A 134,515-nucleotide genomic window follows, 5' to 3' on the forward strand; every position below is an offset into this window, starting at 1 on the left:
ATAATGAGCCTCCCCACAGAGAGACACTCAGCACTCAGAAATTAGGGGGCGCTCATTCAAGCATTCAGGAATCACTGGCCTCAATACAACTACCTTCATTATCCTGTAGCAGGAAATATCAGAGGCAAAATATATATGGTCAGCATGTGGCTGTTCAGGTCTGTTAAGTCTGGTTAAAAAGCTAACAGGAAGCTGAAATGGACCTCTTGATACTGTAAAGCCCTTCTCGGTTCCTTCCTTCCTGTGTTTGAAATGTCAGCCTTTGAATGGGGTCATAAAGGGCACCAGAAAAAGCTCGAGCCCCTTCACAGCTGCTCCACGAAATTGTCTTTTTTTTGAGGCGTGCCGACCTGACGTCAGGGATCCAGAAAAGCCGAGGAGAAATATAAGGAAAGGCAGGAACTACTACATCATGCAGCGTGAAAGGGGAATGCATGCAAACAAGCACTGCGCTGCCTGTTCTGCACTCGGTGCATTTTCTTGCTGCTTTTTGAATTGTTTTTTCATGTTTTCTTTTTTTTTCCCATTTAGGATCGAGTGAAGGGTTTTTTTTTTTTTTTTTTTTTTCAGCAGGGCTTTTGAACAAGTGGGAATGGGAGATCTGCTTATCAGACATTAAGCAACACCACCGGCCTTTCGCTCTTTCACGTCACCACAACAATATGCTTTTGACCTCTGTTTCGTTAGAGCAATTTGGTGGCCTATTACCAAAAGACCATGAATGGGTTCTAATGTAATTAACTGCTCTGGTTTATGTTGATATGGATCCCCCCAATACATGCATCTTTCTGCCCTGGAAAATCAAAGTATTGATATGTTCTGAGAGGTTCTGGTACATGGCAAAGTGGCTGCTTTTATTTCTCAAGTCATTTATTTTGTTTAGATAAAAATTGAAGAACTGGACTGACCACTGGGGCACAAAAGCTGTTTGATTGCATGTTTCTTTCCATGCAATCATCAGGCTGTGTTCATGTTGTTGCATATGCTGTATCTGCAGTAAAGAACAGGTTGCTTTCCATTTGAATGAATAAGAGAAGTCTGTTTGTAATGGGGATTAATCAGTGTATGGACCATTGTGTCATAAAGACACAATTGTTATTAAAAAGCAGCACAATGTCACACTGGGTGTGGGAACAATCACAGCTCATAACAAAAGATGCATTCCATCACTCCCCATGCGTGCTTGCCTCTAGGTCTTTGATTTACTGCCATTTTGGGCTATTTAGATAAATTTAAACTCTGTGTATTTATATAATGATAATATAGAAGATATATAGGGAAATGTGCCAAGTTTTGAGATGCAAATCCTTCATATGAGAATGATTTTCAGGTAGATCTAATCCCTCTATTAAAGAGGCCTATCTCTAAATGTCTAATCTATAATTCCTCTATTAAAGAGGCAGTTGATTTTTTAAATCTCTAGAAGTCAAAAATGAATCTGTAATAGATAAAAATTACTTTCAAAACTCATGTGAAGGCTGTCACTTGTGTAGTTTGACTTATGTTGTTTCACTGTCTTCTGCAGAAACAAGGAATATTTGTAAACAAGCACAACACAAGTAATGAACAACTCTAGCACAGACAAATCTGTGAAAGATATTAAGATGCTGGAATCATAGCAACCGCAGTATCGTATATCACACTATATAGAAAATACGCTTAGCAAGACAACTGATTTGTTGTATTTGTAGAATTGTAAACAGTAAAGATTCTAAAATAAATGACCTTTACTGTGAAATACCAAGAACTATTTTAATGGCTATATTTATTTAAATGTTTTACATGGACTCCCTTTGCCATGATTTATTTGATTTGCTATTTTAAATCTGTGTTGTTGAGTTTTGTTGTATTCATCGCCCTGTTGTTCTGGATCCTACATTAATGCTGTTGATCCTACATTATTGTTTCGGATCCTACGTCATCATAAAATGTGAGCGAGTGCTGTGATGTTTCAAAATAGACAGCAGTGTTCCATATCACTTCCTCAGGAGGTAGAAAAATCTGTATGTTTTTGTTTTTTAACCAATGAAAAATGCCTGACTGTGCTAGTTAAATCCCTATAAAAGTCTTTTAATGGACAAAGGAATGCTGTTCTGCTCTCTAGCCTAGCAATGGCATTTTCAATGGCCCAGGCTCCATTTTGTTTTTAAAATGGCCCATTTAGTGTTATACAGTGCTTCCTTACACTGCATCACTGTCCCCTGAATTCAGAATAAAAAATAAGATTAAAAGAGAACAAAAAATAAATGTGACTGAGGTTTCCAATGATATGTATTATCAAACATACAGATAATATGTCAACCTTTATTCAGAATGTGATTGCAACTGGTAAAAAAAAAAAAGTTTTTATTTTAATTAGAAAAGAATGCATTGACAGCAAAGTTTATTGGTTAGTTTATTAGTTTGTTTGTGGGGCTTTTGGGGAGTGTTCCTTTTAACATACTCAGGATATTAAGTTTATCCAATACATTTCTATACTTGTTACAAAAATGTGTAAAATAATGACAAAACTCTGCATAGAAGCCACATCCTAAGACCTTCTGTGTGTTTCCCATATGCAATCTTCATCTCTGTATATCTTTGTATAACATTTTTTACATCCATTGTAACTGTAGAAGACTGAGGATGGCCACTGCTGTCTGTTTTTGACGTGACAAACACATTTGGAGTCTAGAACATGGCAGGTGGCCTAAAGTTGTTTAGGCATTCTGTTTTTAGCCACTGTTTAGGGTACTTGTTTAAAGGTGTTTCAAATGGTAAGTTGTGAATACATACATGCACTGTAAAAATGTATGACTTGGAAATATAACAAATTCCAATATGCTATCTGATACACAGCTTAACTGCTTATAGTCCCGGAGCATGTCCATTAAGACTCACATTGTCACACGGTGTTAACGTGTTTTGTTGCAGATAAGCATATACCTGTGTCCTACAGCACCTTTGAAAAAGTCCACAATGTTGCTTTGTTATTCACTTTTAACCTTCATTCGAACAAGACTTATTTTCTGATGTCAGCAGAATTTTTTTGTGTGTTTGCGAAGCGTAATACTCACTAGTCTCTTTAAACAGACAACCTTTGTTATCACAAAACTGTTCACCAAAAAACAGAAGAGAAAAGAGTTCATGATTCAGACACCTAAACACACCATTCTGCTGCTGTGCCCTTTTGATGAATGTATTGGGGATCAAATGATCATTATGGGAGATGGTTGCATGCAGTCTGGCTCTCATTTGGCAGATGTCTAAAGGTACGACAGAGAGTGACTTCAGCTGTTATGTCAGATGCATGTTAATGAAGTGTCAGGTTTACTGGGAAACGTTCACAGTCTATTTTGATAAACAAAACTTTTATGCAATATCTATATGCAAAGCCAAGCTGCACACTGTGGCCCGAGGTCAGTGCCTCTGATCTACAGCTCGGGCAGTTTGTTGAAGCATGTGTGAATGTGTTTGTCCTTTCTGGATTTCCAAACAAATTAGCATTAGCCATTTTTAAAGCTTCTGTTGCAGTTGACAGATGGTGATGAGGAAGGCCAATATTTTCTTTGACCATGCATACCTTATCCAACAAAAACAAGCATGATGGAAATATGATCCCCGCACATCTCAGCCCATTGTCCAACTGTGTCACTCGCTGGCTTGCAGCTGTGAATGTTGCCCACATTTGAATCCATATTTGCTTTACCTGCCTATTTTAGTTTGTCTCTTAAGTGAAGCTAACAGCAGACACTTTGGGCATTATTTTTGTTGTTGTTGTTTGTTTGTTTGTTTTTAAGATTTGAGATACGGGTCTGTTAGCTATGAGGTAAGAGTTTTTGAATGAATGAATCCCATTTAAAGGAAGACAGGCTGAAAGGCTACTGCATACCTTCAGAAGATCATGCGCTGAGCCCTTATAATTAAGGAAAAGAGAGAGATTACTTTTGTTTATCATCAAAGGCAGCACTTAAACTTGTGAAGCAGCCATGTTATCTGCTCTCAACTAAAATTACTGTTTCATGTCTACATTCTTACTTTGAGAGGTTGCATAAAAAATGATATTTATATATCAGCTATTATTTTTAATTCCTTTTATATAATGTCTTCTTTTGGCTGTATCGTTTTTAAAGTATTATTCGTCACAGATTTGCTTAATTATGCAAGATGGATTAAAATCACTATGTTGAATTTCAAATAAAAAGCAAAAGAGCAGCCTGCAAAGTTAAAAGATGCTGCATTTGTTTATTGGTTTTGAACTCATTTTAAGAATCACCATGATGAGTTCCATAAGAAGAGAAGCATCACTCATACTAATGTTGCATAATGGGTTACACATGACCAGCCAACAAGCACTGTGTAGTTGACTTTTCTGTAAAGGTGAGCAACAGTCGATTTTTTTAGATTGCATGAATGAAAGGCAGACATATTAAATCAATTGAAAGTTCTACTAAAGGCACATATCCACCCCCCACCTTAAGCAAATGCATGGGGAATGCCAGCATTGCTTTGGCCTGAGGGATCAAATTACTGTAAAGGGCTGAGGTGACCAATGATCACTGCAGAAAGGCTAGCCTGTGATGTTCCTAATAATAGGCAAAATGTGTGTTTTTTTTTAAATAGTCTAACACTTCAGGTCATCATTTTTGAGCCAGTGACAAAACTACTCTGTGACAAAACTAATTTCATGTGCATGCACAAATTGATGTGAATATGGTAAAATATAGTTTAAAATATAGTTTAGTAGTATTCACCAATAATTTTACAATATGATCTGTAAAATATTTCGTCATGTGAAGAAATATACTACAATTAATAGAAGGTACATCTGTGGTGTAATGGGCATCTCTTCGGACATTTGAGTGCCCAGAAGCAGCTCTAAGAGAAAAGAAACAATTTGTTTTGATAAGATGCCTGGAATGTGTCCAGCATTGCAGACATCTGCCAGATTATCATATGAAATCCCAGTTCTCATTCCCCACACTATGAATTTGTTGGTGGTCTGATGAGTTTTCCCACAATAAGATGAAAGGATATATATATATATATATATATATATATATATAGAGAGAGAGAGAGAGAGAGAGAGAGAGAGAGAGAGAGAGAGAGAAAGACAGAAACCACTTAGTATATAAATTTATTAGTCTGTAAGTGTTGTCAGGAAGTTTCTTTCTATGGAGTATCTCCATTTGCTAGGAGGTGTCTGTTTATGCTAGTGTCAAGGGCACACACACATAAGCTTTACGTTGCCTTTCCGGGGGGTCCCCTGGGCCCCTTCCTGTTTGCACAGTTTAATTGTATCGTCCCAATTAGCTTATGAAGAATGTACTCTTTTCAGACACTGATAAGGATCACATTCAGACACTTGGAGAGCCCTCCCAGTTAGATATCATCTATTAAAGAGGACCACCGTAACCCAACACCCGTGGAGGAATGCACTCAATCACTCCTATTGTTTCTGGTTACATACAGTTCCCTTTTGTCTGATAAGTATGCCCTGGCTTGAGAGATAACAGCATTGCCTTAAAAGCTCAGAGGAGACATGCGGTGTCAACAGCTCAGCAGGCAGAATTCCACAATAGATTAATCTTGTAGGGTTAAGGTCTATGTAGGATGGTCGCACCGAAGGAAAAGGTCTGGTCTTTTAACATCTCAACTCATTTCTGAATCATGAAATTTTACAATGGAGTCCATTGCATTTTTTATAAGGTGCTATAATGCATTATTTATAGCAACTTAAAAGCACCTATGGTCCAGTGTTAGCAAAGGTTTGACCTGTCACACTGAAGAAATGTTCTGCATAACTGAAAAAGACAAAGATAAAAGGTTCTTGAAAGATGGTGTTTTCTGCCTCAGACTAGCTGCCAGGTCTTGAAAGAACCCATATTTAGTCTTAAACTGATATGCTTTGCTCCATACCCATTAACACACAAATCCACCAAAATCCATGTGCAAGCCTGACTTCCTCTCACTTCCTAAATCTGAGTTAAGGACTTCATCCAACACACTGCGACATGTTTCCTCGGTGAGTAAAACTAATTAGCGGCTTGGAGCTCTGAGGGTCCTACCTCCCACTTTGTGAAATGAGCAACCCCCTTTATCCCAGAGTGAACGTGCCCCTCAGGTTAGCTCTAATAGCTGTACGCGCTAACTAGCCTCGGTTCCTAACACAGACACTCCCATATTTAGACTGTGAGCCAGGACCAAATGAGGGCTATAAAAGTGAGTCGAACATCCAGGCTGCGTTGGAGGAGCTAACATCAATTTAATGCCTGAGTTACTTTGACTCGGGATATAAAAGTGCAGATCCTTAACATGAAAAAAAAGAAAAAGAAGAAAGTTGTGGCTGTGGGCTTCTTGGAAATGCAGAACTGTGAACAGTAGAATATACTTTATTTTAAATGGTGTTAAACATTGCTCCTTTTTTATTTCACAGCTACTGGAAAGATCTAGAATAGCACAAATAGTGTTCTTACCCTTTACTGTCATAGTCTAACATTTTCAGAACTGTGTAAAATGTATGCTACATTTGGTTAAGTGACAGGACATATGCTTCAGTGCATTCAAATCTTGACTTTCTCTGCAACATACACACTCTTTCATTTTGAAAGGAATAATTATTCCCATATGTGGGATCTCCTGTGTCTTTAACGAGGTGTTAATTGCATAGTTCGTGAAGGGAAGTGTTCTGTTTTTCCATCCCGTTCCCTTTGTAGTGAGACACATTTTGTGCTAAAGTTCACGCAGGATTAGGAAGTAATTATAAATTACTATTATTACTGTTGTACTGACTGCTAAGGTTGTCAAAAAATTCCAGTGCTTTTATAAGAATGGCAATATGAAAAATGTGTAACCAAAATATTTTTTTTCTCTCTCTTGTGGTATTGATGGGTCCTGTTTTCAGTACAGTTTAGAAGTTTGACTGATTTTCACCTGCAACCTCGAAGTCAAAAGCACCACCTAATGTAATGTAGTGTCTCAGAAAGATTCTATTAATTCCCCAAATATCCATTACAATGAGAAAACTTTGATGAATGTTAACTCAGCTTTCCATATGTTAAGACCGGTCAACTATCCATCGTCATCCCAGCAGTTGCCCATAGTGCTTAGAGCAAAAAGGCTGACTGGCTCATCTGTGTGAACGGGGTGGAGGAAGGGGTCTAATCCTGAGCAACTCCTTCCCTCTGGCAGAAGGACAGTGGCACTGCTTGGGGGGGGGGGGGAATAGTCCCCTCCATTGTCCTTGAATTGTTTTAATTATCCCCCCAGTAGGGGTGTTAGCCCAACCATGCAGGCCCTCAATGGGGCCATCAGCCACACAGGAGCAACTCCACACTGCAAAAGGCAGGCAGTAACTGAAGAAAGTAAAGAAGGTCGTGACCTCTACAGAGCAAAAAAAATTACATGTTAAATGTGCACTAGATATATGAATATATGCTGAATTATGTATATATTGATTATTTCTCTACTGAAAGCAAACAAATCATTGCAATTTTATTTTTTACAAGATTTTTTACAACATATGTGTGTCTTCTTTTAATGCATAGCTTCAAATAAAAAAAAACAAAAACTGCATTATCAAACACACTTTTGATCTTTACTAACGAGCAGAAGAAATTTGTTTCCCATCTCATGCAGTATTGCTTAACACCACCAGTGGCAGTGTTGGAAAGCAAGTGAACTGGACCGTACAATCTCCATCTTCCTCCCAAAAGATTCCCACCAGGAGACCCATTTAAAAAAAGCAACAGGGGGAGGTTCCCCATGAAGCCAAATCCCAGGAACAGAAAAGTTAACCTTACACTATATCTTTTGATTGTAGTAGTCATTAGTTGTCATCTAGTATTAGGGACAAAATTATCACAGTTTATGGTATATGTTGCTTTGATACTACCATTTACAACCCTTCAAGTTTAAGTATTTCACTTTATGCATTACCTTACTACTTCTGTACAGGTACACAAGGTTCTACTTAAACCAGACAGAAACAGGAGGCTAAAGGTTAAGGGCTGGCTTGAGAGCACGAAAGAATGTGGTTTACCACAAACAAGACGGCACCGCTGTGTCCATCAGGTGCAACAGAACCCTGCAAGCAGACAAGATAACACCGCTGTGTCCATCAGGTGCAACAGAACCCCACGAGGAGACAAGACAGCACCGCTGTGTCCATCAGGTGCAAAAGAACCCCGCAAGCAGACATGACAACACCGCTGTGTACATCAGATGCAGTAGATCTCTGAGAGCTGCTTGAGGAACAGAGCGCGATCGTGGAACACAAGGCCACAGAAGCAGGGGTTCCTCCCCTGCAAATCCTCAAGGCAGGCCACCTACAACCCCCCGCCTCCAAAAAGCCCTGCCTGCATAAGCCATAGAGGTGAGGAGGGCAGATGGCTGAAGCAAAACACTATGCCGTCTTATCAAGGCTACGAGAGCCAAATATAAACCTGTGGAGCTACAAGTGACCACAATTAGATATAATGGGGAGCAATCAGCCCAGATGTGAAGCACTGACCCTAAATGCATTGACTCTTGTGTTAATGAATGCTGGATTTGAAATCAGTTATTTCTAATAGCTTTTTGATGATTTTATTAAATAAAAAAAAAAAATTAATTTGAAGTTGCATTTGAAGCAAAATTATTTCAGTAATTTAACTGATATCATTGGTTGAATTTTAACAAGTGATGTAAAAGCTAGGACAGCTCGACTTTTGAATATGTGAGAATTAAAAGTCACAAATTATCGTTATTTGCTGATTACTTATTTGATGTTCATAACTGAACAAGAGATTGTTTAAACTCCTTCTGCATTGCAGCTAAAAAATACTTAAAACATCATAATCTTTATATACTCACATATACGTTTTGTTGAATATTATGATCATATTAGCTTGAACCTGCAGTTCTATCAACCTCCAAAATTATTTATCATGTGAACACCAAAAACAATCATGTGACCACTCTCTGAAACGCACCAATGAATATGTCTATATATGTTATCCATAAAAGTGACCTTTGCAAACAAGAGCATACCATTAAAACTCGAAGTTTGACCCCTACTCTAGTAGTCACAGAAATTCCAAACCAATTCCAAAAAGAGCCTTTTTATTGAGGACAGGTGCTTTGAATGTAGATATGGTGCATTTAAAAGCACCTTATATAAACTTTCATCTTTGGAATTATCTAACAGATAGAGCAAAATGACTAAAACAGTTTGTTTAGTTGCATGTGTGTGTGTGTGTGTGTGTGTGTGTGTGTGTGTGTGTGTGTGTGTGTGTGTGTGTGTGTGTTTGTGTGTGTGTGTACCCACCCCCTTCACTATTAGGCCTCCCAAGTCAAACATGCCCTTCCCCCTGACTTCTCTCACTCCCTCCATCTCAGAAGAGGAGGGGTGGTGTGGAGAGATCACAAACCATCTGAATCTCTTTTAACTGAGTGCCCAAAGAGGGCTGAGGGCAATTATTCCTCCATGATGCATTCCTTCCCAAAAGAGGATTCAATCACTATGCAACATGAGGAATGTAACAGTCTACAGCAGCCATTTTCCATTCCTAAGCATTTTCCAAAATGCCAGTCCAGGAGATAGAAGCCAAAAGAGGGAAAAGGGCATCTCTTTTAGTAATTTTGCAGCATTTCTCATCATTTGCATCAATTTGTAAGGGATATCAAGGCTGTCTATTCAAAGGAATGTCGTTAGCCAGGTCTAAATCTAAAACTACAGCTGTTTCCACTGGTAAAACAGAAACCTACAATTAGGAAAGATTAATAACCACTTGTTCTAATGACCCCTACCCCCCTCCCGGCAAGGTTCTGTGAGAAAAGTGTTTGTTTGTTTTCTTTTGTTCCCGGACACACTGATTATGAGAAACTAGAGCCACATGGAATTTGTACATGGAATCTACTTTTTACATGACTTGGTTGTGGACGAAGTAAAACCATCAAGGCTTACACATTTATGATATTAGCATCATGCCAAAATGTAAGCAGCTTAATAAAGGACAAAGCAAGCATCTGCAGATTTGAGCTTTCTGTTAGTTTGCTTTGCTTTTTGTTTGAAATTTTTTATTTCCTGCATATAATGTCTGCTATAGATACTGCTATACTGTGTGCAGATACTACACACAGAACTCTCTGGTTGTGTGTATGGCTCTGGTCAGCCATGTCCTTCTGTGGTGTTAAATGATGCACATCCCACCCCGATTTCCTCAGCATGGATTCCCACGAACGTGACACTCTTGGGTGTGTTTCATTCACTGTCACCGCTATGGGTTTCTACTGAGCCATGGAGGGAAGGCCCCATTTCTCAGCAATACAATAATAATCATTGGAGATAAATGCAGCAGACAATATGGATGACCTGCTTTTGTCTCACACTTCACACTCCGTAAGAGAGGCTCCAACTCCAAGCATGTGCTTTACATTCAGGCCAAGAGCTCAATGGCCTGAACGAGAAATGTGCTTGGATTTCTGAGACAACAGGAACAGGAACTGGACTGATAAAGAGGCCTGAGGGAAATATTTACAGTGAATGGGCACAAAGGAAGGAAAAGTCATTCCGTTACGATGCAACTCCTACTGCTCATTCTTGATTGTCAGGGCAAATGGTGATTGAGGGGAATGTCAGGCTCACTAAATGAAGCTACCTGAGGGTGTTGTTTTTTTTTTGTTGTTGTTTTTTTTGTTGTTGTTGGGTTTTTTTTTGCTTTGCTGAATTTTTCATAGTATAATTAGTGAAATTCCCATATACTGAATCCGAACAGTTTTACAGCTGTTTTCAAAGCTCTTTAACAATTTGATCTGTTTGGCTGACATTTTTCAACAGTGTAACTAGAAGTAGTCTCTCTTTGTTTTAATCATGACTCTTACCTGATTCATTTTCCATATATTGACATGCATTGTGTAATGAAAATGTATGGGCAGGTCAGTGCTAATCTTATTACTAAACCAGTGATGAACAGTGAAGAAGTATGAATACTGTCTTCAACAGGGAGAAGGCATCTGCCCCTTAAACCTGTAAAGTAAAAAACATTTAGTTAAGAATAAACTGATTTGTTATTAATTTGCATGAACATTTATATGCTTGCATGCAATGGTGTCTATGTTTTTGTTTCAGTGTTATTATTAATTCTGCAATGCTATATAATAAAGCATTGCTTTATTCTGAAACCATTCCTAAATTCCAGACACATTAGTGTCACTGACAAAGAAACCTGAAAAATGCATATGAAAGTTATGTGTTGGTCTTATCAGGCAGCCTGAGCTTTACCTAACCATTATGAAAAAAAAAAGAATGCATGGAATTTGTTTGGTATGTTTTCCTGGTTGATGAATTACAGATTATCCATCATGTAGAACATCTTGAAAAGAGATAGTTATAGTATAGCATTCAAAAATCTGTGTCTTGTTCTTGAACAATAAATCTCGTCATCTAAGGTAAAGGGAATAATTGTTTGTTTGTTTGTTTTTGTTTATTTCAACTAATCTCTATTCACATATGCAAGCCAACCAAGTAAATTGCACATTCCAAGCATAAGAACAACAAGCTTTCAATGTAATAAAAGAAGATTTAAATAGAAGAATGCATATTAATTTGTCAAGGCAATCTTAGCTGACAACTTTAGTAAAGTCCACTATAATAATCTTTGAGGGCCTCCTGACCCTGGGAGGGGGTGACCTTTGCCCTTATTTGGGCCCCTTTTATGAGGATTTTTCTTGGCCGTGACCAGATGGCTAAACTATCAAAGGCTTTTTTATGAGAAAAATCTGTAGGCAAGAGTAATGTAGTATATTTCTCTCATTGTTTGGACCTGGTCTTCAAGGGTCCAACCTGTGGAAGTGAAATTCAAATGTTGTTAGAACATTTGCACAACATATAAACTAAACAAACCTTACCACTTCACAAGACCTTCACAAGTATTTGGTTGATGACACTTTAGAAGTTACATTTTGAAATATTACCACAAAGATATCATGAAATACAGTGATGAATTTAAACATTATTAAATTAGCTTACATTAGCATTTATGTGTTTGTGTGTGTGTGTGTGTGTGTGTGTGTGTGTGTGTGTGTGAGTGTGTGTGTGTGTGTGTGTGTGTGTGTGTGTGTGTGTGTGTGTGTGTGTGTGTGTGTGAGAGCATTTGTTTCTCACAAGGCAGTCAGGTGACTTACTTTTTTAGTCTAGGTAGCAAAGGTCCAAAATGCAACAGTAGATACAATCTGTTTTCAAGACATAACACTTTGTAATGGAAAGCTGACCAAGCATGTGTGATGATGCTAATATTTCTAAACAGGTACCTGTTGTAGCATACCATATCAATTTAGGGCATACTGATTATTGTGATGTTCTGACGGTGTGATAACAGCAAGTTTAGACTGAGCATTATTTTGAAGAATATACAAATTTATAAATTCACTCCTCACTAACCTAGTGAACAGTTCTCTTCATCCTCACTATTTCCTTGTTTTTGTAAATAATTGTAAATATTTGGATGACTAAAGTGATGGTCTGCAGATTGTAATAGGAAGCAACTTGAGGCAATGCAGGATTTGAGCAGTGGGAAGAGTTGTGTGTCCCTGGGTCACTATAATTTTCTGGTTTCACATGAGCCTCCTTTATAAGGGATGAACCATGTGGCTGGCTTGGGTTTCTGGGGGATCACTCTTTTCACCAAGGTTCCCTGGTCTGTCAACAGACAGACCATCTCCCAAAAAAAGCAACACTCTTAGTGAAACATTGACCCCAAACTGAACGTTCTCAAGAACATTCACATAAATGAGCTATTTTCAGCATATGTTGATGTTATTAAAGGACATTCATACCATACCGAGCAACAGGTGGCATAGCATCACACTGACGAAACATAAGTTTAAGCTCAGAATTAACGACATTTCTCTGATGTTCATGTTTCATTCTGTTTGCTTTTATTGGTGCAGGACATGCTCTCAAGTCTTGATGGTGGATAGCCATGTCATCAGGAAGCTGGGCTCTCAGCTAATGACAGCTGCTGTAAACATGGCCAGTTGGGTGCTCTAACCAACCATGCCTCCTCCCTTTTCAGCTCACGTTTAGTTTTTTCCTTCCTTATCTGGAGGGGAGAAAGCCAGGGCTCTGTACGGGTTGGCCCACATATTAAGCTAGTGCCCGGTTTTGTTTATCATGAGCGCTTTGGGTAACTTACTTTAAGACGTGGTACTATACTTATTTAGGTCAATAACTACAGATAACAGCATTCATTGATCTAATTGATCACACCTGGGTCATTAGATTGTTAAATATTTTATTTTAGGTATGTAATACTGCTTCAACAAAGAGAAAGAAACCTGCATTTTTTTTTTGTTTTGTTTTGTTTTAACAGAAGCCTTTAAAAGGTTTTTTAAAGTGTTGAGCCCACAGTGAAACTGTAAGCATATTTCTGATGTTGCTTTGCCCTAGTCATGGTAACCTAAGCTGTCCTGAGCCTGGTCATTTAATGTGGTCACTCCTGTTCTTGATTGCTCTCTAAGGTCAAGCAGGATCTGAAGTCACTGGAAGTAATTAAAATAATAAGAGTTGACCACATGTCGGAGGTTAGAAGAAGTGTTGAATGTGGAGCCCCAAAACACAGCAACCCCTAAAACACCAAAACAAAATGGCAGAGGAGCCCAATGTGGCTAACAATAATGTCATGTTTGATTCGAAAGGTCCAATTTTGGTAGCAAAGATTATTTTGTTGTAGCCTTCATTGCTTTTCAGTGTGTGTATGGGTGTGGTTGTAAGTATGCATTGAGGGGCCTCTGTTCTCTTCCTGTTTACCTTTCCCTATAGAGCACCCCCTCACTTTTGCACACACACACACACACACACCAGATTTTTTTTTCTCAAGCCCCCATCTGCACTGAGCTCTAGAAAGAGGATGGAAAACAGGGGTGGGTTGAGGGTGGAGCAAATTTATGACCCAAATTTGTGAGGGTCAGCGCAATAGCACACCGAGCCCTCTGTCACTCCTCTGAGGAAGCCAGTTGTCAATAATGTTGTTATTCTGTAAAATTACACGAGGTCCACTGCTCTCTTCCCGGTGACAAAACCAACCCATGTCTTCGTTCTTAAATACAGCATAGTCCTAAACACTGACCAGTTCCTTTATGGAATCTGCATTTAGTTGCAAATGATTTTAAGTCAATAACATGATAAAGGATATTTTACATGTACAGCCTTTGTAGTTTATGCTATCTTTATTGTTAGCTTTATTATGACTGTGATAGTCAATCAATCAATTATATATATATATATATATATATATATATATATATATATATATATATATATATATCAGAAATCCGAAGAAGATTCTAGGTGAGTAACTGCAGTATACTGTAGTAAGATGTAGTAAGTATATATATATATATATATATATATATATATATATATATATATATATATATATATATATGATAGTTTTTTAAAAAAACATTTCCAAACTAAAAATAAAATATTTTTACCTGACCAGACATATTTTTTCCCTAGTAGTGTATCAAAGTTAGCAGGGTCTCAATGGAACGTGGTTCCCCTCAAAATCTGTACCACAGTCAGGGCAAAATCTTCCCTGCACCCATGAAGCTGTAAACTGAGAACAAATGAGATTAATGATTAATAAAGTCACCAGAGGTGGGTAGGCACCTGGACCAAGGGCTTTTCTTTTCATTCTGAATGGCAACGGCCAGCAGTGGTTAACAGGACGGCAGTAGGACTGGGAGTGTGGACTCCACTGGGAACATGTGCAGGCCACAAGTGTCTCCACCTGCAGGTGACTCAACAATTCGAAGCTCCACCTGTCGCGCTCAGCAGGCAGCTGGACGGGAGCCTGGGAACAGAACCACGCCTGATGAACTACGCAACTTTGAACTCAGATGCCTCGGAAGCTTGAGATGTGGGTTGGGTGGTTTAGCTGAATTTTTTAACAATAATTAATTAATGCCTCATCGACAGCTTACAGTGACATCTGCCGTCTTAAGGCGCTAAAGCTTAGCATTGATTCAGAAGAGGATTAGTTTTTCCAGATTTTTAGTTACCCACCACTGTGATACATGACACAGCTGCGCTAAATTACAAAAGCGTGGAAAAGAGCCAAGAAAGTCGCAGATGTATTCCAGTTCTTCTGAACACAGATTGTTTATTTCTGTATGTGGAGAAGAGACCTTGACTTTGAACGCTGTGTTACCGAACTATGGCCGCCTGCCCATGCTTTTATTTGCATCCTTTTTTCTTTTTTTTTGCTTCCTAAATTTTAGTTACTGTTGAATCTGCTGAGCTTTACGGAGGGCGGGGGGGGTCCGCACAAAAGGCCCCCGAGTGCAGGCTGGCCCGCCCCACAGATGGCCTGAGGGGCAGAGGCTGTCGGGGCGCTCAAACGAGCCCGCCACCTTGACTGCCTCTCTGCAGGGGCACAGGCAGGCCTGAATGGGAGCATTTCCACTGACTTCTATAGCCCCCCGCGGGGCATTTGTGGAATGATTTGTGGCAAATTTGTTGGACCAATATAGATGGCAGAGGGTGGACACCTTTCATGCAAAGCCAGCCTCAGCTCCGCATGACTAAGCATGTCTGAAGTCGAGTGCTCAGGGAAAGGTGTTAAACCTGCCGAAAGGTGATGTGACTTAAAACTGGATCTTCAATTCTGTAGTATTCGCTTTCACAACCTTTGGCCACAGAGACTGAGTCTGGGAGTTTGGCTGAATTCAGGGTTTTAGCCTCATTATGGAGGGGGTCTTGGTTTTGATTGATTATGTTTGAGGTGACTTGTGTTTGCTTAAGGAGTTCACGAACTTTTGGAAAGATCACATAGCAAAATGAATACAAATATATGTCAGATAAAAAAAACACGGCAACTTCTGATAATTTTACTGCAAATGTAAAAACTTAAAAGTTATTATTTTGTAGGTCATACTACATTTAGCGTCTTTGGGTCATAATTGAACATTTTCATAGCTATACGCATCCTGAAGACTAGGGGTGCCTGAGTGCAGTCTTGGAGATCCACCAGCCTACACATCTTAGATCCAAGCCTAATCTAACACACCTGGCTCTAATATTAATCCACTACTGAAGGCCTTGATGATCTGGTTCAGGTGTGTTAGATTAGGGTTGGAACTGAATCGTGCAAAGCAGTAAATCGCCAGGACTGGATTTAGCCAGTCCTGCTGTAGGCCATGTGCAGGGATTACTCCAGCCTTTTAAACTCTGTAATGAAATGCCAAGTGTAGTGTATGTCTTTGAATGTGGATGATACTAAGGAAAGAACGCAAGTGGCCACTTTACCAATCCTCCTCCTGTTTGCTTTTTTTTTTACTTAGAATTAAGCAAAACCTTCACTAATAGATTCTGTTTGGTACAACTCTCACTTTGTATCTCCCTTTCTGAGTTAACCCTCTCCCTCTGCCCCTCTTAGGCTCTCTTGACACAAGCTGCTGGCCAGCTGATGAGGGAACAGACTAAGCTCCCGCCCCTGCTCCTGAATTGACCATGGCTGAAGACCATTGTCCTGTGTTTCGAGGGTTGGGAGGGGAGGCAGTATGCTCATCTCATATATACTGACATCAAAAACCTGTTGCTGGAGAAGTCACATTCATGATCCTTCATTTACACATGAAAAGGTGCAGATAACACACAGACACCTGATCCATTTGTTGGCTCTACCATGCATAACTTAGACATGTTTGTGAATGGGGACATCTGTTTTGGAGGAGCTGAATGCACTAGCCATGGAACAGGCCAAATAGATCTCTTGTGTCCCATGTGCAACATTATTGTAGTTCATATGATATAGTAAATATTATGATAATTCACCATAAAGGGTCATTTGAACCATTGAAAACCTGTAAGTAGTGTAACAAATGTGGCTTGAATCTCATGTGAGGATTGGTTTTACTAGTTTTACATGGACATGAATTGCCCACAGTCCTCTCAGGTATGCTGAGGTGAAAAGCATCACCGCAAACCACAGCCTCAGTGTTTGCATGCCAGCGTTTTACACTGTACTCCGAATGTGTGGTTGCCAAGTGCCACAGTCATTTACAGCTTCTATATGGGAGGCTTGTAACAGACAGTGCGGGTCTTGCTTGTGTGAAAACAAGTTTTGTCACAAGAAGCTACATACCCAATTTCATATTTAAGCAGTTATATAAAGGGAAAAGTCTGTAGTTTCACTCTTTTTTTAAGCATCATGTCAGTCTTGAGAAGGTCCCTTCCTCTGTAGGTTACTGCCCTGATAATTTGCTGTTCCGGGCCAAGAATGGGCATTGCCTTCGGCCTTCGGTAATAATCCCCAAAATGAATCAATGCAGGATTTTTTTTTTTTTTCTCTTGAAACAGAAGTTGGCTTATATCCAAAGTGCTCTCACATTTTTTGCAGCCTGTCAGTTTTCAAAGGGGGAAGCGGCACAAAAAAAAATAATCAGCAGAACATCCCATAAGTGTGAATGTGGAGCGGCAGATGTGGCCAGGAAGAAAAGACTCTCAGGCCTCGCCACAGCCATTGTTCAAGCCTGGTGTCATTTATGTGGTTGCCTTGACAACGGTATGCCACTTTTATCCATTTCCCAATGCCGGACGCATGCTAATGGGAGATCATAGCTCTTATTGACAAAGATGAGAGAAGCTGAACAACAAACAGAACGACGTGGATAAAAGCCAATAATATTCAGCAAGCTTTCATGACCGAGGTGCAAAACAGAGGGCTTTTATTATTTAGCAACACAGAATTTGTTTGATTATAATTTTGTGCACTAAGTGTTTTATGTCACATGCAGAGGGGATTTCTGAAGTGCTTATTGCTTAATAATATGCATCCACTATGTAAGCCTCATTAAAGGAAATGCCTGTGTGTTAACACAAAAATTATAACTTATTACAAAAATGAAAAGTCCATGCCTTTTATGAGTATAATACTTAGAAAAGATTTCATCATTTTCTAGGGAGGTTTTATAAGTGGACCTGTATAACCATTTAGCATTGTCCATTCTGGACGCACTATGTCAGCTGCTCCCACTCTTTTTAGTATGGCTGTGCATGTGGCTTCTCATGAATAACTTTATTTTCTTGCTGGCAGAGACATGTTGAAAGATGCCAGTGAGTCTTTTCTGAAACCCCGTCTCATTTCAGTAATTCGATTTGCTGCCATCTGTGCAAACAATGTCTCACCAGCCCCCAGTGCCCTCGCCATGGCGGGGACATGTTCTACCGAACACAAAACATAATCAGCAAGTCTGACAGACAAGTGTCACACTCCTTAGAAATCACGGTAACTTGTTATAAGCTGACGCTTAGCAGATGTTTTGTTTCGGTTGAATTTGGGCCAGTAGGCTCTCTGAGTAACCAATGATTTGTTGAAGACCATTTTGTAGCCTGTGTCTGGCCATCTCAGGGTCCATGGAAAAGTGACCACAGGCAGCGGACCACCTGCCTTTGAGCAAAAGGATAATAGTTATACTCATTGTCAAATGCCCTGTGTTCATTGGTCCAGTTGATCTGTCATCCTATCCAACCAGGCCACTCCTTTTCTGATATTCAAAGGTTCACTGTATATTTGCCTGTTGATTAATCTGCACTACGTTTATTACAATTGCCATCAAGCTTTGAATTGTATTTATTGCCACATACTTTTTTGGACATGCAGCAGCATTCTCTAGTGTTTTTTTGAAACAGCAGTTTCAAAAGAGGTTCAAGATTTAGAACGGGAAGGCTTCCTTTGAAGGGAAAACCATAAGGCTCAATGAGCCGAACTTGCTTGGGTTTGTTACTGCTGGTCAAGCAGTGCCAGTTCTCCACTAATAAAACATTCTTTGCCAGCTTTAGCCAGAGCCTAAGAAGAGGTTTGGGTTTGAGATTAAAAGGTAGGCTGTGGTGATATTTACTGTTTAATTGCATGGTATAATTAATTGTCGCCAAAGATTATAAAATTGAAAGTGCCACAGATTTATTTTGATTAAAAATATATATTTACTGTGTGTGTGTGTGTGTGGGGGGGGGGGTCTGTGTGTGTGTGGACATATAGGGGAGAATAATTAAGCATGTTAATGATTAGCTTTAAGAACTTTGCCTTTCTGAAGAGCCGTTGAACATATTTGACAAAGTATATTTAAAAAGTTCAAAGCTAACCAGCTACAGACATTAGACTATTAATGGAAATTGTACTATATATTAATATAATTTGTTATTTAGTGTGAGTGTATGTCTACAAATACATAATAACTGGTCAAAAATATTTATGATCAAAACTGAATTCTTCTATTATACATGTATCATAATGAAACTAAGCAGACTGTGTGTGTGTGTGTGTGTGTGTGTGTGTGTGTGTGTGTGTGTGGCCAGTGTGCACATGCATCTGTGTGCCTCTGGTGGCAATTTAAACACATCCAAAGCCAATAGCAGTCTTTTATTACACTTCTACACAATGTCAACTGTAATGTGTACAAAATTGTAAAAGGAAATCACAACCACATTTCCACCTTTTCTGTATAAATTCTTATTACTGGATTATTGACACAGTTTATAATTAAAGCAACTAGAATTAAGAGTAGCTATTTTACAGATAGATATTTTAAAATTTACATTTGGAAAAAGCATGTCTATTTAAATGCATTAAATACATTTATTATTTATTATTGTATGTGTTACATTGTGTAAACATATGTTACGTTGTCTTTTAACATTTTTAGTAAAACATGCCTTAGATATGAAAAAGCAAAAGCAAGCTTAGAAATAAGTATTAGCCATGTGAGTTAATAATAAGAACGCTGACATTAGTCTGTATCAAAGAAATCAAAGATGGTGCCAGTTTGCCTCCAGTCCAGTATGAGACACACAAACAACTTTATGTCTGTGGCAAATTAAAAGTCTTTAAAAAGATAAGCAAAACAATTGCTGGTGAAATCATAGTGATTGGGAATTTAAGGCATATGATCACAAACCATTAAATTAATGCATTTTTTTTTTTTTTTTTTTTTTTTTACAAAATGATTTAGTAAATCCTGATATTCAGTGCTTTCATATGTCCCACAATACACTTTTCATTCAACATATCTGAACCATGACCTCCTAAATCCATCAATACTCCTACCTTTCCTTGTCTTTCTCTCTTTCATCTTAAAGCCATTTTTTTTTACATGTGCCTCCTGCACATGTTGAATTGTCAGATAATCTTTTTAACACAACCCATACAATGTCAAAAGAATAATGAAGATAGTGAGGTGTTCCATTGTACTGCAGGCTTACCTACTGTATGTTAAGTGTTGTACTGTATTTTTATCAGTACTTCAGTTTACCTGGACAGGACGTATTTCAAGAGAGCAATGCTCTCTACTGCAGGCCTCTCTATGAAGCGATTCTCACCCAGTAAACAACCAGTTTATAGCCTTACTGTGGAGACTGCAGATCAAATTTGAAGGATTGGCACCCTGTTGTCTCACAGCTTGACGGTGACTGACTGACTCTGTGTGTGTGCTGTGTCTCAATTTTCCCATTAAAGCTCCTCCTCTCTCTCCTTTCCAAAACATAAACCAGCATCAATCCTTTACAGAGCAGTCAATCCATTGTTGTAATCTAGGCCACCAGATCCATTGTTTAGATGCAGATAAGGAGCAATCATGCATGCTGTGTTGGCTTTTTTTCTTCATCTGGCCATAGTCCTTTAAAATATAAAGGTAATCAGGAAACTTGCAACAATTCAGGTATGATTTGTTTTATATGTAATTATTGCAGAGATCGTAGGCTGATTGTCATATACAAAAGGTCCTCTCTTCTCATAGACTCATGTACTTTTTGGTTTCTAAGGTTGCTTGATAGGTGTGGTGTGTGTGATGGTGGGTTTATGGGTAGAAGGGCCCATCCCAGGGGGCTCTGCTCACAGACTCCTCGCACTTTTATTGTTTGTTGATGGAAGCAGTTGTCATACCCCAGCAACTACAAAAGCTATTGCCTATGTTTGCTTCGGCACAGGAACCAATGGGCAATTCCATTCAATTACAGCAATGTGTGGAGTCTTTAACACCCAACACCCCCACCACTACAGTTTATTTCTTACTCTTTCTTTTCTTTCATCCTTCTCTTTCTTAATTTATTTTTGTTACCCTGAAAAAGTTGACCAGGAATCACAATGACACTGATTTTGGGACTATTGTGTAAAACACTGTTAACACAGTTTTCTATAATGTGTAACAGTGTTAGACTAGTCAAATACCATCCTATGATTTTGAACCATTCACACTGACTATTGTCATTTCCTGTGTCACAGTCATCTCATTGCTATCACCCATGTGTTACAGCCATATGATAAAATACCTGCGGTATTCTTTCAACTTTTTAGCAATACTGTAACAAATTTGATCACTGTTTCCCTCATTGATGCCATGTACTACTCAGAGTAATTATATTTCATTCCAGAATACTGAAAATTAAATTGGTGTCAACACTGACCAGCACTTTGTCAATTCATATGATTTTAAATATCTTACAGAAAAATCTGTTTATGAAAAATTTCTATTAAAATTATGAAGTGACAAGAGTAAAGAGTGAAGAGACCATATTTTTAAAATCAGACTTTTTCATTAGCACTGCATATCTCACACGGTGCTCTCTCTATAGTTCCTGCATATCTCACACGGTGCTCTCTCTATAGTTCCTCTTTTATGTCTTAGAAATGCAGGTGTCAGGACAGCTGTTTTCATTTTAGTTTGCTATAGCAAACTAATGATCTTCTAAATGCTGTCCTTGTTTTGTTTCTCAGAATGAACATTGTGAGCATGAAAGTGGAAAATGTAGGGCAATAAGTGAAGCTTTGGTCAAAGTCAGATATAAATGGCAAATTTTCTTCTCTTCTCTCTCCCCCCCCCAAATAACATCCCTCTGTCTGGCAACTTTGTGATTAGTCAGTAATCACCAAAATGATCAACAATGTGATCAAAGGAAGCAGTTTTTGCAATTAAACATCAATTGCCATAAAAATACCATGAAGACACAATGAAAGTGAGCTAATCTATAAACCCTGTCCACATGATACATCTTCACCTCTTGTATTATACATTTTGTCTCCAGTTCTATAAATATGTAAATATGATCAGGTGGGTGCTTCCCAAATACCTTATTGCAAAGTATATTCAGTTACAGAAAAAATGAAGTCAAATATCAATTTATGCCACAGGATGTCATATAGAGAAACAAAGTCTACTCCATGATGGAGCTGTTGAGAGGAAATACAAAACATGTTCTCTTTGAGATAAACAAACAATTAGACAAGCCATTTATTCAAATCAATGCTTTTTTGCATTTTCTGTATTTGTGTATTTTAATTATAAAAGGGAAACCAGCTGTTTGGCCTCATGGATAATTTTAGGAGCCATTCTTCACAGGAGTGAGGCTAGAAAGCTTAGGGCTTTTCTCCACTAATGTAAAACAATCTCAGAACTCAGGGCTGAAAGGCATGTGAACACATGCAGTCTCAAATGGTGTCAGGACAGACACCTGTAGAACTGTATATATATAAACGGGGAGCCAGTTCTATGATAAATTAAAACCACACCAATCATCTAACTGTACAAATCTATATATAATTATATCTATATACAGTTTATGCTCTTATAATAGGCTTAATCTTAAGCAGACATAAGCTTATTGTATCCACAAAAAAGACAAAGGAGCTATGTTTATCATTATATAATAGACAGTGTTTATGCTTATAGCTAAGCAGAAACACAGGTGTGAGATGACTTTGCTCAATGTTAAAAATGCAGGGTGATAAAAGGGAATCCAAAAACTAAGAATCAAGGGTGACATGGCAATGTGAAAAATCCCAGCATCCTTTTGATTGCTCTTTGCCTTTCATGTTTTACACCGACTCAGAGAACACACGTTCAATTTACAAGTGCACTCAAAGTGTCACACAGTTATTGTTCAGTTGTTATAAGTCCTGTTTCCTTTTCAGGGCCCTAAATATAAGCAAAGACATACGACCAAAAAAAGGCAGCCAAGTATTTGATTAACAAATACATCCTAAAAGAAGATGGCGCATAGTTTGTCACTTTTTTGTTATAAACATGTATCAAAAACACAACACTAATTTCTCACACATTTTTTTCTATGTATTTTAGGATTTGAATATGGACATTACAACCTGGTTTCCAAATGAAAGATCCAAAACCATACAAGATGCACAATGACAAATTTTACTCTTAACAACAGCCAGATCTGTCCATTACTACAATGAAATGACATTCCTTGCACTGTCATATCTATTCAATCCAGATAGAAAGCTCTTCTGAATCCAAACCTATGAATGACAGTTTAAGCATCAATAACCAGAGGTTACACAACACAATGTCTCTTATATAACTATTGCTCAAGGTTGGTCTATTCCAACCATTATGTTAGCTATAATTCCAGCTATTAAGGAACACCTCCTTTTGTGAAGACATTCAATGTATACATCACAATAAAACAGAGAGCAAACAGCTAACAAATATCTTTCCCTTCCCCACATAAAAAACAAAGAAAGGACATCATTTTTTTTTGTCTCCTAACACAAGTGTTCTGCAGTGGAGTGGTATATAAGAGGAAATTGAATAGAAATGTCTTTTTTTTAAATGTAGAATATTACTACTTCAGATATGCAGTTCCATGAATATGTTTTCATTTTCTTTTTTTAATCAATTTAAAGCACCTACATTTGGTTTTCTAATATAATAATTTCTAATATCTATATTATATATATAACCAAAATTATACTATTTATGATTTAACTGAAATTCACTACTATGTGACTAATGCCAACTTACTTATACATTTGTCTAATACGCCAGCACATCAAGTAACTTTTCGCTTCTGGTTTTTCTTGTTTCAGAAGTGTTCTTGAGCTTGAGGAAAGGACAAATCTAATGAGATCCTCAAGGTTTAGAACCACTCCTTTGCATGACCTCATCTCCTGGAAAATGTTAAAGAAAGCATCTGTCCATCCTGAAAGAAGGACAGGAGATGAAGCTCCTTGTTCCCACCCGTGCAGATTTATTACTCAACTGCTCTGCCATGAGAATTGTTTAGCTTGAGAGCAAGCATTCAAGCACAGGTTGTTATTGGGGCTGTAAACTGTCTAGACTTCACTCCCCTCCTTTTCCACCTTCGGTAGGTCTCTGGGTGATGGACATTTGTTTTCATGAGATATACACAGTTCTCTTTGTGCCATGAAGGACAGCAGGGACATTTTTGTAGCTCCCTTTTATCTGACCAATACCGTTGGTTAATCGGAATTGCCATTAGTAAAGAAGCAATTACAACAGGACATCTGATTTGCTGGTGGAGTGGAAATACTGATTTATACGTCATTTTTATATTATTAATGGTAACCTTTTTGACAAAATGAGTAGAAGTATGAAATTAGCTTTTTTGGAAGGTTTTTTTCATCAGCTCAGAGGGCACGTTACGCCATATCAGGAGCTGTCCCGAAGACATTCAAATTCTCTTCCCGACTCCAACTGTCATAAAATCTCCAAACGCCAAAGTTGCTGTTATAACAGAAATCAATGTAGATGTATACAACCTTCATCTCCATTTCATGGACTATAGCAGACACAAGCTTAAAATGTCTAGTGAAATGGGTTGGAATGTTCTTTCCTTCATTTTCTTCTTAACCCTATTAGATTTAGGGCCATCAATCTCTTTTGCAGTGTAAGACATAAACAGTTGACAGGGAAAAAGAAAGAAAGATGTATTGGTGGTGCTTCTATTGAGGAAGGCAGTAAATTCCTTCTCACTCTCTGAGCACTTACCACTCTCGCATTATGCAAACGTATGAGGGGGTGCAAGGATTAAAATTCTTTGACATGATATTTGGGCTAAGGTGTGACACTTTAAAAACCATGCTGTCCATTTTAAGACAGGATGCACTAGTGCTACGAACATGGATACTCATTACAATCATTTGTTGTGGAATGCTGAAATGTTTTGTCCACAGACTTACTGTCCACATATACCCTTCCCTCTTAATGAATATAGATAACTAGAAGCTACTGCAATGAATTAATCACTCAGTCTTGGGACATGCGCTACTAAAAATGCAGATATTCAGCCTAAAATGCCTTTGGTCAAAGTTCTTTCTTTTCTTTGATATAAGATACTGGGAACTAAGCATCAATCTACATATTTGATCTTGTTGAGGCTTGTGATAAGGATACTGTGGTGATCAATATACTGCAAATATAGATTATTTTCACATTTTAACTCTCTCCCTGTCTGGTTGGGGTGTACTGAACGTTTCATGCTTATTTGTACTTATATCTTTCATACTTTCATACTCAGAAGAAAACTGATCTAAATTTGTGCTGGGAATTCATTCAAATGTTTCATCTTCACAATTGATTTAGATTTTTTTGTTTCAAATAAAATATCACACAGGCTACATAAATGTATAAGAAAGACTTTCAGTGTCAAACTTGAACTACCATCCTGCAGGCCTTTAATGAGTTGCTTTTGGCCAGTGATATTTCAGATTTAAATCAAACGATAGCGATAAAGCATACGAAATATATTACCTTACCAAAAGTATTAAAGAAAAACCTACATTATATCATCAAGGAAATATACTCAAAAATTAATTGACATCTCTCATTTTTTAATTTATTTGGCATTGTTTTATGATTATTATTATACACCCATTATGTAACGGGGTGGTCCCCCTCTATATAGAGCAATATAGCCTAGGTAAATGCTTACGTATAAGGGTGTTGTACATTATTTTATTTGTCAGGAGCAGATCCAGAATTGCGACGTTATGAATTCGGTCGTCTTACCCACACTAGCACGATTGCTCCCCTCCCACTCTCATCACACTCCCCTCCCACTTGCTCTCTTTGGCTCTTCCCTCTGCATCTCCCACCCACTTCTCGCGCTCTGCTTTTCTCATCAATGAACCCTATTTGAATAATGTGTAAGCACTTGGACTGGAGCCAATCAGCTGTCAGAGGACCATGATAAATCGCAATGCATTATTGATAATAATAATTACTTTGACATGCGCGTTTCTACTTGAAGGGCTAATTTCCCAACCTGGAGAATTTGTGAAGGAGAGGGGTAAATAGCGTTACTATTTGCCCCAGATGGTTGTTTCCTACCATGTCGCGACGCAAGCAATCCAAGCCACAGCACATCAATTCAGAAGGACCAAATTCGGCAGAAAACGGTAAGCATTAGCCAACCAAAGGACGGACGATATATTTATACAACACGCATGTTCAATTCTATATTTAATCAAATAAATAAATAAACGAATAAAAAAAGTTTATTTTAACTGAATGCAATAGGTTAGTCTATCGCACTTTGCCCGGAATCTTGGAGTTGGCCAATTTTTAGCAACTCCTTTATTTATTTTTTGCTGCTCACTGTGCATATGTGCATAGTAGGTTTGCTGTTGCTCTAGTTTAATCCAGTCTTTGAAACGTCTGTTTTAGTTGGAACTTTGGATGTCCTTGGATTACTTGTTTACTTTCGTAATTGCGGTATTTCTTTCAACTTTTTAGCAATGGTGTTACAAATTCGATGTTCCTCGTATTAAGCCTATAATTGTAACTCCAATAATCTGGCGAAATTGCTTTGCGTGATTCGTCCCGAGTGTCTGAAATGTTTGGGGTAGATTTCTGTCTTTGGTAGTGTTTTGTCTAGTACATGTGTTTTTCGATACATTTTACGAAGAAGTAAATGATTCATTGGCTATCGACTTAAACATCAGAAGCAACGCAGTGATGGTCATACAATTGTTAGGAGCAGAAAACCGAAAGTAGACCACTGGCCCTTTCTTCTACTTTTCAAAATATGATTAAATAAACCTGTTGGCTTCAATGTTGGATGACTAGTTGAAACGAAGGCGTTCAACAGGTTGGCTCGCACGAAATGTGATTTGTGGAGAAACAACCAGAAAGCAATAGATCCCCCTACCTAAAATGCACGACTTTTACCCTTTGTATGGAGATGAAGACGTGGGGGGATGGAAAAGCAGTTGTGGCGGTGGGGGGTCGATTGCTTTTCGCATATGTAAACTGTAGTAACACTGCATGATCTTTATCTCGCCTATATCCAGCCAATTTGACCCCCGATGTGATTAACACCCTGAAACTAAAACTGGGGAAAAAATGGCCTGTTTTTTAAGAGGCCAAACTTCCTTTTAATTAGCATTATCACACTGGCTCAAATTTGAAATGGGCACACACACACACAATTTAAGTAAATATTACCTCGTGTCACGCTGAGGTCTAAATAGTATTGCCCGCTTGGCTAATGCGCCACCTTGTGGAAATTTGGTTGGCTGTAGGAGTTATTTCCTACATTCCATATAGGATTTTTTTTTTCCCCTTCATTAGTATTTCACTATTTTTATCCCCCGCGCGCACCAGATGAAGAGTCCATACAGTAGACAAACTTCTACTTGGCTGTATATAATGAGCAAAGGTTTCTTTGCTGAAATTGTTGCCTAGTCATAATCTTTTAAAACATGTTTTGGTTGGTTGTATTCCACTTGTTTCGTTGTATCTTTTGTTGGTTATGAACAATGCATATCCATTTCTAGTTTCCCCCTATTCAAGTTGCCTGTCGAGCAATTAACAAGCCTCAACAGTTTCGTTGTTGGGATCTTAACAGGTGGTCTCCGCTTTTCAAATAAAACGGCAGTATTTGTATCATCCGGTGGGTGTATTGAAAGGGAATGTATACTAGTAGGTGGACATTGTAATCTGTTTTTTGCTCGTTCTGTCCTCGACCTATAAATACGCAAAGCTACAAATGTTTGTTTCCAAGATCATACATATTGAATCTGACACTATGTACTTAAAATGTATGTAAATGCGGTGTTTGCGTTCGATTGAATTGCTTCAGGTCGGTTATGGTTTGGTTTTATCCTCCGAGCCTTTCAAAAAGATATTGTTCATTTTAAATAAGGTATGGATTTGCTCCTCATTCCAATGCGATTGCGGTTTAATGACAATGTTCAATAAGGTAAACAACGCCCTCATCTGGGGACTCGACTAAAGGCGACACTCCTTGCACCAGTACTTATGGAGTAGCTTTAGCTGAAAAATTACGTGAACATGGAAAGCTAATAGAATTTTCTTAAAACAAACTAGCTGGTCTAAGTGCCATGTGTGGTTTCTAGTCCACACTCAAATAAATTAAGACTATGTAGGCTCTACATAGGCCTACTACTGTAACACTCAACACTGTTTCATTTTACCCCAGGGGTTCTACAAGATGCCCAAACTGAGGAGGATTCCAGTGAAGTCAAGAGGTGTCGAATGGATGAAACAAGAGTTTGTGAAAAATGCTGTGCTGAGTTCTTTGATGAACCAGAGTTTCTTGAGCACAAGAAAAATTGCACTAAGAGCCAACAGGTAGTCATTATGAAGGATGTGGAAGGGGGTGAAGTACTTCCTGAATTTTCTGAGCAGTCCTCTGGAGACTTGCAAAGTGATTTTGGTGATGCCCAGTCCAGCAGTAATTCCCAGGTAAAGCATAGCATGGAGTCAGTGGAGACTATAAAGGATGAACCAAACCTGAATGGAGATGGTGCCTCGAAACAAATCCAGCAGATGTCCAACAGTCCTGACACCGGCTGCATACCTACTTCCAAATTGCAAGACTCTAATGTAACCCTTGAAACCATGCCTGCCACTAGAGTAGCTGTAACACAGCATTCATCTAATTCCTCTAGTCAGAAGTCTCAAACACCCTCATCACAGCCAGATGTGTTGCATGCCATACCCATGATCCTTGAACAGCTGGTCAACCTTCAGCAACAGCAACTTCAGCAGATCCAGCTAACTGAGCAGATTCGCATCCAAGTGGCTATGATGGCACCTCACAGCCTTCACTCTGCAGTGGGAGCTGCAGTGGATCCACTGAAGGCACTCGGTGCACATCTTTCCCAGCAGCTCTCAACTGCTGCTGCCCTAATTGGAAAACGAACAGGCTCTCAGAGTTTGACTTTGGAAGCTCTCAAGCAAGGTAAACTGAATCAGCCCAGTAGTATTCCCACATCGCTTACTGGAGGTGTTGGCTCCATACCATTGAAGACTGACGTGATGAAAGGACTCCCAGATCTAGCCAGCCGACTTCCATCTTTACTTCCCCAGTCTCCAGCAGTTATGGCATTCCAGAGTCCCTTCAGTGGCCTTGCAGCAGGTATGGATCCCTCCAAAAAGGCAAAGAACAAGATGCCTGGCATGGCAGAAGTAAAGAATGGATCTGGTGAACAGATGTTTAAACATAAATGCAAGTTCTGTGGGAAGACCTTTGGGAATGACAGTGCCCTCCAGATTCATTTGCGTTCGCACACTGGTGAAAGACCATTCAAATGTAACATCTGTGGAAACCGCTTCACAACCAAAGGGAACCTCAAGGTGCATTTCCAGAGGCACAAAGACAAATACCCACACATTAAGATGAATCCACATCCTGTACCTGAGCACCTAGACAATATTCCCACAAACAACGGCATTCCATATGGCATGTCTGTTCCAATGGAGGAGTCCAATATTGTAGACAAACCAGTGATTGGACTCCCTTCCACAGGTCTCCACCCATCAGTGCTCCAGGGATTCAAGCCTTCTTTTGATATTCCAATGACCGATCTCTACACACAAAGACCCTCCTCATCTGGCAGTGATGGTGCATCCATTTCCTCGGGCATGTACTCTCATGAGGTGGGACTAGATCAGAGTAAGGAAGCCACAGATGCACTAGCTAATCTGCATCATATGAATGCTACTGGTCTCTCTGGTGAGAGTGGCTCTGGCACAGCCAAACTTCAGCAAATGGTGGATGGTCTGGAGAAGAGAACCAATGACCCTAATGAATGTCTGATCTGCCACAGAGTCTTGAGCTGTCAAAGTTCCCTAAAGATGCATTACCGTACACACACTGGTGAGCGACCCTACAAGTGTAAGATTTGTGGCAGAGCCTTCTCTACCAAAGGCAACCTTAAGGCCCATTACGGTGTCCACAGGGCCAATACTCCCCTTAAGATGCAACACTCTTGCCCAATTTGCCAAAAGAAGTTCACTAATGCAGTTGTACTACAGCAGCATATTCGAATGCATATGGGTGGCCAAATCCCCAACACTCCATTACCGGAGAGCCCAGAAACGATGGATACCTGTTTAACAGATGAAAAGAACATGGATGCCAGTGGGCTTGAGGAGAGCATGGAGGAACAAGATTTGGATTTGGACAATCAGGAGAAGCAAACCAGCTCTGAGCTGCCAACTGTGCCTGTCCCCAAAGGGGATCAGCCCTTCAGTGGCTCACCTGCCATGTTCTCAGGCATCACTGCTCTAGAAAACCACATGAAAAGCCTCACATCAGCCTTGAACTTGCAGCGACAGAGTAGCACTGCATCCGAGAGTGATGGTGGGCTCAAAGAGTCACCGTCAACAGCTGGGGAGCTAGAATACAAGAATGGACGCAGTCCAGCTGTGTCTGATTCAGTCTCCTTTCACTCTTCATCTCCAGTAGATGGCCAACTGGAGAACACGCAGACAAAGTCTCCAGAATTTGTAAACGCAGATGATGGAAATGGTGTCACTGGTAGAACAGACTCTGATGGTGGAGCTCAGGATTTCACTGAAACGAATGGAGCACTGGACTTGACTTCTAGCTATACTGCAAAAGCCATCAAAGAAGAGCCTGGTCTGTTTCCAAATGGAGAATACTGTAAGTTGCCATTGAGAGACTCACCAGGTCAAAATTTTACAGATTAAGCATGTACCCTCGTTATGTGGAAGCCTTTTGTTAAATATGCCTTTCTACTTTACAGCTGCTGGGCACATGCCCTTCATGAGGGTGCCTCCAAGTCTGGTTAAACTGGAAATGCAGATTCCTCCTGAGAATCTAATGGGAGCCCAAAATCAGTATAGCTCTCCACTGTCCCAGGGGACAGGCACTCCTCCCCCAAGCTCCAGTGCCCCTCGTCGCTCGGCCAAGCAACATCTGTGTAATGTATGTGGCAAAAACTTCTCATCAGCCAGTGCACTGCAAATTCATGAACGCACACACACTGGAGAGAAGCCCTTTGCTTGCACCATTTGTGGCAGAGCTTTTACAACAAAAGGAAACCTCAAGGTAACCTTTTTGTTAAAGAAAAATTGATTTCAAAATGGTCAGTGAGTGTTTGTGAAACTCGAACATGTAGAAGAGGTCATGCATGTTTGTGTAGCCACTTTTAATTTTAAACAAAAAGCTTGTAATTGCTGACATTTTGGCCCCTATCTGTTTTGCAGGTACATGTGGGAACACATATGTGGAATAATTCAGCAAGGCGTGGTCAGCGTTTGTCTTTAGATAACCCCATGGCATTGATGGCCATGAGTGCTGAGTCCAAGATGATCCCAGACATGTTACAGCCCCCAAAAGATCTGATCTCCCCACCAATGAACTTTGACCCATCAGTATGGAATCAGTATGCTGCTGCTTTCACAAATGGACTGAGTATGAAAACTAATGAGATTTCAGTCATCCAGAATGGAGGAATCCCAGTCCCTGGAAGCCTTGCTGGAGGTCCATTGGTTGGATCTACAGGAGGACTGATGAAGATGGACTCCTCTCACTCAGGCATTCCAGCTACAGTTGCTGACATGGAAAAGAATGGCTCGGAGAGTGTAGTAAAATCACAATTTCCACATTTTATGGAGGAGGGCAAAGTGAATTAAGACCCCAGTGATTTGGTTAACTTTGCTGCTCTGACAACCTTTCCAGTGGGTACAATCAATTCTAGGCTTTGGCATTGTTTTAAGTTGGCTGTTGATTTTTGCAAGACCTTATCAAATCTGTGTTCTGAAATCAGTGGCTCTTGGATATGGATATATATATATATATATATCTGTTGTGTTTTTTTTTGTTTTTTGTTTTTTTACTTGATCTAAATCCTAGTGTTACTTTTAGTTAAACCTGATGTAACTACTGTAGTTATTACTGTTTTTCCTCTCTAATATATGCGGGTATTTGTCACTAATATTTCAAGAAAGTTGAATGTAAGTTTTACTTGAAATTGCTTTATTCCAGAATTGTTCTACTTGTGAGAATTTTCTGTGTAATGTGACCTGAACACACACTATTGCCACCTCTCACAAAGTACTAGGACATGATCTGTTTTGTTTGTGGATTTTTTTTTTTTTTTTTTTTTTTTTTTTTTTTTTTTTTTATATAATTAACTGCTTGTAAGCTTATGTTGAATTCGTCATGCTCCTATTGTGACCATTGCTTTTGATGAAGTTATGCTAGGTCATACCATCTAAGGTATTTATCTTTACAGCTTATGCAGTGTAGCATAGTTCCAGCTTCCTGAATTCCTGTTATTTCCAGACTATCCTATTAAAGTGACTGGTGCATATAGCTTGTTAGATGTGTTTTGGGGGGGAAAAATAGATTTCATATTAAATTATTCTGATTCTCAGTGTAGTTTCTGCCTGCTCTACCAAAAATGTAATTTAAGTGCCTGTTTAGTGGTGTGCTTTTTTTTTTTTTTTTTTTTTTGCGCTTTTTTGCCTTTTTTTAAAAAAAGCACCGCAAGATTGTAATGAAACACTCTGTTCATGACCAAAGTGTACTATATTTTTGCATGTAGCCTTAGACTTATTCTTGTGGTTTCAAATATCCATACACACGTTTTACACCCTTCATCCCCTCCTGTCAGTAGGACTAAAGGGCCTTCCTTTGAATCCTTTTTAGATGATGTATTCTAAGGGCCAGTTTAATGCTCATCCCTGCACTTTATTTCTCTACCTTCTAAGACATGTGTGGTTTGGGGGGGGTCTTTTTTTTTTTTTTTGACTGGACCATCTGTTGACCCAGGGAACTGATTGCCTGCCAGTACATCGGTTTGTTACATCATTGTCTAACTTGTTTTTTTTTTTTGGTTTTTTTCTTCCCCAATTTAAGGGTTTCATTGCAATTGTATACAATGGGAGCACAACACCTGTGGCTTTCTAGTCAAAATGCGCAACTTTGTTTTTGGGTAAAATGGATACTGTAGTTATCAAATGGACTGGAGCAGTCAACAAAAATCTGAGTTTCTGTTGAGCAGTGCTACCACCTGCCTTACTTGTTCCTTGTGAGACTCTTCCCCCGTTTTAAAAAGTATGCATTCAGCCTCTTATGTTTTCAAAGGTAGCAACACTATCTTGAACATAACATCAGCTTGGGTCAAACTTCTACCTCATTTAGATGCCCTTGTTGTCACTCTACTGATTTGAACATATGTATTTTTGCTGCCATGTGAGCTGAGTAAGTGATTGTCATGGTTACAATTTTTCCATAACCTGCTGATTTTAGTAATGTAATGAATGTATTGCTGGACACTTTGCACAACACTTGCTCAGAATAAACACAGACTCCTATACATTCTCTTTATATGCATTTGCCAAGCTGTGCCTTTTCCTGATGTAAAGAAAAAGATGGTGAGAGATCTTGATTTAAGAGGTCTGAGTGGTGTGGGTTTTTTTTTTTTTTTTTGTTTTGTTTTTTTAGAGTTGTTTACAGTTTAGACTTATTGTAAATATTCTGTGGTGATCGTTTTTTTTTTTTTTTTTTAATTTTTTAAAAATAAAACCCAGGATTTCTTTTTTTTTTGTATCTTGTTATTTCAAACTATGGGTAAACATGCACATACAGGGTATTAAAATGTTTATTCAAGATAACCTTACCCAGGTGGTGGTATGTAAGCTAAGGTCTAGTGTTTTAACCTAACTGCCCTTTTTCAGAAGGTTCGTTTCATACTTCCTTATAAAGACCATAAACTACTAAGTTATTTTGAAGGCAATATGTTCATAGACTTTTGAACGTGGAACGCTTCCTATAAGTAAAATCATTAGCGCTCAACTCCCAAACGCTCTTTGACCAGTTCAACACGGACAGCTCTCGCTAGCCTCCGCCCAAGTCGAAACGGCTTGGATAATTTTGTAGGCGTCAACCCGCATAGCAGAGATGACGGACAATATTCCTCTGCAGCCGGTACGACACAAAAAACGACACGACAACAAACACAAGAATGGGTAAGAGAGAGCAACGTGTTAAACCAATTTTGCTATGAAAGCAGCTACGAAAGGAATACGCCTGCGGATGCTAGCTAGTTATATTGGATAGCTAGCTACCTAGCTTGGTGGCTAATAACCATAGGCTTTGCCTATCCGCTCCGTCAAACGTTTACCGTTAATCTTATTTTGTAAGAGGTGACGGCACGTTAACGTATAATTATTACAAAATACAATGAATTTAATTCGTATATTATATAAATTAATGCAGTATTTAACCATTGTGCCTTAGCTAACGTTAACCCAGTTTATCAGTGAATGGGGTCCAAGGCAAGCCTATACAAGTGAAAGGATGACTAGCTACGGAACATCCTTGTTCCGGGTGTTATCGGTACAGGTGAATATTGTAGTTTCGGACCGATATTTATAGAACATGAGCTCGAAAAAAGAATGAACAGAAAGGGACAAACGCACCAGGTTGTCTGGGGTTAGCTAATAACCTGGTTGTGTTTTATCCGTGCAAAGTCAGTTTTATTTAACCAAGCTAACATTAGACATTTCGCTAAACTAGGCGGGCCTAGAATGAAAGGCTTAGTGTTGGCGCAAGGGGAGAATGGAAGATCAATAGTGGATTTTCCTGTTATCTCATTGACTAATGAACACGATAGCTAATTAGTTCAAGTGTACATAATTGACTGCCCAAGTTATCTTCAAAGGAATATGTAGCCTAGTGCCAAACCCATGTTACCTAATGCCAGTCCCTATTGTCGTCTTGTTGAGTAGACTTGGTAGGCATTTTAAAAGACGAATAAAAGGGGTAATCTCAAAATCTATATTCGGTGTCATGGCCTTCTACACTGATACGGCACAATGAAGGCACAGATGTTTTCAGTAGAATCCATTTCTCATTTATCTATATTTTAACTACCAGAAACACGTTTTTTGTTAAATCTTTAATAAAGCATTTTCTTTTGCGTCCCTAAGAGTCAGGTGACTGTCATTTTTATAGACTCTTTTTAGAAGAGTTGGAGAACAGGTCTGTCATGTTCTAATTCATTTGAAGAAAATCAGGGCACGCCTTTGCATTTCATAGTCCAATAGTATTGGCCCTAAGAAGGCTCTTTTACCAAGACCAAATTGGTCAGGATGTCCCTCCAGTTGCCCTCTGGTTTATTGAACAGTGCCTTTACTATATCCGTGAAACACATAAGGTCTTTAGTATTAATCTACATTACAGAGTTAGTAGAGGGGGAAAAAAAAGGATTGGATAATTATCTGCCAAACCAACCTGTATTTTAAATGGTGGTAATCAATCAAATATGAGTTGACACAGAGGTTTACACCAGTTCTTTTTTCTTGGAGATAAGGCTTGTTGAGAAAGGAGGTGGTTGCTTACATGAAGTATTATACTGACTCAGCATGGTTCATAAACCTACACCTAAAGTTGTAATGAAGTTACAGAGGCTGTAAGACAGGGACGGTGATGAGGGTGAAAAAGTACTGACTTTTGGATTACACATTAAAGCAATTGTATGTGATGTCTCAAAGTAAAAAAAAAGAGTTGAATCCTTTTGCTCTTAGGTGCTGTCCATGGTCAGGGTGCTGTGGGATGGGGGATTTTCGACCTCGGACGGTATGGCTAGGCCACCCGGAGAAGAGGGAACAGAGGTACCCCAGGAACGTCATAAACAACCAAAAATACAACTTCTTCACCTTTCTCCCTGGGGTAAGGCACTTTAAATGTTAACCTAATATGGAAACATATATACTTTACTATGGCTTGTGTCAAGTTAGGACATAGTCAATAAGATTCCCTTGTTTTCCATAGTTTCCCTAAATCTGTCTTGTCTTCAGAGTAATTTCCTTATGCAATGGCAAGCTCCTCCTTAAAACGTTATTTACCATTTTTTAAAATATTTGCATTGCAAATGTTGATTACTTTTAGTACTTTTGTATGTAAGAACAAATTGGTTGCTGTCACTGGTGTGGTGAATATTAGTGCATAGTACTTGCATCTTGCTAAACGCATTACAATATAATAATAACACAATCCTTAACTGCAGAATTAAGGGGAAAAAAACACCTAGAATCACACTCTCTAGATATCTTTAAGTAATGATATAAGTACTCTGTATGTATAACAGGCCTGTAAAGTATGATATGTTTGACACAATGTTTTACATGCTTAGTTATATTATTTTTGTTGATGCTTTTAAATGTCTACAATAATGTATTTTTGTGTTGATCCATTATTGTCTTTGTGCACATCTTTGGTAGTATAGGTAGTATTATTTCTTTTTCATTTAAACCTCCTAAAAGAACATTTCTTCCTCTAAATCCAATCTTACAGCACTGAGAAGAGCAGCCAAACTACTAATAGGCATGTCTTATGTCTTCCAACTAATATATGATACACTATACTTGTAGGTGCTGTTTAACCAGTTCAAGTACTTCTTCAATCTATACTTTCTGCTCCTGGCCTGCTCTCAGTTTGTGAATGAACTCAGACTAGGGGCTCTGTACACTTACTGGGTTCCACTGGTAAGTAAAGTTGGTATTTTTTTTACCTTTTCTATCTGTATGTGGACTAGAATTTGTTTAATTGCTTATATCCATGAATTTCATCAGTCTCTCTAATGAACCTGAAATGAAAAAGGCTACACCCTACTTATATATGTATGTATGCAGATATGTGTTTATCAATTTATTTATTATTTGTTTGTGTACAGGGTTTTGTTTTGATTATTACCATAGTGAGGGAAGCAGTTGAAGAAATACGATGCTTTCTACGAGACAAAGAGGTCAATTCACAGATCTATAGTAAGCTCTCCACAAGAGGTGAGCTATTGTTTTCACTGGGACACATGGGATGCATCTGAATGAGTGCTAACAGTATTTGTCTCATTTCTTTTTTGTTGGTATGTATATACATGATAGTTATATAGATATATAGGTATAAGGTTTGTACAGATGTGCATATTCCAAGTACATTTAGTGTATGGATTCCCCTCCTAACTATATGGACAAAGTATGTGAACACCCCTGCTAATTATTGAGTTGCAGTGTTTGTTACATTTATTGCTAACAATTTTAGAAAATTAAGCACATATCAATCAAATGGAGTATTAGTAGTAGAAGGGGTCGTGCAGAAGAGCTCAGTGACTTTATATGTGAAATGTCATAGGATTCCTTTTCTACAGTCATTTTGTGAAATTTCTTCCCTGTTAGATCTGTCCTGCTCAATTGTAAATGCTATAATAGTGAAATGAGTGTAGGAGTGTAGAAAGTAGGAGCAACACCAGCTCAACCATGAATCGATAGGCCACACAAACTCACAGAGCTGGAACAGCATGCGATAAAGCCCATAGAGAATAAAAGTCATCTGTTCTCTGTTGCATCATTCACTGCAGAGTTCCAAACCGCTTCTGGAAGCAAGAACTGCGAGTCAGGAGCTTCTTGAGTTCGCTAAGCACAATGCCAAGCATCAGCTGGAGTGGTATAAAGCATACTGTCACTGGACTCTGGAGCAGTGGAAACATGTTCTGTGGCATTGTGAATCATGTTTCACTATCTGGCAGTCAAGTAGACACTGTCTGCCAGGAGAACACTAGCTGTCGGAATGCATGCCGACATCAATAGTGTAGCGGAGGAGAGATATTGTTCTAAGGCTATTTTCAGGGTTTTGGCTATATCTCTTAGTTCCACAGAAGGGTAATCTTAATCCAGCATACAGTTAAAAGTTTCCAACTGTGGGGCAACCATTTGGTGATGGCTCTTTGCTGCTCTGGCATGACTGTGCCCCTGTGCACAAAGACATGGTGTGATGAGATTGATGTGGAGGAAGTCCACTAGCTTGCACAGAACCCTGACCTCAACCCCACTGAACACCTTTGGAATGGAACCTCAAATGCAAGCCAGGATGTCCGCCAAGCTCATGTAGATGTGGTGATCAGGTGTCCACATACTTTGGACATATAGGTTATATAACGTAATACTTGTACTGAAAAATAGTAGCAAGCACTTGATTGGTTCAGGCCATTGTTTGATATTTATGTGTTGGTTCCTGTGTAATGGAATCATGTTAATATAGTTTAAGTTAAAGGCATTTGAGTCTGAATGAGTAGTTTCAGGCATGTTAATAACATGTCAGGCTTAAAGAGGTGTGAAGGATTGTGTTCAGTTTGGAGCAGGGATCTTAAAGGAATCATAAATTGTGGAGAATAGCTTTTGACACTAGAAAATCAGAGAACCTCCTGTGGATTCTGTCACATGCTTTCCTTTGATCTGGCACCGTCTCTTCCTCATAAACTCTGTGTATTGTAGGCCTGCAGTAACTCTCTCCATATAGAAGTCATATAAAGCTGACCAGTGGCACTTTGCTACAGCTATCTTACCTGGTAGAGCCACTGATGGCCAACAGGACTGGAAAACATCAAAGTTTGTCATATTTAAAGTGCCCCTTGCCTCCTTTTTATTGAGTCACCCCATTCGAGGTGATGGTGGGATTTATGGTAGCGCACAACGTCCGGTATGTAACAAAAGAGAGTTTATGCCCTTTTGAGTTACAGATTGTGAATAACCATTGGAAATTAGCTTGTGTATTCAACAAAGATCATAAGCAGAAAACAAAATTAAAGGTCCTTAGCAGAAGAAAAAAGATTGTAGGTACATGTAAGTCCTTATATCTTGGATCCATTTTTGCTTAACTTTTAATTTTTAAATGTGAAGTCTTGATTTAGAATATATATATTTCTTTATTTATTTATCCACAGGAGGTTCTCTGAGACATATATATATATATATATACATTTTTCTACATATTTTGTCCTTGCTCACATCTTTATCACAAAAGTGTACAATGACCTTTTTGATACCCGACGTGCATACCGAGATGTGTATATGTTAATGCTTTGCATATGTATTGGAGTAAGGTCTCTGCACAGGTTATAGGTCGCTGACCTTTTCCAAACAATTTTAGTCTTTCCCGCTCAATGGAATGAGAGAGCATTCTGCCCTCTCTCAGAATTCTTGTAAAGACTCATAGGAGGGTATTGTTGAAAAGTAAATGGAGAACTCATGGACTCAAGGCCTGGAAAATCTCAGAGGAAAGTCTTCTAGTGGGTTTAAATATCTAAACACATAGCTGAATCTTGTCATCGAAATAAGTAGATGTATTTGGTGGAACAAAAACATTATAAACTATAAGAATATGAGTTCATTTATGACGTTTATAATATTCATAATACTTTAAGGCAGTTTATAAAAATAAATGTAGGCATCACAGCCACATTCAGTTTTTTTTTCTTCAGATTTTAGTAATTGTTGTTCCCTGTCTTCCCCCAGGAACTGTGAAGGTAAAAAGCAGTGGGATCCAGGTTGGAGATCTTATCATTGTTGAAAAGGTTAGTGTGTTAATCAGCTCTGTCTTTGTGAACATTTGAGATCTTGTGACTAATGGCATCTCATCCTGATGAATGCTTGAGCTGTTTACCTGCTGCAGAGACTTGTAATTTGATTCCTAAACCAAACAGCCAGACATAACAGGCTTTGTATGTTAAAAATAATATTCAGTTTCAATGGATTAGGGTGCAAGGTCTTGTTATTTTTGTAATTTACCTTTTGAAGTAACTCAGTTGTATTACACATCTCCTAGAATAAAAACTACAAATAAGTAATTTAAGATTTCTAACCCTAATTTTTGGTGTTATGTCAACAACATAAAGAGTATCTAACTGAGTCTATACTTCTTCTGTGTTTCATTCTTTCAGTTTTAAAATCTATTTAATCACCTTTAATTAGTTAAATTGAGCTGTCTGTCATTTTGAAGAACTGAGCCTTGTAGCCCAAGGCGAGTGGATAGTTATTAGTAATCCCGTGTAATTCCTGTAATTCCAATGGCATTTAGCATCGTCTTTTGTTCAGGAGTTACCATTTTGCCATGCAGTCTTGCATCTTATTGTAAGAAGATTGGATTGTTTGGCGTCTCTTTACAAGTCTGAACACTTTAAACGTGAGACCAGGCCCACGTCCCCAGCTGCCACCCAGAAGAGGCTTCCTCACATAGCTCAGATTTGCACTGAAAGAGAATTTAGGCATGTTACACTCAAATATTTGCACCAAGGTGTAAGTGGTAATGTTCCTAGATTCTATTCCATGAACTTCACCTGATTCTTTAAGATTACGTGCTTGTCGGTAAATGTTGAGGTAATACATTCCTGGTGAGAGCTGTCTTTGGACTCATTTGTTCTTTCTTTTGAAGGAAATGCAATTCTGTATAATTATTCAGAGCGATGAGCTCCCACATAAGTTATGTACAGTAAAATCATAATTAAATAAAACCATAATGCTATTTGTTAAAACCATAACCAGTGTGTTTGAGGTAAGCAAGTCATGTGTGTTGTTTTGCGACATCTGTGGAACTGAGCAGCATGACCAATTCGTCTCTCAGGAAGTCCAGAGTAGATTGGCAATGGAGTCAAAAAGTGGTCAAAAAGTGAGTCATTCTCAGTGAAGGAATAAAATGGGCCATGGCCTAATGATTTTCTTCAGGGCTTCCTCTATAAACCAGGCAAGTAGTGTATGTGATCAAAGACAAATGGGGCTTATTCCCCCACACCAGTAGAGGAGATGCAGTAGGTTAAGTCTCTTTTTTAACTTTACTTTCTTTCCACTGTTTTTTAGAATCAGCGTGTTCCTGCTGACATGATCTTCCTAAGAACCTCTGAAAGAAATGGTAAACATCTGTGGGTCATTCATCCCAATCTCCCCAACAGAAAGAACAGGGATGTACCGTGTGTGTGTAGGGGGTGGGGGGTGGGGGGGGACATTTCGTTGGAGGATTAGACTAAAGTTTGAACAGGAACTGAATTTACAACCAAACTAACTGCCAGAGAGATGGCGTGCAGTGTGGCGTTATGGTTTTTGAATCTTCTTTTAATACAGAGCTTTGACTGCCTGACTTCTTATGGCGTTGAATAATCAAATCTCATCTTGACTGAGATTTCTTTTTGTTTTTCAAATGGCAAGGCAGTTGTGAGGAAAATCAAGACATGCAAAGTGGCACAGAAAATTGAAAGAATACACAAAACAAACAAATGCAAAGGGTTTTGGAGGGGCAGAAAGACAAGGTACCATCTGAATAAACAAATGAAGAAGTGATTGAGTTGTTGCATGCTATCCACACTGGTGTATTTCTAAAAAAAAAAAAAAAAAAAAGGTTACTACTAAATGAATGGTGGTCAAGAAACAGAACAATAAATGTATGTATAGAAGAACAATCCAGCTTTCTTCTGAGAAAACAATGTGACCACATGCCACCACAACTATTTTTTCCTCCTTTTTTCTTGTTTAAATTATTGTTGTTGAATAGACTTGAACACCATTTCTTGAACACCAGTGAAATTTGCCTTTACAACAGGGGGAGGAGCAGGCCTGGTCGATGTGTTGGTTTTACGGGAAGGAGAGCATTGTTATCTGCCCTACAGATGGAGGCCATTAGGTCAATTATGAAGAGCCTAGGGTTCCACAGCCCAGGCAGGATGACCCATCTTTGAGATGGGGGGCAGGGCCTTAGCAAACCTACCACACATACTCCACCTTCATTTAGAGCACTATGATTTTTATATTGCTTAATATTACATAACAGCTAATGCTTCATACATATATGCTGTAGGATTGCTGCAGATGGTTTTATTCCATATTATGTAACTTGAGTGAAGTGTAATTTTCCAGACAGATAGGCGTGTCTAGCTCTACTGCAAGGCAGCAACAGGCTGCTCTGGTAGCACAAAGGATTTGTACTTCACACTGCCCCCTAGTGGTCAGTGAAGTTCCCATGCAGTTTTTATAATGTTCATGTGCTGCTTCAGCTCTGTTCCCAGATGGAACAAATACAACTCCCTGCTCAGAGATATCATGAATTATTGCACAGATGTCTCAGGTGCAAGGCACCACCTTATCCGCCTGTTCTTCTTAAGGCTCGTGCTTTCTGCGCACTGACCAACTGGACGGCGAAACAGACTGGAAACTGCGCCTCCCGGTGGCCTGCACGCAAAGACTCCCCACAGCAGGAGTGAGTTAGTACAAACACAAATCTACATGCCCATTTATAACACTAATACTTCAGTCTTAGGTATCCGATGTTGCCAAGGAGTTTTAAATAACTGGCCACTGCTCTTGTGGTCCCCTCCAGGACCTTCTGCAGATCAGGTCATATGTGTATGCCGAGGAGCCTAACATTGACATCCATAACTTTGTCGGCACCTTCACCAGAGTGAGTACATTTCTGCTCCCATGAGAGCAGAGGTTACACCATGTCTTACACATGGAATAGTGAAAATGGAGCCTCGTGAACGGCATGCCTGTAAAAACTAACGTGGTTTGCATTGTGCATGTGCCGCTGTTAGGAGGACGGAGACCCTCCAGTCAATGAGAGCCTGAGTATTGAGAACACACTGTGGGCCAGCACTGTCATTGCCTCTGGTAAAGAGACTCCTCTCTGCATTTACCCTTCACGTACGCTTTGCCGACCAGTTTGTCACCAGTAGTGGACGCCTGCATGCATGCCCTTCATTTGCTCATCTTCTTTCATGATGCTGTTTGTTTAATGTTACTGCGCTACCCCCAATGACTGTGCACTTGTGACCTCAGGTACCGTGGTAGGGGTGGTGATTTACACCGGAAAAGAGCTCCGTAGTGTCATGAACACCTCGAACCCGAGACACAAGGTACAATTGACAATGTGGACAACTAAATGGTACAGCATGTAAATATTATAAACTTTTATTTGTGAAGGGATCATAAGATGATTGATATTGAAATGACTTTTTTTTTTTTTTATTGGTCTGGTGTGGCAGATTGGGCTTTTTGACCTGGAAGTGAACTGTCTGACTAAGATCCTGTTCGGAGCCCTGGTGGTAGTTTCTCTGGTCATGGTGGCACTGCAGCACTTTGCCGGACGCTGGTACCTCCAGATCTTCCGCTTCTTGTTGCTGTTCTCCAATATAGTTCCCATCAGGTGAGGCTGTATTCTTTAACCTTCCTGCACTCTACTAGTAAAACACATTTGTAGCAGTAGGATAAATATTTGTTATTTAATCAAATATATTATAACTATAGTATTGTGTTGGTGGTTTGGAACCAGTCAGCCTTAAGTAAAATATTTATGTGCCAAATGATTTGTTGTCAATTTCATGAAATTTCACGTGATTTCTAAATTATTGTCATTAATTTGTGCACTGTACAGGATATACTATTGTATTTTATGATTTACCCTATAAAATGTCTCACTGCTCTTGGTTTGCAGTTTGCGCGTAAACCTGGACATGGGCAAAATGGTGTTCAGCTGGATGATTAAGAAAGATTCTAAAATTCCTGGTACCGTGGTCCGAGCCAGCACCATCCCAGAGCAGCTTGGACGGATCTCATACCTTCTCACAGATAAGACCGGTGAGCTGTCTCATCTTGTGTCCGGCCAACTAGAGTGAGCCATTTTTTCTGTTTGTTTTCACACTGGGTCTCCTGATGTAGATGGCTCCTACACCAAATTTCTGTGTCGCCTGTGAAACACCACAGTACAACCCAATACAACCAGTCCTCGAGGTTAAACACGCCTTCTCAGAGAAGTGTTAGATTTGCCACTGTATATATTCAAGGCACTATCCACAGAGCATCACCAAATGTTTCAGCACACTGGGTGGAGAGTGCAAAGCATTCGGCATACCATGTAGCTGTGTGGATGCCAGACTAAATCAGCTTAGTATTCTGAAGGTGAAATCGATCCATTTTAGACTCTTAAAAGTTGCTGATGAGGCTTAAGAACTGCATTGATGGCAGTGGTAGCGAAAAATGTAGTATGGGTTTTCTTTGTGTTTTTAATGAGAAAACGTTATAATGCACTTCACTCAGTGTCTATCCCTTGTGCTGTCAGCAACTGTGAGTTAAGTTGTTGAAACTTATACGGCATAAAATAAAATGGATTCAGACAACAATAACAGAGTGGAGGACATAGAGAGCCATTGTTTTCGCAGTCAGATTTATGATCTGGAATCCAGTAATCATTTGAGAGCAAACCAGTGAGCATTTGCAAGTCTGAAATGAGAGCAGTGTGTGGTTTGATGCGAGAGGTGATAGTGTTGAAGTGTTTTTAGAAGTTGTAGACACGCAGTGCAAGTGTAGTTCAGGCCTTTCCCAGAGGGCTTACCTTCTATTCTCTCAGCAAAGACATGCCACGTATTAGAGCTTTAAATCATATGTAACCTGAAGGCCCTCGTCCCAATCTCCCCCTTTAGAATCTCCTTCTAGATTTATGACACTGACCCCTTATAAAATGATAGATGCTTTCCCACATAGGCACTAGAGAGAGAGGGAGCTGTAATGTAAGGAGCAGAGAATGGAAGCCTAGCTCAAACATAGCTGAAAGGCTTTGTTAATCAGAGTGGGCTGTGCTAAGGTGTGAGGAAGCACACTTTAAGCCTTTGGTCAGTAATAAACCATTAGCTTTTCAATTCTTTCTGCTTCCAGTGTGCCTCTGTGAGTGAGGACAGTCCATACCCACGAATTACTTTTTCTATGTGTGTATTTGCTGGAAACTATTTATGTTGTTGAATTTTCAAGCAATCGAGTATTATGAATACAATATCAACAAAAGAAGTGCATCAAAGCAGTATTCGGGAAATTTGAAAATATATGTCAATGTATTCTTCAAAATAGGCACACTTTATCCTTGGTTTGGCTATTTCATTGACATTTATAATATTCTCTTTTACTTTGAAACATTCTAACTTTAAATGCAGGATATTTGATTACCTGTTTAAACATACATAATGTAATTAAGTATTATGTGACTACAATAAGAGGCTCTTATCAAACCAAGAGTTGTGTCAGCATTCATTTTTAAGTGATATTTATGCCACAAGTTCTTATTTCATGTATAATTAACAGGGTTCCCACTGGTGATGGAATTTTGGGAATATAATGGAATATTAAATACCAGACATGGAATTCCAGACATGGAAAGTCTGGGGATTTGAAATTTTTTTGTGTCAAGTCATGGAATATCGGGCAATTTTGTTTGAAGCATCTTTGAATTTTAGTGTCCACTTATATTTTCATGCATTGCCTGTACTGTGTGGGTGCTTGTTATGGTTACTTTTTCCATGCCCATTTAACAAAGGTGGTTTTTCTATTCATTACGTGTCATGGAAATTATTTTTAGTCAGTGAAAGTCAGGCAGTAGTCAGGGAATTTTACACTTAACTTGGAGTGGAAACCCTGAGTTAAGTGTTTTGTTTAGTGTCATGTTTAGTTAGTACTGTCAGCCTGACTATCAAAGGCCAGTAATCTCATCTTTCTTGCATCTGATCAGCTGTTATCAGTATTTCAAGGTATCAGAGGTGTCTCTTTGCATTAATTCCAGTTTCCAAAGGCCCACTAAAGCACCAAGTGTTCTATTGCTGCAGGCACTCTCACTATGAATGAAATGGTGTTCAGGCGCCTCCATCTTGGAACTGTGGCCTATGGAATGGACTCCATGGATGAGGTGCAGAGTCATGTATTCAGTGCTTACACTCAGGTAACTAACACTTATGGTATTATCCACAAATGAGTTTCAGTGGATATTCTGGTGTACTGGATGGGACTATATAATAACCTGAACTATACATCAGCTAAAGCTTAAAATACAGTTAAAATACTTAAAAGACTTAAAATAAAGATGTGCATCAGTGATCAAAGGCTGCATGTTTCTACTTATCAGATTCAAAAAATGTGTCGTATCTGATAATTGTGAAATGACTTATGTATGATATTGTTATTCTAATAAATCTCCCAAGCTCTGTTTCTTTTATGTGGAACTATTATTCCTCTTATGTGGAACTATTTTAACTATTATATAAAGTTCCAATGACACAAATTCCAGAGTGGCCCAAAAGGTGTGTTCAGAGTTCTTTAGGGCTGTATATCTCCTATGACTAGGCCTTCAGCCTCTGCCTTCTGACCATTATGGACATGTTTTGTCCCTTTGACATCAGAGGTCATTAGAGTAGGAAGCAGAATTTGCTGCCTCCCTGCCTCCCATAGGCTAATTTAATAACTGTGCCATCATTAACCCCTGAAGCATATGGCCTAAAAATAGCCTCAGCAAAAGCTAAAGCTTATTGTTCATATTTTTTTCCTATACATATGGGAGTGTTTAAAAGGCCTTGTGGAGGCTGTGTACACAGGCATCCAGCAGGAAGTTGGCTGACAAACAGTTCATCATTTTGTCACTGGGGTTAGCGGGGGGTCTAGCTGCAGTAGAGTAATTAAGCACTCTAATTATGGTACTGATATTCGTCTGACCACATCTTCATATTATGCAGATTATAAAACTTTTGTCACCAGTAGCACAAAATTAAAATAGTAACAAGTATTACCCATAAGAGTTTAGCAACTATTCTGTCGCTATTACTGACGTTGTCATTAAACAGCTGATCCTGATTTCATGTTTTTGACTCCACAGCCCCCTCACGACTTCGCAGCCTCCAGAGCACCAGCCACAACAAAAGTGAGGAAGACTATCAGCAGCAGAGTGCACGAGGCGGTGAAGGCCATCGCGCTGGTGCACAACGTGACACCCGTGTACGAGGCGAATGGCGTGACGGACCAGGCCGAGGCCGAGCAGCACTACGAGGACACCTGCAGGGTGTACCAGGCATCCAGCCCTGATGAGGTAACCTTCAGGCCAGCGCTGCTGTTCCACATGCCCCAGCAAATGCAACCCAACACGTCCTCCATGGTCACAGATGTACAAGATCATCTTATCCATAGCAGAACAGAGTGCCATAATTGTCTTTAATTGCCCCAATAACCTAAGATGAATATGAGGTTTAAAAAGCAAACAAAACTGTTATCAAGGGAGGTGATCAACTCTAAAGCTAAATGGAAAAAAGATAGAAATGGATTAAGGGCCATCTGTTTGTGCTCTGTGGTAGTTATGAGGCTACAGGCCTACTGCTTCATACCACTGTATCAAATTTCAAAGTGTCCTGTAATAAGGAGTTTAATCAGTGTTTTGGCTTTGTGATTTGGGCTAATGGCTTTGATAAAGCAAAACGTGGGTAGTCTGAAAACATTTGGTATTTGAAAGATCAAGGACTTCTTTTCTTTATTTGCTTGATATAGCCTTTTTGAATGCTGAGGGATTCCTCACAAGCTATTCTGGTTGCTGTTGATTTAGCTCAGAGTTCTTTGTTGCTAGTCATTTCTCCCATCTCCGGTCTTTGAGCAAGAATTTCTCCTGATTAAAGTAAGAGTCACTAAGATTATGTTGAGAAATATCTTATTGGTGTGTCACATGTGCAAAGGCATATAGAATAATGAGGACACACAGTTACTCTTTGTCATTGTGCTTCACCAGTGTTGATTCTCATCTTTCATGTTCTTAAACATGTTTTCAAACCTCTAGATTAACTTCTGTGTCTGAAGTGTACCCATGCAGACGATTAGAGTCTGCAAAGTAGATGTAGCCCAGTAATGTTTTCTCGGACCCCTGATCCCAGGAGGCATGTGGTTTTGCTGATTTGTTCAGCATATGCACTCCAGTGCCTGTGCTCATTTATGGGCAGTGGGGATTGAGTCAAGGCCAGACTGTGAGAGTGGTTTGGTGCTCTGACTCAGGCAGGCAGGCAGGGGGCGGAGGCGAGCCGCAAGCCTACGCACACAACCCCCGTCTCCTGCAGCAGCAGCGGAACCGTTGGCGACATACGTATCCCTGCGCTCCTTCTGGCTTAGTGTGCACGTACACAGCGAGACAGTGACTAAGCATGCAAACACACACGCACACGTACTAGCTATCACTCACACTGCAGTCTTCATTCAGAGGAAAGAAATTCCTGTTGACTTGATGTCAGAGTTAGTTGTGCAGATGGCTTTCAGAGGCCCATTAAGCACCTGAAAATCAATAAGGTTTATAGGTTTACACTACACGTGGAGCTCGATAGCCTTGCCAGAGGAGGAAGTGCCAAGCTTGGTCACAGGTTGGCTATAAACAGAGGAGTGTCATGTTACCAAAATCTGAGCTTCATTTGAAGTAAAGACTGATTTGGAAAATCAAAAGTTTTGTTGCCAACAAGAAGGAAAGGGGCTCTATTAGAACAGAGACACAGAACTGGTCTCACGAAGGCCGTTATAGTAGGCCTCTTTTATCGACCACTGCTGCTAAACTGGTGTAGCAGTGGAGCCTCTTTACATTTGGCCTCTGTCCTTCCATCTGGATGCCTTGAGATATGTCATTAGCAGCTAGTTGCAAAGGGCATAAGAAATAGGGTTTTTGATCTCCCCATAACCTCTGGTCTGGAAGTTATTGGGCAATAACTTCTCCCTCCCAGAAATACCCCCTTTTAACATTACACTAATGGATGTCATCTGGTTTGCTTTATCTTCATGTGTCCACCAAAAAGAAAGTAGATGGTTGTTCTACACAAATCCAGTTGCGGATTTTTGGTGGAAAAAGTATAGTATAGTTTACATTTTTGAAATGTGTTGTATTTTGGTTAATTTCCTCCTTCATTTTGGGTAACTGGCTGAAGGAATGATTTCTTCCTTGAGTGAAGGTACTGAACTGTTTCTTTATGGTTACAGTAAGGTAACAGTCATTAACAGGTAGATGAGCACTATCAATGGCACAAATCTGGGTAAACAAAGGTACTATATAGTTCTGCCTGCAAGGAATCCTATTATTATAACAGATATACTATTTTTAAAATTTAATAATTGTTTTATATTAATATTTGTCAGTGTTATGTTTTCAGTTTTTCACTTACCACTGCCAGTTTTGAGTTTCATCAGTTAAGCATCAGTTTCTCTAAACTAAATTCAATAATGTAAAGCAACAAGCCATGAGGCATCAAAAACTGGTAGTACTTATTTGCAGGTACAAAATACAGTAACCATGCTTAAATACTTATTGTTTGTCCTCTTCTCTCTCATTTGTGCACTAGGTGTCTTTGGTACAGTGGACAGAGAGTGTGGGGCTGACTCTGGTAGGAAGAGATCAATCCTCCATGCAACTGAGGACCCCTAGTGGCCAAATCCTCAACTTCACCATCTTGCAGATTTTCCCCTTTACCTATGAGAGCAAGCGTATGGGAATCATAGTGCGAGTAAGTGCTGCCTTTACAACCTATAGATTAATGGGGTACATAATGCAAAGCAAAGATGTGAAGATCAAAGCCTCTAGATGCTGTTCTGAGTAATGGATGAATATTGTTTAAGAGATTCGACAGTGAGCCTGGTGTGTTCCTTTGGGACAGTACAAGCAATTCTCATAAGTTATCTCTGTAGATGTGGGTTCTTATGAGAAAGCTGCCCCCCTTCTCTAAATCTGATGACTAATTCTCTCCAAGCACAAATGACTGACTATTGTTGTTGGCTTGGACTGGATCCTGTAGAATATTTTTTTAGGAAACTAGAAATATATGTGTGCTTCCTTTCAGTATCCTTTCAGATACCTTGAAGGACTCCTGGATACATCTAAAATAAAGACTTCTTCTGTTGAGTTGAAAAGAAAACAAATCAAAGCTTATGTTATGTTAATAAAACCTTACTGAAGCACCTTTGGTCCACAAAGTGGTTATACTTATTCAAATTACATGCACTTAATAATAATATATGAATAATAGATGCCTGCTTTCAGAACCACTTAATGCAAGAAATATTGTCTGCAGATGAAATTCAAATGACAAGTTTTTAAAATGGTTATAAAAGGTTTAAAAAACCATTTGTTTATATTGTGTTTAATACATTAACATAATATTTGATCAGCTTGGTAGGACAGTATCTGCAGAACAGGTATGTTTTAATATGGTCCATGTTTCAAACAGCTGTTGGTGGTGTATGGTTTGGGTAGGAACAGGCTTACATATTAATTATTAATTAATAGCATAAACATGTTCCTGTTTTTATTATTTCTAGGATGAGTCCACTGGAGAAATCACCTTTTACATGAAAGGTGCTGATGTTGTGATGTCAGGCATAGTTCAATATAATGACTGGCTTGAAGAAGAGGTACTTTCGCTTTCTCAAAATTCTCTCTCTGCTAACTGCTTTTATATGTATATATGTGTGCGTGTGTATGTGCGTTCGCACAAAAATCTAGCTGGTGTACTGCGTTTCTTGTGATCTTTGCCATATGATGTTTCCTTCATGTTTGCCAGTGTGGGAACATGGCCCGTGAGGGCCTGAGAGTTCTGGTGGTGGCCAAGAAGTCTCTAACCGAAGACCAGTACCAGGACTTTGAGGTGATCTCTCAGGAATTACCTATTCAAATGATCTTTGGCTTCTAATTAACCTCCCAGAGAATCCCAACCTAATTATGTCCCTGTCAGCACCTAAAAGTACTGCCTATCCCTAAGCGGGATTGTAAGCTTTGGTGACTTTTTCAAACAATACTGCATCAGTACGGAATACGTGATGGTTAGGACAGCTCTGCCCAATGGTTTTTGGAGGACTCTAGTGCCCATCATAGTGCAATGTAGCTGGGACATCAAGAGTGCTCAGGCTGTCTTCTCACTGCCCTGCGATGAAATCCGGGAATGTCGCAGACTGCTGAAGCCAGAAAGAAGATACGGACATCTGAATATCATTTGACTCCCCAGTAGCACACAGCTCGTCTGCCCCTTGTGTTTATTTGCAGAAGAATCCATCTAAAGTCATTTGTTAAAGACATTATTGGAATGGGGAGTTTCTGATGTATGTGCAGGCCTGGAGCCCAAGTTATGTACACAGTAGCAAGACCACCTGTTGAGAGCTATGAAGAGCACAGAGTTCTGAGATCTGAGCTAAGAACCTGTGTTTTTAGGATGTTTATAGTGAAAAAATACTTGGCCTGCTTGTTTGTAGTTGCTACAGCCCAGCCAAAGTATCCAGGTTCCAAATAACTTCAGATATTAATCCTAGTTGCTGAGGAACCATGCAACATCAATAACAGTCTCAAAACAAGAAATGCTGGAGCACGTTTTCCGTATGGATTGGACCAAAATGTCACAGTATTGGTTACCCAGCCTATACACATGTACACGTACGCACACAGACACCCACCCACACACACACACAAAAAAACACACTCACACAATACTGTTTCTTCTCGTTGCAGCCTGAGTGTGTACTTGTGTGTGAACTGGTGGGCGGGGATGACTCAGAGTGTGTATGACTCACCAAGTGAGAGTGTGTTCCTGTGTGACTCATGCACACATTGTCTTGGCCATAGTTCATACACTGCTTGAGGGTTGCACTTTCCAAGCTGTAGTTTGGCATTTGACAGCTGCATATTATGGTACTGGACATCTCAAAATGTATAGGAAGGTTTTGCAGATCCTGATCTCATGAAGTGTTTTTTGTCTTAATTTTTTTTTTTACAATTGAAAGTTAATGACTTGTCAGTCCCATCAATTATGCACTAAAATCCCAGTTTTCCAAAACAGATTTTTTCCCATCATTTAATCACTTTATTATGTTATGTATTAGGTTTTTTTGTGGATGGCTATCAGATCGTATCAGATAGATCTAGGTGTGCTTGTTTACTAAGCCTTAGATGCTGCCCATTATTCAGCCTTGTCTGGTGGGGTTTGTGTCCCAAAGGCCCGCTACGTCCAGGCTAAGCTGAGCGTACACGACCGCTCACTCAAGGTGGCCACGGTCATCGAGAGTCTGGAGATGGAGATGGAGCTGCTCTGCCTGACGGGGGTAGAGGACCAGCTGCAGGCCGACGTGCGGCCCACGCTGGAGATCTTGCGCAATGCCGGTATTAAGGTGAGACGCAGCACTTTCACACCAATCTTCAGACTTGCCGCGCATCAAGAGTCTAAGAGCACCTGACTCAGCATTAAGGGAACTGAACACGTGCATGGCAACCGACGCAGTACAAATGCCTCATTGTCATTTAAGTTATTTTACCCTCTTCGGAAAGGTGTGGATGCTGACGGGGGACAAACTGGAGACAGCCACCTGCACTGCCAAGAACGCTCATCTGGTGACCCGCAACCAGGACATCCATGTCTTCCGGCCCGTAAGTGTCTTCTCTGCTTTTCATTTAGAGCGTCGTGTAACTGCGCTTAAATGCACACTTCATCCGGCCCACTTCGAAACGCATCAGGACGCCACCACACCAGATGTCCCGTCCACCCCCCCCATCGCGAATGTCTTGCTGCCAGAGGCCGTCGGGAAGGTCATGGTTGCCTACAGCAACATGCCGGTTCCTGGAAAAAGGAAAACAATGGCTGGCTAGGCTTGAGAACAGTGGGGCCAGTCCCCGGGTGCCTGAGCGCCCCGGAGGCCCGCATCTGGAGCTACTTCCTCCTGATCACAAACGGCATCTGGACCAGAGGCTGAAGGCGTTTGAAAGTGATAGATGGAGGCTCGAGCATGCGCGTCGGCTAATTACAAAACATCCGGTCTGCGCCAAGAGCTGAAGACAGACTGATGTGATAGAATGCGGATCTGGTCGTCAAGAGACTTTGTTGCCTTTAATTCATGCTATGCACTTACCATACTTAAATTCTTACCATACTGAAATGCTTGTCTAGGGCCCATTTCTTGTGGTACAAGGCTAATGCCAACATTCATGTTCACTCCTACATTTGTTTCTGTCTTTATGATGAAAAACAAATTGCAGCTGTGGTCAAACACTGCATTCTACCATATTGCATATTTACATGATTTTGCATTCTTTTCTCTCTTGAATTAGCAGAATTGGATTTGAACCAATTCAGATCCAATTCTGCCAATTCAAGAGACAAAATAATGGTCCTGCTGACAATGTATTATCTATTTAGCTTGATCTAAACAGTCATTTAAAGGCCTAATACTGCACTTCCTTTATGAAACGCTTACCCACACGAGAGTAGCACACAACCGCGACCTCATGACAGTTAAGCAGTTGGCTCAGGCCATGGTCTTACACAGCTGACAGTTGAAGCAAGCAGCTGTAAACTCCTGTTATTGGTGTGGTTAGGATCTTTAGTATATTTGGGCTAGATTGCTATCTCTCTGTGTTTGTGTGTATGTTGGGGGAAGGGGTGCGCTTAGATATGAGTTTACGGGCCTGTGCGTGTGTTTGGGTTGCAGACAGCTGATGATGTACTTTTCGCTATGTTGCAGGTGACCACACGAAGTGAGGCCCACCTCGAGCTCAACGCTTTCAGGAGGAAGCACGACTGCGCTCTGGTGATATCAGGAGACTCTCTGGAGGTAAACCTCGCCATTACACACCCACCCTGGTAGGCTATTATGTGAATCAGCTTTTAGATACCAATTCTCTTACGGGCGAAAGGTTTAGCAACATGTGCTTCCCTTAATGCTCATTAATTAGTCTTATTTAGTCCTGTAACAGTACATAAAAAATGTTGCCGAACTAATTAAAACGGGGCAAACGGTATGCAGTAAATAGGAGTCATGTGCCCGAGCCCGATCCCTGTGTGGTGCTGCTATGTGTGGGTGTGGTAAGGCGTCGCTAAGCAATGTTGCCTTGCAGGTGTGTCTGAAGTTCTACGAGTACGAGTTTATGGAGCTGGCATGCCAGTGCCCAGCTGTGGTGTGCTGCCGCTGCGCACCCACGCAGAAGGCGCAGATCGTCCGACTGCTCAAGGAGCGCACTGGGAAACTCACTTGCGCCGTGGGTGAGTATGCCCCGCCCCCTCCCTGCCTTGGGACCTAGCTAGCTGTAGGCTAGAATTGTGTGGCATTGGAATTGGGTGTTTTGTTTTTTGTTTTGTTTTTCCTATGCAGTGTGTCATAAGAGCTAAGAATTTTTGTAAGTGAACACACGGGATATGTAGGACCCTCATAATAGACTAAGTAGATCTGCTCAAAGAGTATTAAAAGTCATAACAGCATCTGCAGTTGGCCTGTCGCTAAACCTGCTCTCTGCCTCCCAGGGGATGGAGGAAATGATGTCAGCATGATCCAGGAAGCCGACTGTGGCGTGGGAGTGGAGGGCAAAGTAAGAGCCACTGGGTCCTTGTCACACACAATGTCGCATGCTTCGGGAATGATATCTCCATCCGTCCTTACCACACACACACACACGCACGCACACACACACACACACACACACACACACACACACACACACACACACACACAACACACACATGCACACGCACACACATACACGCACGCACACACACACACACACACACACACACACACACACACACACACACACACACAACACACACATGCACACACACACACATACACACACAAACACACACACAAACACACACATAAACACACACATAAACACACACATACACACACACACACACACACACACACACACACACACACACACACTCTACCCACACGTATATATGTGTGACCCTAAATACCACTGACTGGATATGATGTTCTCTGACCTACTGTCTGGTCATGTTTGTCCAGGGAACTTATCTGTCATTGTATAAACATAGGCAGTGTTGCACTATTGACAAATCAGTACATAAGTGTAGGTGGTAGTAGGGCTTTGAAATTTGCTCTAGCCGTCACTCATGTTTTAAGGTATTGAGTCACAGAACTTCAAACACTACAAAGACAGGTTTTGGCCCTGTTGTGGTGGGCAAAGCACTCTTTCCAGAGGCCGAAAACGAGACATTATGAGTTGGTTAATTGATATTGACTCACCCATGACTAACATGGCATAGCCCTAGATTAAACTGCCGTGGTTAGGTGGGTTTGTGTGTTTCCTTCCAGGTCTGCAGTTCTCTTGGCTCATACAAGTTCACCAGGTCACTTCAGAACTATGCTCAGCAACATTATACATTCAAATCTTATTATATGCTCGTAACATGTACTTTCTTCACATATACTAAAGTGTACTTAGCAGTCTGGAATGGTGTGGAATGTTTATTTTGTTAGGAAGGGAAGCAGGCCTCCCTGGCTGCCGATTTCTCGGTGACTCAGTTCAAGCATTTGGGCAGACTGCTCATGGTGCACGGCAGAAACAGCTACAAGAGATCCGCTGCTCTCAGCCAGTTCGTCATTCACAGGAGCCTCTGTATCAGTACCATGCAGGTACAGTGTGTGTTCGTGCGTGTGTGTGTGTGTGTGTGTGTGTGTGTGTGTGTGTGTGTGAGCAAGAAAGCGAGAGAGAGGGAGAGGGCAAGAGAAAGACAGAGAACAAGAGTGAGAGAGAGAGAACGAGAGTGAGTGTGTGTCTGTGTGTACAAATTACCTACGCACTTTCTGACTCATACCCAGTAGCTGTAGCAAGTAAAGCACTCCTGGAAGGGCCTGTTTTCAGGAAGACTGCTTCTATTTTCCAACCTGTGACACAGTTATGAAGGCTTTATTGTTGAACACAGTGGTAAGGCTTGCACAGATCATGCTGTGTCTGACATGATGGTAATGGATGGCAATGATAAACAAAGTATGCTTCTCAAACTTTGCTCAATAATTTACGCAACAAACCTCTTTGCAATACAGAAAATATGCAGTTAAAGCAAAATGCTTACTGGAGTTTTAAAAAGGGGAATTCTGATTTTTCACACTTTCTGTATAATTTACTTGTCAAGAACAGAACTAAAAGTCATTCAGTGTTTTTGGAGGGAAAAAGATTCATTCTAGAGATCTTCAGTTTTTGTGTTAGGAAGCATGGTTCTGTCTACAAAGCAACTGCCAAAGAAAGACATATGCGCCTTCTGAGTTTTTATGTGTAATTCTGACAGTGGGAAAATCATGATACTTTACTAAAAAATCATTTCCTTCCGTATAGTAGTTATGCAATAATTGTAATTCAAATCCTCACTGGAAAACGTTTAGGTAGTTTGTGGAGGCAATTTTACTCTCTTTACAATTGTGTTTTTTCATCAAATCAGTTTAACTTACCATGTTTATCTCTCAGTAAGTGAATTATGCATAAAAAAAAAAAATCAGTAGACATTCATAATAATATGTCCTTATCAGTTTTCTCCCAAATTTTCTCTAATCTCCAAAAACAAAAACTCCTTTTAATCCATTCATCCATTCTTTCATTCATGAACCTTAGTTTTGTCCAAACAAGTCAGAGCTGTTTATAACCGTTGGAGTATAACTGTTTCAATTCAGTTCACAGCTAGTGGTTAACCAGACCGGTACGATGCACAGCAGTGACTTGTTGCTTGGCTTCTCCCCAGGCTGTTTTCTCCTCCGTTTTCTACTTCGCATCAGTGCCCCTGTACCAAGGGTTTCTAATCATCGGGTGAGTAGCTGACTCTAGACATGGGCTGTGACTCATTTGTGCTGGATGAGATCTTCGCAGCATCTCAGTTATGTGCTGCTCTGACATTTTGCTTCAGCTCCAGCATTGTTGCAGCGAACACAGTCGCACTTTCAAACCATGCTGCCTGCACACAAGACGAAGAGCTCCAAAGGGCCCTTTTGTATTAGGAAGTTAGAGATATTCAGTTGGACACTGTTTGGGTACATCAGTGTTTCAAAGACAATTTGCGGGGAAAAAAATAAACTGACCTGTAGATTTATTACAGTTTATTATATTAAGTATATTGCGTCTTGTAAGTCTTGCTTACAGAGAATCGTATGAATCATCTATTGCTGAAATTCTTTATTGGTTTTAAATGATGTTTTGTGTTTAGCATTTGACTGGAGGTTCCTAACTTGTATCCCCATATTTTTAGCTACTCAACAATCTACACTATGTTCCCTGTCTTTTCCCTGGTTTTGGATAAGGATGTCAAATCAGAGGTGGCCATGCTCTATCCTGAACTTTACAAAGACCTCTTAAAGGTATCTGCCTTACATTGTTCTTGTCAGAATAACAGAGAATCCCTTGCTTTTATCCTGTATCAACTCAACTTCTTATTTTCAGGGTCGGCCGCTCTCCTTCAAAACATTTCTAATATGGGTCTTGATTAGCATCTACCAAGGTAAGCTGATTTTGAGTTTACTTCATTGTATTGTATCAAGATGTGTTACGTACAGTGTGACTAGCAACCTTCACTCGGCAAGTAATCAAGTGTTCCAAATGGAGTGGACCATTAATGTCTCCCTCTGAGCACGACTGTGTTTGCAATGGCCCTGCAGAGGCTTGCTAAGAAAACAGGGAATCTTTGAGCCCAAGAGGCAGTGGTAGAGAACGGACACACTCGCATGGTGAATGTTGTTTCACCCAAACAAAGCCCATGCATATGTTTTCTCCGTATCTTGAGGAGTTTATTTGTGTCCGAGTTTGCAAATGTTGAATAACCCCAGGTGGTTTTTCCAACACCGCATTTTGTGTCCTTTCGAGGCGGGACTTATGAATCTGGAGCTCCACCCAAACCTCACCTCCCCACCTTAAGGTTCCTCCTTTCCCCTGTATTGTTTAGTGCTTGCTTTGCTTTTTCTAGCTTTAAAAGAACTTTGCTTGCCTTCCTTTCATTTACCCAAGAATTCCACTTGCCTTTAATTGATCTCTTGCCTATTGATACCCAAGAACAAGTTATTCTTCTCTCTCCTGGTTAATGTTAAGTGGTGTTTAGGGCATTTACCAGCCATTTAGTTGCACACCTCCAAATATCATCCTTGGTATGTGGGATCTGTTCCCTGTTTCGGTGTTTAATCTCAGTGTTTTGGCGCTTAATCTCAAAGGTCTCAATAACACTATGGGTGAGGAAGTTATGGGAGGAGAAAAGAGTAAAAACATGGAAAAACGTGCTCTTCCTCTTCCTGAAAGATTAAGTGCTTGACCCGATTCGTCAGAGGGAGGTTTTGAATTCTTTTGTTCAAACAATCTTCCCAAGCCCCTGACAACCCAGCCTGTATCTGATCATTTCCCACGTCATGCTGCTTTAGCTATGCTTGGCAAATTGCTCCTGTAACTGCCTGTGGAATTGTAAAGCTCCTCAGACAGTGCCAGGCTTCTTGTCCTTCTTCGTTCAGTCACATGGTAATTGCCGTGGTCTTGCCTGTGCCCTGTTCACCCAATCCACCCTGTTCCCCGTACTCCCATCTACCCTGTTCCCTGCCTCCGTCCCCCCCATCTGTCCCACCCCGGCAGGCAGCATCATCATGTATGGAGCGCTGCTGCTCTTTGAGTCGGAGTTTGTGCACATCGTGGCGATCTCGTTCACCTCGCTGATCCTGACCGAGCTGCTGATGGTGGCACTGACAGTTCAGACGTGGCACTGGCTCATGGTGGTGGCAGAGCTGCTCAGCCTGGCCTGCTACGTCGCCTCACTCGTCTTCCTGCACGAGTTCATTGGTAAGGAAGCACACACGCAAGTGACACACATATATGGATACACGTGGATACACAGTGGTCAGCGTGGTATGAGCTACCTAGTTGTCATGCTTGAGTTGTAGTAAACATATCTTCATTGAAAATGTGTCCAAGTAGCCCATTAGCTAATCCTTAAGAAGTATACTCATGTTGTTTTTAAATTTTGTTCTTAAACTTTTTAAAAAACTGATACTACATATACATAAATGATATAAAATGATATAAATAATAGAACAAACCAGTAGGACGTCTCATTAACAACACCTACAGACTTCTGGGCATCTTCTCAGAAAACACTGAAAAAATGACTGAAAACACTAAAAAATACCTCACATGCTAAATTTGACGCAGTAGTTTACTGGTAAGTTGCAAAGCACCTAAAGGCCTAGCTAGTCACCTAAAACACTAACATTATTCCTGAATAAATTACTAAACATTATTCCTGACTAAAGACAGCAGAAGTGCTTAGGTCTGCATGTTTTTTAGCTTTGACAGAGAACTCTTGAAAGGTGATATTCTGAAATTAAATTAAATTAAATGAACAAAACCGCTAATGTCTACATGCAAGCTAGTCAGAATCATAGTTGCATAGTAGAGTATGTTGGAGGAAACAAGTAAGCTACTAAATAGTTTTTTTCTGTTGTAGTAATGAGAGTCTGATGAAGAGCAGTAAAAGCATTTATGCTTGAGTAAAGCAGAAAGATTAAAAAAAAATGTAAATATTTCTGCTTAGTTATCACTGACTACAGTTTATCCAACATTACATATATTAAGTACATAAGAAATGTACTTATATTTTTCTTTTATAGAGAAGATTAAATTGTTGACACTTAATATAGCATTACTAAATTAATGTTATGTCCTTCTACAGTTCCGATTATCAAACCAAGCAGAGTTTATGTCCTCCGCCTGTCCCCACACCACATTTTGATATTTCACTCATGCTGCAAGTCAGGGCAGCTGGCGCCTTATATCATCATAATATCCCTTTGCCATTAAACTGTTTTGACATCAGAATTTGACAGGCGCAGAGGTGAAATAATGCGACCGCATTCCTCTGCGCCATTCCTCTTCTTCCCCAGCAATGTGCTCGGTGGAAATGGCCCTCACCAGCGTTTGCCCCAAGTCAGCAGTGTGTCCCTGTCTCCAAGACCCCCAAACACCCCTCACACGCCCTCACCCCACTGCACCCCCCAGCCCCGCTGCACCCGATTGCACAGGCTGGGAATGCATCCCTGCTTGCTCGGGTTTGGTCAGGGGCAGTGTGGAGGAGGGACACACAGTGGCCAGGGCAGTGGACACCACACAGGCAGGAAATGCCACAGGTCTCTGCTCACTTCCTGCCAGATCCGCACACTGGCCAAGGTCTGTGTGTTTGTCGCATTACCTGCCAGGGGGTTTTACATCCAAAAAGTCCTGTTGCCCTCCAAAATATTGTTTTTCCGCAGTATGGAATGTTATCTGCTGATTTACTGCAATTAAATAGTAGTGAAAGCAAAGTGATTCTGGTAAGTTTTAAAGCATTGTATATTTTTATTTTCATGTCATTTACAGTGAGTAAATAATCTTTTCCCATGTATATTGTAGAGATACAAGGCAACACTATGCTTTATATGCAGTTTGCTGGGCACAGATTATGTCATGCTCGTGATAAAACACAATGGTCAGTGGTGCATCACCAACGACAGTTTCGTTGCGTTTGGTCCAGCACAAGTCTTAAGCCATATCTGGAGCTTGAGCAGCCAAGAGTGTGATGTTGAACCTGCATATGCAAGCCAACACGAGGGCTCCATGGCGACGGTGGTTACTGTGTCCAGCCCGGGTGTGCGCTCACAGCGCGGGAACAAGAGTGGCCATTGAGCCGGGTCTGTGAGGCTTTGGCGACGGGGTAGCACTCAGAGTGCAGGCCAGCGCCCGCCACGTGATATGCCACTCTTTGTTTAGCAAGGGCAGGTGGCACACGTGGCGAGGCTTGACAACGTTGTAGTGTGACGTGGCTTTCCATCAGTCCCACGACGTTTGCTGTACCTCATTAGCCTCAGCCTGGTATTATTAAGCCTGGTATTATTTAGATTTCGTGTGTAAGTGTGAGTATGTGTGAGAGTTTTGGGAATATGTACGATCAGGGTCATTCCGGTTTATGGCTTCACTGTGGTCAAGTTGCCTGCTAGCCAAAGCTATTTTAGACTTATTCACTGTGTCTGCGGGGAGAAGACATTCAGAAAAAAGCAAGCAGAGGCTTATTCAGCAGGAATTCAAGAGCCACACACAAGAAAAGGAGAGATGCATTCAGTGAGAGGACTACAACCGGGGTAGTTGTCTAGACACTGACTCCAGACATAAGCCAGACTGCAGAGTAATCTACCATCCCCTTGTCTCAGCCCTGTTTGGTAGATTGTACAGCTGTTTATAAAATAGGAATCTTTAGCACAGACTTGACCCATTTTTTTTCCCACTATGTCTAAAAGGCACCCATGACGAACCTCTCTCCTGTCCATAGACATCTACTTCATCGCCACGCTCTCGTTCGTGTGGAAGGTGACGGTCATCACGTTGGTCAGCTGCCTGCCGCTCTACGTCCTCAAGTACCTGCGTCGACGCTTCTCTCCTCCCAGCTACTCCAAGCTGACTTCCTAGAACCCCGGACCCCCACCACGCCCCACTCTGGCAGCCTCATCCCTGTCCACAACCGCCACCCCCCACCCCCCACCAACAGACCTGCTTCATCAACATGCATCGCACGTGACTAACAGAGATGCCGGCATGACCGAACCCTAACATCCCTTCTTTTGTGTGCATGACACAAAGAAATGTGGGGAAGTTTAAGGATCCCTAGCCCTGATTGCCTTTATTTAGCTGTGCAGTTGATTTTACTTTAAAGCGGTCAGAGTGCGAGCTCACTAAGGCACTGTGGCCTATCCATTCTGCTCTGTGTGGGTGTGGGCATTAAAAGCAGGGAAAACCACAAAGACCATTCTTTGTGGCTATGTTTCAAGGGTGTTGCACAATTTAATAAATAGCTTGGAAATTCGTGCCATTTGCAGACATACCATCTCAGCCACATCATTTATTTATTTTTTAACAATAGATTGCTTGAGAGATTGCTTAATGAATACTAAAACACTGGTAATCTGGTATCTCTGGAAATCTGGTATCTCTTTGAAGCTTTGATGTTTGGTCAAAAAGAGATACTTTGGCTTTTTGAATGACATGGAAAGATTTGATCATTTAAAATAATGTGTTAAAGGTATTTCTGTGGAAAGTATTCTTTGTACACAACATTTATCTAATGTGATTGTTCAAAAGGGAACACAAGTCAGGATCTACACCACTCTATGTGAATGCGTGTATATTTGTGTGGGCTACTCTTTGAATGCACTCATCACAAAAGCCCAGATCTTCGTAAATTTAATTTATTTTTATTAGCATGTTGTTGTGCAGTCTCAAATGATGTTTACTTTGCCAGGGCAGAAGGTTACTGAATAACGGTGGGTCATCTTTAAAGAGCATGGGAAGTGTAATGACATAAATTAAATGTTCATTTAGCTTACAACTCCCTTTCTGGCCCTCTTTGGGTGTCTAATTTTGTCTAATTCCTTGTTGCCAGCTAAGGTCTCTCTCTCTCATTCTCACGCACGCAAATACACACACACGCGCAGCCCCTGTGTCTCTCACTGCATTACTGAGCAGAGTTCCGACATTTAGTCAAAATGCTGTTTTCCTAACACACTTACTTCCACCCTACCTCCCAAACAAATTATACCTTTAAAGAGAACAACAACAAAAAAAAAAATCACAACTACGCACTTCAACAGAAAGCCAAATAATCTTGCGTCAACTTTTTCATAATTTTTTTCTTTATGGTTTTCTAACTTCAATTGTGATTCAATTATTTGTGGCTCAGTGATATTGGGTTTGTAAATAATCTGTATGATCTCATGTGCACTTAACATATTGCTATGTTTTTGTGTGTTGATTCAATCTGTAAGACTTTGTAAACTGACATAGTGATGGTGCCATTTGTGGCTGAAGGAGTCATTTAACAGGGTGCCATATAGACTCCTCCTCTCCTGATCTTTTCTTCCTGTGTCTTCTGATAGATTTTATTTATGACTAATGCCATCTAAGATGAACATAAGACTTTTATACATGCATTAGACACAGGAAAATATTTTTTTCTTCTTGGGTGCAATATATTAAAGTTAAAAATTAATATAATTAAGAGAAAATTAGTTTGTCTCTAATGCTGTCACCTTTCCCTGAAGATTCCAGTTAACTGGTTATGCATGGATAGCAACACAGAGAGACTGTTTGTTATAGTGAGTAGTTAGTGAATGGATATCGACTCAACAGTTGCTGTAGGACATTTGAGGTGTCCTCAAAATCCATTGTCAACAATCTCATTTTGGTTTGCTTAGTGTCTTGCACGAGGAAAATCTGTACTAATGAGACTTCTCAGATGTAGTAACATGGACCTATACTGCGATGGTACACCGTGTAGATTGTGACTTCTCCAGTTTTTGCTGTTCTTGTTTTGTTCTTGTTCCTTTTCATAAATGGCAGGACTAATTTTTATGTCAAGGAATTATGACTTGTTGAACTGTAAATAACAAAAGTGGTATTTATTTATTAACTTTTCTTATTTGTGTTGTAATTTGCACTCATAATTGAACAAAAAGGGACAAAATGTCTGTGAATCCCAGTGGTGTTAAAATAAAGAAAACGGTTTCTTATCATACCTTATTTTTACTGTGTTTATTACACTTCCTTTAATTGGAGTAGTAGTCTGGGACTAATGAGAAACTAACCTAAATCAATGACTGATAGTCAGATTTTAGTAACAGTGCTTGATTTTGCAGGCTCTCAGATTGAAAATACTGGGTATGTGTTGTATTTCTCCAGGAGAGGGAGTCTTAAGATTTTATGGTCAGTTTGTTAGTAGAACATTACCAGGCTGCCAGTCTTGACTATACAGTAAAACACTGAGGAGTCTGTGAGATTTTTGGGATTATCTGGATCCTATAAATGCCTCTTGAAATGTGAAAATGTGATTGGAATAATAGAAGTCATAGTAATCAATAAGGGACATTAACAAACATGGCATGCAACAAAATCTAGCACTGTAACTGTTCTCCTGGATATGGATTTCCTGTAAAGATCAGGGCAGTGGTAGTTCAGTGGTTAAGGTACTTGACTAGTAATCAGAAGGTTGCCAGTTGCCACTGTTGGGCCCCTGAGCAAGATGCTTAACCCTCAATTGTGCAAGTTGTGTTCTGACATAATTGTAAGGGTTTTGTTTGGGATAAAAGGTCAGCTAAATGCTGTAAATGTAATCAGGGCAATGACACCCATTAGAATCCTTACAGAAGTGAAGAGTAACTGAAGAACCCAAGGATTAGTATTTAGAAGAAAAATACTGACCAAGAATGGGAGGAGTCCATGGAAGAAAAAGAAAACCTGGAGCAGTTATGAGGCAGACACATTCACTGAGGAGAGCGAGAGTTATTAGTAAAGCATGGTGGAGATAGTATGATAGGGCTCCTTTTCTGCCTCGTGGCCTGAGCAAGCTCAGCCTAGCCAGGTTTACATGAAGAATGCTGGATTTACTAAGCCCATCCAGTCAGGCATAAACACCATCATGGAGGCAGATGTCTATTATGTAAGTGAACAGATAAATGCGGTAAATCTAAATCACTCAGGTTTCATCTGAATGCTTTCACATTTCTGTGACAAATGGGTGACTATTTGTTTGTTTTTTTAAAGCTCCCCTAAATAATATGTAATAAAATGTAATAATAATAATAATAATAACAATAATAATAATAATAATAATAATAATAATAATAATAATAATAATATTTTAAAAAATAAAATAAAATAAAATAATAATATTAATATTTTTCTGATTTTCAGAAAAAAGTACCTTGTCAAATATTTAAAGGGAATCTTAAATCTAATATATATATAGTCTGATTTCCAACCTCTGGCAGAAGGTGTTCCACACTCAGTAGAGAAAGGGGCCCCCCAGTCTAACACAGTGTCTTTAAGTATTCCAAATGCATTGGTAGTATTCTGAAGTAAGACCCCTCCCTTGTTTGAGAGTGAGAAGCTGTTCACTGGTTTCTTGCCTAGAATCAGAGTCATTGAAAAATTCTCTAAACAGCCTCTCGAAATTGGTGTTGGACTGATTCAAAGCCACTTGTTTGTGATAAAACCCAGTAAGCCCAGGATAGTATCTAACCTGTCACCAAAGAGAGCATCATGGATATTTTATCAGAGTCTCTTGCATAATGGGAAGGTGAAGCACTGAAGATAATGGCACACTGAATTAAAAATCCCTTGTGGCTGCCTTTGGAGCCATTGTACTTTTCCAAATAGCTGGTAGGGGCATTCACCATGCATCCTCTGGGTATGGAGGAGTAGGCGCCATAGTTCAGATTGAGGAAGTGGCACTTGTTTAGGGCTGTTGCAGTGTCATGGTTAGCTCTTGGAAGGCAGTGGAGATATGCTCTAGCTGCTGTGGAGATATATTCTAGGTGCTGTGGAGATATGCTCTAGCTGCTGTGGAGATATGTTCTAGGTGCTGTGGAGATATGCTCTAGCTGCTGTGGAGATATGTTCTAGGTGCTGTGGAGATATGCTCTAGCTACTCTGGAGATATGTTCTAGGTGCTGTGGAGATATGCTCTAGCTACTGTGGAGATATGTTCTAGGTGTTGTGGAGATATGCTCTAGCTACTGTGGAGATATGTTCTAGGTGCTGTGCGTTGTCAGAGAGCAGAGTGCCTTGTTGTGCTTGAAACTCCTCTCTGGATCTCTGGAGTTCAGCCAAATCTTCTATCACATTTATGAGACCAAACACCTTGTGAAGAACGAAGTCCACAAATCCAGTATCAAAATCCCAAGGAACAGGCATAGGTCATAAACACCAGAAGTCATAAGACAAATAGGTAAACAAAGAGTCCAAACCTGTGAGTAACAGGCAAGAAGAGATCAGAACCAGGCAAACAAACACAGATATAGGGGACTAATAAGTAGCAGCAAGACTTCACAACTAAACTACACAACAGGCGAAGCTAATAACTAATGAGGGACATGTGATAATCTGGTAAGCCCTCTGGGGGCTAGAGGTGATGCCCTTCTGAGCTGGCATAACAAATGCAAAATGCCTATTAGATTTTAAATATACATTCACCATTTGTGACAACCAAGCCCACAGCAGGGTTGGTTGTCACAATTATTATAACTTATACCAATAATACATCTATAGAGAATTCATTCTCATTAAAGCAGTAAATGGGGGAAAAAATGTAACTTCATTTCAATGAATAGACATTGATGGGACTGATGATCTAATTTGTCAGTTCAATCACTAAATCTAATTAAAAAGACAGTAGAATATTTACAGTGTAGTAGTTCCAGATTGTTGATATTTTACCATAAATTCAGGGAACATGAACGCACCTTGAAAATACACGCTCAAGTCTCCATAATGAGGATGATGACCTTCCTCACAACAGCAGCCATGTTAAAGGGAATGTTAATGAACGTTGTGGAAATAGTTCAAACACTTTTCCCAGTGTTTTTAATGAAAAAGTTGATTGCAATGTATTTTAATTTCACTCTCATGAATAGCATAAAAATATCTGGCTCCAAAAATTCACTTTATGGTATGAAAAACATAAAAGCTGGTGTCAGATCTCCAGGGGCTCTGTACAATGGCTGACCCTGAGTTCTAACCCCAGCTTCCAAAAAGAAGTTTGGATATGCAGATATTTTGTTGTCTTGTTGATTCGTACTGAGCAACGACAATAAATTGAATCTTAATTTTAATCTCTTTCAGACAGAGTGAGGGAAAGGAAATTAATTACTTCTGCCCTGAAAGATTAACATTTCAGTATCAATATTTCAGTTCCTAATAGTTTACAAAATATTAGCAATGTTAAAACCAACTCCAGTCTTTCCAATTTAAGAAATATGCAAAAATGTATATTTAAAAAAATTAAATTATTAAACTTTATTTAATACAATTTAATTTTCTTTAACAACTTCTTAAATGGGCCACAAATCAAGCATAAATAGTTAAATAATGTGCAATTCCTGTTAAATAATTCTTAAATAATTCTTTAATATTATTATTTTTTTTACTGTGCACCTAAATGTTTATTTTAAATCAAATATTTAGACATAACATATGTGTAGCAGGTTATTAAATGTTTACTTAAAAGATTAACAAACATAATTCAATATTTGTTTTGTAGGCCCATTTGTACTAAATAAGTAAATGAATGAATTAAAAAAAGAATAAACATTTCACTAGATTTAAAAATCTGAGGAAAAATCCTATTGAAAAGTGCCTGTACAAGTTTGAAAATGACACCCATATCCACTTGCTGTAATCTTCAGTCTCACCCTGCAGACAAGCTAGACTGTGCATGTTTCACTGTAGCTTCCATGGCCTTAAACCCTGCTATTATTATGCTTCATTTAAACTGTTTAAAACGAACAAAGTTGGATTATGCAATATAGCAATAATCTAAACACAGAAGTAAAGTAACAATGGAGTGGTTTACACAGAATCAATTCCATATTTTAAAATGCTCAGGTCAGCCATGAACTCAGTCCCACTGAAAAGCTGTGTTGTAATCTGAAGGAGGTCATTCAAGCAAGACATCCCAGAAGCGTAGATGAAGTGAAACACTTTTGTGGAAACACATGATCCAAATGACCTCCTAACTGAGATCTTGTCAGTAATTGAGTCTCCTTTAGTGACTGAAGCATTTACTTTCTGTCAAAGGGTTCATATTTTCCTTGGTTGACTAAACCCTTTTAATAAAGATATGAAAGTGTAAAAAGGCTGTGATGTTGGTAAACTAAGACTTGTCTTGTATTGTTATGTCTTAAAAAATGAGAACACAATTTATATAGAAATCCAAAGGCCTCAGAGACATATTATCCACATATCTATATAAAAGATTTATATTACATAATCATATATTAATTAATACTACTACTAGTAATTACACTATATCATATTGTATGTTAATATTAACAGAACTAGCAAAGTTAAACACTATTTATTTATTTATTTGGTCATTTATTTATGTATTTTCTTCTGGGTAAAATTTAAAAGGGGTACAGCAAATTTGCTGTATAAGGGAATAAGGGAATAAGGGAAATCCTTTCTTTGGGCAGTTAGCCCAGGGCTAAACCGTAATCAGAACCATATATTTCATAACCACATCTCAACCATTCGCCATAATTATTTCAGTGGAAAAATACTGATGCTAATATCACTTTGATTGATTCGTTCTCAGAAACATAAAATCTGTGTAATATGTTACCAATTACAATGTGATGGCCATTTTCTGTTATACAGACTAATTAAATGATTTAATGTTTTCTGAGTTTGATTTTTTTGTGTGTTTTTCCTGATTTGTATCTTCCACTCAGCCCAGGTTTTACCAGATCCGCGTTTTAAGATTTTCATGTGGATGTGTTACTCTTCAAAATGGTCATGTTGATCATACTTCATTGAATAAGATTTATTTCTCGGTATGCATTGTAGTTCTGTGATTGTAGTTCTGGCCATTGTACTTCCCAGAAGAGTAAATATGTTTTTTCATTGCTGAATATTTTATGATTTTTGGGAAATATGTCATGACACTGTGAACTTGGTAACAGATAACAATAATCAAAACCAGCAAGAGGAGGATAGCCCCCCCCTTGGGTCTTGGTTTCTCTCAGGGTTTGTTCGTCGTGCTCTAGGGAGTTTTTCCTTTCCCCTGTTGCCCTTGGCTTGCTGACTGGGGGCACAGATTGGACATTTGTAAAGCTGCTTTGTAATAACATCTGTTGTAAAAAACCACTATATAAATAAATTTTTATGGAAATGTTTTGAAAACCTGTCTCTTCAGAAAGGAATCAGCTTTCATTCTTGTAACCAATCCACAACTCCCTGAGAAAAGACAGCAATATTTGTTTCCTTATTATTTCATTTGTCCTCATTAAAAAAATGGTCCAGTGTGATGCTCGGAGGCAGGATGCGGGGATGAGGCACGTTGAAACATACGTTTATTAACATAGAACACCTAGGCGTAGGACACATGCTATGTTTCAAACACCAACAACTAAATAATAAGACACGAGACTTATATACACATGAGAATTACACACAGCAAGCATCAGGTGAACGACTCGAGAAGGCTTGACAATACAGACAAACACACACCTACACACGGAGACGTTTGTGGGGGGAGGGGCCATACCGTGACATCCAGAAGTCCAGCAAATGGCACTGCCAGCCTGGAGAACAATAATACCCTGCCAGAAGACAAGCACAGCTGGACACAGTCGGACTCCTATACGTGAGCCAACTACCCAACCCACTGCAACTCAGATGCAGAAAAAGGCGGCTGAACCATCTGACAAACTATCTGAAAATGTCAAAGGGGAGTTTAGTGTTTAAGCTGTCTTAGCAAGTAATAAGCACAAATATAAAGTGAACCAGACAACACAAATAAAGGTATCCAGCAATTTATTGTTGAAAAGAGCTCTGTGATTTCCTAAACAGTATGAAGATGTTATGGTTAAATGTTAAGAAATTCAGTTTTCCCAAGAATTGAGTACTGCTTAGTACAGTTTAAACCTTGTTATGGTGGCTAGTATCACAGTTTAAGCTGTTCAAGTGCATTAACACATTGCAGATGGGAGTGACAGTCCTTAATGCAGCCCAATACACAAAGGAGGATAGCATACAGAAGGTAACTGTGTATGTTTCATCTCATGTGTGATGTGTGAAGCAAGCAGTTTGGTCAGTTATCTTTCCCACAGTGAAAAAAAAACATGGGTGTGTTACATATGTAAATATTTTAGTGGTTTCAACAAGTATAGTTTAGGCCCCACCTTATTTGTGACTAGCTCCTTGATTTTGGTGTATGTGTGAAGCACACCCACATTGTGAGCAGCCCCTCCCTGCTGTTTTGCTGTTCCCTGCTCTTCTGCGGTTCCCTGCTGTTTACCCTGGTGTTTGAACAGGGAGCATGCAAGCTCCTCACAGATGGATTGAACATCAGAGGCGGGAAATATTAAAAAACACAGCACTATGGCTGCTGAAATTCTGATAGTATGATTGATGATCTATACAAACATCCAACTCGGTGAGTAAGTACGCAATTAGGTAAGTAATGCTTATTTTTATAGCACATTTAGTTAAGGCCAACCGCTAAAAATATTTTTGGAGTTTCAGTTTAAAGGACAGTAATGAAAGCACCCATCCAATCTCAATAGGAAATCTATTCCAAACCTTGGGGTTACCATGGAAACAACCCCTCTAGCTTTTATTCTTTGAGCCAAGGGCAGTGGGAGAGGCTGACTGAAAGCTCTAAGGGCTGTGGGTGGCATATAAAGCTGAATATATATATATATATATATATATATATATATATATATATATATATATATATATATATATATATATATAATATATAATTGGGAGCATGCTCATTTAGTGCATTAAGAACCCACAATAAAACCTTAAATTGAATTCTGAATTAGACTGGAAGCAAGTGTGGAGTCTGTGTAATATGATTGTATTTTTTGTGCCAGTGAGTAGTTGAAAGGAATTTACTGCGTGTGACCATTTTCAGCGTTTGACAGGCCCTCTTATCCAGAACCACAACAGTATGACTAATGACTGATATCATTGTTCACCAAAATATGTGATGCTGAGATTAAAAAAGTGCAAGCAGAGAAATCAAAAAGGACATATTTTGCTCACAGTGAAACCACCACAAGACTAATATGACATCTGTACTTTTCCAGAATTTCAGTGGAGTTCCAAGGCAGCAGTCAAGCTTTGTCTGAGTGCTGTCACCTCACAAGCTGTCAGCTCATCAGGTGTGACATTGAACATTCCAAAGAGTCTGATTCTGATTCAGATTCAAACGGCTGTGATTAATCATTTAAAACAAAGCTTCATTCTAGTGACAATGAAAAAAGGGAAAAAAAGTGTTGGGCCTGAAAAGGTCACCATGGAAACATGGACAAAACAGAATGAGACTGAACACAATGATATTTGAGCTAAGAGAAGCTCAAAAACAAAACAAACACACAAGATTTAAAGATTACAACCACCATGTCCTGAACAGATTGACAAATGATCAAAATAGCTGTCTGACATATAGAAGTACCCAAGGAAAATCATGGGAAGCCTTCTGTCAGCTGCTGCTTCAAATGCATCTACTTGATGGATCAATGGTTCTGTCTGTTACTGTTAGGGATCAAGACTGAAACAGGACCCTATTTGATGTTGAAAATACAGTGGGTTCATTTCTAACTTGTAACTTTCACCAAGAAGGGAACTGCATGGTTGAGCTGAGTTGAGTTGATGACTTCAGTCTTCAAACTGTATCTATACTCAGTGTATAACGGTTTATAATTTCTTCTGTTGTGACAACTACATTTGCATTTCTCCTACAAAAAGCATTCTGAGCTCTTGCTCAACAGGTCACCTTCCCCTGCAATACTCCAACCATTGCAGTTACAAAGTCTGCCATAATCATGCTAACTCCAAACAGACCAAAAATGTGCCTTTTAAATAAACGCTAAATGGATGCATGTGCAGAATGTATGACCAAACACTGTTCGAGAAAAGATCATGCCATCCAAATCAGCCTCTTACCAGGACATTTACTGGTGGACATGTTTCAGAGGTATTTTTTGCCGAACAGTGTTCTATTATGAATCACTAATATTATATACAATTGAGGACAAAATACGGTAGCACCATATATCACGCAGATGGTAGAACACAGCAGCAATCCACATTTATGAATGTGTAAATGTTATTAGCTGTTAACATCACATTAAATCTGGCAGTAAGTTTTATGGACTTGGCCCAACGCGTGAAAAATTTAGGCCCTTCACAGCAGCTTCAACCTGGAACAACAGGAATTCCTGAGAAATTCCCATTTTAAGGGAAAATTGAAAAAACAGGAAAATATTATTTTTGTGAGAAAGCCGAACAACCTTTCTTGGCTAAAGTCCAAGAAAGACAGTAAATTGCATAGGAACATTCTAGCAGCATAGCAACAGATTTCCTATGGAGGTATGAGTGTGTCAATCAACATGAGATAAATTTACTTCTGAATACTGGAATTGAATTGACCACTATAACTTAGATTGCATTGTATTTCTGTGATTGCTTGAAGAGAAACATGTTTTTCCCATTGCTGGGTATTTTTGATTCACATATCAGAACCCTGTGTGTTTGATACCAAATAAACTTTGGTGCATTTCTCTAGCAGGGGAGAAATTAATTCATTTTTATCCTTGTAACTTTTTATAAACTTGATAAACACCTACAATTTTCTTAGAGATGTGTTTTATATCTGCCGCTTTATTGTCACTTCATTTAATTTATGCTCATTCGATCCAAAAGTACAATAAAGACAATAGTCCCTTTTCCAAATTATGCATCTCAACAGGCACGTGCAGCCATTGGAGTCTTTTAGCATAATAATGATGAGAACCCGTTACTGCCACAAACACTTCCTGACCCTGAATCCCAGCACACTTGTGGAAAAAGAGACCGTAACTGCGTAACTGGTCTCAGGAGTGTGCAACGGCGTGGATTGGCCTAAGTAACTTAGTAACCTAGTAACTGTTTCCCCTACAGTGGAAAAGGGGCTAAACACACCGTAGTCTGTGTGTGACACATCTCCACCATGAGGAGACACCTGCTCTTAGGCATTAGTCTGTAACTCCGTGACAGCATATAAAAACAATGCTTCGATCCAGCGCTTGTCTCTCATGTATGTCAAGGTGCAATCAGCTCTCCTGCCTTCCAAAACATACATCTGTCATCTTTTGTATACAACATTACAGAAGCCAGACGGACGGATTCGGGCTTGTTCGACAGGGTTACCCACACTATCACATTCCTCTTCTTTATTCCCTTAAACGGAGGATTTGCTTGATGACAGCCTACTCAAAAGAGACATTTGCTGAGTATGCACTCAGACCCTACAGTGGAGCTATTTATAGGCTGGCTAGGCCTGAATACTTTGAATTGCCTGTTCTCCTCTTAAGGAAGGCATGCTTAAGTACTTTACTTGCTAACTGTAATCTATAGCAACACCTCCTGGTGTCCAGGCTTGGCCATTGTAGTTGTAAAGTATAGTGGAGAAGCTATAAGTTTATAATCAGTTTAAAGCACATCTCTGTTAGATGAGATTAATGGCGAAAGCATCACAGACATTATGGAGACAAGTTAAACAAAAGAATAAATGGGAAATGCACAAAAGCAATGTATATTGACCCAGAAAAACTTATTAACCAGCAAAAGATCTTTTATACTTAGAACTACTTCAAATGACTGTCCGCTGACATTATGTTTTAATTGTAATTATTCTAAAATTCCTGGGACTTTAAATGAAAATTATGTTTTTACACATATTCCTGGGAACTTTTATTTTAAATCTTTCTACCATATTATCAGTCTGAGTAACCAGTTTACTGATAATTCACTGTCCAAAACGCAATGCCCAAGAAGGTTTTTTGTGCCTTGCTTGAATCTGGCAATATATATAACATCTAGTGATTAAATACCATTTAATTTAGACTCTTGGATTGGTAGCGACTTCTTTAAGACATCTTGCAAGCAACAGAAAAGACAACATTATGCCAGTTGGAGTTACCACGTTTATCAGTTTATCCCCATGATTTCTAATGATTTATGCTCCCTCTTTTTCTGCATGGGTGTTGGTATCGATGTGTAGTGACTCTTGTTTGTCATAAGAGGGTGTACAAGAAAGAATCACTTAGGAGTGACAGAGATAGGTTTCTGTATCTCCATCTCATCAAAGCAGTGTTTCACCACTCCACACAGCTACCTTGGAGACAAATCCAGAAACAGACAGTTGTGCATTAATCCCTATGTGGGTGACGGAGGGCAGGTTCCTCTTTCACCGTTCATACTAAAAACTGGTTGGGGTGCTATATGGGTTCCTTATGTGTGATGGTATGTTGTTTTAGCAGCTTTGAAATATTGTTCCTGTTGGTGTGGAAAAAATCAGCTTTCCTTTTTTCCCCCCAAAAGCTTTAAAATTCCTTTATTTGAGAATCAATATTGCAAATCTTGTATTGCAGTGTCATTTCTTCCCATGTACACATTTTCCATATTGGTGGAAAGTATTGTTAGTCACTGGAAGTTGCCACTCTTTCTGGAAATCAACATTATTCAGTTCTGGAGTTTAAATCTTGTGCAGATCCAAATCTCCATTTCATTCTAAGTAGGGTTTGTATATTACATAGCAGTAAAGATTACTTGACTGGTCTGCATCTGCCATGGCAATCATCCTAAGCGAGATGACATGGACAGAGAAAAGATGGTGTTTCAGAAACGATCATGAGTACTGCCAAAAGGTCTCCATGAGACACCTATAACATGCCATTTCTGTATCAAAGTTCCACTGCTTGCATGAGGCTACTCAGAAGCACATGTTGCATTTGGAAAATGGAACGCTCAAAAACCCAGACGGAGGCCCTGGGAGCTGCTTGGCAGTGATGAAAACTGCAGTGTGAACTTGGAAAAATGGGGTTCTTCGAACAAAAACGGAAGTGTAAATGCGGCCGTCTGGAAGCATATATTTTCCCCTGTCTCTCAGCTCATTCAGGATCTCAGTTGCCTAAGAGTGGTGTAACAATGGAAGAATGTTCATCTGGTAGATGACACTCTCAGAGACACCCCCACAATCCAAATGTGTGTCCAGTAATTTGCGGTCATCGCACTACACAATTGCCCCTATCTCTCTCTTCCTCTCTCTCTCTCTCTCTCTCTCTCTCTCTCTCTCTCTCTCTCTCTCTCTCTCTCTCTCTCTCTCTCTCTCTCTCTGTGTCTCCCTCTTTTTGCTCACTCTCTATAATGGTTAATAGCCAAATTTTGGCTAATAGCCAAATGTTCTATACATCAGTCTGGGGCACACATTACTACTGCTGGCCTATTCAGAGAGGTCACTGTGTAGAACATGCACTGTGTGAAAACTTAAGTAATTTAGTGTCTCATATCAGAAATTTCCAGAATAAACTTTTTAAGTGAGTGGGCCAAAGAGGCCTACTCTATGCTCTGTGCCTGCAGCTCTGTGTAGTTTATCTTGGCTCATGATGATATCCCAGAATTCAGCAGCTTCCTCTGTGGGGCACTGAAAGAAGCTGTTAATGTGTTACCTCAGGTTTTCTTAAGACACTTACTGCAAAGCTTTACCAGAATGTGTTTATTTACTGTGTCTTGCAAATCTCTGCACTATATGCTCTGCATTATTATGTTCTATCATATCTGAGGTAAGGCAGTGTATAGCTGCCGGATAGCAATTTTCTGTCTTTGACAACCCGATGCCAGATATTTCTACAACTGGGTGTTATCTTTTATTAAATAGAAATAGGGATACGGCTTAGGACGAGCCTGTGTTTTCACAGTTTGAAACGATTACCATGACTGCACCACGTTTCTGAGCCGCTGAAAACTTGCCCAGTTCAAAAAGCGGAGCAGCAGATGGAAGATCAGTAACATTATCCACTGAACTACAATAAAATTCCAACCAAGAACTGTCATTAGTCTGCAGAAAATTATTACAGGATAACCCAATGACATGAAGGTTCAAGTCTGTAAAATGTTGTGCCATGATGCATTCAAAATGTGAGTCACATTCTAAGTAACTACAACTGACAACAAAATAAGGAAAATGCCTCTTTTAAGATAAAGAATCAGACCTGGCAGCTGATCCTACTAAATATTGGCTCCATTACATTGTCTCCTTTAGCTGAGATGCGAGTACTTGATTATACATCATTACACTGTGATCAATGATGTATGATAGTGCAGTAGGCCAAATCCCACTACAACGATCAGTTCAGTGATGACAACACAAGGTTGAAACTACCTGTTTGGTTAAAAGCACAAGTTTATGAGAACTATCTAAATGTTTTACGTGATTATCAACAAGTTAATAAAGGAGGGAAAGAGAAATATGTACAAATCTAATTTAAATACTGTATTTTAAATATGAAATATACAAGACATTGTTAATTGTGACATTTTTTAATTATGTCTTTTCAGGTAAAGAATGTGAAAATGCAAGAACCAGATGAGTATTCCCCCAAAACCCACAGCCCCTTGAACTTGGAGGCAGTTTCTTGTTTAAGATCTTTGATTATTCATAGCATAAATAAGATAGCACTCCACCTCCCCAACACCCCCTAAGTTGCAACATCCTTAAGAGCTAAAAGATGTGCAGTAAAAAAATATTTGAATTACATAAATGATTACGGGAAACATTTTAGTTACATTATAGCTACGCTTTGCATAATCGGTAGTTGGATTCTAACTACAGACCGCTGCTGTGTCGGACTGCCCCCTGTAACTCTAAATTTTTCCATTCGGAAACGACTGCCATGAATGGAAACTTTGAAATCAACGAAACGCAGTTACATTTTAGACTTGTAAGCTGTAATGCAAGCGATTCAATCACTGTATTTTTCTCTTTACGTTTAGAACCGCGCAATTATGAAAGACATCACTGTGCCTTCCCAATTCAGGCCCTGCTGTGTTCTAATGCACTTTTTTATGTATATATTTAAACGTCGCTCCTGTTTTAATTTTTCTTCCCCTCCTTTTTCGCTGATTTTTTCAGCCCTACAATGAAGTTCTTGTGTGCCACTGTCTGAGAGAAGCCGCAGAAATGCCTTGGCGCGGGAGCTGGAGACGTCATGGATTCCTGAGTGTGGGCTTTGCAGGAAAGCCCTGAGTCTCCGAGATGGAGCCGCTCCAGGTTTCCATAGCAAAGCGCACAAACAGGAGGAAACACTGAGGGAATCCCGTTATTTTACAGCATTGGACCATTATAAACACCCAGAGCGGAGAAGGAAGCCGCTCTTGATTCTCGAGTAATCCTCAGAGCACGGAAAAGAACTTCAAATAGCTAGTGATTCTATTTCAGTTCCATTCTGTTCTTGTACTTCTGAAGGAGTATTTTCGTTTGAATACTCGGCTTTATTTTTATTGCCCTTCACACGTTTTCTACCTGCTATGAGCTATAGGACAAACTTTTGTTTTAATTGTTAAATTTTATTTTATTTTTTAAAATTTTCCAAATGTTTAGAGATACTTGGAGATTGGCACAATATCACAGCATGAGGTCGATGGATCAAGGTATGGAAGGCGCGTGCTGAAGTGTTGTGAATAACTGGTAATCAACGTATTTGCTTTTTTTAAAAAGATTTTTTGTTATTTTCCAAGTGAAATGAGTATTTAAATTCTAAGAATAAAATTTCTGCGGCTTAACCGCTTTTGTTGTTATCGGTAGCCTATATTATGGGAGTGTGGAAGGAATTCCTACATATTAGCAATAGGAATTTACACAAAACATTACGTCATCGGGGCAGTCCGTTTTGTGCGTATGAATATGAATCTGACAGCAAAACGTTTACAGATGTGACAAGTTGAACACGGTAGTAATTATGTACATTTACCCCATTGCCTTATCAGTACGCCTAAACGCATTTAAGACTGGCGGCAGAGGTTTGTCATAAGCTGCCTACAGTTGTAACTATTTTGTATGAGCCGATACCTCTATTTTACACAGTATCGACTACCTAGGTGTTTGGTAAAACTGTCCAAGAGAATATTTTACAGTTATGTAGGGACTACTTTACGTGGTTTAACAAAGTAGGCAGCGTGTCAGTATATTCAAAGGGGGTGGACATGGCGAGGCGGTGGGGGGTGCGCCAGGGATACGCGTGGTTTTATAGCCCACTCGACGCCCACTGGACGCCCACTGTTAAAAAACACTGTTAAAATCAGATGAACAGGAGAAGTTGAAGAATTTTTAAAAGACGTCTAATTAGAGTGAGTACTTTTACGGAGCAAATGAGGATTATTTCTGGAGACGGTGCAAACTGCTGCCGCTTGCTGACGTCCGTCCGTCCCAAAAGAAATGCCCCGAATCCAGGTGCGCTTTCTGACAAACATATGATGAATAATTGTAGATAAACACTAGACTAAAGGCTCTCTGGCTGACGTTTTGTTACCATGCTTCTATAAACAGAATAGAAAACACTGGACGAGAGGGTGAACTGGTCCTTATGCTGTTCAAATGAGTTGCATTGGACAATCTCGGTAATGTTATAGCTTGCACTTGTATAAGTTTGTAGCACTAACAAAATACAAAGCACGTACACGGTGTCACATGTTAACAGAGGTCATACTGAATTCTACAGCAAAACAACAGCCTAACTTCAATAACAAGAAATTGAATTGATCTCTGATGACTAGTTCAATGTTTAATGGAGTTGGCTTGAACAATGCTGTCAAGAAACACAGGTACAATACAGATAATGAATACATTATTTACATTTTTAATATTGCGCTAATTCGTATGTTAACATTTCGTGTAACGTAATAACGATGTTATTTGTTGAACACCCGGGGGCAGCAGTACATAGGGCCATAACTGTAGTGAGGAACTTACTGAAAAAGTTCGTGTTCCGCATCACAACTAAAAGCTATCAATAGGAGGCGCTTACCTCTGCGCTCCGTATAATTTCTCATGTAACGCCATCATAAGAAAGCAGACACCCCTCCAACCTAATCATCTACAGAGGAGGGCGGAAACTGTAGGTTAGACTGCTAGTTGCGTGCCATGTCTACATCTCTTTACTGTACAAGTCGCAAGTAACTTCTATACATTGTTTTTGAACTTCAGGCAGAGCATTGCGCTTGCGAGGCTTGTTTTTGTTTAATCGATTCACTTTCAAACCGTTTTCGGGTTTTTCATGGTTCAGCCGTAAGACTTGCCTGTTAAGACAGATGACCTCTTTTTACGAAGATAAAGACTGCAATGAGTTGGGGCTGACTGGGGATCTCAGTCAAGTAAACTGCTCAGATGAACTGGAATTTGCTTACCTGTTTGACTATGAAACGCCTTGCACCGATTTTTCCGCGGGAGATCCAAAAGGTTTGGCATAATAGTTACATCTAAGATGCGCATGTGTATATGACTGTGATCGTCGATTTAACAGGTTGCAGAAATAGGTTATTGACGATTAATCATATTTGCACCAACGCTTAGTGGCAACAAATTTGCATTTGTCAACGTATATGCAAAAAATGTAGTGTTTGGCTTTTTAAAAAATTATTATTATCCTTTTTACACTGGCTTCCGGTGTCATCTATATCAAATAGTAAATGTATTCATCTATACATTCAGTTATAGCATGCTGTAGCAATGGAGGATCTGCAGTACAAGTTCCTGGATTCACATCATAGCACCTTCACGTGTATAAGTTCAGAGACCAGGAAATGCCTAACACTATGGCCAGCTGTTCCTCTTTGCTTTTACGTGTTCCCCATCTGTATTGGATAAGCATGCCTTTAGATCCTGATATTTCATACAGAGAAATTAAGAAAGTATATCACTTTTGGTTAGGTCTGATGTCCCCAATCTCATATATTTTATTAGATGGTTATGTCCCCCACTCTCAAATATTCTATTATATAGTTTTGTCACTATTTAAAGTATATAGAGACACCGAACCAGTTTTTTTCTTTTATGGTCCTCTGACACACACTCTCTCTCTCTCTCTCTCTCTCTCTCTCTCCCCTTCTCTCCACATGGTATTCTGTCTTTCTTTAGATGAGACCAGTCTCCCCCCACACAAAGGTATCACCCTGCCTAGCCGTCTCTCTTACCCCTTGGAGGAGCCATCTGCCTACTCTGAGGCTAGCTCCGAGGCGCTGTCTGGCTATGAGCAGCTGGAGGTTAAAAGCTACTCGGAGCATGCCAGACCTGGAGGCCAAGCTGTGAGTCCCAGGATTGAGATCACGCTTTCGCGTGAGCACTACAGCCACAACCACGACTCCCTCCAGAGCCACCTTTTAAACATTGGCCCGGGCCCCACGCTCACTGTGCCTGGCCAGGACATCGGCACCTATCGCGAGGCCCTGTGCCTCAGCCCAGCAAGCAGCAACTCATCAGCCTCGTGCCACTCGGAGAACTACTCACCCTTTGCCTCTCCGTGCGTGTCGCCCAGCAGCGGGCAGGTGGTGGCCGGGGAGCTGTGCCCTCGTATCGAGAACATCCACACAGACTCGCCGCGCACCAGCCGAAGCACTTCACCCCAGGCCAGCCTGGCCCAAGAGGGCTGCCGTGTCCGATCGCCGTCCCCCAGGCCCAACTCCCGCTCTGCCTCGCCTCAGGGCAAACGCACCTACGACATGTATAGGAACCCCAGTCTGGCACCCGTGTCTCGCTCACGCAGCCCCTCACCACACCGTGGCCATGACGAGCTCCCCGCTGGCGGCCATTATGGCTCAAGCAACCTGGCAGAGGTCATGAACGGGTTTGGGCAGCCTGGCACAGTACCCACAAAGATAGTGAAAACCAACCAACAGTCCTACACTCTCTACCCAGACAACCATGACGAGAGCTACCTAGTGTCCTGTGAGCAAGACATCAAGACCAAACCAGAGCCCTTCTTCGTCATACCTTCCATTTGGTCTAAACAGTTGGTACCTGGAATCTGCAGGTACATGTCTGCTGAGCTTTCATCACTGAAGGGCTCAGCTGAAAGTTAGTGATATACAGTACTGATCCAAAGATTGGACACAGCTGACAGAGTGTATGTTTTTCATAGTCTTAAAGGCATTTTAATCTAATGGTTTATACTTCACTTTATTAGACAAATACAAATAGTGAAAGTTTATAGCCTATATATGAAATCATTTCCAAAACAATATATACAGTATAAAATTTTAAATAATAATAATGAAATTTGAAATACATTTTAATTGCCCCCTCATCAACTTCATAAATGTAGACCCTCACCCTACACATGCTCAGCATACATGAGAATGTCTTTAAGACATTAATTGCTGCTTCATAAAGCTGGGTAAGAGAATACCAACAGTGTGTAAAGCTGTCATCCAAAGCTGTCAAACAATTTGTGACTTTGAAGAACTTTCAAGAATCTAAAATCTAATATAGTGAAAATGTTTGTTTAACACAGCATAATCACATATTATTTCATTATTTTGATACCTTCACTGTTTTTTTAAATGTAGAGAATATTGAAAATAAATTACAGTAGGGCAGAGTAGAGTAGGTAGTCCAACCTTTTGACTGGTACTGTACATTATACTTACACTACATCTCTGAATGCTGCTGTGTAAACCTCAAGCCAGACATAGATATGCTATTACTAAAAATGTAATGTTATGGGACGAGGACTCTCCTGATCCATAATCCCTCTCAGAACATCTGCTTTGGAGAAGGTAGGTGAATAATCAGAGTGTCTCTGCATGACCACATCCACACAGCCTCCCCGTGAGCTCTCTACCCCCACTGGAGTGGCCTCTGCCCAGCTGCACAGAGCAGTACGAGCTGTACATCGAGGTGCAGCCCAGGCCGCACCACAGGGCCCACTACGAGACCGAGGGCAGCCGCGGAGCCGTCAAAGCCCCCACCGGGGGTCACCCAGTCGTCCAGGTTGGTGCTGCTTCTGGGGGCCCGTACGTGTTATTTCCCAGTGGTCATGCTGTCTGGGTTGGGATTGCCCTCAGGTCTGGGCTATGTAAATGTCTCTTGGTACTTTGTTCTATCCAGGTGATACAGTTCTCCCAATGAATCTGGATGTATGTATAGTTACACTGTTGAAAACTGTAAACTTGGCACGCAGCGTTAAAAGGGGCTGCAGGAAATTACTTGCATTTGTTTTGGAAATATTTTGCCACTTATTAGTATGTGGTTTAGTCAAGCTGTCATAAAATGTTTACGATACTTCTATGAAAGGAGATATGGGTGCAGGGCTTGTGTACTCACATCCTGGCAACCAACTTTTTCTCCACCTCTCCAATATCTTGATCGGGTTGTTTGCCTCTTTAAGTTTGGTGCTCTCTCAGCAACAGCTTACTTGAGAGCTCTCTCTCTCGCTCACCAGTGTAAACTGTCTTTGGTCTTGTGAACAGAGTGGTTAGTGTACTTACGATGTCATGACTCTGGTATAGGCCTCAGCAGGCCTTGGCAAAGCCGCTGTGTTTATACCTTATCGTTTTACAGCTCTTGCCCGCAGAGCCCAATCATGGAGCTGTGAGCTGTAGCCTAGGAGCAGGTGAGGGGGACCTTGTGGATGGTTGAAGGTAGGGTTGGGGGTGGGCAGGGGTGTTGGTTGGGTACTTTGGAGAGAGGGGGTGGGGTATGGGGGTTTGTACGGGATTCTATTCCGGCCTCTGTCGCTTTTACTGTGCCCACCTCTGCTCTGGCTCACAGCTCATCACCTGCTCCCATGGTGACCAGGTTCTCAGGTGGCTCATGCACACGGCATTGTTTGTTCAGGCTGGAGAACTCCTTTCACCTGTACTCGGAGTGCTCGTTTCAGAGGCTGCATGCAAAAAGACAGCATTTGCAGTGTTTTTAAAGTGTACAATTTACCACTATTATTGAAAGTTGAAGTTGCTGGATAATATTGCTTTTGCAGGCACTAAGGCTGCCTGCTACACTTTCTTTTGTGTCAGTTTGTTATTAAATAAAATAAATAAAATTATTAAATCAAATTATTAAATCAAATTGACTAATTAATTAAATTAAATTATCAATATAATATATTAAATTAAATTTAAATATGTGTATACTATGAGCAAGAAATGCTTTGTGGACACACCACCATTAATATGCCTTGTGCGCCTCTTTGTCCTTTAAATATGACCTCCAATTTATCTCACACGTCACTGTATTTTATTAATATTTTGTAACTATTACTACTGATTTTTTATTCTTAAATGTATTATTATGTCGCTTTTTAAAAGTTATTACAGGCTGATGCTACTCCTTAAGTATAATGCGTAATTCATTTGGTGCGTTTCTTGAAGCCCTCCTCATTTGAGCTTTTCTGGGTAATTTTAACTGCATCTTTATGCTTTGTGGGTTTTGCACACTTCCTCTCAGTTCTTCTCTTCTAATTTGTGTAGTGTGTTTGTGTTTGTGTGTGTGTGTGTGTGTGTGTGTGTGCATGTGTGTATGTACATGCGTGTGTATATGTATTTGTGTGTGTATGTGCGTGCGCAAGTTGTGTGTGTGTGTGTGTGTGTGTGTGTGTGTATGTACATGCGTGTGTATATGTATTTGTGTGTGTGTATGTGCGTGCGCAAGTGTGTGTGTGTGTGTGTGTGTGTGTGTGTATGTGTGTATGTGCGTGCGCAAGTGTGTGTGTGTGTGTGTGTGTGTCTGTGTGTGTGTGTGCGCGCGTGCACATGCATCATGACCGTGTGTGTCGCTGTTTGTGCCTTTCTCCAAATTCACATGATCATGTGCTTGCGTGTATGAGTTTCCTCAGATTTTTATGAATCGACTGTGAAAGGAGAAGCTTGTGCAAGTGCCACAGACATTTCTGGTCAAATGTTTGATAGTTTGGTTTACTGATGATGAGAAACACATTCAAATAAAATGTATAAAAAATAGTACAAATAGAAAACAAGTTGGTATTCATAAACCATCTAATTATAGAGATGCACTGAGGTAGATGTAGGCTGATGGATGAGGTAATTGCTCATATTAATTTTAACAAAGAGGGCTTACAAGAGGCTGCTTCTAATTTAAATTAATGAATCATCAAAACCTTTATGCATTATTTCTTCTTTTTACAGTTTTTAATGCATGATTTCAACACTGCTACATTTTGGATTATTACAAGGACACAGAAAGATTACATTAGATGACACCTCTCTGTGTTCTTGTTATTTTAATGCAACTATTTTTGCACATTGGAGCCGATATTGTTATATATTAAATAGAGTGGTATAATTTGGTAAACCATCATTTCACTGCTGCATGTGTGCTGTGTACATAGAAGTGATATTACCATTGTTGTTATCCCTGTATACAAAAAGCTGCTGTGTTTTGCATATGGAAATTCCCCTATTCACCAAAAGCAAAAATAACCCAACAAAAACACCCTCCAGTTGTGTACCTTTATTAAATAATATGTATAAGAAAAGAACAATGTCGTAGTCTGTGGTGTAAAGATCACAATAAGACAATCCAACAAACAAACGAGATTCAGAAAAGCTTATTTGTGCAAAAAGAAATAAATTTGAGTCAGAATATATACCTTCCTCTTTGACCCCAGATCTCTGGCATGTTAGATCAAGAGGGCTGATGTAACATAATTTACCATTGCACATTAAATCATCATTATTGAGGTTGGCATGCAGGAACGTTCAGGTTGAAAGCTGCCAAGTCAGAGAGTGGTGGTCAGGTAGTTTTCCTGAGGAGTCATCAATCGTGATAAATGGATTTCCTCCTGACGTTAAGAGAGGAAGGGAACGTGGCAAAGCGAAAACATCTGTGGCCTCCAAGACATCAGAGGCCACGCTGGCTGGTATTCAAGGCTGCAGGAGATACTACTGCTTCCAGCAGTGCCTCTGTTCAGCCATGCGAGCAGAGCGAAGGCTAAATTTGTGTGCTGGCAAGCACACTACTATAAACCAACAACTTGCTCTTCACTTAGAGTGAAAGGAAGGTGAATTAGGCCCGACCATTTATAAATCTGAAATCCCCTTCAAGCTCATGTGGTGTAAAGAGAATATCCTGTTCACTTCTTGATGGTATTTTAAAAAGAGTTCTGTGGTTTCTCCTTCCTTAGTACTCAGGTGCAGCAATTCAAGAAGAACGTGTTTATTCCAGGAAAGGTGCTATGAATATTAAGTTTATCAGGATAATATTGTAATTAATCCTTTCGGATAAGATTGGTATAGTGTAGTAAGTAGCAATGCAGCCTCTTCAGTGATGGACTAGGGTTCAAGCCCCATCTCAGCAAGTGCTCTATGCTCTACCAATAAAAGTCCTTGGGCACGATTACCATTGCCTCTGTAACATGATTGAAAATGTTAAGTTGCTCTGGATAACAGTGCCTGCCAAATGTAAATAAGATATTGTAGTTTCAATGAATTGTGGAAGATTTTATTTTATACTTGTAAAAACAGCAATAAAACATCAATGGTCACTATATTTCAAAGATAATTTTGTAATGAGATTGTTTGTCTCTATATTCATCAGCTGCATGGATACAGAGGCAAAGACCCTCTGGGCTTACAAATCTTCATTGGCACAGCAGATGAGCGGATCCTGAAGCCACATGCCTTCTACCAGGTGCACCGCATCACGGGCAAAACCGTGACCACCACCAGCTATGAGAAGATGATCAACACCACCAAGGTCTTGGAGATCCCCCTGGAACCAAAGAACAACATGAAAGCAGTGTAGGTCAAGCAGGACAAGCCATGCTGAGATGCTTTCTTGTGGTTGCACTGTTTGCATATTAGGATGTACCTTGTGTAGGGTTGTTCTGATCATGATGCGATTGTCATATCTTAGAATCGACTGCGCCGGGATTCTGAAGCTCAGGAACGCCGACATAGAGCTGAGGAAAGGGGAGACGGACATTGGGCGGAAGAATACACGTGTACGCCTTGTGTTCCGCATACACATTCCCCAGCCAGGAGGCCAACACATCTCCCTCCAAGTGGCATCTCACCCTATTGAATGTTGTGAGTGATTATTGCTTACATTCATTGTCACAGCTTTAAAGCCATGTTTGCTTTGGGGATTAATTTCTAGTATAGTTTTCATTGGATACAGCTTGTATTATCAATATTATAGCCATTCAAGGAAGCAAATTATGTATTCCATACTATTTGGGATGCCATATTGCAGTAGGCCTAATCTTTCACTATTGGATTGTGTTTAGTCTACTGTAAGCACTACTGTAATAATTATTGTACCATGTGCCAGTATGCATAGTTCCTTCTCGGTTAGGCATTTCATGTTTATGTTGGTTTGATGAAGTAGATAGTGTAGACGTAGAAGTAGATATAATTAAACAGGGCAAAGAAGGGAGCAAAACTCACATTTCAGAGGACCTCTTAGCCTTACCATACCTGAGGAAAAAGAAGAAAGAAAAATTTGTTCTTCGTCATCTAACATCTCACTGTCTTCCAGAAAAAAAATGTATAGAGGGACACACAGTGATCGCTCAGTTCTAGTCTCTCACTGTCTTGGTTGGGGAATGAACAGATAGCTACTGGGTCAAGGATTATTAGCAGGGTGCAAAACAGAGACCCGTGAATGCAGCAGCAGTCGGATAATGCAGTCTGCTGTTTGCACAGTCATCCTGTGAAAGCCAGCTATCAGTGACAGCATGGTGTCATTGCCTCATTTAAGAGCACTCTTTCCAAAGTATTATCCACCTGACTGGTTTGGACTAAAGCATGTCTCCTACAGCTGTTCAAAGGTCGCAGATATTTGGTCGAACTGCGTTTGCTCCAGGAGATATTGAATTGCGCAGTCGTAAGGTGATAAGACATTGGAAGTTGGCTGATGATTTCAGCAGTTGGCATTGTTGAATTGCACTTGATAAGAGCAAGTTGTCACATATCTGAGGACTTGATTTAGCATCATTTACTATGACACCCAGTAAACACGGACTATTACTTTGTAACGTTTTAATTTGGTGAATTTAGAATAGCAAACCAAACTTTGGTGGTCTTTAAATAAACAAATTAGGTTTGCATTGAATTAGAATTCAATCAGAACTAAATCTCTAAAAGATCACACATGAAGATAACGCCTCTCTCCAGATATTTCCTGATTGGTAACATTACCCATAGGCTCCTTAGAATGAAGTACACAATGTCTATATCTGCTCAAAAAAATGCATAGTCATAGATCCCAAGTGTAGGCCTGGTCTGATTCTTCTGAAAGGTTAGATACTCTTGTACTGAAAAAGACTATGTAATTAAGTCTATGCAATTAAATCTACGTAATTAAACTGTGTGCTTACACTCTGCCATCAAGCATATTGAAATCGGTCATAAACGAGCAGCCTCCATCCCAGCCTACAGATACTGTCAATGCGCCTCATGTGTCCCAAATAATACTGTTTCATGCTGTTTCATGCTCGCCTCTTTGACACAGCACAAAGGTCTGCACATGAGCTTCCCATGGTGGAGAAGCAGGACATGGACAGCTGCTCGGTGCTGGGAGGGCAGCAGATGATCCTCACCGGGCAGAACTTCAGCGCAGACTCCAAAGTGATATTTACTGAGAAGACCCACGGTGAGTATCACACTGTGATCAGAGGTGGAGTGCTTCTCACCGGTCTTTCAGAACATTATCTGGACAGAGCCTAATTTAGACTGTTTGGTAGTGTCAAGCAGTGCTCAAGCCATGAAAGCGTTATGCTTTCTACCAAATTATCTGGGTCATGACCTCTATATATGACAGCATGTTTAACCATATATTGTTTACCCTTTATATATTGGAATGAGCAAGGAATGATCAGACGATCTAGGGACATATTATGAAAACTTGTAGCATGAAGGACTTTTGCATGTGTTAGATGTGCAGTTAAACACATCTAACAGATTTGTTTGCTGCTGGTTGTGGCCTTGCTCAGTAGATCATTTATAACAAGAATTATATAAGATATAACCTGTGCTGAGACTATGAATTATTATTACTTTTGTTGCCTTTATAACTTTACGTACAAATTCTGCAACAGTCTGAATGGCTCTGCACCAACCTCTCCTGTCTAAAATTAATTTGAATACTAATAATTCTCAAAAGAATTTAACCTTTGTTTAGACTTTTGAAAACGTGACCAAGTCGATTTTTGAGAGCACACCAGAAAAACTTTCATTAATGTAGGGCCCCTGACTGCACGCAGGTGAGTGCTTTCAAAGACCCATGCTTATTTTAAAGGTCTATAAGTATAGCTGTTGCAACACAGCAGAAACTACAAGCAGCAAGCCTGACATACCTTAGACAGAGAAAGGATCAGTGAACATAGGCTGAAGGTCAAGCGCCCACATTAGCACGTAGGTCTGGTATTTGAATTGTGACCTTTTCCTGATCTGCCCGCTCTCATTTGCATTCAGACTTCTGATACAGCGCCTTGTTATCCTTTCGTTCAAACCGGCCAGCACCTGGTCCTAGACGGAACTTTGCACACATCAGTCACTTTCACGGGCCTTTCATGAGCTCCACTCGATGAATAATACAAGCACTTTAAAGAAGTGCTGCTGTCACGCCTCACGACATGTTTTCATCACATGTAAATGACAGGGTTCGTCATCTGTAGGTGCCATTGTTCTGGCACACACAAACACGCTGGTCTTTCATGCATGATGTGCATAGGCTGTGAATTGCTCTGTCTGGGAGGAGCAGATGGACCTTTACATGCTACTGGTGACAGTTTGACAAATTATGATAGTTTTAGACATGTGGTCCATGGAAGCTTTGTTCATAAACACAGCAGGCCCAGGTAAGTATATTACAGGTGACTTGAGTGCACTCGATTATGAATTTGAGCCCATACAATGCAGACTTTGTTATTTTTTGTTTGGGCTTCATGTGTTACCTCATAAGTTGTTTGCTTCCAAACTTTTGCAGCCTGGTGTATCCAAGGTGGTTCGTGTAGTTTCTGTTTGTTTGTCTGGTTTACGTCTAGATTTTGTTTTGGTTTTCCATGGTGTCTGAAGTCTTGGCGGGATACAGGTCTATGGTAAGGTGCTTAGTCTCAGTATATAGCTATGAGTCATAAAATCCAGTGACCGCCTGTTCTAAACAAGGGCAGCTTTTAGACATTTAGACATGAACTCTCCATGGTCTGCTTCAAGTAACTCTTACTCTCTGTCTTGCTCTCCTTTATTCGCTCTCACTCTCTTTCTCCTCATATGTAAGCTCTTCACTTGTTCACTTAAATTTATCAAAAAATACAGTTTTTTTCCCCCCCTTTATTTTAATTGGGGGTTCCCTGCTGCATAATTCTGCTGTGCTGTAATGGCAAATTTTGAGGGGGAAAAATATTACCACGACTCAAGGAGGGATCGCCTTTGTTTTGGAGGGTTTCTTTGTATGACAGATTGTTCTGGAACATTCAGTCTCTGAAATCCCTCTGAACGGGAGACAGCTGTTTTTGGCCACAGCTCGTTTGGCTGCTGTCGGCGTCGCTGTGCGCAAAGACCCAGGGAATACGCTGAGCTGGGCCTCCACCCCCTCAAAAAAGCCTTCATTCTTAACTATATAAAAGGGGACGTGGGTGGGGCCATGAGAGCACCTACCGAGGGTAAAATTTGGAGCAAACTGCAACCAAACAAAAGGGCCAGAGAAGCAGAACTCATCAGAGGTATCACTGAAATGGAGCGACTTGATGATAAAACATTGGTGATACCTGTCAGCATGCGCGGATGCCCCCCTCTCTCATAGTGACTCATTTGAGCTTATGTGTCTTACTTTCAACCAGAGTAGGGGTTTCCCACAATGGCTGAATCAAATGTAAAAGTCTGTATTGTGTAATTAACAAACCAGCTGGAATATTGCGCTTGGTTTGGTTTGAAGAGATACTTTTATACTTTTTTTTTAATACAGCATATATAATTTAAAAATTTTTTTTTTTATAGATTTTATACTTTGATCACTGGGATGTCTGTTAGGTGATGTGGATGATGTTTTAGGTGATGTTTGCAAAGACACTCAAAACGCAAAGATGATTCATACCAAGAAGTCACACTTATGTTTAACAATCTGTGAAAATCGCTCTTTGAGGGATGCTGCTTGTTGAAACTTACAGTCTTAATAGGGTGTGATTTTGTTGCTCTTCCTTGAAGTGGATCAGACATGCTGGATGAAGCGGTCGAGGCTGAAGATATTATCTCATTTACATTTCCCTTGTTTGGAACGTGGATGGTAGGCGAGGCATGGTATAAGCAGTCTATCAACCATATGAGATAACAATGTGAAACAGATCACCATTCCCCGTTCACCTGTCACAGAAATGATTAGGAGTTGACTCATTGGGTATTGGGAACATAGGGCATTTATGCTAGTGTATCTTTTTAGAAAAGATAAATCTTCAAAACCAGACTGCAGTACACATACAGACCTGTTGGGTAAACCTGTATTTCCTCATACCATTGAAAGTACTGTAATTATATCTGATGTAAAACTCATGTCTGTCCTACAATATAGCATTGCACTGTTTGAAACGACCATTGGACAATTGGATTAACGATGACACATAATGATGACTTTGACACACACAAAAAACACGACGACTGCTACTAATAACAGTAATCCCTAATCTCTGCCATCTCTTCGTTTTAGATGGACAGCAAATCTGGGAGTTGGAGGCCACAGTTGACAAAGACAAAAGTCAGGCGGTAAGTACTGTGAATACTTTGTGTAATACCTGCTACCAACACACCATGAAATTTCCTTCACTGATTGGTCCGTAGTTAATGTTTTGCTTTACATTTGAATATCGCTAAAAATGACAAGAGTGAGTGGATCATATTATACAAAAGATGCAGTCTTTTGTATTAGTCACTGAACAATGAGCTCACAGTGACTTCTTCATGGTATCAAATGGCAGATTGTGTGAGCTGATGCCTCTGAATATCCAGCTTGTCATCCAAAGATATTTTCACAAACATAACCCAAACTTGGCCATGAAATCGGCATTGACACGAACAAGCACAACTTATCACGCTTCACATTTCTAGCGTTGTTTCTTTTGCTAGAAAGGGAAACCCGAGCCTGCTTGTTTTTCCTTTCGTGTTGAGATAACCACCTGCAGTTTTTGCCCACGACAACAGGCGAAATGCGGCTAAACTCGGCCTGGGGCTCACTTTTGCTGCTGCGCACCAGCGAGGACTAATGTGAGTGACCTGTGTTTCTCAGACTATGCTGTTCATCGAAGTGCCTCCCTATCGAGACTCATCCATCTCCCATCCGGCAAAGGTCAATTTCTACGTGATCAATGGGAAAAGGAAACGCAGTCAACCTCAGCACTTCACGTACACGCCTCTGCCAGGTGGTTGTCCCGTGCTTTCCACATACACTGCCAGATGGGGTGCTTTACTGGTGGCACACAGCCACTGGTGGCACACTTGGGAATTAAGCCACTTTCACCTTCTATGTATGTATTACATGAGAGAGCTGTAGAGCTTAATGGTGAAAGCACACTGGTAGCCCCATTTACACCTTGAAATAAAATGCCATGTGTATCCAGACATCTCATCTGGAGTGGGTTAACTCCCACAGCATGTAATACAATTGGAATGTGACCGTTTGGCTGATAATGTGATTGAATCTCGGGCACAGTGTGCTTACATTAGGTAGAATGTACAATAGCATCAGAATCTTCTAAAGAACTTCTGAATTCCATCTCCTCAGCACATTTGCAAGGCATTGTTCTCATCCAGAACAACTTTTAAATTATGACAGTATGTGTGTTCCTTGGGTATTGAACCCATTGCCTTAGTGTTACCAGTGCTTTGCTCTACCTGCTGAGCTACAGCAATTAATCCATTATAGTAGTTAATGACCCTGCACCCATCATGTTAGTTTAGTTTTGTTTGGTTTAGTTAGTTTTGTTGGTTGAAGCAACACCTTGCCTGACCTTCCACAGATCCACATATGTGTAACGTTGCCCGAGTGCCGCAGGGCGTGGAACAGGACGCGCAGACTCCCTCGATCTAGTGAAACATTTATTAACATAAAACACAAATGACAACAGTGGCACTCACAAATAGATAACGGTGGACACACTTAAACGGTTTTGCACACTTTCAGCGATGGTTAACATACACCGACACTAACATTAACATTTACATTTACAATGGCCAACAACCGAGGCACGCGATTTAAATAGACGAACAAACACTCAACAATAAATGCCGTGCAGGTGCGTGCCATCATGGGGGTGTGGCTTTAGACAAGGGTGAACCCCCCTGCACGCAGCAGGCCATACCACGTGACTCATGGGGTCCCGGATTTGGACACTAAAATGTGACCCGGATTTGAAATGAAATCTGTTTACTGTGCAGATCATGAGAATGAATATTACCAGGTCCAATGCAAAGTGCTGTCAGATTATTCAATATCCAAAATATTGATAGCCAGATATAGATCACACGGTAATGCAACATGCAAACAAAGCTAAAGATGAATGTTAATATGAATTTCAGTAAAGACCTTAAATCTAAATTCATTCACTGATGAAATATTGCCTAGCCTTTTTTTTAAACTGACAACAGTGGAAAATGATTTTTCTTTACATCTTGCAGTTCCGTCCATAAAAACAGAACCAGTGGATGAATATGACTCTGGGCAAATGGGCTACACCATGTCCCAGATCCTGGGAGTTCCGGTGCCATCCTACTACCAGCATAACCCACGCACCATGCTCAGCCCAGACAGCAGCCTGGTTCCCAGCATGCCCCCGTGCCAGCAGCCCCGGCCGGGCCTCTCCCCTCCTGACCCCTGTTTCCAGCAGCACAGCTCAGCTATCGTCTACTCCCATGCCGAGAAGAACTTAGTTCGCGGCCCCTACCCACCAGCGGGGGTCAGCATGATTCCGGACGGCCATCGCTCCGTTCTGGTCCACACAGGCTCCCCCAACCAATACACCTCCACCCAGCACTCCTCCATCATTCAATTCTCCCCCAACCACCACCTGTTGCGAGGGGGTGAACCCCCAGCCCCGCCACCTCCGGAGCACCAGCACATCATCTACTGCGAGGGCTACAGCCAGCCGGGGAACCAGGCCGCAGTCAGCCGCTCACCCGCACCTGGTCAAGCCCCTCATCCCCAGCACTACCCCACTGTAATCCACCAGCAGCCCTACGTGCAGAGGGCCCCAAAGGACAGGTCCCCTCCTGGCTCGGCAGACCCCCAGAGGTGCTCCCCAGCCGAGGAGCAGCAAGCCCCCCTTCCTGGCCGAGTCACAGTCAAGCAGGAGAACCTGGATCAAGCCTACTTGGATGATGGTGGGTGAATAGTTGTCCTGTCTTTGGTGTTTCATGTTGTACTCAGAATGTCCATCCTTCAGCAGCTAAAGGCAAGTTAGCATTTAGCAGATGCTCTTATCCTGAGTGACTTACCAAAGTGCTTTAGTTGTCTGCCCAGAAAAGTGTCCATAGCAAATATACCTTTAAACCACTACCAGAAAGGTGAGTTAGTGCAGAAACCTAAACTGAGATTTACAGATTTCCAATAGAAGAATGAATGGGCAGACACTGCAACAAACATTTCTTGCAGACTTTGCACTGTAGGATGTAATGTAAGAATCACAACCAAATATTTTGCTTTATACTCTCACAAAGCTTGGGACACTTGTTTTGCATGTTTCAGTTGCCAGCCCCATCTGAATAGATCATGCCAACTAAAGATTTGAGATTAAACAGGCTGATCTCAACAGCTAAGAAGTATTCTGTAAGAAAACCAGAAATATTTCATTAAATAACACTTGGCAGATTTGCTGTGCTGATCCTAGCATACTGTAATATTGCCTGGATTTCTTTGGCCATATCAGCCAGTAACTTGATACAAGGCATCATAATAGGTATTTAGTCAACTTGTTTTGCATTAGTTATGCAAACTCAAATAAGCTTATTTAATTTCTGGGTGGGGTTTGGAGGGAGGGAGATTGTTTTGAATAAACATTTCATACATTTTCAGATATCAAAGTTTATGAAGCCATTGTTTTTAAAAAGTATTAACTTAATTAAGTCATTAAAAAATGACTTGAACCTGCAAGTAATAGCAGACAAATCTGAATTTTGATTTGAAATAGTCTACTGCAATGACAAGAAAGCACAATGTGGAATTTTTTGCTCTTAAAAAGACTGGCCAGTGTCACATTTCAGCACTGAAACAATAGCAGGAAGCATGCTTCTGCAAGCCTGTCTTCTCTTCGTGTTCTCTCAGTCTGTTTCTGCTCTTTCTCTCACATTTTCACACATTACACACATACATATCTGCCCCAAGATCACAAACAGACACACCCTCTCTAACAAACTTAACATCAGGATTAATGATGTAATTAATGCTTGAGACTATTTTCAGTACAATAGCGTCTAATCTTTTCACATATGTCCAGCTTAATTAATTAGAGGGGGTGGGAATGGGGTGGGGTCTACGTCAGTCAAACAGCTCAGTCACGTAACGTGCATGGATGGATATAATCATTTTTGTGAGTTAGTACATTGTCGGGCAAAAGATTTATACATTTGTATACATTGTATACATTTGTATACATAATGTATACATGTATACATTATACAAAAATTGTATAATATTAAGAAATGGTATAATCTTAAGCTTTTAGTGCTCAAAATAGCTAATAATGGGAAAAATTTAAACACCTAGATGTGTTCAATTGAATTTCTATTTTTATGATTTTATTTGTGTACAAGAACACTGCCTCAGGCTTCCCCCTTCCAACAGTTCAACAGTTAGGAATGAGTTTGGGCCATCTTTTGCCCAGGAGTGTAGCTCAGGGGGTTTGATTGCTCTTAGGGCCTCAGTACATTATAAGAAGGGAATTACATAAAACCATGAAAATGGAGCTTCTTTTCGAATCTTGGGTACCCAAAAAGAAAGAAAGGGGGAAAAAATACACTCAGGACCTCTTGGCCGTGTTGACGCTGTTATGATGTACAAAACAAGTTCCATGGCAACCATTGTCAAACAGTGGAACAGGCTGCCTGGGAGAGGTGGGGAAAGCCTCCGTGTTTGTTATATTTGGCCAGGGCTTCCCCTTGGCCCTATGGCCCTCACGTCTGTTGGGGGGACTCACGGGAGGGTTCGCTTTTTTCCACCAACTGTGCTCCTGCCCATCTGGCATGGCCCGGTCCTGTTCGCAGCTGCCGTGCTCGTTTGGAGAGCCAACGCTCCACGCACGATAGCGACTGGGCGCGGGGCCACGGGAAAAGCGACGGGGGTCAGGGTGGGCGGAAAAAATGAACCGAACGAATTAACAAAAAGGGGGAGATGGAATTTCTTCTGCGCAGCATAATAGGACTTCCCTGGATAAACAGCAACGGAGCAGGCATTGCCACATTACACGCACGTTACCGGGAGTGGTTCCCACCTATTCCCCACCCCCCACCTGCTTGGTGTTGTCATGATGACGTGCTGATTAAAGGGGTCCTGCCAGGCACCAGCATATGGCATGTGTGCTGCCTGCTGATCTTTCCTTTCCAAGGGGATCTGGTAGCGCTATTAGACTTACACCACTGTGTAAATCCACAAACTGGGGAATTCCCATGCTGGGTAGCAGAAGGAAGGCTATGTCTGCTGCGTCTTTGCAACGTGGGCTTCCAGTCTTGGGTTTGAAAAGAAGTGACACTGTTCCCCAAACAGAACCAATGCTCACAATTGTATTAGCAGCCACTGAGTGGGGGTGGCCAGTGCGCAGGAAGGATGAGAACTTTAAAAAAGCCCCATATGTCTGTCAAGGGCCGAGGTGTCATGGTGTGGCTACACCTACAAACATCTCAGTTTTGATGTCCTCCGAGTGCCTCACACATATTAACTTTTAAAATGAGTCATGCAGTGTAGCTTTCTCATCACTCATTTTGTCAGTGGTTTTGCTTAGAGGCTTAAGGGTTTCTGTGGTTGCATCCGATATGTTTTTTCTGCAGGTGCTGTGCTGTTACCCTTTTCACTTTGAGCAATCACAAAAGGGAGATTTGCCAAGCCAGTCAGTTACCATCCTCTGCTCTTTCTGTAAAACTGTGTTTCCATTTCTATCTAGCTAGTCAATAAAGGGGTGTCTGCTCATCATGCACTCATGCCACTAGTTATGTTTACAGAAACCTTTCTATTCACTGCAAAAACTGATTTCAGTTCAAATTGATATTTTCTTCTTGTTTCATCAAACTTTATTCGCAACATAATCAAAACTGGCCTGGATGCAGTTGTGGGGGGGGCAGTCTAACCTCTGAGCCAAAGCAGAGCTGAAGTTCTTCCAGTTGGAGAGTGGGATTTGTTAGATAGAGGACACAAGGTGTGCACCTTAGCCACAGGTCCCGTGCATTCTTTTGCAGACTGTGCTGTGTATTTGTACAAAAATAAGATTAGCAGTTGATCAGAAAACTACCATGATAAGGGAAGAGTCTTTTGCTTAGAATGAAGTGTGACATGTTGCACTAAAATAACCATGCTGAAATTGGTGCAGTTACTATAAAAGACCATCGGATGCCCTTACTTTCTCTGTTTGGTCTCTAGGATTGGTTGCTGGGGAAGAAGGCCTCCAGTGGCCAGGCTTGTGGTTTTGCTTCTTCCTATCTAAATCTGTTGTTTCTCTATGACTTTGCTGTATACCCGTGGCCCAGGCAGGCCATGCGTGTGCAACCACTCACTTTCGCATGCTGGTTATCACTCAGTCTTACTTTCTCTGCTTTTGAAAAATGCAAATCAAGGCAGCTGTTGTGCAGCCTCCTGCTCCCCAGCTCCGATTAGTAAACAACCTCTCCCAGTTGCTTTCTGCTCTCCAGCCACCTGTTATACAGGCCGTCCTGTGCTGCCCCCTTACCAGCCTCATGCAGTGTAGTTTGGGCCAGCTCATAAGGTGGCTCCCTCTAGCCCCTTCTCTGTCCTACACTGGTCAGCCTTTACACTGCGGAAAGGCCTGCGGCCCTGTTCACACAGCAGCTAGTGTGAATGGCTAAGGTCCCTGGGACAGCCAGGCTTTGTGTTTAGACCAACCATCTGTGAGGTCAAACTTCTGCATGTCTGTTTTGATTAGGGCACTGTGGGAAAAGCGGTTGCTCCCCATACATTAGCATAATCAAAACTGTTATCTTTTACAAAATAAAGGAATGCAAGATACTGTGATATTTCTACCTCGAAAACATGTTCACTGCATATTGTGTTGTTGCATTGACGTAATGTGTAGTTTCATACTTTCATGCTCTTTCAAGTTAGGAACTCTGGAATTTCATAGATTCTCAAAATCCCACAATGCAAGTGGAAAAATCTTTTCAGGATTTACTCTTTTCTTGCTGTTCACATTTACATCATTAAACTGATAGAGTTTAGTATTCCTCTGCCAAATACAAGACATTTACCAAGCTCTTAAAACGCTTAAAAGGATAACCAGATAAAGAATATAGATCTAGCTTTATAATAAAGCTCCACTTCTTCATTATGTCACTCAGCCCAGCCTGTGTAGTAGTGCAGGATAGTCGACCCTTCTGGACCAACTGATATAACATGACCATACATTTTCCTGTTCACAGTAACTCCAGCGTGTGCAGGTCAGTGCATGAAAGGGAATCTAGCAGAATATTGAGACCGCCTAACAAGTTCTTAGCACAAAGTCAAAACGAGTTTTCACTTTTGCTCAACTTAAACATGATTGGTCAACAAATTGTTGCTGTTTATCACTGTGCTATTGTGTTTAATATTGTTGTTTTGAAACTATAAACTATGTTGATTATTTGCTTTGTTGCCAAAGTTAAATTCAAGAATACTTTATTAAACTTAGGCCCCCCTCAAAATAGTTTTCAGATCTACTAAAGAGTAGTCTTCATTGTTTTACCTTTCATAAAATATTAACATTTTTCATCAGTAATTAGGCTGAACTGTCAATCAGCGCCTTGTAAAGTCATAACAATATTACACAGCCTCTATAGCTATGCAACAGGAAGTGATGACAGTTGCTTGTTATGCAGCCTCCAGCCCACGCACTTCACCTCAGTGCACCCTCACCCCTACCCAACACTCACCCCTAACCCACCCTCCCCCTACTCTCCTCCATCCTCCCCCCTACCCCCACCCTCGCCCCCACCCTTACCCCTCACCCTCACCACCTGCCCAGGCGGGTTCCTGCTGCTTATATTTTGGCAACTGGGGGGCAGGCCATGGCGAATGCGTCCAGCCATGAGCCGGTCCACACTGACAAAGGCCGCACACGACTCAGATGATGTGGTCTATCACACTAGACTCCACATGCTTTGTACCGCACACTCCTCCACGCTGATGGCACTTTGTCTTAGGCTTTGGGAAGGCATGGTGGGATTCTGTAAAATTCTGTGGAATCTCGCCACTGTCACTTGAGCTTTCCATGATCTAGGGAATTAGATGGGTTCCCTTTTTGACTAAGTTTAACTGTAGTAGCACTTGGTGGTGTTTTTTCCCCCGGTTTGTTTTGTGTGCTGTTCATTCAACAGAGAGGCATATACTGTTGCTTTTAAAAATGAAATGAGCTCAGCTGTAGTGCAAACCTGTTCACAGAGTGTGAGAGCTACTAAACTCTGTAAACTGCACTGCATTCAGGTCATGTAAAAGTTTTAACAGGACAGGCAAGTTATAAAGACAGACAGGTTATAAAGACTGCAACATGTGCTGATTTCTTGTATAAGGTATTTATTAGTAGCTTTTCTTTAACTGACAAAAGCTTTCCATTGTTATTCTTTCAAAGACTTCTTATTCTTAAAAAAATAATTATTCCTTCTTATCACTTTTCTACATCTTACTTAAAATAATTATTTAAACAAAATTAAAATGTAGACACAACTTTGTTGACTTAGCTCTCCCAAGACACCCTTGTTGTATTTGGCTGAGGTCAAAATGAAATGTCGTAATTCAGTTGTAGTCAATTCCAAGATTACACAATTGTACAAACTTCTGAACTTGTGACAACTATACAAAGTCAGAAAGTCAGAACGTCTCACAGCCGAGCTTCTCATGTGGTCGGCAACTATCCTCGTTTGTCATCAGTATGCAAACTACCCTGCACACCTTGCTGCTATTCTTAGAATGTGAAGGCCATAAAAGTTTCCATTTGTATCCCCCCAAGTTAGTGAAGGTAAAGGAACAAAAGCAAATTATCACCAATAGAACCTTCACAGAGTATAACAAGGCAAGGTAAAGTTATAAAAGATGCAGCACACACTCTAGTGGCCAGATTGTGTCAGTGCAATTTGGTCGGTGATTTTTAAAGGGCCTATATATGTTTTATATTATTTTATATTTGATGTACACTTACAATGTTTTTGTGGCTTTATGTTCCAAAAACATAATTCATTTTACGTGACCATTTTAAACCTCTGTTTATGTAATATAATTACAAAGGCTGTTTCTGTTATTGTACCATATTTCAATTTAATGCATATTTCATAATGCATATTTCAATTTAATTCAAAAAGCACTCATTCAAATATCATTCAGAGCTGAAACACACCTGAGAACTGCAATGTATGTGGGCAGGGCTAAACTGTTGTAGACTAAATAGGCTTGCATATTTGAAAGCAATTGTTCGGGCGACATTAGGCAGGGAAACAGTGATTTTAATATGGGCTATTTTTGTATCTTAGATTCCATATATGGACTTTAACTTTAAACTTTAAAAATATTATATAAAATATAATATATTATATTATATAAAATATAATACGTTTTAAAATATGTGCACATTACTTCAGAATTCTTTATTTCAATAAAGCATAGGATATTCAGGAGCCATTAAGACATAATAGAAATATGTTGGTATAGGTTAGATATATTTGAGGTTGGATTATCAATTATTGTCGGAACTGTTCTTCTGGTAGTGTCTGTTCATGTTTTCCATTTTCCATGTGGCTTTCTTGTAAATTCATCCTTCACCAGTGGGGAAAAAAAACCTCTTCATGCTAGGTTTTTTTTGTTTACAATTATTATGTCATTTTTATTAAACATGTTCTTTAATGCATATGAAGAAACTGCTAGTTCCCTAAAACCTTATTTGCACCTTAAAACCAGGGATAACGCATACCTTTACTGGCCTGTGAGTCTTGAATAAAGCTTCTCACCTGCGTCTAGTGAGCATGGAATTAACGCCATGTTACCCCATGACACGACACAGTGTTTCTTTCATGTTCTAAATGACCCACTCTTCTTTCTTCCCTGCAGTTAATGAGATCATAAGGAAGGACCTGACCGGAGTGCACTGCCGAGGGCAGACATAAATGGGCGCGTGGCGGCAGGACATGTAAGGGACTTTTGGGTTGCCTGTTCCCACCTGCCTTGTGCCTGCAGTCGCACCCCAGGGAACTATGGGAGGAGACCAATAATCTGCCTTTCTGCTATTACAAAGTCTCAATGCTTTTTGACCTGCACACCTTTTGATAGCAAGCCAATCACGCTTCACTGATAACACAACCAAATGTCGGCTGCACCAGCGGTAAAAATGCTAGTGAGTTGATGTTTAAAATGGTCTTGTGGTTCCAATATTTCGCCCAGACTGATTGTGACCAGAGTTGACCTCATATATCATAGTGTAAATGACATATGAATCTGAGACCTTTCCTTATTTAAGATGGGGGGAAAATGACATTCATTTTGCTCTCCAGTAATTTCACGTTTGGGAGCCACTTGGCTCACCTCTCAGTTTACTATGTCTAGAAGAATTCATTAATTCTGCTTGGTTGGTCTCTAGATAACTGGTCTCTGTCACATCCTAAAAACATTGCATCTCATTTTGAATAAATATAGAAACAGTTTAGAATACAGTTTTAGATATAAATGAACCACACATTCCTGCAAAAATAATATATTTTTTATATTGGCAAAATCCTGTGCTTATTACAATCTCTTTTAATTGCATGTAATTAAATGCACTGTCCTTAACGGGAATCCTTAAATGCAAAGTATGCACTTATTTCCAGTGAATTATATTTACTTGTGTATATACTTTCTCTGCAAATCTAGATTTTTGTTATTTTTACAACATCTAGTGTTGTAGACAATACAACTAAGGGAAAATGTAAAAGACCTAAAATTTTGTTTTTCTCTAAATAATTCAACAGGCATCATTACTTCAGTCTACGTGCCTTTAGCTATGAAAGTGTCCAGAAGCTTGTGTACAGACGGGTGGAATAATATTTTCTTGGAATTATGCATCACAGAGCCTCACAGCCCATGCACTACAATCAGGTTCTGCACTGAATCTTGCTTCATCTGCAGTGCACTTAGCCACACTCAGCTCAGCTGGTGCTTTGTATCTGCACCCCCTCATCTTACTGACAACGATAAATCTTACAGTTTCTGTACTAGTTACATCCATCTTTATTAGCGAAAGATGCAATACTTGCACTTCAATGGTCCTTGTTGTAAATGTTTTGGTGCTTTTTGCTTTTTGGTTGATCTATTTACTAACTAGTAATAAGGAGATTGTGTTTCATCTCACAGTGGGTTTTTGCCATAATAGATATGCTGAGCATATGATGGTTCTAAAACATTCAGGCTATCTGTGAATATGCTGATGTCCTCCAAGTGCATTTTTTCTTTTTCACAATCGAGATCACCTTTGTCAAATATCAAAGCCTAAATGGGGTGTGCGTGTGTGTGTATGTGTGTGTGTGTGTATATATATATATATATATATATAATTTCTTTTTTTTTTGTGGCAAGAGTAATCTAATGTTTTGTGCTTATACTTTTTTTTTTTTTTTTTTTTTTGTGAGAATGATCTTTATTATAACCTTAATTATATTTTTATATTATCAAGAGTTACATGCATTGTTTTAAGGCATGGGTTTTTTATATAATAAAGGAGCCAGCTCTATGTGCATGGTGCTCTTAAACTCATGCCAAACCCCTGAATGTAAACTCATTGTTTTTACTGTAAATATGTATTGCCTGAATATGTATAAAATATTTGTTACTTTTTAAAATTTAGACTGCCAGTCAGAAGTAGAAAGAAATATTTTTATGAACTGAATCAGTTGATTTTTTAATTTTTTTTTTTTTTGCTATTTACAATCATGTAACCAAGGCTATAATGCAAATGATTGCCAAAGAAAAAACTTCGTGTCAGGGTTATGTACATGCCAGTTTGACTTAATCTTGCCTTGCAACGAATGCTTCAGGGTTTGATGCTTCACAAAAACATGAGCAATAAATCTGCCTGAAGAGTTGTTCTGTTTGTAGTTGCTTAAAATGAATCAGTGTGTGGGGTGTGATTGCTTGCAATTAGATATCAGTACATATTTTTCTGGAAAGCAAGAACCTGTTTTAAAATATGGTTTTGAGGAATTTGATATATAAATGAATTATTTGGTAGAAAAAGAAAAAAAACCCCTCCAACTTGCTCGATCGTTCACAGCATGGACCCCTTGGACAAATAAGGCACTTTTGAGACTTGCCTTGGTAGCTAAGCACTGGCTTGTTTGGTCCTTAAACAGGAGAGCATAGCATGAATGAGTCTTCTGTTGAAGACTAAAGATGTCTATGACATCATCACTTGCTATGAGTAATAAATGGGTAAATGAAGACGTCTAAGTTTCCGCAGAACCTGTGCTTTGCTTTACAGTTAAAGTATTAAAGTATGCTATGAGTCTTTTGCCCTTTATTTGTGAATAGACAATGAAAGCTGATCACATACACAGAGATGCGCAAAATACAAATAATTCCAACTCACACTCTTGAAGTTGCTGTTTGGGCATGTTTAAATGAACATTTTGACCCATCTGCCAAATACAGACAAAATGAAAATAATTACCAGCCAAAATATCTCTGAGGCACCAGCTTCTCCTCTGACTCCTTCTATTTTTTTTACTAAAGCTCATGTTATACAATACATGCCTTGTTATTAAGGTAAATATCTATATTTATAAGATAATGTACCATGACATGAAAAAGGGGCTTGCACTTGTGCAACATGTTAATTCAGAGGTGTTCCTAACTCCTAACATAAAGTGGAGATTATTATAATAGGTTAGTTATGCTCATCCATGACTGATAACCAGTACTAAAGTGTTGTAAACTATCATGAGATAAAGGTGTAGACACCGGAAATTCTGTACCTGTGCCTTTGTCATCGTTAAAGTAAATGAGAGGTGTAAACAAGTAATCCCTTAGTACATTTAAGCAAGTCCATCTTTTAGCCTCAAGTATCAAGCAAGACTTAAGTATTATGTGTTGATTCCCAAGTAGGTCCCAAGTCATCAAATGAAATTCAAGCCCTAAAACTCAAAACTGAGCTTATTTGTTTCTCGGTCACTCAACTACTCGCCTATGATATAAATACTTCAGTAGAAAGTGACGATCACAGTTCAGCTGCGGATAAAAGTTGATCTCGTTACATTCTCTTAAAATCAGATCCAGTGTGGCAGAAAACACTTCTTGTCATGCATCAGCTATGTAGATATACTTTACAATTAAACGAGATTAATGATGGTGTTGTGGAGCTGCAGGATGAAGGCTGTGGTCCAGGTGTTGCCACTCTAGGTTGATCTCCTACTCCTCCCTGACACCTCTCAACGATCACACAGCAGCTGCAGCTCATTCAGGGACTCATCAGAGCTCATTAGGAGCACATATATATCATCACGCTTTTGCCAGTTCATCCGAGCATTTCTGAACCTGTTTTCCATTGAATGGTCTGTTTCCTCTCAGCTCTCGATTCACCATTTTTGGGACATGGATTGTTTTTTAAAATTTTTTTCTAAAGACGGCTGTTCATGTTAACAATGCTGATTATCAATTTTGTCCCAATAAACACACTTTACATTAAGAAGCCTGCTGCTTGTACCTTCCATTTGACACCGGTGACCTGTAGCTCCTCTGGAACACACAGTAGCTCTGCCTGTAATTACATAACTGGAGCATTCTGAATTTTTTGCCTTTTCACTTGTTCCAACAGCGTGGAAGTATGTAGTGCGGAGGAGCACCATACTGCCGAAAATCCAGGGTCACCTAAAAATATCCTCTGGCAAGAGGAAGCACTTCAGGGGGCCTTTTAGGGGTGCCTGTTAGTGCACATGGAAGGAACAAGCGAACAATGGAGATTTATCTCCATTTACTGCAGCATGAGAACATGCGGTCGTAGGCTTCCTGCATGTTGAGATTTTTACTGAGATGTACTTAACCACCTGCCTCCGCAAACAACAAAGGATTGTCTAGAAGCAGTAAATCTAGTCTAGTTGCAGTAACAAGTATAGCAGCATTCAAGGTCACTGGGCCTGCAGTATAGTCGTGAACACATTTTGAACACTAAATGTAATAAACTCCCACCTAAACATTGACTGTGTACCTAAATCATTTAAATTAGCAGTAATCAGACCACTTATCAAAAAAGCTAACCTCGACCTATGTCACTTGTCGAACTACGGGCCGATCTCATACCTTCCCTTTATTTCTAAGATCCTAGAAAAAGCTGTAGCTGAGCATATACGTAAATCAGAAGCAGAGACATTAAGTCTTTCACTCTGGGTTTAGGCCTCATCATAGTACAGACAGCACTGATTAAAGTAGTTAAAGACATATTGTTGGCTTCCAACCAGGGTTAAGTACCTTTCCTTATATTGCCTTATCTCAGTGTGGACTCCATAGATCACGAAAATGTATTAGATAAAATCAAAAATATTGTTGGGATTAGTAGAATAGCCCTTTCCTGGTTTAAATATTATTTAGCTGATCATTGCCCGTTTGTTAACATAAATGGATGGAGGCTTTTCAGTATACACCAAGGTTTACATTTGTGGGATTCAGCTGATGCTTTTGTCTGAAGCCAATTACAATTATGACTGAGTACAACTTGAGGATTAAGGGTCTTGCTCAGGGACCCAACAGTGGCAACTTGGCAGGGCCTGAACCAACAACCTTCTCACTACAAACCAAGTACCTTAAGCAGTAAGCTACCACTGCTAATTCTGTTGAACTGTTGTAGCATGATGAACACATTGTTTCAATAACAAATTGCATCCCACTTTGATTACATTGTATCATAGAAACCCAATAAATCAGACAATAATGATTGGAAAAATACAAATTCCTTAGAAGTCATACCAAGGGGAATTAGCTATTGAATTTCATTTGCTTTGCAAAAACATCTCTGTTCACTTGATTCCCTTAAATCTACCTAAAGGTACAGCACTTACCAGGTTCTAATGACAGGTCTGAGAACATCTTAATATATGAACGTGGTGTCGGTGGTGGAACAGCCTCTTATACTGTGTAAGGTTAGTGTTGGTATAAGGTTAGTTTTGGTGTCCCATAAGCATCTCTATATATATGCTACTCCTAGACAACATTATATGTAAATACTGTGATAGTTTCCACTGCTGTGCTGATGATACTCAGTTATATGTGTCAGCCAAACCAGAGGACAAATATTATGGCTGTTGAGAATCTTTCACTCACTAAACCCTAAAAAAACAGAAATGTTTCTATTAGGCCCACATGCAGCCAGGAATACACTCTCAATTTATATAATAAAACTTGATGGTCTCCCAGTAACACCTTCTTTAGCAGTTAAATATCCTGGTGAAATTATAGATCCCATTCTCTCGTTCGAAGCTCACGTAAAAAAATATTTTCAGAGACACTGCAAAGATTACAAACATACTGTATTCACTTGATGCAGAAAAGCTAGTCCATGCATTTATCACTTCCAGATTGGAACACTGCAATACCTTACTATCTGGCTATACCTCGTAACTAAGCTCCGGCTAATTAAAAATGCAGCTGGAAGAGTTCTTACTAGAACTAGAAAATTTGATCACATCACTCGTATCTTAGCTATAGGAGTTGGCTCTCAGTAAAACTTTGTATTGATTATAAAATACTTAATGCTCTTGCCCCACAGTACCGTAGTGAACTCCTAGTGCATTATGACCTGTCATGTCTGCTTAGATCCAATGGTGCAGGCTCTTTTTTAGTACCTAAAATGTGGAAATCTACCGCAGGGGGCAGAACCTTTTCCTCTAAAGCTCCCACAATATGGAATAACCGTCCTCTCAAAGTTTGAGACTTAGACACAGTCTCAAAATTTAAGGCTAGGCTGAAAACCTATTTGTATAGTCAGGCATTTTATTAAATACGTCCCTTCTTATGTAAAGGTGTAGATCTGGGGGTTCATGAGCACTGAGAGTTGCTAGCTCTCATGATAAACTTGGTGTTATGCTGCTGTCACAAAGTATGTCAATCTTTTTGTTGACTGAGTGCAGCAAAGTGCTCATATTCCAGCGAACCCCCGTGTCCATGTTTCCTTCTGTATTTGTCCTTTTAGCTGTGCTGCCATAGCTAGATCTGCCATCTTTGCACATTATAGTTCCCTAATTTACGCAACTTTGTACTTGAACATGCCCAATAATCTATTCTCTTTCTGCCATCTCAGCTGCAATGGCTCCTCCCACCACTTCCTCATGCCCCACCTCCACCCCAGCCAAATACATCTGCGTTACCCTTGAGAGACGTTTTTGTGCCAGATCGGTTATTGGACATGCTCATCAAATCCAGACTAGGACCTCTAGAAATCTGGAATAGACATTCATTGCTTATTTTTATTTTGCTCTTTATTGTTTATATTGTTGTTATTATGGTGTTTGTTGTTGACCAGAGGAGGACAGGCCCCCTTTGAGTCTTGGTTCTTCTCAGGGTTTCTTCCTCATGCTCAAGGGAGTTTTTCTTTGCCACTGTCACCTTGCTCACTGGGGGATTGGACTGGGATATCTGTAAAGCTACTTTGTGACAATGGCTGTTGTAAAAAGCACTATAAAAATCAATTTGACTTTGACATTTGACCACTAATCTTAGGTTTAGCTGAGTTGATCTGAGTGGAGGGAATTTCTCTGGCAGTCAAACTAATGAAGCGCTTTGGGTGAGTGGCACACCTTCAAGACTGTACCACAAGTCCAGTCACCATGGCTGGTCACTAACAAGCATTTTAATTATTTGGATGACTGACAATGAGATCACGTTATAGGCGTACAATCTGGTGTTCCAAATACCAGTGGTAGCCACAGCAAATGGCCTGAAGTTCACATGATCAAAATGCTAATAAATGGTAGAAATGCAGAAACGGTAATGTCTAGCCGTGTGTTTTGATGGCGGAAGATTACAATAATACTATATACAAAATAACTGTTCAAGTGAATCATTAATGGTGAGTTCAGTGACATTGTTGAGAAGCAAATCACAGTATCTGAGAATCTAGGCTAGACTTTATATAATGTCTGTTGCATGCATGTGTAGTTTAAAAACTTGAAGATTGACTCCAGAAACGTGTTTATTTTGGTCTTGTTGCTGAACCTATTCTCCTTCACAGTTCTCTTCACATTTACACTTCCTCAGGTGGCCTTTGCTACAGCCACAGCTTAAGGGTTCGAGGATGGACTGGCACGCCTGTGGAAGAGTTGACCACAATTGTCTCTAATCACTTAGTTCCATTCAGCCTGATGGAGATGGAATATGAATTTAAAAATGATTAGTGAGAATATTTTTGCTATGACTTTATTGACTTGCTAGTTTGTGATATAAGCAATAAGGGATTTGCTGTGTTATGCTGATGTGGCTATAAAGTCAGAAGTCATACATACTAATATTTAATGTTCATGTAATTAATCATTATAAAAATGTGAAATATAAACACAACTAATATTTAGTCACAACTCATTATTAGCTAACTAAAATTTCTTCAAAAGTAGGCATTTGTTACACCAGGACCTTTCAGTTGAAATATACAATATACATTTGTTAAAAAGAAAAAAAAGCAATGTACAGGCTAAATTGGAAGCCTTCCTGATACCACCTTGGGCATGCTGTGCATCATTTAGTCATTTAATTGATTTGTGTGCAACTATTTTTTTGTGTGTATGAGTGTGTGAGGAATACAAAAGAAAGCTTTCCTCTGAAAACACAAACTCCCAGCTATTCCACATGATCTATTTCCTGCTCTTGAAAAATTATTCTCTTTACCATTAGAAATTGTTCTTAGCTGTACTGTCTATGAATCACTTTCATTAACTTTGTCTTAATAGGTAGATAATAGATAGATCTGATCCCACTTTTGATTAAAAGAGACATTGCTCTGTTTTAAATAAGATACAAGTCACTGAAGTTCTTTATTGCTAATCTGCTGTAGCAAGCATCTAGACCTTGACATTTTCACAATTTCCACGAAGTGGAGGCTTTAGCTTTTAACTTTTGAGGTATGGCGATGTGGAAGACCTTGTTTTTAATTCCCACAGAGCCAGCAGAGGGCGATAAAAGAACAATATGATACATTTTGATTCTGCTTGGACAGGTAGCTCTAAAATGTAACTTATTATTTACAATTTATGTCTTGTAAATCCGGTTGTTAAAGAGATAATTTTCTCCTTTTAATTTAAAATCACATTATGCCACATTTCTGAACGTTTAGGAAAAGGAATAGTTTTCCAAATGCTACTAAAGGAGTTTAAAATATAAATGAAAACAAGCTAATGCTTAAATATTTCATTTCATCTATTTATTTATTTCATAGCCATACATTTGCAAATAGAAGGGAGAAAAGGTAGTAAATGTTCCTTTAGCTGTGCTCTTTGCTTCAGATTTAATAGCATTTCATGCATTCCTCTATATTTAGAAACGTGCCCATCCAGTTTGTTGGCAGGTTGTTTTTAGATCAGATCATTTTTCTCCTATAGATTAGCATCCATTGTCAGTTTTACTAGTTTTTTAAGTATTTGTAATGCTACACTTTTTTAAAAATAGAAAACCGAATATCAAACTCCCACTGGCCATGTTCTTCCGCCCACCTACTGTTCATTTATCTTCTGGTCTCAGTCGGTGTGCTTTACATAAGAAGTTGTGTGTGAGAGTATGTTAAGTAAAAGTTAATTGACATGTGCTTTTTAATGGAACAGTTCTTAGTTTAACTAAGGAAAGCACCTAATACATTAAATTTATTTCCCTAGCACACTTAATAAATGACTCCTTTTTATACAGTTAAACTGGTTTCTGTATTAAAGACGACAAAGTCCTGTTTACACACACACACACACACACACACACACACACACACACACACACACACACACACACACACACACACACACACACACATATATATATATATATTCATTTGAAGAGATTTTTGAAGGCAGTGTAGATAATCCTTCACTGCTTTAAATTTCCTATAATCCTGTGCAAGCAGTTGGCATTGTGAAGTTTCTTAACAAATGGAAGTTGTGATTGTTTAGCTCAATAATTTATTTCTGCTGAGAAATAGGCGATGTAATCACCGAATGTGTTTGCTATTTGCTGTCCAACTGTTTTAATTATTTTGACTAATTTAGCAAACGTAGCCTAGCCAAAGTTATACTGAAACGTTATTCTAGCTACTTGGTGTTTAAAAGTGCAGTAGACACCTAAAGTAGTCCATAAATATATTCTTATGTAAAGTAACTGCACTATTTGACAGTCAACTGTAGGTATTCTGGCAACGTCATGGCGCAGTAATGACTTTCAACCCTGTAGAGGACGTATTTTAGGAACTGTCGTATCTCTAAATACTGCCTTTTAAGACGTCAAAGGCAGCAAGCACTGTGGCAGCTGCCTTTAGATTCGGACACAACCCCAGACTTGGGTCTTAGTTTTGAAATGTGCATGCTTGAGGGAATTAGACTGTGCAGTAGCTAGCTAGGCTATCAACACCCACAAAACGATTAGCAGTGTAGAATATACACTTTGTTGTCTGTAACTGAGTGATCGTTGTTCTTTCAGTAATCACGTAATTGGGTAAGTAGCTACACGGATGGATTACATTCAAGAATTATTATTTTCACTAACAATAGCTAATGGGTTCGTTGGAAAAGGTTTAGGTTGACATTCTAACTTTCTCGTTCTAATGTGGGATATTCATGCAGAGATTAATGGTAATGAGATCTTCAGGGGAATAAATTGAAAGGTGGTCTAGACACAGTAGGCTCATCTGGCGCTTTTTTTTGTCTTGTTCTTTCGCTTCACTATCCATCCATCCATTTTGTCCAGTCACAGAGGAGTTTTGTGAGCTCATGTCTCACCTTTGCTGGGGGATACAATAGAGGTACCACTAGCTAAGATCAGAGGAAATGTTAAGTGATGTATAAGCAGTATGGTTACGGCCAGTGCTTCAAGCCTTTATGTAAAATTTTATTTGTATTTGTTAAGATCAGATAGCGAGAAGATTTATTGTAGCACTTGATATCTAAACGGCTTTGGGCTGTTAAGCGTCTTCTTGCTTTCATTTCATCAATCAGATGTTTTGGCTTAGTGAAGCAGCTACTGAGCTCATTAGTCTGCCATTAATTCCTTCTCATATCAGGTTCTACTGTAGACAGCAGCCTAAGGGATTCCTGTATATTTTGGTTGAAAGATTAAGTACATAACTGATAATGAATTTGATTTTCACATATTAAAAGTATTATAAAATATAAAGAACAAAATAAAGGTTTGTCACTGATGTTATATAAAAGTGAAAGTCCTCTCTAAAGCCCATCTTTGTCTTGTGCCACAGGTTCCATAAAATACTAATCTTTAATAATATTTTTTTTCATTCCACTTTTGAGTGGTTTACCAGAAGTTGCTTTATTTTAGTCACATCCTCACTCTCCTCATATACCTTTTGGAAAATGTTAAGGCTTTTGCCTGTGTTCTGCCAGGACTTTGTCTCCTAGTTCAGTATCAACATAACTACTGCAGCAAAACATTCTGGTGTTGTCTGTATAAGAGTGAATCATCCTCTGCATGTAGTCTTTTAACAGATCCTGGCTTTGTTTCTAAGTCCAGCACAAGTTATGACCATCCTCTCATTATCTCAGGCTTTGTGCTGGGCTTCTCTCTGTACTAATCCACTGAATTTGTGGCTCGACTAGAGTGAGCTATCTTGATCACTTGGTGATATCCCTCTGATGCTTGGCCCCACATGGCCTTAATTCCATCATCAACAAACCCAGCTGGCTGTTGATATTCTTCAGGTGGAGGGAAATGGCAAATGGCCATGTACGACAAACAAACAAGTAGGAGAAAATTAACCTCAAAGGTAGTATTGAGCGGAGTGTATTTGGATGTGTCATTGGGCAGAGCTCAAAGCTGAGAATTCGACAGGGAGGCTAGTAAGTCAGTAAGTCAAGAAATAACTTCTGAGCTCATCTTTTGGAGTAATTTCAAAATAATAATTTTCAGAACTGTGCAGACCTTTGTGAACACGTAATAGGTGTTCCAAACAGTCTGGAAACTGGCAAACAAATGACTCAGGTTTTAAGACAAAAATCTGCAAAAGGGGCAGCCAACAACAAGACAAGGACCCCCCCCCCCCCCCATGCTCTCCACGTGTCTGTCACCGTCAGGGTAATTACTGCTGTTACACTATGTCATTTACTCCTCCTTAACACCACTGTTTAGTCTTACTGCTCATCCTTCACTGTTAATGAAAGCCTGGCTGGAAAAAGGCATGAGACCACCATGAAAAGAAGCCATACGCATCGGTCCTTCACTTCTGTGGCATGTCATGAATGGAGCACTATTAGTCATCCATTTCGCTGAGTTCCTTCTGACAAAACAAATATGTGCTCTCCTATCAGCTAGCATGATCATGCCATGCTGTGAGCATGTGGACAGAGCTGTCCAATTAGCCCCCAAGGGAGAGGAAAGCCTTGTAGGCTGATGTCAAAAGCAGCTTCTAATATCTGTAAAGGTTCCAGCTGAGTTATTCATGTCATACTCGTTTCACTGGGTAAAGGTGTTGTGCACCTTACTGATTTGTATAATTGACATGCTCAAATCCATCTAGTTACATTGGCTGCAGCTGGCCCCCAAGTGAAACCTTTTTCCAGACATTTACAGAAAAAAAGTTCAGATTTTACCTTAGATACTTATGCATTGCCATGTAGACCAGAGGCAGATAACATGGTGGGATCTCCACTAAAATATGTACTTATGTTTTATTGGTCATATTTTACCATAGCATGGACGTGCAGTCCTAGAGGCTCAGAATGGAGATACTCTGTGCTCTGAACTATAGTGTAAACACTTCAGCCTCTTGGGCAAGGAGTCTTTATAATCTTTACACACTTTCCATGTGCTGCTTTGCTGGAGCCATCTGTGCTGTGATCACTGAACCCTGCCACCCACTTTCAGCACCACACACACACACACACACACACACACACACACACACACACACACACAGAAAGATAAACACATTACTATTATATATTTAAAAATCTAATCATTTGACATTGGTTGAACATGATTTTGTGAAAGTTGAATAAAAAAGCATTGCCAAATGTGTCACATTAAAATGTTGTAAAATTTAAGTGGACTGAAGGTCATGCAGCTGCACAGAACTAAATGTAAGCCCAAAATCACATGTTTTCATGCTGTTCAAATTATGCTCTGTCATGCCCAGTCATTCACAGTCCCGGACCTTCTGCAGCTACCAGTGAGCACGCGCGCACACACACACACACACACACACACACACACACACACACACACACACACACACACACACACACAGCCACTGATTAGACTTAGTGAAGTGAAAGAGAGCATTAATTACACACTCCAATTTTTTTTACTACCTCCTTTAATATGTGTAATTAGCGCCATCCCAAATCATTTGGAACTGCTTCCTTACTAGCCCACAATCAATAAGCTCTTAATAAGAAAAGATATCCAACATTAGGACAAGCAAAATTAATCTTAACTTATCAAAGTTCTGTTTATACAAAGGCTCCTAAACATTTAATAAATAATACTGACTAGTATTATATAATACTGAGTTTGGGTATTATATATTTTAGTTAATATGTGGCTATATTGCAAAGTTCACAAATATTTTTTTAAAGATAGCTAATCTTGCAATGTGAACAGAGAATATATATAAACATTCAAGGCTAGGTGAACTCTATAAGGCTTAGTTTCAGGTATAGATTATTTATTACTCTGTAGAGCTCTATAGCATCCATCAGAGCCCCCTCGCAACATGACAATTCTTCTGCCGAGTCGTTTGACATTCATCTTCATTCATTCGATCTGATTTGCATCGGGTTTTTTTTTTGGAGACTACTTTTTTGTGTGGTTTCTGCTTTATTAGAAAAGAGAAGACATCCATCTGTCAACACCTGACTACAAACCACTCTTTGTTTTTCAAAGCTCCTTACAAACTCATATCAAGTGCAATTTGCAATTTACACAGAGCCAACATAACTCTGGCATCACATTTTTTTGTTTGCAGGTGTTTGTGTACGTGAGAGAGGAAGGCGGGAGGAGGACATAGAGAAACTGTTGTAAATAACGTGATTGATAAAATCGAGTTTTAATGAAGATCCCTTGTGTATTCTTTTTGTTTCTCTATCTCTCTCTATTTAAAGCATCTGTGAAACTTGTTTCTCAGTGGGAGATATGTCCTTCACAGATACTAACTCACTAACGAAGCTTGTTCATTTTAAAACAGGAACCCAGCGCAGAGTGACTCATTAAATTATGTTATGCATCATTGCCACAATTTGTTGTGTGATTATCAAACTGGTGCCTGATATGATTGTGACTGGTTACAGTATTCTTTGTGCATCAATGCCACAATAGCTCTCAACACAATGTGGCCTTGTATAGAAATCTGGATAATCAATAAAGAGCTCTTGTATTGCATCTTTTATCCTGCCATGGAAACTGTTCCTCAAATTTAGCTGGCATTCGCAAGCAACCTCAGGACCATTGAGAGTCAGTCCTGAGCTGCCACAGTTCTCTGGCCTCACTCTGTGGTCTGGGAAAGGATTGTAAATGACATTGCTGAAGAGGAAGTCCTGTGCATATCAATAAATGTAACCATATTGATTAACAAATTGCAGAGACTCAGTCTCTGTTCCTGTCTTTCCCTTTCCTTCTCTCTATCCCTGTCTCCATGTCACTCCCTCTCTCTCTCCTGCCTTCTGAGGACAAACCCTCCTGATTGTCCCAGCGTGTAACAGTGGGAGAGTGCACATCATCCTGGGGTAACTGGTGCATTTCCCCATTAATTATGAATGTTCTGTCAGTCATTCCAGTGCTTGGTTGAGCACCTCAGAAGGCCTGGCTCGGCTGATGATCATGACTGCGTAAATGTGATTGAACGCCTGGTGTGTGGAGAGGGAAGGGACTACATATGGTCTGTAGATGAGGGGAGAGGGAAGGGACTACATATGGTCTGTAGATGAGGGGAGAGGGAAGGGACTACATATGGTCTGTAGATGAGGGGAGAGGGAAGGGACTACATATGGTCTGTAGATGAGGGGAGAGGGAAGGGACTACATATGGTCTGTAGATGAGGGGAGAGGGAAGGGACTACATATGGTCTGTAGATGAGGGGAGAGGGAAGGGACTACATATGGTCTGTAGATGAGGGGAGAGGGAAGGGACTACATATGGTCTGTAGATGAGGGGAGAGGGAACAAATGTCAGACAGCTTTCGTCATTTGTTGTGTTAACTTCACCAAACAGAACACTAGCCATGAGGCATACGTAGACATTCAATTTACTTTGTATTGTTGGAACATTACATAAGTACAACCTCGTGTTCTTGCCTGTGAATACTTCTGTGACAATGTAAAATAAAACATTACACAAACACTTGTGTAAACCAGAGATTTTGGGTTGTGTTCTATGGTTTAGATGAAACACAGCTGAAATTTCCAATCTTGAAAGCTCCAAATGTCATTCTCATATTTAGAGATCTAATAGATCAGGTGGCTAATATGTTGAATATTGGTGACTAGAATTATACTGGTCACTCACATAGTTGTGCTATTGGGAGATGCAACAGATTCAGCTCATTTAAATATCAGCATGTATGTCTATTTTCTAGCAAGCAGTTGTCATGATTATTCCTTTACCATACATGTATATACTAACCCTTCAGTTGCAGTATTAATCTGTGCAGAGTGTACAAGTGATAGGTTTCTATTAGAGGATGCTTTCCACTGATAGGGAGTGATATAGTCTTGTGGCTTTTGGGGGTTTCACAGACAGCAATATTGTTGGAAGTGATTGTCAGTATGATACTGTAATCAGATAGATCACAGATTGAGACACATTTTGCAAGTGTGGGGTGCATGTGATGTTCAAAGTGCATATCGCATGCCACATGTTTTTTTTTCCCGCTCTCTCAGTCACATAGCAACTATGCTGTATCCATAGAAACGGTGTTAAACTTAAAACAAAGTGTATTTATATCTACTTCATTCCTACGCCAAACAAGAATTCTCTAATTAGTAAAAGTAGATATTTTTATATCTGCTTTCAGGTCTCAACACCACTGTACGGGAAGATTATACATACAAATACAAATGCATGCAGTGCATGCAATAAATACAAAATACAAATACATTTATCCATCATTAGAAACCTTGATATATTTCAGTCCCACCCTTCCCTTGAAAATGGGAGGTATTACATAATAATAATAATAATAATAATAATAATAAGGTGCTCTGATGCTCTAACCATCATATCTGGCCCCTTGTCAAAGTCACTCAGATCCTTATGCTTGCCCATTTTTCTGATTTCAGTGGACCTTTCCTGAAGTTTTTTTTTTTTTTTCATATTTTGTGCTTGAATTTACTCCGCATCTTCACAACTATCACCAGTAGACGACACCAACAAGTCAAAGCCTCCTGTAATGTTAAACTAATTTTTATGTCGGACTCCCTATTTAATTTGCAACAAACATGCATTATATCGTCACGATTGGTCTGTAGTTTTGTGTTCTCCACCCAGCATTTGGCTTTCCACACCTGTTCCTCATTTCTAGTCTTGTTAAGTTCAAGTATTTGTTCCCTGTGTCTTGGCTGGTCATTGTATGTAAGTAGGTTCCTTGTATGTTTATGAAAACCCATATCTGTTAGTTTGTGTATGTATGTCCTGGCCTTCGTGTTTCATAGCCTCTGAGTGTCTTCCTAGCCTCTACTATAGTCTACTTCCGCTGTTTGCCTCTGTGTGCTTTTGTTTGTTTCTTTGTTATGATGCATTCTCGTACTTTCTGTGTTGGCTCAATGACCCTGGACTACCCTAACAATGACTCTGGATTACATATATTTCTCACTGGACAAATAAGAGAACCATTGCTGCACAATGTGTATATTTGAATAAGATATATCTTTTGATATATTTGAATGGAATTACCTTCATTTGTCAGGAATTTAAAGTTAGAAATTAGATATATATAATTCCCTCCCAGTAATTACACCACTCAATCAACTTCAAGAACTGTTCACTTGCTGCTTAATATATCCCATCCCTGCAATGAAATAATCAGTTATTCACTTCATCTGTCAGTGGTTTTAATATTGTGGCTGATCCGTGTATGTATATTTTTAATATATTATAGTCTTTATGTGCAGTTCATTTTTGGATGGTGTAGCTTTTTTAATCAATCAATTTTTGTGGATAATAAATCATCCTCAAAACAATGTTATAACATCTGTACAAGTTGATAACAAACACAAGCAAAGTCCAAAGACACTGGGAAATACAGGGACTACATGTAGACAATAATGATATAAGTAACAAGATGAGGAGGAGGTGCTCAAGTGGGAGAGAACCCCTCTAGCATCAGTTCCCATGGCATTGAATGCTACAAGGTGTTGTTTGTTCTTGTTTTCATTCTGCTTCCTTTGAGGATGTCTGCCATGTGGTTTTGTTTTGGTTGCTTTCTCCACCCTTGTGTCTTGTTATGTGAATCTCCACCCTGCACTAGTTTCAGCTGTGTCATTTCCCTTGGTTCTCCTATGTGTTCATACCCTGTGTTCTCCTGTTTCAGTTACCGGTCATTATCATTTCTGGTTTTCTACAAACTTCTTGTTGTTATTAACGTGTTATAATCTTTGTTTCATTATCCCAGCATTTCATTTCACATTCATTTCTAGTTGTCAGTATGTACTCATTGTATTCAATGTATTCATTGTCTCCTGGCTGTATGACCAAAGACAGTAGTAAGGCAAATGAGTATGGATTTACCCATGATAAATATCGCTTGACTCCAAACATTTCATTCTGCCTCACCTCTCCACTCAGTACAGAACAAGAAGTGCCTCCTAAAACTCCTTTATTATGCTTTATATTAGTGTAGTTATCATAATTTCCATTTTGCTTATTGCTAGGTTGTAATGCCTGCTGCAAGCAGCAAGTATCCTAGCTGAAATGTCCTAGCTGAAATCATGGTAACTCCATTACTGATATTCAGCTGGTGAAATTGCATTTGTCTTACAAATTGAATTAAGGCATCATTGTAGATATATGTTCCATTTGCTTTTTTTGTCTACAGACTCAGGACAAACTCCACCCTGAACTTCTGACGCATACAAGTTTTTATAATGCCTTCTTAACCTAAATAAATAGTTGAAATATTGGTATACATACATATCCTTTTCTGGAGGTTGACCTTTAAAGTTATTAATACTAAGTTGCAGATCAGCCTGCTTTATAAATCTACTGTATGCGAGAATAGGCTTTTCATCTGTTCTTTATACAATCGTTAATTTACCATTTGATAGTGGTAGCCATTTTGTTTTGCAACACTGAGAAATTTTGCCTGTATTCCAAGTGAGGTTTCTTATACGGAGGGAGTCTCAGCATGGCCCTAGTCAGACCTCATTCCCTGTTGTGCAATCAGCCGTACTGACGAGGTTTTCAAACCAGGCCCAAGCACACAATCAAGTGTTTGACTGCAAGTGAACCATTGTCTGCCTCACCTTTGAAGCCCCAAACAGCACATCTTCATGGTTTCTTGGTTTTCTTCAGTGCTCTTTCTCTCTTAATCCCTCTTTCTCTTCTTATTGCTCTCTGTATCTTCTTCGCGCTCTCCCACTTCCTGGGAAATTCCACCTGTTAGATAGAGTGCTTCTCCTGCTCCACAAGAGAACAAAGCTACTGGTCTCCCAGTAGGCAGTGAACATGACCCCAATAAGGATGTGAGCCATGAAAAATCAGGGGAAGGTCAAAACCTCGATAGACACTCAGGAGGTTGAGAGATTAAAAACCCTTCAGAGACTCTTAGATTGTCCAGCAGTGCCATTTTTGCAGCTTGTCATGTGTTGCTGTGTGTTTGTGAAGATTGAAATCTGCAAACTGCCTTTACCCATCAGCAGCAAGTGAAGAGTGAGTACTGTGTAAGCAGGAACACTTCTGGCAACAAAAGGTTCAAAAGGTTCAAAAAGGCTTTAATGTCATTTCAGCTATATACAAGTACACAGCAAAAATAAAACAATGTTCCTCCAGGACCATGATGCAACACAACACAAGTGCAACAGACAACACATTACATGAGTGCAACAATACAATGCAGTGCAATAATACCAACAACATCAACAAAAAAAAGTTCAAAGAGATGCTGATGAGGGCCAAAAGGGTTACTAAATGTAGCTTTTGTGTTCAAAAAGTCTTTGGAGTGCTTAGACAACCATACCATCCCCATAATTGCATGACTCAATTATGCACAGTCTGGTTTTATGCCAGTAATTATTACAGAGATTGATTGATTGGCACAGTCTGTCTTATGATGGATTTTGTGGATTTCTGCTGCTATGTGTGATTCAGAATTTTGGGAATGTTTGTTCAAGGTGTATATATTCATTCATGCCAGAAAATTATGATTCCATGGTGCTTGAGCTGGTAACCTGCAAACTTCATTGGCATATTTAATCTCCATATAAATTAGCATGCAGTTTCCATTAAAGATATTTGTGCATTACACACATCCCACAAAAGCATCGAAGTCTCTGCAGCTAGAATTTGGCAACAGTTGTTGCATTAATGGGAAAGAAAAAAAAAGCATTGTCTTGTGGAGGTTGGAGCCCAACAGCATATCAGTCCGCTAATATTAGCATACTGGCTGCGAGAAGGAGAGTAGCAAGGTCAGCCTGCTATTGTTTCTCCAGGGGCAGAACTAGGAAGACAGTGGCCATCAGTCCATAGCAACAACACAATTAACAAGTCTGGGTGGAAGAGAGATGCTTATCCTTCTCTGTAAACTCACCTCTAAGAATTTGCTCTCAACTGCCAGCAAAACAGCTTAGAAACAGCTCGTGAAGGAATCTGCATTTGATTACACCATACACTCTTCATCCCTGTTTTGAATTTGAGATTTGTTTCTTAAATCACACTTTACCATTTACAATAAAGAATAATGTGAGAAAAGCTTACATACTGAATATGTGTATTAAAAAAACACAAACTCACCTGCTTCCGTGGAGCTGATACTAACCTTAGTTTGTTGTCTGTGTTGCACTTGGCCAGCGCTCTTGCACATTCAAGCAAATTGGTTTTAATGATAAAAGTGAAAACCGTTTTTAAAAATATATTTTACAAAACAATATAATGAATACAAGTGTTAGAGCTTGCTAAATTTCCTATTAAGAGAATCCTGTTTGTCATCCACTGGCCATGAATGTATATTGTTATATATAAATAGGATAGCATTCCTGTGGCGTGCAGTAGGGAATTATACTGAGGTATCAAATATGGGTCATTATTTAGTAGGCATAAATTAATAACCACTTACTGATTAGTCAAGTGCATGCTTTATGGCAACAGTCAGACTCAAGGCCTAGTATCTGATTTAATTTGGCTCACATAAACTTCCAAAAAATATACTTAAATAGTACATAAGCCATGTACTATTAACCAGCATGTTCACTTTAGCACAATAAAATGACTGAATCCAAATACCATAATGCTTCACAAGTTCTATCACTGTCACATATACAACAGCACAACACAGATTAGTCTCTAGTGTATCTATCTACAAACAAGACAACTAGGCAAGACAACAAGATAACTAAGCAACACAACAAGACATCTAAGCAAGACAATACGACAGCTAGGCACGCAATCCACTGTGCAGCATTTTTCATGCAAGTGCTAACACTATAACACCTGAAACACTTAGGAATAGGAACAGAAATATCTGAGAAATAGAAATATCTGAGGGATATAATTCAACTGCTGAGAAAACACCGCTGTCTAGAGTCCTGTCTTGCAAGATAATCTGCCATGTAGAGTGCCAAAAATGGAGTTCATGGTGACCTTTACTATTGTGAGTTATAGCCATGGCTATAACATAGATATTGAACACCACATGTTCAACATAAGTTCTCTTAGATAACTTTGTCAGGAATAGAAGAACTGGATGCATGTGCTCCAGCAAGAAAGAATGGTTTATTAGGAAACAGGCAAACACATACAAGGAGCAAAAACACATCCAAAGAGCAAATCCAGAAATCAGGATCGACAAGGCAAAGGACAAACATGGACAAACAGACAACTATAGAAGAGGCTGCCCAAGAGACGAGTACACTGGGCAAACAGTATGAAATGGGCAAAAATGAATGAACAGAATGGCTCAGGAAATCCATATGGCATATGAGAGACTTCACAAAGACCTGAAGAAGAGATGATGTATATATGAATAATGACTCTGGAGCTAAGCATTTTTTAATGGAATATGTGGGTGTTTTTTTTTTATATTCCTGATTTTTCTATTTAAATTTTTAATAAAACTTAAAATACAAATTCTCACTTCAGTGGGAGAAAATGCCTATTCTAGGCCAGCTTGCTTGTGTAACGGTGAGCGGTAAGGAGGCAGACGCATGTGCGGAGAAGAGCGAGATTTATTACGGGCAAATCCAAAATCACAGTCGTTGTAGTAGTCCAGGGTCATAGAGCCGACATGGAGAGCACAGGGATACATGATCAAACAAAACATGAAAACAAACAGGGGAAACAGGCTATGACAGGTACGAGGAAGAACTCAGAGACTAACCAAAACGAAGGTTAGGGAAAACAGACGGGCTTTCGATATAACCACATAAACGCAACCATTCAAACGAACAATGAACAGCCCAGACGCAGGGAAAACAACAGGGTATAAATACATGAACTTAACAAGGTAGAAACGAGGGACAGGTGTGAGCAATTAAACGAGGGGCGGAGAAAACGAAACTACGGCATGGAACTCAAATACGCAAGACAGGGAAAACACGGAAGCCGGAAGGCGGGAGGGACTGACCGTGACAGCTTGGCGGTCCAGAAAAAGGAAAGATGATGGAGAGAGAGGATTTCCTGAAAGTTGAGAGGCACATGGTTATTCTTAATGCAAAACTAATAATTTATATTATCATTATGACACATCACACAAAGTTAGATATACTAACCTGACTCAAGAAACAGCACAAAGCTAAATAAAAAATAACCTTGCACATTGTATGTATATCGTAGCAAAAGCAATCAGGTTTTTTCAAATTTCTGCCCCAAAGACACCCAATAATCTTTACACGTTCTATCCAGAAAATTATCTTTGATATTTGGTAAATTGCATTAAATTGTATACATTTTTTTAAAACTGCATTCATTAATTTTATCACTTAATATCTTAATACTGCCTTGTAGTTAATGGTCCTATGAGGAAAAAGAAAAAAAATTATGACAATGTGGCCAAGGCAGGAATTGAGTTTGACACCCCTGCTGTATGGTAAACTGTGAAGAGGTGGAGGAGGGGTGACATCCACAAACATAGCCAGTGCAGGATGCCAGTGCCAGCCTTTGGCTTTTATAATGGCTTATATTCAAGCATTGTAGGTTATTTTTTGGACTGTGGGAAGCTGATGTGAAGGGGCACTAGAAGAAATGATGAAAAAAAGAAAAAGTGTCTAAGTGGCAGATTTCTAAGACCTTTCAGAATTCCCAGAGCATGACAGCATGTTTCTTGGATACATTTAATTGAATTATGATATCAGCGGGCCATCGTAGCCTCAACATTCAAATATATTACTTCAAACAGATTTTCAAACTCATTGCATTATATGCATTTGTATGACCCTTTCATTTCTTTTTGTCATCATGGGGAAAACTCCGGTTAGATATATTGTTTCTTGACTTGTTTTAAATTATGTCACTCTTCCTGACAAGAAATAAAGCCTGCCTACAGCAGGTTATAACTGCATCCTTTCAATTTGCAGTTGCTATAGCTTCTGAGTGCTAATTGATTCTGACACGCTGTTTTATTCTGTCAAAGTCCTCTCTGAATATCAAGTGTGCTCTCAGCTTTGGAATTCAACAGACGCTACGGACACTCAGCCACCAACAATGTCTCAGTATTAGATGCTTTCTTGTGTCCATGGTTTGATTTTCATGGAAAAATCTATCCCTTTGGCACCAGACTAAACAAGGTAAACAAAGACTTCATAGGGATCAAAAGGTGAGTAAAAGCATGAAATGCTTTATTCGCATGTGCATTTGTGAATGGTTGACATAGCTAGTCATTTAAATTCTTAGAAAATGTGGTTTCCTCTCATTGCACATAAATTCCTGAAAGATAACATAGTCATTAATGTACAGTAAATAGTTAATAATAATAATAAAACAAATAATTAAAAAAAATCTAAAATGCTGTGTCAGAGCTTCTGTAAACCACATCTGAAGTCCAAACACCGCTGGTTCCAATAGCAGGAAAAAAGCCAAATGGCTTCACAAAGGATCGGGTGCCATTACAGAGCTTCTCTTTTTGTTCACAACAGTCCAAGGAAAACCTCTATGTTAATTTTTTCATTAAAGTACAGAATTTGTACACATGTACATTTTGTATGTTTTGTACATGTTCAAAATGCTTTTGTCATGGTTATGTACCTGTGTTTGTATTTGGTTCCTTATGTTCCTTGTGCCATGTGCTTTTACTTTGTTTTGACTTCCGTGCTCTTCATTGTCTCCCTTATCATGTACATTACCTGTGTCTTGCCTATAGCACGTCCTAATAACTATCCCTATAATTCTCCCCAGGTTTTTGTCTTCATCTTGATATTGTTCTTTGGTAAGCATTGTTTCCTCATATGGGTCTGAGCATTGCATTACGCCCTGTTGGCATGTTCATTGTTCTATTTGTTTCTTTATCTTCTCTGCTCCAGTATTTTGTAGTTTTATTGTATCTTTAGTTTCCTGTTGTGTTTGGTGTTTTGCTCCCTTGGTTGTTTGGTGATTCCTTTGTGTGAACACTATGGAATCCTATAAATACAACTGGCACCTGTATCTTGCTCCCATGTCTCACTCTACCATGCTATAGCTTTTCAGAAATTAATTTCTGAAATAAATTTTCTTTTTGCACTTTCCTTAGCAGATAATGCATTTCTAGCAATATCAGCTAAAACAAACACGACAACTCCAAAAAATGATATCTGCACCTGTGCTCTGTTATATTCTGCTATATCCTAATCTTGTCAGAATGTTTTTTGGTAGGAATGCATTTCTGTTTTGCCTAAAAATTATAAATAATGTGCAAAGAACATTTCCCCCATTTTTCTTCTGGGTTAGCACACAATTTTTACTTCCATCAGTATAAGATTTAGTCACCCCTTCTTGCAATAATGTACAATGTGATTATAACACAGACACATACCCACCCACCTCCTAAGGGCGTCCTCACTTCTGCTACAACATACACTAATGTGAAACGTAATCTAATAGTTTGCATCCTCTGTCTTCTGGCACAAGTCATATTTAAACTCTTCCTTGGCCCAAGTCTTTTCACAGTCCCATGTCTCTAGTGCTGCAAGAGTCTGCAAGAACTACAAGCCTGGAATGAAGTGACTTTAAAAGAGAAGCACCAGGACACTGTTTCCCCAGATGGCCCAACTTTCATGTCAAAGTGAACATGTCGAGATTACCTTTTGAAAGGGCCCAACGAAAATGCTAATTCCTTTCCACATCAGCTTGTCTCAGTCAATTATTGATCCGTAGTGAGAGATGTTACTGAGATACTGCCAAGCTGAAAAGTAATGTCTCACTGCGTGTCCAATGATTTGGCTGCTTAGGGCCCATTAAACACAACTGAATTTTTCTAGGAATGATTGGTATGCCCTCTCCTTTCAATTGATACATTTAATTTAATTTCTGTGCCATTGCACATGGGAGAGAGAATAGGGTGAGATTTTATTTTGCGGCAGCTGACATTTGGTTGTGTTGGGAAATGTAGTCGTAGACACAAGCATATATTGAAACATGACAATGTTTGATATTTTTCAAATTCTATAATTAAAAAGCAGTGAAGCATAAATTTTATCACCACCTTTTCTTCTCAATCTCTTTCTAAAATAGAGAAACTCAAGGCAGGAAATTATTTTTAAAAATGATAGTAATAATGAATAATCCTTGAATTATAATAGAGTTTTTAAAGATGATAGTGTTTGTGGGCAGCTAATTTTCAGTTAAATGTTATTTTAAAAATGAAACATTTAGTGGTTTCTGAGTCTGTTTGAAAAACACTGAAAATGTCCATGCAGATTTTAATCCTAAGATTTTTATCCTTAAAGGATTAATGACCAGATCATGTAGGGGCCTGATGCTACATTGAGCAGCTGAGATCAACATCGGGGTTAATTTGGTTATATGGCAGAAGGAAATAAAGTGGCATTAAGAACCTCAGGCAACAGCCTTGATTCAAAGGTAGAGGGAGCGGATAAAAAGCCTCCCCGTTATCTAACACGTGCCTTGAGTTTTGAGTTTAATTTGAGTATAACACACATGAGTTTAACACTATTTGAGTATAACACACATGCGTTTAACACTATTGGAGTATAACACACATGAGTTTAACACTATTTGAGTATAACACACATGAGTTTAACACTATTTGAGTATAACACACATGAGTTTAGCACTATTTGAGTATAACACACATGAGTTTAGCACTATTTGAGTATAACACACATGAGTTTAGCACTATTTGAGTATAACACATGAGTTTAGCACTATTTGAGCATAACACACATGAGTTTAACACTATTTGAGTATAACACACATGCGTTTAGCACTATTTGAGTATAACACACATGAGTTTAACACTATTGGAGTATAACACACATGAGTTTAACACTATTTGAGTATAACACACATGAGTTTAACACTATTTGAGTATAACACACATGAGTTTAGCACTATTTGAGTATAACACACATGCGTTTAACACTATTGGAGTATGACACATGAGTTTAGCACTATTTGAGTATAACACACATGAGTTTAGCACTATTTGAGTATAACACACATGAGTTTAACACTATTTGAGTATAACACACATGAGTTTAACACTATTTGAGTATAACACACATGCGTTTAACACTATTTGAGTATAACACACATGCGTTTAACACTATTTGAGTATAACACACATGAGTTTAGCACTATTTGAGTATAACACACATGAGTTTAGCACTATTTGAGTATAACACACATGAGTTTAACACTATTTGAGTATAACACACATGCGTTTAACACTATTTGAGTATAACACACATGAGTTTAACACTATTTGAATATAACACACATGAGTTTAGCACTATTTGAGTATAACACACGTGTTTAACACTATTTGAGTATAACACACATGAGTTTAACACTATTTGAATATAACACACATGAGTTTAGCACTATTTGAGTATAACACACATGAGTTTAACACTATTGGAGTATAACACACATGAGTTTAGCACTATTTGAGTATAACACACATGAGTTTAGCACTATTTGAGTATAACACACATGAGTTTAGCACTATTTGAGTATAACACACATGAGTTTAACATTGCCAGTGTCACTGTTGTTTTGGAAAACACCTTAGCTGTGGCAACTGATAATGGCTGCTATGGCTTTGTTCTTTATTTTTACTCTTTTGTGCAGCCTTTCAGGTGTAAGGTATAGACTGAAAACCCATACAGCTTTTGGAAGGGTTTGGATGTGTATTGTGTCAAAGACAACTTCTCAAAAAGATCAACACCTGAATCAAAATACACAGTATGCCATCACTTTATTAGAAAACATTCATAGGCATACAGTAAGAGACTGTAGTCATTCTGTCTACCATCCCCTATCCATGGTCACCTTCTGGCTACAGAGCTGCTGTTAGATCCATACTGGTGGGTGTGACTGTACTCAACTGGGCAGTGACACTGTGAAACTCCAGCACCGCTACTGTCTGATTTTATCATACAAGTGCAAGACTTAGTATCATACAATTACCATGTCAGTATTACTGATGTGTTGTGTCTGCCAACAAAATAATATCCAACTGGCGGTGGCACTGTGGTCAGAAACTGAGCAGTAAGCAGAGTAGAGGGTTGCTAACAAAATGTGCATGGCATGAATAATAAGTCAATCATTTTACATGTATAAAATGCACCTGAAAGATGAGTATACCTAATAAAGAGACTTGTGAGTGTAGGTGCAAAGTGGGTAATCAGAAAGTGGTTGGAGAGTGTTTGTTCTCAGTTAATAAATCATCAGTGCATTCTGCCACAAATTAAGGGATACATGCAATACTATAGCCTATATAAATTAAAAAAAAAAACCTGTATAACATAATGGAAGAAGCAGTTTTTGAGTACTGATAAACTGAGGGACGTTCTGACTCTTGAAAATGACCGAATGTGATTTTTAATGTATGTAACCATAACAAATTATGATTAAAAACGTTGGTTTTGTTTTTTTGCATACATAGTTATTGGTAAAGTCATGCATTACAGTGACAACATACATTTATTACAAGGCAGCATTGTGGGAGACACATGGTTCTGTTCAGCTATCATCTTATTGAAACTTTTGGATTGCAGTGTGATGGTTCTTTATAACTGGCATTGTGGCTTGCTTGCATGAGTCACTGTTTTGTATCTCTTGGAACATGTTTCAGTGTGGAATACTGAGGAAGCACCAGGGTAGCAAAGCTTTAGGTCTTCTTCCTTTGTTAGAAAACAGCAGTGTGGGAGACATTCGACTCTGTACTGTTTTTTTCTTCTTCACTGACTATTCCTTAAATGGCTCCCTCTGACAGGCACATACAGTCAGCCTGTCATGTGCAGCATGTACAAATTGAGTTTGCCTCTATTCAGGCACCCACTACAAGCCATCATTTCCTGAGATGGAATATCAACAAGGTTTGGGGGAGGCAGAAGGTATGATGGTGTGTTACACTGGACTCTCATTACCAATGATTTTGTCCAGGGTGAAGTATGAACATGTATTAGCTCCTTTTTCTTTTATTAGATGTGAACACACACTGATGAGCATGAGGGTACTCGAGGCAATGACTCAGTTGTGCAGGAAAAGCTGGATGCTCTGCTATCTCATCTCCAGTGTCATTTTCAAGCATGCTGGAATAAGAGTGGACACGGAACTTGACCACAATCCTAATGTCATTTGGTCCACCAATACCAGCAGAGTCATGATTAGGTCTCTCGCCCTTGGAGAACAGCATGGCCATTCGTTCTCACGAAAATTACCAAAAGAAAATTATTTTTATATTTCAAATATCGAAACCTGAGTGTTTACCTTTATCACCACAGCTGTGATTTTTAAGGGAGCGTTTGTAAGGCACTTGGCTGATTGGTTAAAACACTATAAAAAGTAAACCAATACCCAATCTGAGGCAGTTTTCCTACTTCCTGACTTTAGCCTGCTTGCCCTTGTGAATGTGACAGGCATTGAATCCAGTTCTCTTATCCTACCAGCAGTCCCTTCAGCTTTTTATGACTTCTGAGAGCTGATTTGCCACGCTGCCTGAGCTCCCCAGGACATCCATCGATATCTTCCAGAGACGCCCATCAAAAGGGAGCATGTGGCTCTGCTCTCTGCAGGACGGCGACTGTCAGGTGCTGAATATCTGCCTGCAACCAGCCCAATCCACTGCTAGAGGGCCTTGGAAGTCTCTGCCTCACTGCAGTTGCACACTCTAGCACCTGGAGTTCCCTGCAGTCTGCGTATTTAAATACTAATTTGCATATAACAATTGTTTTCTTGCTCAAGTGGCAGCGAGGAGAGTCATAAGCAGAAATACCACTTTCAAGCTTTGACAAGCTAAATACTGGGGGAAGTGAATTTTGTAGGAGGCACTGTAGTTGTTCAGAATGAATTTTAAGTAAATTTTAAATCTAACACTATGTACAATGATTGCTGTCAGTTGATGTTTACCAATTGAATGTACACATGAACTACAACTCAACTTGAACATTAACTTCTGTCTATACCCAGATTCATTGGTGCATTTGTTTTTCTTTAAAAAATTTTCTTATACAATTTATTTCTTAAATACAAACACCCACTCAGTTGTTCCCTAAAAAATTTAAGCATCATCATGAATCATGGACTGGTGGGTCTGTGGTGCCAGATACACATTATGTGGATCTGGCACCACAGATTTGTTAAACCCACATTATGATCATTTCTGTTTTGGTGTTGCTTCAAAATAGCATGTTTGAAATAGGAACAGAAACATGAGTAGTGTTATTCATAATGCATGGTCACAATGATAACAAGGTTGGTTTTTTTTTGGGGGGGGGGTTGGTTTGATGGTTGTTGTTTTTTTGTTTTTTTTTGTCTGGGAAAACCAGTTGCTATTCAAATTGTGTTAAAACAGTGTCTGAAATGAAAAACAAACTGTGCAAAGCTAAAAATGAAACAGGGAATACATAGACTCTGACCAATCAGAATCAATACCTTTATTATCCAAATACCACCTGTACAAGACATTTCTCATGGTGCAGGTATCAAACAATACAATATTTAGCTTGTGTCTTCTGTGATTAAGGCCTTGACTACCACCACTGTGTTGCTGTATTAATGCAATCAGTATCAGTGGCAAAATATTGCTTGGATGGAATTCAGAATCAAAGACTGAACTTGAACCTCTAACGTAACCCAGAAGCAATTGGTGCACTTTCATTTGGTGCCCCACAGCCATAAATCAATACCTGAGGACTGTCATTTTGTGCTCTCTGATGCTGCTGTCCAATGTTACAGCATCCTTTTTTTTATAGATGAACCTTTAATGATGGGAAACCAAGCATTAAATCAATTGCCATTTTCTTTTCCATGCGAAATAAAAGGTGTGAAATTAGAAGGCGATGTGGGCGTGTGTGCTGAAGTGTGATGATACTGGCAGTTTCAAGGCTTCACACCATCCTCCATAACAAGTTTAGACTTCCAAAACACATTTGTGCTGTTTGGAGGGGGGGGGGGGGGGGGGCTGATTGAGGGATGCTGATCGACAGCCCAAACAGATGTTTCTTCTTCCCCTCCCTGTCATATCCACCTGAGATTGTTAGTCACGTTTGTTTGCTGCCATGACCGACTGCTTACCGTAAATAAGACTGGAGATCTCTGTTGCCTGTCAATGGCATCGTTAAACCTGCTGTAAGCAGGGGGTGGCCAAAGTCCAGCTGAATCATAAACACAGCCTTTCATCTCAAAATGACAACTGATGTTTGTCAATCTCATTTTATGGTTTTTAACATATGGTTTAAGCAAAATGAAATGTTTTTTGCCTGTCAGGTCATGGCAGTGAAAGCAGCAGCCTTGGAAATACATTTCTAGCTTTTAAAGTAAACAATGTCAAAGTCAAATTTATTTCTATAGCACTTTTTACATCAGCCATTGTCATAAAGCAGCATTACAAATATCTGAGTCCAAGCCCCCAGTGAGCAAGCCAAACGCGACAGTGGCAAGGAAAAACTCTCTGGGGCATGAGGAAGAAACCTTAAGAGGAACCAAGACTCAAAGGGTCGGGGAGGGGGACATCCTCCTCTGGCCAATAACGGACACTACAATAGGATCAATATAAACAATAAAGAGCAAAATAAGTATCGAGGGAAAAGAATATTAATAAAAATATTTAAAAATAAGAATGTCTATTCTGTTTTTCTAGAAGTCCTAGTCTGGGTTCAACAGTGTACTTGTTCTGAAATCCATCTTGCACAAGAATGTCTGTCAAGGGCAAAGGAGAAGTATTTGGCTGGGGTGGAGGTGTGATGGGCTACAGCAGGTGGACATCAAGGGGTGGTGGGAGGAGATGTAGCAGCTGAGATGGGTTGAAGCTCAGTAACAACCAGACATGAGGAGTAGGTGTAGAAAGAAAGAATAGATTATTACACATGTCCATGTATGAATGTGTTTAAATTAGGGAACTATAATGTGCAAAGATGGATTCCGGCAGATCTAGCTATGGCAGCACAGATAAAAGGAAAACAACTTCATAAAACTCTTATTCTTTTACAGACATGAATGTTTCATGGCACATATATGAAGGGCAGTACTGCCAGCTGGACACATGAACCGCTTGTGGTCACTACTGAGGCTGTAGGACACCATTTATTTTTTTACAGCTTACTGACAGATAAAAATGGGTTCAATAATGTTATTTAAATAAATAAAACTGTTGAGAATACATTTGCTTCAAAGTTCAACCTAAAATAATTTATTCAATGCACCGCTTTAAAACTTAAAAACTTACTCCCGCAAGTGAATACAACAGATGGGTCTTTAAATGCAGTTTGCCAAGAACAAGCTTCAAGCTGTAGTGAAACGAACAACTTCATAACCATCCAGGTGCATAAATTATGGTGATATTGTACGTGTGAGAAATGGTATCTATAATAACAAATTCATTCTAGTGGCTAAAACTAATTTGCAATTCTTTCTCTTCTCATTTAATAGATGAATTTAGGCAGATTGGGAATTTCATCAAGTCCTGTGAACTAATTTTCTCAGTAATATATAAATTTACATGGCACTTCCACTTCCACCTCTGAAACATTTCAAAGATTAAGAACATGCTCTCCTCACATGATGCAGAAAAGCTAGTCCATGCATTTATTACATTGGACTACTGTAATACCTTTCTATCTGGTTGTATCTCTTAACTAAGCTCCAGCTAGTTAAAAATATAGTTCTTACTAGAACTAGATTTGATCACATCACTCCTATCTTGGCTGCTTTTCATTGGCTCCCAGTAAAATTTCTTATTGATTATAAAATACTTATAATAACCTACAAAGCACTGAATGGTCTTGCCCCACAGTACCTTAGAGAAATCTTAGTGCATTATGATCCACCATGTCTGCTTAGATCAAAAGGTGCAGACTCTTTACTAGTACCAAGAAAAAAAAAATCTACCGCTGGGAGCAGAGCCTTTTCTTATAATGCTCCCACACTATATATTCCTGTAAATGTTCAAGACTCAGACACAGTCTCAATATTTAAAGCTAGGCTGAAACCCTATCTGTACTGTCAGGCATTTTATTAACGACTTCCCATCTTAGGTAAAGATGTCTATGGGCATTGAGAATTATGCTAAACTGGGATGTTATGATGCTGTCACTTCACCTTTCTTTTTTCACTCGTTTGTTGACTGACAGTGGCAGAGTGCTGATGTTCCAGGGTGCCCTCATGCATGTGTTTCCTTCTGGCTCTTTCCTTTTAGCTGTGCTGTCATAGCTAGAGCTGCTGGATTCCATCATTGCACATTATAGTTCCATAATTTACACACCTTCATAACTGGACATGCCTAATAATCTAGTCTCTCTTTCTGCCGAGGTGCACCTACTCCTGATGTCATGATGTTACTGAGCCTCAACCCGTCTCAGCTGCCATGGCTACACCTACCACTCCCTGATGTCCCCTGCTGTAGCCCACCACACCTCCAACCCAGCCAACTACTCTCCATTGCCCTTAATGGACATTCTCTTGTGGGATGTCTTGATGTTACTGAGCCTCTACCTGTCTCAGCTGCCATGGCAACTCCCACCACTCCGTAATGTCCCCTCCTGTGGGTGCCCACCACACCTAGCCAACTACTAGCCAACACCCCAGTGTACTACTTCTCCATTGCCCTTTATGGATGTTCTCTTGCAGGATGGGTCTCAGACACATTGCACACCATCGGGACAAGACTAGGACCTCTAGAAAATTGGACTAGACATTAATTGCTTATTTTTTTTCATTTTTAATTTAGTTTTCTCTTACAATTGTTATTATTTTGGTGTCTGTTGTCAGCCAGAGATGGGCCCCCCTTTGAGTATTGGTTCCTCTCAAGGTTTCTTCCTTATCTTTCCCCTTTTTCCTCGCCACTGTCGCCCTTGGCTTGCTCACTGGGGACTTGGACTCAGACATTTGTAAAGCTATTTTGTGACAACATCTGTTGTAAAAAGCACTATGTAAATAAAATTCGACTTCAGTTGTGAACTTCAAATACATTTTTGTTATTTTGTATGTTATTTGTTATTTTGTATGTTCTTTGGTATCAGAAGATTTTTGCTCAGTAAAAAGTGTTAACCTTCAGGGTAGTTTGGGTTTTAAAATCTGGCTGCTACTCACATTGTGCTTTGTTTTGTTGGGTGTGCAATCTGGTTGATTCATTCATTTTGATGGTTGCATGGGTAACTGCCAAACTGAATGCAAAGTGCCTTTTACATGGTCTGTTTATTTATTCTCTAATAAATAGAGATACTGGTGACCTTTTTGTCCGTAGTAGGGTCATTCTCCTAGTGTCAGTCCCATGGCACATGATGACGTCCTTTCTGCTCTTGTTTAGCCACTTCAGGTTCAGATTAGCTTTCTAGCACTTAGGGTTTAGGGTTTCTTGGCTTTATTTATAGTGGTTGGTTCATATATGGACTGATGACTGAATATGGACTGAATGGGCATTTGCTTTTTTTTCTCTCTACTGTCCACTTGAGTCTCTGCAGTGGGCTGCGCTAATAAGCAGTTGGGCTGAGTGAGGCTGAGTGGAGCTGGGTGGACCTAAGTGGAGCTCCTAGTTATCTTTTTAGTATAGTTCTAATATTTATATGCAAACAAAAACCATTACATTATTTTCTAGACTTCATGCCTGCTTTGGTGATTTGCTACCTGTATGAGTGATAACTGCATTTACTCACAGGCTTGGTGTGACTGAGGTCCATATCCTCAGTTAACAGAACATGGCATGGTTATTGCAGAACAGCAAGTTGTATCATATTCAGCACATTTCTATTAAAAGGCTAGCAACCGATTGTCACTGTACACACAGTATGCACTGTTTGTGCGAGATGCTTCAGAATATATCCAAAGGTAATAATAATAATAATAATAATAATAATAATAATAATAATGTGTAACATGAATTATCAGCAATAATGTATTTACTACCATTAATTCTCTGGACTCTCTTTCTCATTTATTGTTGCACCACACATAACTGTTTGCAAATTTTAAGTTGAAACCTTACAGTTGCTTTATATTGCTTTTTACACAGTACAAGTTTCTTATGTGAGGTCTTCTTTATCCTCTTGGAAATATTTCTTTATACAAACTGGCTTGAATGCATCCTGAGATCATGTTGCAACAATTTTTAGCCACTACTGGCCATAAGAGATTTTATCAGGCCATTATGCATTTTAATTGAAAAAAGCTATCGAAGAAAAACCTTTAATCTTTGACTAGATTAAATCAATGAATCCCTTAGGATTTCTTGGTGGTTTCTTAGTGGTTGTCACAGGTGCAGAACCTGCTGAAAAAAATGAGGAATGAGGAAAAATGAGGAAGTAAATGTGAGTCTTACGAGCTCAATGAAATGAAGAAAAATGAAACCAGACTTAAAATTGAACTAACTGGAACAAAAGAAAGCCAAAGTAACATACAATGACTGACAATGGTCATGGAAGCAAAACAGGCTTATAAAAAGGGCACAACATAATAACATTAAAACCCGCAGGTGGTGGGTAGAATGAGGCACGACACACACCTCCTGAGGGTGACGTGGCAAAGATTCAAAACAAAGACCATGTGCGACAAAAGTCGAAAAATGAACAAAAGCCACGTGCAATGCCATCACTGCCTAACGGAGTCTGACGGTGGGAAGGGCACCATCGCAGTGGTAACATTCATGGATTCCCACTGCCTATATTCCTAATGTTTAGTCCATGCCATTTCAGCTGTGATGTAATTGCCTGACCATGTGCAGGAGCGTTTGTGCAACAGTGCATTTGATTACAACCATTTGGAAGCACATAACTTATTTAAGGTTTCAGAGGAGAAAATCTAGTCATGCAGAAAGTGCATGTGCAGTGATTTGCAGTTATGGACCATGTACCCTTGTAGCTCACCTAATAGAGCAGGTAGAGCAAGCAGCTAGCAACACCAAGGTCATGGGTAAGCAAACCTTTTTTTTTTTTTACTGATAAGTATGTAAATTGTGCTGGAGTGTCTGCTAAATGCTGAAAATATGTTACTTTTTTTTGTCTGTTTTTATGTCTATAGAATATTTTCGGACTATTTGAACTCCAACAACATTGCTGTAGCTAAGACACTTATACCAGCACAAAAAACCACAACATGTTCATTACAATGAACTAATATGCCAACAAAATAATGTTCATTGACCAGTAATGAATAGGATGAAGACTGCCTGACTAGAGTGAATAGCAACAAATGGGTTACACCTGGTAACTGTACAATTGCCCTTAATGCCCTTAAAGACAGTGGCCAGCAAAGCTAACTACAGCGTATGTTTTTAATGAGTGGAAAGTATATTTGTGCATATGGGTGACCCCAGAATAATGTCCTTTTAATGATGAATTGTGATAGCACTATACAGCAATGTGCAGCACAGAAAGAAACTCAGATAAGGGAGAATACAGTGATGTTTACTTAGAGATCCAGGCATTACAGACAAGGCTAAACACAAAAAAATGGTAACTGACATGAAGCCCAGAACAGAAGACAGATCAAGTTAACTGAAGACTGGGAGCATGGCAGGTAGGAGGGCTTCAAGTTCACAGCCTGACTTCAAAATGGCAAGCGCCAGCATGAAATGCCATTGGGCTTGAGTAGGGTCATCCGACTCCTGTCCTACAGAGCCTAGCTGTGTATTTACTCCGCCCACACATGCTTGATTTAGCTCAGTGTGTATAGTTTGCAGTGGTACACCTCTCCATCACTGTTTTGGTTTTTTGGCTATTCCATCACTCCATCACTGTTTTGCAGTTTTGGCTATTCCAAGTATGTAAGACATAAAGAATAAATAGAATAAAAAGAAAAATGAAAGAATAAAAAATTATTCGCTACACAGTCATTAGCAGTAAACTGTCGGACTCGAAAGTGCCCTCACCTTAACGTATTTTTATTGGATGGGAGTGACCCCATGGCAAATCAGAGCATTATGTGACAAAAATTTAATGCCATGTGAATGCGCCTGGCTCCATTTTCACCTCCAATTTGTAAGGGCAATCAGGAATATTAGAGCTAATTTGGCTGGTATGATCAAGCCATGATTGGCCAATCAAAACTCTGTGATTTGCTAGATTTGTATAAGTCATGCTGTGTGCTTGCAGAGACAAACACTTGTGAAGCAATCAATTAAAAAAGGATATGACATTTACGCAGAATCTGTGGCTGGCTGTCACGGTACGAGCCCTCTCCCCAAATGTCTCCCTGTGTGTGTGTGTGTGTGTGTGTGTGTGTGTGTTCGTCTGTATGACCACGCCCTCCCTGTGTTTCACACCTGCTCCTTATTGTGTGTCAATAGCGTGTGTGTGTGTATGTATATATGTCCTGTGTTTACGTATAGGTGTGTCAATGTTTGAACCAGCTTAGTTCGCTAACCACGTAGCCGTCTTTATGTCAAATAAAACGTTTGTTGTGTTAGACACGGCTCGTGCCTCTGCTCGTCACACTGGCTGATGACGAGACATTGCCTCACAAGATCAGACACATTCCGATATTCAGGCTGACAGGCAAGGGTCAGTATTCTCCCTTCACATTTCAGCCTCCCATTTTCTCTCAGTGAGAGCATGCCATGCAGCAACAGAAAATATTCAGAGACCTGATCATAT

At 39.7% G+C, this 134,515-nt stretch overlaps 3 protein-coding genes and 1 long non-coding RNA gene across 4 annotated transcripts; 3 read left to right on the plus strand and 1 right to left on the minus strand.

Annotated features, from left to right (window-relative positions):
• The first annotated feature begins 26,107 nt into the window (after nucleotides 1–26,107).
• On the plus strand, nucleotides 26,108–31,686 carry sall4 (spalt-like transcription factor 4). Its single transcript, XM_027008315.2, has 4 exons — nucleotides 26,108–26,174; nucleotides 28,220–30,691; nucleotides 30,795–31,099; nucleotides 31,258–31,686. The coding sequence occupies exons 1-4, from the start codon at nucleotides 26,108–26,110 to the stop codon at nucleotides 31,684–31,686; spliced, it is 3,273 nt and encodes a 1,090-aa protein (XP_026864116.2).
• A 2,131-nt stretch (nucleotides 31,687–33,817) lies between these two features.
• Nucleotides 33,818–62,975, plus strand: LOC113576308 (probable phospholipid-transporting ATPase IIA). Its single transcript, XM_027008308.2, has 28 exons — nucleotides 33,818–34,026; nucleotides 35,587–35,731; nucleotides 36,433–36,546; nucleotides 36,735–36,843; nucleotides 39,349–39,407; nucleotides 40,687–40,738; nucleotides 41,982–42,076; nucleotides 42,197–42,277; nucleotides 42,411–42,486; nucleotides 42,655–42,731; nucleotides 42,861–43,021; nucleotides 43,310–43,452; nucleotides 45,465–45,577; nucleotides 46,505–46,714; nucleotides 48,984–49,145; nucleotides 49,957–50,049; nucleotides 50,199–50,282; nucleotides 51,622–51,792; nucleotides 51,950–52,048; nucleotides 53,140–53,229; nucleotides 53,513–53,657; nucleotides 53,916–53,980; nucleotides 54,898–55,053; nucleotides 56,154–56,218; nucleotides 56,655–56,763; nucleotides 56,846–56,903; nucleotides 58,016–58,219; nucleotides 60,738–62,975. Exons 1-28 carry the CDS (start codon nucleotides 33,959–33,961, stop codon nucleotides 60,872–60,874), a joined length of 3,141 nt encoding a protein of 1,046 aa, XP_026864109.1. The 5' UTR covers nucleotides 33,818–33,958; the 3' UTR covers nucleotides 60,875–62,975.
• A 14,902-nt stretch (nucleotides 62,976–77,877) lies between these two features.
• On the plus strand, nucleotides 77,878–101,029 carry nfatc2a (nuclear factor of activated T cells 2a). Its single transcript, XM_027008316.2, has 10 exons — nucleotides 77,878–78,248; nucleotides 78,927–79,818; nucleotides 80,609–80,777; nucleotides 84,342–84,544; nucleotides 84,660–84,832; nucleotides 86,259–86,399; nucleotides 89,448–89,503; nucleotides 90,024–90,156; nucleotides 91,412–92,113; nucleotides 99,024–101,029. Exons 1-10 carry the CDS (start codon nucleotides 78,101–78,103, stop codon nucleotides 99,077–99,079), a joined length of 2,673 nt encoding a protein of 890 aa, XP_026864117.2. The 5' UTR covers nucleotides 77,878–78,100; the 3' UTR covers nucleotides 99,080–101,029.
• On the minus strand, nucleotides 84,732–87,160 carry LOC113576316. The gene is made up of 3 exons (XR_003410500.2): nucleotides 87,103–87,160; nucleotides 85,193–85,222; nucleotides 84,732–84,820 (listed from the first exon to the last, which is right to left on the minus strand). It is a non-coding gene; the product is annotated as an uncharacterized LOC113576316 (long non-coding RNA).
• Nucleotides 101,030–134,515: the final 33,486 nt, after the last annotated feature.

This window comes from Electrophorus electricus, chromosome 22, assembly GCF_013358815.1.
Source record: "Electrophorus electricus isolate fEleEle1 chromosome 22, fEleEle1.pri, whole genome shotgun sequence".
Lineage (NCBI taxonomy): Eukaryota > Metazoa > Chordata > Actinopteri > Gymnotiformes > Gymnotidae > Electrophorus > Electrophorus electricus.

What these genes read in the sequence shown, in the direction of transcription:
- sall4 (XM_027008315.2), top strand. Translation starts at nt 26,108, where the DNA reads ATGTCGCGACGCAAGCAATCCAAGCCACAGCACATCAATTCAGAAGGA. An exon ending in ACCAAATTCGGCAGAAAACG is followed by an intron (nt 26,175 to 28,219) that starts GTAAGCATTAGC and finishes ATTTTACCCCAG; the next exon opens with GGGTTCTACAAGATGCCCAA. An exon ending in GTTTCCAAATGGAGAATACT is followed by an intron (nt 30,692 to 30,794) that starts GTAAGTTGCCAT and finishes TCTACTTTACAG; the next exon opens with CTGCTGGGCACATGCCCTTC.
- LOC113576308 (XM_027008308.2), top strand. Translation starts at nt 33,959, where the DNA reads ATGACGGACAATATTCCTCTGCAGCCGGTACGACACAAAAAACGACAC. An exon ending in AAAGACTCCCCACAGCAGGA is followed by an intron (nt 42,077 to 42,196) that starts GTGAGTTAGTAC and finishes GGTCCCCTCCAG; the next exon opens with GACCTTCTGCAGATCAGGTC. An exon ending in TATTCAGTGCTTACACTCAG is followed by an intron (nt 45,578 to 46,504) that starts GTAACTAACACT and finishes TTGACTCCACAG; the next exon opens with CCCCCTCACGACTTCGCAGC.
- nfatc2a (XM_027008316.2), top strand. Translation starts at nt 78,101, where the DNA reads ATGACCTCTTTTTACGAAGATAAAGACTGCAATGAGTTGGGGCTGACT. An exon ending in TTCCGCGGGAGATCCAAAAG is followed by an intron (nt 78,249 to 78,926) that starts GTTTGGCATAAT and finishes GTCTTTCTTTAG; the next exon opens with ATGAGACCAGTCTCCCCCCA. An exon ending in AAGAACAACATGAAAGCAGT is followed by an intron (nt 84,545 to 84,659) that starts GTAGGTCAAGCA and finishes GTCATATCTTAG; the next exon opens with AATCGACTGCGCCGGGATTC.